Source organism: Podarcis liolepis (genome assembly GCF_965112155.1).
Source record: "Podarcis liolepis genome assembly, chromosome: 1".
Lineage (NCBI taxonomy): Eukaryota > Metazoa > Chordata > Lepidosauria > Squamata > Lacertidae > Podarcis > Podarcis liolepis.
This window is the reverse complement of record NC_139554.1, coordinates 82,346,231-82,478,632: the sequence shown is the minus strand read 5'-3', so window position 1 is coordinate 82,478,632 and position 132,402 is coordinate 82,346,231. Positions and strand designations below refer to the sequence as shown.

General features: G+C 47.9%; 4 protein-coding genes and 3 long non-coding RNA genes across 18 annotated transcripts; 4 read left to right on the top strand and 3 right to left on the bottom strand.

Moving 5' to 3' along the window:
- The first annotated feature begins 5,776 nt into the window (after window positions 1-5,776).
- On the top strand, window positions 5,777-16,840 carry RTN4RL2 (reticulon 4 receptor like 2). Of its 2 annotated transcripts, none has more exons than XM_083499680.1 (3): window positions 5,777-6,515; window positions 13,689-14,164; window positions 15,070-16,840. In XM_083499680.1, exons 1-3 carry the CDS (start codon window positions 6,485-6,487, stop codon window positions 15,865-15,867), a joined length of 1,305 nt encoding a protein of 434 aa, XP_083355806.1. In that variant the 5' UTR covers window positions 5,777-6,484; the 3' UTR covers window positions 15,868-16,840. The 2 variants fall into 2 exon arrangements, with proteins under 2 accessions (XP_083355806.1, XP_083355807.1); XM_083499681.1 differs by lacking the exon at window positions 5,777-6,515 and adding an exon at window positions 8,557-11,262.
- Window positions 16,841-44,279: 27,439 nt separating this feature from the next.
- On the bottom strand, window positions 44,280-49,691 carry LOC310699413. Its single transcript, XR_014522072.1, has 3 exons — window positions 49,527-49,691; window positions 47,962-48,320; window positions 44,280-44,389 (listed from the first exon to the last, which is right to left on the bottom strand). It is a non-coding gene; the product is annotated as an uncharacterized lncRNA (long non-coding RNA).
- LOC310699420 lies at window positions 48,343-54,140 on the top strand. 3 transcript variants are annotated; one of them, XR_014522074.1, is made up of 3 exons: window positions 48,343-48,492; window positions 52,232-52,293; window positions 53,095-54,140. It is a non-coding gene; the product is annotated as an uncharacterized lncRNA (long non-coding RNA). The 3 variants fall into 3 exon arrangements; XR_014522075.1 differs by lacking the exon at window positions 48,343-48,492 and having other exon boundaries at window positions 52,010-52,293; XR_014522076.1 differs by lacking the exons at window positions 48,343-48,492; window positions 52,232-52,293 and adding an exon at window positions 52,790-52,884.
- A 2,877-nt stretch (window positions 54,141-57,017) lies between these two features.
- Window positions 57,018-76,634, top strand: LOC310699398 (immunoglobulin lambda-1 light chain-like). 6 transcript variants are annotated; one of them, XM_083487191.1, is made up of 7 exons: window positions 63,308-63,434; window positions 66,084-66,149; window positions 67,947-68,266; window positions 71,009-71,069; window positions 73,076-73,408; window positions 74,887-75,012; window positions 76,361-76,634. In XM_083487191.1, exons 1-7 carry the CDS (start codon window positions 63,359-63,361, stop codon window positions 76,366-76,368), a joined length of 990 nt encoding a protein of 329 aa, XP_083343317.1. In that variant the 5' UTR covers window positions 63,308-63,358; the 3' UTR covers window positions 76,369-76,634. The 6 variants fall into 6 exon arrangements, with proteins under 6 accessions (XP_083343319.1, XP_083343317.1, XP_083343318.1 ...); XM_083487190.1 differs by lacking the exon at window positions 63,308-63,434 and adding an exon at window positions 65,156-65,909; XM_083487193.1 differs by lacking the exons at window positions 63,308-63,434; window positions 66,084-66,149; window positions 67,947-68,266 and adding exons at window positions 57,018-57,452; window positions 63,590-63,921.
- A 10,697-nt stretch (window positions 76,635-87,331) lies between these two features.
- On the bottom strand, window positions 87,332-114,364 carry SLC43A1 (solute carrier family 43 member 1). The gene is made up of 17 exons (XM_083500269.1): window positions 114,014-114,364; window positions 109,837-109,964; window positions 108,050-108,227; window positions 105,761-105,953; window positions 104,472-104,527; window positions 103,961-104,037; window positions 98,170-98,262; window positions 97,247-97,380; window positions 96,289-96,458; window positions 94,502-94,648; window positions 93,614-93,649; window positions 92,177-92,315; window positions 91,911-92,052; window positions 91,715-91,788; window positions 90,466-90,589; window positions 88,205-89,065; window positions 87,332-87,881 (listed from the first exon to the last, which is right to left on the bottom strand). Exons 3-16 carry the CDS (start codon window positions 108,201-108,203, stop codon window positions 88,871-88,873), a joined length of 1,734 nt encoding a protein of 577 aa, XP_083356395.1. The 5' UTR covers window positions 108,204-108,227; window positions 109,837-109,964; window positions 114,014-114,364; the 3' UTR covers window positions 87,332-87,881; window positions 88,205-88,870.
- LOC310705605 lies at window positions 98,257-103,947 on the top strand. The gene is made up of 3 exons (XR_014525403.1): window positions 98,257-100,144; window positions 101,145-101,318; window positions 103,364-103,947. It is a non-coding gene; the product is annotated as an uncharacterized lncRNA (long non-coding RNA).
- Window positions 114,365-122,281: 7,917 nt separating the features above from the next.
- TIMM10 (translocase of inner mitochondrial membrane 10) lies at window positions 122,282-128,573 on the bottom strand. Of its 4 annotated transcripts, none has more exons than XM_083511174.1 (3): window positions 128,430-128,573; window positions 127,652-127,752; window positions 122,282-122,606 (listed from the first exon to the last, which is right to left on the bottom strand). In XM_083511174.1, exons 2-3 carry the CDS (start codon window positions 127,720-127,722, stop codon window positions 122,405-122,407), a joined length of 273 nt encoding a protein of 90 aa, XP_083367300.1. In that variant the 5' UTR covers window positions 127,723-127,752; window positions 128,430-128,573; the 3' UTR covers window positions 122,282-122,404. The 4 variants fall into 4 exon arrangements, with proteins under 4 accessions (XP_083367300.1, XP_083367302.1, XP_083367301.1 ...); XM_083511176.1 differs by having other exon boundaries at window positions 127,652-127,749; window positions 128,430-128,568; XM_083511175.1 differs by having other exon boundaries at window positions 127,652-127,749; window positions 128,296-128,430.
- Window positions 128,574-132,402: the final 3,829 nt, after the last annotated feature.

Below are 132,402 nucleotides of genomic sequence, written 5' to 3'. Positions count from 1 at the left end.
GGGGTTTTTGTGTCTTTGTTTTAAAAAGGCAAATGTGATGTCAGGATGGTTGGGAAAGGGCCCAAAACAAAAACAGCAGATACCACATGGTCATTATATAAATCTCGTGTTCCCACATTTAGAATCCTGAAAGCAGTTCTGATCGCCCCCACCTTGGAGATAGTGGAGAGCTGGAAAATAACTCGAACGGAGGTGGGGTATTGATAATTGAAGCGTCTTCCCTCTAGGAAAAAGTCTCGGGAATGTAAGGTTTTGTTTTGCTTCTTTAAAGAAAGGAGTAGGACTAATAGGGTTATCCTAACTATGTCTACTCAGAAGTAAGTCCTATTGAATTCAGACTCAGAAGTAAGTCCTATTGAATTCAGAGGGGCTCACATCCAGGTAATTGGGGTCAGGATTGCTTCTTTACTCTGAGATTTATATGGAGGTTTATAGTAACCATACATGAACGGCGAGGGGTGGGGTGTTTTTCTCTGAAAGCCCTAGGACACTGATGGACAACAGGTTCCTGGCAAGCAAATGGATTAATTTGTGGAACTAATGGCTACAAGATGCGGTCGTGGTGACCTGCCTAGATGGTAGAAAAAGAATTGGCCACATCATTGATGATCAACTATCAGTGCTTATTAGTGCTAAAACATACACACACCAACGGTTAAACAGCCGCATGTCCCTGTTTGTCAAATGCTAGAGACAAACGACAGGGAATGGGAATGTGGATCACGTTCTGCTTCTGAACTTCCAGGAGACATCTGACAGGTCACCATGGTTGGGCAAGGATGCTGGGCAGCAGAAAACCCGTTTCTGTGTATTGTGGGTACCAGAGTGTCTTGGGGGCGAGCACAGTCCTTAGAAGTTGCAACGAATTGGGATGGTCAGGTGAGAGTACCATCACCTGCCTTGAGCAGACCAGGAGAAGAGCCTTACCTGTGTGGGAAGCGAAAGGGGTGTGGGATGGCTTTATGGGCAGCTAGCTTGAGGGACTCAACGCAGGAAAGAGGGGTTCTGGATTTAGAAAGCTCTACAGAGGATGGGGAGGAAAGGAAAGGAGGAGGGAAAGCCACGCTCCTGATGCCAGGTGCCCATGCTTGGTTGGCCCCAGTGCATTGTGGGAGCGATCCTCCCTCCCTAAGCGAGCCGCATATGGCCAGCCAAGCGGATGACGGCCCCCCTGAGTCAGCCTGAGCTACCGCCCGCCACCGCCCACCTGCACCCTCACCGTCTGTCTCTCCATCTTGTGATATTTCACTCCGGAGGCAGCGAGGCAAACAAACTCGGTGCCAGATTGTACTGAAGAGCCCCTCCCCAGCCCTCCCTACGCTCTACAGAGCTCTTCATCAACACTGGGTGGTAGAATCTTATCTCCCCCCCCCCAAACTAACACACACACTTTCCCCCTGGACCTCCGACTTGCCCCCTCCTCCCAAGCCATGCCAATCAGAGGCGCATCTCCTTCGAAATGACAATTGCGGCCCACTCCTCTGCATCGCGCGATGAGGTCATTTACACCGAGAGCTCTTTCTCCCGTTACTTAATGCAGATTAAGAAGATCCTGCGTGTACGTTCTGTCACTCGATTAAAAAAAAAACAACCATTAAAAATTGGCATGTTCCAAGTTATAATAACTAAAGCTGTTCGACGTGGGTTGATTTTTGGTCACAAGCTAGCATTTTTGTAAATCCTAAAATGTTCAGCTTTTGCCAGAACTTCCAAGTCTATGACACAATTTGACTGGAGGGTGTTTTTAGTTTGTTTGTTTTGCTTTCGCCCAGGTTTCTGGTAACCAAAATGGACCAAACCCACAAATCTTTCGTCTTCAGAAACGGCAACATTTCCATTTTTAAACCCCTTTCAGTTTACTTGCCACTGCATAAGCTAGCCATGCCAAGGACTTTTAGACGGATCCGTCGGAGTACCTGATCCCACCTGCGTGAGCGTAAAACAAACTTCCAGTCTTCAGTCTTACGCATATTATTACCTGGAAGTAAGTCCCATGGGTCTTATGAGACTTACTCCAGATTTCAAACATGCATTGGATCGGTTGCGTGGCTATTAGATAGCGATCCTAAAGCATTTACTTACGATCCATGTGATTAGGGATGGGCTGTGATCTCCAGGCATTTTAAACCCGCTACTTTGTATGGCAGTGGCGCAACCTGTCTTCTTGAGGCCTAACTCATATCCTCCAACATTTCTCGGATGAAAATAGGGACGTCCTATTCAACAACAACAACGCCACAGTAGTTTCAGGAATTTCGCCTAGATTGGGTTGGCTCCAGATTTATAGTGGAAGCTCCACCATGTCTACTCGGAAGTAATTCCTTTGGAATTCCATGGCCTTGCTCCCAAGTAAAGGGGCGGGTCAGGATTGCAGGCTCAGTCCTGATCAGAACCGACCCATTGAAAAAAACAGGAGGTAACTAGCTTAGACTCTTGGATTTCACCGAGCCTACTCTAAGCACGACTAAGTCGGCCTCTAACCCATCTTTTCCTAGCGCTGCCCTACACGAACCCTGCGAGCTTGGCGCGAAGGAAGGACAATGCTCCGATCTGCTTGAAGCTAATCGAGGACCATCTAGGCGAGAGTGGTTTTGGCTCTGAACCCAAAAGGGTTTGACCTTCAGCTCGCACACCCTTACACCCGATCCCCCGCGCGTTGACTCGGGTGTAAAGCACGCCAGGATCGCAGCTCTGACCACTCCGCGGTCTCCGCTCCTACACCAGCTCTCCGCCTTCGGTCCATGGGCCTTTGCATAGAAGCCAACTCCTGGGAGCTGAGGTCCCTTCGACCCCCCCCCCCATAAAATATTCGAGGGGGCTGCCCCGACCCAAAGTTGATGGGCATTGCCATTCAAATAGTGTGCGGGTGCACCGTGCACCGCATCTTATGATCGATTATGCGGGGCGGGGTTTACCTGCCCCCCCTCAAAAAAAATATTCAAGAGCCTTTGACATACGAATCGGTTATTTTATTTTATTTTTTAATGCCTGATGGAGAAAGTCCTGCGAAGGGAGAATCCTGACTTTTGCCCCGCCCCCATTTCACGTGGGAATCGAACTGGCCCGAAAGCGAGCAGGAGCGAGATAAATAAGAGAGGCGGCGGCTGCTTCCTTTCCTGGGAGAGCAGCGATTCTTGGCAAGGGAGTCTTTGGCAGAGCTTCGGCCAGCTGGCGCCTCTTCCAGGTTGTCAGTTGAGCGGGCTCCTTTCTCCTTCTCCTCCACCTTCCTCCCGCTCCTGCCCGAGACTCCCCTTTGGTTTTGGCCCAGAGAGACTCCGTTTTCTTGGCTGGCGTCTTTCAGGTCCTCCTTGATCACCCGCACTCTGCCACAGGGGACGATGACTGGGGGGGGGGGGCGGGGAGGGACACGGAAACCTGCCCCGGGGGAGCCTGGCCCCTCTCGCGGGCGAAAGTCCCGTGCTGTCGTCCGCTTTCCTGGTTTCCTTTCTCCCCATTCTACCGCACAACAACCCCGCAAGGTTGTTTAGGATGAGCACTGGGGACTGACGGCTCAGCATCACTGGGTGGAAATTCATGGCTGGCCCGCATCCCGATGCTCTAACCATTGCACAACACTGCCTTCCCCCTCCTGGTAGGCGCTGCATCATATGACGACTCTCCAGGTTTTGTCACGTTCTGGCATGACTAGACAACTGGATCTAGCGCGGCGCCGCGGTGCAGTTAGGTACCGTGAGGTTCTGGGCTGAGTGGTCTTGCGCCCTCCTCCGCCCCTGGGATCGGGTTTAACCTTTCCGACCCTGCTGAGCTTGGAAGTCCTGGACTTCTGTTCTGCCCCCAAAGTTCCACCCCAAAGGCAATAGTGGCTGGTGACAACTGAAACTGGTAGGGCGGGTGGCAGGGAGGTCACCAGTAGGTGGAGCCAGAGCACATGGGAGCCAAGTCACTCTGGTTTTGCCCCGCTCTGCCTCCCTTGCTAAAAGGCAGCGCTACCTCCTGGACTGGAGGCGGTAGGCAAGTCGGAGGCTGGCTGAGAGCAGACTGAGGTTGGGGGCCACTGCCCCATCCTATCCGCCCGAATGGGTCGCCAGTCTCCACTGCACAAAGGCACCGCAGCTTCCTGTGTCCATCACCGCTGACTAACCCATCCCGCAGAAGATTCCTGCATTGCTGGGGGTTGGACTAGATGACCCTTGGGACCCTTTTCTAAGTGCGTCTTTGAATGTCTACGAGGTAGACGTTCTGCCTGTGCTCTCATCCCGCCCATCGTAAGGACGAGCGTCCTGCTGTTTAACTATCCCGATGAGCTTTTTCTATCTGGGAAAGGCAAATCTTGTCGAGATGGTATCTTCTAGTAGGGGACGCTTCGTTTTCCACTGTAACCTGTCTGTGTTTTCCCCCCTCTTAAGTAAACAGCCCTGGGGACGTCTATTGAAAGGCGGTAGAGAAATCCCAATTGCACCGAGGTTGGAATCCTGGACGCATCGACTGTGGGAGCAAGCGCCATTGAGCGCAGTAGGGGAAAAGGTGTCGATCCTGCTCTCCGCGCAGACTTTCTCTTGGTTCGCGTTTCCTGTTTCCATGCTCTTCCCATAGGGCAAATTTTCTGGATGAGCCATGGGATGAGGTTCCCACTCCCATCAGCCCTAGTCAGTATGCCCTGTGGTCAGGGATGATGGGAGCTGGAGTCCAGCAACATTGGAAAGGCCGCAACGTCCCCACGCCTGTACCCAGAGCCCCGACGTTTACACGAAAGAACTGCGTCCTTAAACTTGTTTCAGCCTTATATATCGGCTGTTTTTCAGTGTAAGCGACTTCCCATCTGCTCCAGCTCCATGGAGCTGTGTTTTATTCTACCCCGAACTTCTCCTGCTAAGCGTGTGTGTGTTTTGGGGAGAGCGAGTTGGCCAAGGTCACTTGCCCAACCACTTCGATTTGGGGGAAGTAGGCGCTGGTACTCCGATTCCCCACCCCCACCCCGCTTGCTTGCTCGCTCGCTCGCTCGCTTTGTCAGGCTGCTGAGAAATACCTCGAAATCTTTCCAATGGAAACGAAACCAGATTTCCCAACCCTAAAGAACAGTCCCGCTTTTTGCCGTGAGGCAAGCACGAGCCAAACACACCGGAGATCAGAAACTTCTCCCCACGGTTGCTCTGTTCAAAGAGGGGGAGCTGAGGAGGTCGCGCTTCCTCGACAGCCGTGCCCTCTAATCCCTCTAGCCCCCGCCTTCAGCCAAATCCAGTTGCAGTTCCTAGGTAGAAGGAAAACTCTGCACATGCTCAGAAGCACCCTCTTTCTATGTCACTTAGCATGCGGCGGGAGAGTCTTACGCCCTGGCCTCCAGCCGCTTCTCAGAAAGTGCCTGGCTACACAGTTCATCTCCTCCAACCTCCGCTTCTCTGTGCAGGAGGCGCAATCCACGTTTGAAGCCATCGGGAAGGTGCGCGTCGGAACAGGTGTAGTGGTGGGGGCGCATGCTCAGATCTCCTTAACTTTTTCTTTCCCCAACCATTCATTCACCCCAGAAAGCACCGGCTTCAATGGGAGCTTACTCCCAAGTAAGTGTGCACGGGGTGGGGCAGCTGGGGGGAGTGTCTCCCGTGGGGACTGAAGCGAGAACGTTTAATTCGTATTAATTAATGCGGAGCGCAAGGTCTGGGCGCGTGGCGCCTCTTGTTGACTTCCCGCGGGCGCCCCGTCCCACCCCCGCCCCCGCCACTTTCCAGGGGAAGGGCAGGGCATGCGACCCCCCGCGGAGTCCAGACGCGATGACGCCTGCAGGGTGGGGCGAGGTGCGTGGGAGGGAAGCAGGTGGGCGGGGCCGAGTGAGGGGCTGCCGGGCAAGGTGGGCCGGGCGGCAGTGGGCAGAGCAGATCGGGGAGGACGAAGGGGAGGACGACCCTCCGCCCGTCCGTCCGTCCCGCTCCGAAAGGGTTAAAGCGCGGCCGCGGGGGGGCGGAGCCCCAGCCGGCCCTGGGAATAAGGCGCCGCCGCCCGGCCGCCTGCGCTCCCTTTCGCAGAGTGGTTGGCTGCGCCGGGGCTGCGCGCGCGCGCTGAGCCGAGCGGAGCAGATGGAGCCAGGTGGCTCGTCCGGGATGAAGCCTCCGTCCGGCAGCTCTCGCCGGCGGAGCGGAGGGTAGCGCCGCCGCCGCCGGGCCAAAGGAGGGTGGCTGGCCGGCCGGCCGCTTGGCTGGCTGGCCCCAGGCGGGCCATGATCCCCCGCAGACTGAGCCCAGACGCGCCCGGGCTACCGCGACCCCTCGCCTTGCGCCCCGTCGCGCAGGAGCTTCTCTAGGGAGTCCCGGGACGCCGAGCGCGTTTGCTCTCCAGCGAGGACTTCCGAGGCGATCGCGACCCTCCCCGCCCCCCACCCACCTACCCGCCGCCGCTACTGCTTTCTCCTCCCTCCTCCTCCTCCTCCTCCTCCTTGTCTCTTCGTTCATTCCTTTTCTTCTCCTGAGGTTTTGTCTGTCTTTCTTATTTTTTGCCGTTTTCTTCCGTCCCTCCACCGAGCCTGCCTGGCACCATGCGGCTCCGTCTAGGACCCACCCTGTACGGTAAGTGAGGAGCACCCACCTCCACCCCCTCCATCCGTTTTCGGGAGGTCTGGAATGCGGGACACGAATGTTTTGATCGTGAGGGTGGGCGAGGAAAAATAACTTGGTGGGGTTTTTTTTATTAGGGGGCGGGGAGATGTGGGGGGGGGGGAGAGAGAGAACGGGACCTCGCATGTAAACTGGCTGTCAAAGCGAGGGAGGAATGGGGCACGATCGGTCAGGAGTCCATTTGGGGGTTGTTCCTTTGAGTTCAGAAAGGAAAGTAAAAAGCGAAGCTTTATTTCCCATCCCATTGAGATGTCCCTTTCGAGAACACGGGAAATATCTCGTGGGAATATACACGCAGGCACGCACACGCAGGCACTCGGTTGTTTGCCCACTCCAGCCCCAAGGCGACCTTGAGGTGGCACCATTTCTAAAGGCGCTATTACGCTCACGTGGACTGGAGATAATGGGCGTCTTCTGGGGCTGTCCAGTTATTCTGTGCTTTGATTGTTCTGAAATAACTGCTCTTTCCCCGATCCGGTGCCTTAATAATGTGGAGGCACACAAGCACCACACACTAGCGATGATGTCCTGGCGAAGGACGCTGTGTATGTATGTGTGTGAGAGAGAGAGCACTACTCTTCTGATGGTTTTAACAATCTCGGATGGATAGCCCCAAGGAAGATTACAGGAGTGGTCTAATTTGCCTGACTCAAAATTGCTCAGAAAGCCTCATTAGCAGCCCCCCCCATGCCACCTGGACAGGATTGTGCAACTTCTAGCGGGGTATCCGTTCAAAAGTGGCTCCGGAGGCTAGGAGGTTGGGTTCTGTAGGCACAGAGGGAACTGGAGACCTTTCCCCCTCCAGCTCAGCAAGGCCAGTTCTCTTCTCCAAGCAAGGTGAAGTGTCCTGAAGTTGGAAGGATGTGCACCGCTTCTTCTTGGCATTGAGAGAAGATTGACTCTAAAGGTGATGGACAGGGCCAGTGTGTGTCTGAGAGAGAGAGAGAGAGAGAGAGAGAGAGAGAGAGAGAGAGAGAGACTGCAATGGGCTTCTCCATCTCTGGAGGGCTGATCAGTGCTGAATTCATAAAGGACGGAGGATGTGCGCTGCCAGCGAATGAGGCAGGAGCCAAGGAATGGCAGGTGCTGCAGATCTCCCTGGCGCTGCTGTCCTGCAGGACAGATGCATGGCCCGTGTGGGTCCCGGGATCAGGAGACCAGGCTAGAGTTCAGACGAGGCAATGGCCCTGCCTGGCTGGCTGGCTGGCTGGAGGGATGCCGGTGGCTTTCTGCTCTACTCTGCTTGTTGCCATTTATAGCCTGGCCCCCAATGGGTTACGCAACAACAGGCAGCTGCTTATTTTGGGGGTGTTAAATTATGGACGAAAGAGGAGTTGGGTTGTTTTCAGCTTTGTCCGCGTCACCAGCTACGTCAGACCTGCTACCTCTGGCCCCTCCCAGGGACACTTGTCTTAACCCCCCCAGCCTACGCACAACTGAGTTGTCATTTCTGATCTCAGCACCCACCATGGTTCCCCAGATTTAGGAGCAGGGCTTGAGTGTTGCCTGCCTTGGTATCCGATCGCACACTGAGTAGCGCTTCCTGCCAGATCCTGCACTGGAACACACAGGCACCCCAGCTCCCAGATGGGTCCTACCTTGCTTGTCCTATGCAGCTCTGCTGATTCTGACACAGGATTCTATAAACACTGGAACATGCATACCTGGACCAGCCATACAGACAGCCGCAAACAAGGATGTATGTGACCAGGGGTGAAAATCTGGATTCAGTGAGTTCCCCCATAGATCATGTCAACTTGTGGCTCCAGATGGAAAATTGTTCAGCGTTAAGCAACCAGGTCTAGAGGCAAACCATGCGATGTGGTGGTGGTGAGAGGGAATCTGTGGCATTCTGGAGTGCAGCATATATATATATATATATATATATATATATATATATCCTTCCTTCCTTCCTTCCTTCTATCTGACTGGATAGTATGCACAAATCTTTTGTAAGCACATATCTTCTGATTCAGTTTATTCTTTTAATTTCAAAGTTAATTTCCTCCATGTTTCCATTTTCTTGTAATCTACACTGCAAACATAAAGAGAAAGTTCAATGCTGAGGGGGGGGGAGACCCTCCCCAAGACAACAATAGCTAGGTAGGCTGAGCCTGCCCACTGTTTGCCTCCCACCTTGAAAGCAGGCCAGTAAACAAATATGTGAAGCCCTGACCAGCCATTAAACCCCTTGGGGATGGAAGGAAGAAGAAGCATTCCCTCTGTGAATGGAATCATGCTGGAGGGCTAAATCCTTGACTTTTCTTTCCCGGAGTGGCCTGTTGCCACTTTAACTGCAAATAGGTTGGCAACTGGCAAGTCAGATGGCACCCCTCTCGGGTCTGGGTCTGTCCAGCTGCCAATCTTTCAGCTTCCAGCTGCCAGTCCTTCCTGTAAGGGGTAAGCAAAGGCTCTTTCCAAAAGGGCAGTAATGGTCCATAGTAGGGGAGAGTTCTGGTGTGTTAAGATGGGAATCAACACTTGATTAATGGAGCACCAGCACTGCTGCTATCACGGCATGCTGGACCCTAACCTGGCGCCAACACATTTAAAAGATCTCCAAGGTTCAGAACAGAGGCTGGGGGAGGGAAGCGATGGGATGATGAGCTCAAAAGGCTGACACAAAACATGGCCCATTGAATATAGCCGCCTTTTTCAGGAGAAGCCCTTTGCACCCACTATTTGAGTATTCATCAGGATGCTATTTGTTTATTTAAAAAAAGATTTGAGAACCTTTAAACCTAGTTGACTTTTCCAGCATTAAAACTTTGGATATCAGCATTACTTTCTTCTGGCAGAGGAAGACAAAACCAACAGCTGGCAGCCAAAGGAGCACATAGGCCTCTCTCTCTCTTCCTCTCTCTCTCTCTCTCTCTCTCTCTCTCTCTCTCTCTCTCTCTCTCTCTCTTAAAGCCAGGGTAGCTGTACAGCATCTAGAGGAGGGAGGGCAAGGCTGCGAGAAGAGGCTCTCCCCCTTGGAGGATCCCAGTCAATACCATGCCCTGATTTTTAGAAGAGATGTTCAGCCTGCAGGAAAGGTGGTGTGATGTGTGTTTCTGTAGTTCCTCCCTGCTTGAGAGAGAGCAGGTTCCTCGTGAGCTGCAAGGATCAAGAGGTGGAGGTCAAGATAGGGAGGAAATGGTGTCCCTTAAGAAGCCAGACTTTCTGCAAGAACTGGAAATACTGTCTCATTTCATCCCCTTCCTCCTGGGATTGAGAGCACATCTACTGCCATTGATTTCACTCCTACCTCTTGAGTTAAAAATGGAGCCAATCTAGCTGTGCATCCCAGGTCAGACCATGCTTTCAGTCTTGACGTGGTGGTAGAAAACTTCTGTATTAATCCTCCCCCTCCCAAGTTCTTCCTGGCTAGTAGGCACAGATCTGATTTATTTTCGGTTTTGATTATTTGTTACCATTTTTATCCTGCCTTTCCCGCAGCAAGTTGATTCTCCTCTCTTGCCCCCACAACAACCCTGTGAGGCAAGTTAGGCTGGGGGGAAAGGACTAATGCAAAGCCCCCATTTTGCAGGCCACTACAGGGTTGTGTTGCCCAGTTGGGGGGAAGCAACCCATCCCGTCCCAGCTTCCCACCACAACTCTTCTTCCTTTCAACTATCCCAGGAACTGAGTCTGTCTGGCAGGATGTCCCACCTCCTTCCTTCCTCTGTGTGAAGGAAAGGCCCTCACGTGCACATTCACAAGGCACCAGGTTGGGTGACATGGCAGGGGCTGCTTCCAGCTTCCTCACCTCTGCCTTGGAATCCTGCTGCATGTGACCCATGCCCCCATGCTGTTCCTTCCCATCATGGGGCAAGTTCTTCCTGCGCCTTCCCAAGGGAGTGGTAAAATCCATCCATAACAGTGTGTTTAAAAGCCAGAGTGCATTGAGGAGCTTGTGCTATTCGTAGTACGGACTGGAATCCTCTCACAAGGTTAATGAACATTTGGTGAAGTTTTCTTCTGAGGGAAGGATCAAGGGTTTTAAATCTCAGGAGAAGCAGTTTAGGAGGGAGAAATGTCTTTAAGAGCGGGGGTGGGGATGCTGGTGTCGGCTTGGATGGGGATTACAGGGCACACATTCTTAGTGCTCCAGCCAAGAACATCTCCTCTCATTGCAGTTTAGCAACAAGGGTAGTAAAATAGCTTTTTTGGTCTCATACAAATGCGCTCGGTTTCGTCTGAGTCGTTCAGCTTTTCACCTTGAAAATTATGAATGAGCATCTCTTGCATTTGCTGGGGGGGGGGGAATCGAAGCAAAGTGTCCCCCATATGATGATTATTTTGTGGGGGGATTAGGTTGGAGAGGGGACCAGGAAGGTAACTGTGGGTGGGTAATTCCTGATAATATTGGGGAAATGTGGGTGGAACTGAGAAGGAATTTGCTGCGAAAACCCCCATGAGATTCAAGGGTGGGGGTGTGAGAGTTGGCTGGGGTGGGGCATAGGGAGGTCAGCAGTATCTAGAACTTGCCTGCAAGCATCCCTTCCCCCTAAGATGAGGCAGAGAGGCCAGAGGGCTTTTATGGGGAGAGATGTGGAGCTTCCAATCCCTTTCCCCTCTGCTTTTTCTCTGCCCAAGCTCCAGCGAAAAGCCACAGGCCTGAATTATGGATGAGACTCCTTGGGTTACAGCCGGTTCCACCGCACCAGAGAGAGAGAGAGAGAGAGAGAGAGAGAGAGGAGTCCAGAGACAAGAGGCAAGCAGTCAACATTAGTAGCAGCTGCAGCTCCCTCTCTTCTCTGCCCCCACCCCTCTGCTCAAGATAAAGGCTTTTTCCCTGTTCTCCCTTGAGGGAAAACTGGCCTGCCATTATTGGAGGAAATGGCCACTGCTGATGGCACTGAGGAACATAGGCTTCCTTCCAACCCCACCCCAGGGTTTTAGGGGAAGTGTTTTGGCAGGAAGGGAGCAGGGAGGTCAGGGCAGATTTCCCTCCCTACTTCAGGGGTGAAAAACAGGTCCTGCAAACAGAATTTCGCCTCATGTGTCTCTTTGGTTGTGGAACATGCATGGTTGCTGCCTACTCAAAGCCATGCTTTTGGAGCTATAAATCGACATGTATTTTTGTGACTATCAGTTCTGTAATTTGATTCACAACCTGAATCCCAGTCCTGCCTGTGTCATATCCTGCCAAAGTTGTGTCTGTTACTGTCACGAAGCCACCCATCAGTAAAAATGAGGTGGGGGGTGGGAGAGACACTCCTTTCCTTTCCTTGGCATGGCATATGTTATGTAAGTTAGGACTTTTTTTGTTGTTGAAAATTTATGTTTCTTTGCTACCAGCTTGCGGTAATAGTCCAAAACTGAGCACAAACAGAATTCTTTAAAAAAACTGGGAAGAGGGGGAAGAATTGGATTCTGTGGTGGATTGGGGGGGGGGCAGCAGCATTTCACCTTGGCATCCGTTAGCAGCTGTCTTGCAATTCCCTCTTGTCCCAGTGGCCATTCAGCTTGCCCCTCCCCTTGTGTTCCTGCTCTGTTTAACTGGGTCAGTGCAAGACTTCTGCTTGTAATCTTACAGCAAAAGGAGGGGTGGGGCAGGGGGTCCTGGCCTTCTCAGGTGCCGCACTTGTGAATCTCCTGACCTGTGGAGTGAAACCCTCCCTTAAAGAATTCTGAACGCTGGGATTTGTAAAGGGTTGCTGGGAATTATAACCCCATGAGGAGGAAACTGCAGTGCCCAGAATTCTTTGAGGTAGCGAAATGGGCTTAAATTGTGCTTAGTGTGTACGCTACCCCTATCTCCCATCTATGACTGGTGTAGCCAAAAGGAGGCTTTTCCCAGTATGCTTCATGCAAGTCCCAAAACAGTGAACGTATCAAAACTATAAAGTTAAGCTGGCAGAGGAGTGTGTGATTTCAGGTGTCTCTTATTTGAAGGGACATGGGGACTGTCATATTCCTGCCCTTGGGGGGGGGGCATTTACAATGTTGTTGATGTTGGTAAAGATGGAGCTGTGTCAAAGCATTCTGGGTGTTGGCGAGGCTCCTTGAAGGACTCCTGCGTTTGTGCGGAGCTTGTCATGAGCAGCATGTAGGCTGGAGAGAGTGGGAAGGCAGCGTAGGGCCCGCATGGAGGTGGTGTGAACTACCGAAATGGATCGGCAGCTTGTGTTACTCGTTTGCCACGTCACACTGCCCACACACATGCATGCAGAGGTTGGGGACCATGCACACTTGCACGGGGAGGAGGGGTCTCACGTGAGAAATTGCGTGCGAACGATGACATCTTTGTCTCTCTTGCCTAGGGGAGCATGCCTCCTCATGTGGGATTACGCCTCGCAGGGTTGCCAGCTCTGGTGACTTGTGAGTCTCACGGTTTGGGATCTCTCTCTCTGCATCGCAGCTCTTGAAAAGTGGGAGGATTTTGGCTTTCTTTCTCTTCTTTTCTTTTAAATCAAAGTAATAGCCAGTAAATCAAAGATAAAGAGCTGGAAAATGTAACTGACCCATCAAGAACACAATGCTGACATTCTGTTTTGATCTTTCAAAATCATGTTTTTAACTGGAAGCCTGACAACTGAACCTTTGAAGTATCTGGGTAGTATGTGTGTATTTTGGGGGGGAGTACTAAAGAGAGCTAGTGTGGTGTAGTGGTTAGAGCAAGGGTGGGGTGATGATTAAGATGAGGAGGAGAATAATGGGAATAGCCCCCTTAAGCTCTCAAGAGGAAAGCTGGGGTATAAAGATTTTAAATCAGGGTTTCGCAAACTTAGGTCTTCTGTTGTTTTTGGACTACAACTCCCATCTTCCCTAGCTAGCAGGACCAGTGGTCAGGGGTGATGGGGATTATAGTCCAAAAACAGCTGGAGACCCAAGTTTGAGAAACCCTGTTTTAAATCATGAGTGGGAAACTTATTGCCTTCCAGATGTCATTGGACTCCAACTCCCAGCAGCCCCAGCTAGCATGCCCAGTAGACCGGGATAATGTGAGTTAATAGTCCAACAAAATCTAGGCGGCCACAGCTTCCCCAGCCCAGCTTTAAATAAATAGCTGTCTTGAAATAGCAATGCAGTGGGTGGACAGGGAAGGCGGGACCACTCCTAGGATATTCCACATAAGGGCGGGGGGTGAGGGTTGCTGAAGGAAGCATCTCATTGCCTGTCCTTCTCTGCTTCCAGGCTTGGCTCCCACCTTCCTGCTCCTGTTGGCCTTTCCTCTGGTGGCCGCCATGTGCCCCATGCTTTGCACCTGCTACTTTTCTCCACCCACGGTCAGCTGCCAGGCCAACAACTTCTCCTCGGTGCCACGGGTCCTGCCCGCCAATGCTCAGCGCCTCTTCCTGCAGAACAACCTGATTGGGACCCTGCGGCCCGGGATGTTTGGGCCGAGCCTCGTCACCCTTTGGCTCTACTCCAACAACATCTCCTCCATCCAGCCGGGCACCTTCCGCCACCTCCAAGCTCTGGAGTGGCTGGACCTGGGGGACAACCGCAATTTGCGCACCCTGGACGCAGACACTTTCCGCGGGCTGGAGCGGCTGCAGTCTCTGCACCTGTACCGCTGCCAGCTGAGCAGCTTGCCGACCACCATCTTCCGTAACCTCTTCAGCCTCCAATACCTCTACCTTCAGGAGAACAACCTGCTTTGCCTGCAGGTGAGCCAGAGTGCTTGGTTGTGGGTTAGCATCGAACTTGGGCCACTGTCTTTGGCCTCTAAGGGGGAGCTTTTTCCCAGGTGGGCCGTGGAGGTATGGACCCCTTTCTCCTCTGGTGGTCCTCTGGGCTTAAGTTTCTTTTGACCTTGTGGGGCATATTCTCAAGGAAAGATGATGGGAGTGGGAAGGAAGAAAAATGACTGGCAGTGGAGCCTGAGGACAGATGGGGAATTTCCTCTGAGTTTCCAGCAAGCAGATGGATAGGAGAGAGTCTCACTGGGCAGAACAGGGAGGTGGGTCGATGAGGTGAGGTGTTGACATGTTTCCACATAGATGGTTTAAGATGTGCCTTCTGAGAGGACAAACGGAGGCCTCTCCACCATTTCTCTCTGAAGACTGGCAAGGAACTGGTGTGCCGCTCAGCCTTCCACCCCCACATGGCTGGTCCTCCCCTGAAGGCAGGTTCTCTGTGCCCTGCCAGCGACTCACTTAAAAACCACATGCCTATCCGGCCTCTGGTGCGCTGTGGCTTAAGAGTAGGGGAGCTGCAGCCTGGCCTGCAGCAGCAAAAATGCATTTGCAGATCATGCCTCAGTGCTTCAAGCCACATCCTTAGCGGGGGAGGGCAAAGTTTGTGGGTGGGGGACTTAGGAGCCAGCCTGTATCATTTCCTCAACCAAAGCGCAGGAGTCAACTTCCTCATAAAACTCTGGCTTTGCGTCCAGCAGTAAATCCTGTGTAGCTGTGTGGGAGAGATCTGGAAAGGTGGGGAGACAGAAATGAATGTCTACAGTCTTGAGTTGACAATCGGCCTAGAATCTCCCATATGGAGGAAGAGGCCTTTGGGGCTGTTCCTTTTGCCAGCGGTGTCTTCACAGCTTGTCCTTTCTTCCTCCATCTCCCAGGACGACCTTTTTGTGGATCTGGCAAACCTGAGCCACCTTTTCCTGCATGGCAACAAGATCTGGCAGCTTTCCGAGAACGTCTTCCGGGGTCTGTCTGGATTAGACCGCCTGTTGCTGCACAGGAACCGCCTGCATGCCGTTCCGACTTGGGCCTTCCGCGATCTGGGCAAGCTCACCATCCTCTACTTGTTCAACAACAGCCTGACCACCCTCTCCGGGGAAACCCTCTCAGACTTGCCGTCCCTGGAGTTCCTACGCCTCAACAACAACCCGTGGGCCTGCGACTGCCGGGCCCGATCCCTCTGGGCCTGGTTCCAGCGCACGCGCGTCTCTGTCTCGGACGTCATATGCACTTCTCCGGCTGACCGCGTGGGGCGTGATATGCGCCGCCTCAACGAAACAGCCTTCCGGGGCTGCCCGCCGGGCAACCACCACCCTGTAGGCTTTGACTGGGGTTGCAGGCCCGAGTGGGAGAATGGAGCAGCTCACCCCCACCCCCACCCCCGCCCTCACTCCAATGGCTCATCCAATCACCTCTATGGCCTCGGGGGGTCGCCTCCCGCCGACCCCTCCTCCTTCTACAGGGACGTGCCGGCGAATGACATCCGCAGCCCCAAGTATGACCCACCCACGGAGGACGGCTACTGGGGGGGCTATGGCAATGAAGAAGGGGGGCAGCTGAAAAAGGGGTGCCCGGGACCTGGCTGTTCTTCTCTGGACTCTGGAGGTACCAGGATTGGCGTCCTGTTGCTTCCCTTTCCCTGGCTGCTGATGCTTTGGGGACCTTCCTGGTTTTGACAGTGGAGGGTGGCTGCTCTGCTGGATGCTAAGCTGCCTTTTGAGAACTGACTCTCTGGGAGATCCAAGCCAGGATGGGTCCCCACCCAGCGCTTAGCTGAGGCCAAAGGGATTAAGCTTCCTCCTGCTACAGGGACAAAGGGAGACTAGATCCGTTGCTGCTGCTTTCCTGGCCATTTGTGAGACTTAACACTGGAGCCACTTTCTGGGTGGTATCTGACATATTTTGTGAACATATGGCAAGGGCACCCCCTTTTTATTTCTGGGGTGTTGCATAATTCCGCTAAAGATGTTCCCTTAATGCTACTGCTATCCAGGGCTGTTACGAGGCCTTCTGTGTTTTCCATATCCTGGAAAGAGCAGGGATCTCTTCTGTGCATGACAAGGAAGTGCGGAATGAATGAGGATCTGATCTTCAGAGGTTCTGTTCTTTCTTCAGTATCCTACCATGCACATAAGTGCCTGCTTTGTCCAATCGGATAGGATATCTCAACTCAGAAAAAAAAGAAAAAAGAAATACCATTCTCCTCCTGAGCCGCAGAAGGCTACAGGAATCTTGGGCCCTTGTCACTCTTGACTCCTCTCCCATTATTTGGTATATGTTTTGGGGTTTTTAGTTTAAACACCAGGGGACCAACTCACATAATCAGTTCAGGTAATAATTACCAAGTGCAATGTTTCACTCGGTAATCTAATCTTCATTGGCAGGGATAGTGTCTACATGATGATGAAAGTGGCTGTGTTGGCTCTTCCATACTACCAAGTCTTAGGCAACAGTTGCAGTTATCTCATGATAAACACGATCATGTGAATCGGCCCTTGCTCATAACTGCTGGTCTTCATTTTTTGTGTGGCTGTGTCCTCTCCCCACCCCACCCCTGGTGCCTCCATGTCTTCCCCTGCCCCTATTTTCCCTTGAAAAAAAAGGCCAAAAAATTGGTTGGTTGGAGAACTATTAAACTATTTTAGTATGGCTTGGTGGACTTGGTCACTCAAGGAAGTTTGTAATGGGGTACGCGGAGAGAACCATGATGAGGTGTAAGAAGTCTGTAATGGTTGGCTGACTGGAAGTTAACTGGAAATGAGTAGCTCATTCTTCTGTCAAAGGCTACTCATTTCTCACTACACATTCCTGTATGGATACTTCATGGAGTAGCCCTTAAGCCAGTCATTTGGTTATTGAAAGAGATCCAGTCCATTCATCCATGGTTTCTTCAGAAATTCTGTTATTGCAACTGGTCTTCACTCGCATTGAAGTTGTGGCCTATGTCTGCTGCCGTGTAACCTGCGTTTGCTGCAGAGTGCTACACTTGACAAGGAAACACAACTGAGTCCAGCTTCCCAGTGTGTGCCTTTTCTTATACAAGTGTTCTCATAATCACATGTTTACTTTATAAAAGTGTACCTGCTTAAAACAGGCCCAGAGCTTTGGAACAAGGGCTCCTTTCAGATACATTAGTCCACAGGTCTTTCTAGGCTTAGTTGGGTTGAAACAGCCTCTACTTCTGTCTTAGCCTGCTGCATAGCTTATTTACAGTATTTATTTATATGCTGCCTTTCAGCCGAAAGTTAGCAAAGTGGTTTACAAAGCAAAAATGGACAACAATTAAAACACCCTAACTCTAAAGCTTTGGCTACACTTTATAATCCGCCCTCTTCCATCAGTTGAATGTTACTTGAAGTCCTCATTGGAGAAATTCCAGCAGTGGATTATTCTCACAAATCCTAGAGATAGAGGCTGTCAGAGATGCTGATGGGAAGGAAGACCTGAAGCCATCTCCTGTTGCTGTTGTAGCCTGGCTGGCCCCATAGTAACCATATAGTGTGGTCCTGGAAGTGTTGTTGCATATATAGCCCAAGAGGTTAGTGTCCGAAAGAGCTAGGGGTAATATAAAATCTGGCTGGGACATAGCAATTTGGAAGAAATTACTGGCAGCAAAAACGAGCACTGTAGCATAAAACCCAAACACATTTATTTTGGCAATGGATAATACTCCTTAAGGGTTTATGCTTCCACAAGAAGCAGTGATTGCCACCAACTTGGATGGCTTTAAAAGATGATTAGACAAATCCATGGAGGATAAAGCTATCAGTGGCTACTAACTCTGATGGCTGTTCTCTGCCTTGACTACTGTCAAAGGCAGTATGCCTCTGAATAGCAGTTTCCGGAAGCTGCAGGAGAGGAGCTTGCTGTTGTGCTCAGGTACTGCTTTTGGGTTTCCCACAGACATCTGGTTGGCCACTGTGAGAACAGGATACTGGACTAGATGGGCCACTGACTTGATTCAGTGGGTGGGCTCTTCTTCTGTTCTTAGGCTGTAATAAATGTGTTATAGTCTTTGAGGGGTTGGATGGACCCTTAGCCTGTTTAGCAGCAAGAGCAACACCCTGCTACCTCCACTGAAAGTTGCTTCTATAAGCAATGTGGACCATAGAGAGAGGAAGCTATGTCAAGAGGGAGGGTCCTCATAAAGGCAGAGTTGGACATCCTCCTGATGTTGGGGGTCTTCAACTCCTGCCAGCCTGCCAGTGGGTAGGAATGAGGAGTGTTGTAGTCTAACAACATCTAGAGAGCTACAGGTTCCTCATCACAAGGTTTTTCCCATGGGTGTATGAAAGCTTTTAGTGGGAAAGAATCCTTTCATTTTCAGAGCATCCTAATAATTTGTTCTGGCCCACCCTGAAGAAAGATGGCCTGCTCTCAGATTGAAGGGAGAGTCCTTCCAGTCCTGGAATGGGCATCAGATGTTCAGAATGCCAGTAGTACTTACCTCCCTTTTCCTGAGCTCTTACTCCTGTTATACAGTGGTACCTCGGGTTACAAACGCTTTGGGTTGCAAACGCTTCGGGTTACAAACTGCTAACCCGGAAGTAGTACCTTGGGTTGAGAACTTTGCCCCAGGAAGAGAACAGAAATCGTGAGGCGGCGGCAGGAGGCCCATTAGTAAAAGTGCGCCTCAGGTTAAGAGCGGTTTCGGGTTAAGAATGGACCTCCAGAACGAATTAAGTTTGTAACCCAAGATACCACTGTACACAGTTATTGTATATGTTTTTGGGTATAAATACTTGTACAGGGTTAATATTCTAAACAGAGAGGCTTGTGATTGATAACTGGAAGGGGATCAAAAATCGTCTTTTAGGATGCCGTGTTAAATTGAAAATATTCAGTGTTGGTATTCCTCACACAGGTTTCTTTTTTAAAAGGACATGTTCTGCTTAATTCTTTTGATTGTTTGCCGAGAGAGTCCTCCTTTGGCAACATGATATGCTTTTAAAAAAATAGCATTTTCTCTTTTCTTGTCCCCATTCCCCTGATAAGTTTACCAGCAAGAGAACTATCTGCATCTTAAAACTCTCCAAATCTCTGCAACCATTCCCCCCCCCCCGTTTTTTATTTTTAGTTTTCGAAATAGGCTGCAAGTATGTTTTGTAAAGATAGGAGCGATCCCAACCTTCCTAAAATAAAAATTCAATAGAGCCCTGGGGTATGTGTTCAGGGAGAGTGTGGATCAGGTGGCTAGCACCAGAATGCTTGGCTTTATAGTGCTTAATATTGCCCTGGGGTGCCTGCAAATTGTGATAGAGAGAGATGGTGCTAGAGAGGCTCTTTTTTAATATGTGGAAAGAAGGGCGGGGCTGGGGTTGAAGCAGCAAGAAGAGCGTGTATATTATCCCACTCCGAGGGCAGCAGCTTTCTTAATTTAACTTCACATAAGGGAGAGAGAGGATGTTAGAGCTGGAAGAGTGGGTTATTTTTAGCAGGTAGAAGGCTGCTCGTAGCCAAAGTTAAATGTGAGAGTACAGGTGTGAGGTATGCATACGTGTGTGTACGTGTGTGTGTGTTGTCTGAGGCAGGGTAAATAGGCAGGTCCATTGAAAGGGGTTTTAGGAGCTGGAAGGTGAGGAGAATTGAACACACACACGTACACGTTGGGGTGACTGAGCAACAGAACCAGCTCTCTGGTGTTCCTGTGGAAGGGTGGGCAAGGGAGTGAATGAGTATGAAGTTAGGGTTAATTGGCAGGGGTGCAGGCAAAGGCCAGAGCTGCAGCGAGGGCCATGCTGAGCCGTGAAACGGGAGGAAAGTGCCATTAAATCTGCCAGCAAGACTCCAGCGGGCTCAGTCTTTCCAGGTCAGGTAATTATCCTTGTGAAATATTCATGACCCCTTATCCCAGATGCTATTTCAGAGCAGCAGGGGGGGAGAGAGGGATGTGAGAATGAAGGCTCGGGAAGATACAAACACACATACGCATAGCTACATCGCAGCATGGAATCTTTACAAATTACACACCGTCTCGTGCCTCCTGCCCACCCTTCCTCTTAAACACAGGCAAACATCCACGAGATTGTGCAGGCAGGGCTTCCTGTCCAGACAGAAGATGATGGGGGTGACCTGCTATTGTCGTGGCAGTCAGCAGCCCGCCTCATCTTTGCCACAGCAACAACCCCCCGGAAAACCTAGCGTCTCTCTTGCTTCTTTTGTGCGGAGCCGCTGTGGAAACTGGAAGACGCGTCGTTCCAAAAGGCTTCTGGGGGTTTGGCTCTCCCCGAGAATTGCCACCAACACTGGCCTCTGTTTGTGTGAAGAGATGCGCCGAACTTGCTCTCATTAGTAATCACAGCCACTGACGTCTGGGTGACCATTTGTTCCGGTTGCTAACCTTTAAGTCCAATTTGCTCCTGAGCTGGGCATGGGCAATCCTTAGGACGAGTGGCAAAAATCTGTTGTGCTGGGATGAGTCATAAATTCCTATGCCTTGCTCAGTTGCAAAGGTGGACTTTGGTAACATGGTGCCCTGAGCAAAGGCAAAAATTTCCTCCCCCCCCCCCAATATTTCTTATTTTCTCAATATTTTCCTTTGGTACAGTTGCCTATTTTATGGATCTTCTTAGTAGGTACTCATATAAATACATTTGTTGTTGTTGTTTGTTGTTTTGCACCTACTCAACTTGGCACCCTGTGTGGGAAAACCGCCCATATTACCCTGAAACCGGTGTTGCTTGCTTGCCATGAGGAGTGCAGTACCCCATATAGGGCAGTGGCAGGGAAGCTGTAGCCCTCCATATGCCGCTGGGTTCTGAGACTCCCTATTCCTAGCTATTGGCCATACTGGCTGGGGCTGATGGGAGGCAGAGCCTGATAACTTCTGGAGGGCCAGAGGTTCCCCATCCCTGCCATTGGGCAAAATAGACCTCTGTCCTCACTTTCTCCTGCATGCTGAACTATTACAGCAGGGCAGTTTGGGGAATGGGAAGCTAAATGCTTTGCGTACCTTACCTCAGCCATCTTTGCAAGAGCCTTGTTACTCAGGATGCTTGCCAAATTTTAGGTTAAAGGGTATGGCTTGATGCAGGGGTTGAGATTTGAAATTGGGCTTGCTGCAGCTCAGGTTCTGTATTTGCTCTTAAGATACCTGGCAGCAACTCCTCCAGACAGGTACTCCTGCATCGGGTGCTAATCCCACACCTTGTCGACCTGCTGTTCCTATGAGCTCTCACAGACTCCTAAACAGAAGAAGTATTTGTGTACCACTGCCCTGCTTAGACACAGATCAGCTGCCACAGTCAAAGGACTGGATCCTGTGACCAGAGTCCTGTGTGTGCAGCCTGTCCACTGGGTGTGGCGTCTACAGCTGGAGTGTTCTGCCCTGGACAGGGCCATTGGTGGACCTAAATTCTGGGGGCCCTAAAGCTCGAACAGTTATGGGGGCCTCTTTACAAACAGCAACAAGGTCTGGGTAACCAATGTTATCTTCTTCAATGGGGTTGTTTACATCTGTGCTACTGACTCGCAAGCTTTGGGATTGTGTGTTGTGATCCATTAGAGTCATGCAACTCAGATTGGTTCCACTAGACCCAATGTTTCTAAGCAAGTAGTTTCTGCCACCCTCTAGAATTAGGGGCCCTGAAGCTTAGACTTCATTAGTTTCATAGTGGATCTGCCCCTGGGTAGGGCCTACTGAAGGGCTGTAGCTCAGTGGCAGAGAATTTGCTTAGCAAGCAGAAGGTCTTGGGTTAGATCCCCAGCTGGGAGATACCCCTGTCCTAGAGAGCATGGCATCAGGCAACTTTCTATGTTGTTCCTAACTAGGGAGAATGAATAAATGATGCAGACGAAGCCATTATTCAGATTGTCTTGTTGTGAACAAGTGAGTCAGAAACTGCACCTTGCTGTAGAATTTCCTTTTGGGCGCCTGCACAGCATCCCCAGCACTGCCTGTGCTTATGTCCCTTCCGTAAGGGAGACCAATTCCAAACACTTTGAAGGGAAGCATATGGAGAAGATAATTAAGGAGCGATCTGTCCATTCCACATTGTTCCGCTTTCAGTTGTTGGAAGAGAAAATAGGAAAGCAGTGGAATATGAGGCTGCCCCCTCTGCGCAGCCAGCTTAACAAGTGAATTAACTAGTCTCTCTCTCTCCTCTTTTTTAATCCACTATTTACTAATGGCGGTTATCAGGCTTTACAGAGGGCAAAGTGACCTTCCTTTCCTCCCCAAGCAGTATGTAAATAAATGAAGGAGTGAAAACTATTGACATTTCTCTTCTTCTAAATGAAGCCCTGATGAAATGTAGATTGCCACTCCGAACACCACCTCTTTCTTCCCATTGTTAAAGGAGGAAAGAGGAGGCTCTGTCCTTTTTTCTGCAAGGGCATCTTGAATCAGCCAGTGGTAACTGCCCTGCATTCATCCCCTTAACTCTGCCCTTCTGGACCATGCAGTGAGAAATTTGCAATGTCAACATCCCTGGAGTGACTTGTTTCTGTGCAGCTCCCTAAATTCCCTGAATCAGTCAAGAGCTGCATACAAAGGAACTTGGTGTTACAGATGGAGAAGTGCCATTGGGGAGAGCTTGCTTGAGCAAGCCCTGGCATTGTAAGAAATTAAATGCAGCCAGGTGTTCTAGCCATCAAGATATTGTTTTCCTTTCCAAGCTTAACTGAGCTGGATCGATGCAAGTGCCTTATCCAGTCCCTTTGCCAAGGGGTCCCATTAATGGTTAGCACTGAAAAACTAACTGCCAGTGCCACATTTAGGAATCGACAGTGATGGGGAACATTGCTTTGTGAGAAACTTTCCAGGGGCCACATGCCAGTGGAGGGCAGGAGCAGAGGCAAAAGTGGGTGGAGAAACTCACCTGACTGCTCTGTTCCAGGCACATAGAAACCAGGAACAAGAGGCAGTGATGGCCACCAACTTGGATGGCTTTAGATGAGGACTAAAGCAGCCTGTCATTGGTTGCAAGCCAGAATGGCTATCTTCTGCCACCTTCGTTGGAGGCTCCTGAAAACCAGTTGCTGGAAACCTCGGGAGGGAGAGTGCTGTTGCCCTCAGATCATGCCTACAGCCTTCCACTAGGCAACTGGTTGGCCACTGTGACAACAGGATGTTGGACTAGATTGACCATTGGCCAGATCTGCCAGGGCTCTCCTTTTGTTATAATTTTCACTGTTCAGGGACATGCTCCAGCCAGGCAAAAGAAGGCAAGGAGGGAACAACACATTCTTGGGGATGTGTGGTCTGGGGCATGCCCTGACAGCTGGATGGAGAGGCCTAGAGAGCTGCATTTGGCCCCAGACCTGAGGTTTCGCATTCCTGCCGGTTGTCCTGAACTTTAAGACTCTTAACCCATGCCCTAAAGAGTAAGCACCACAGAACTTGGTGGAACTTCCTGCTGGGTAAAGATGCATAGCATCAGCCTGCACAGAAACAACCTGGATTGCAAACTGCTTCAATGCTAACGGTGTCACATAATTTTAAAAAATATATTGATCTAGCCATTCTATTTTCCTTTTCTGAAACAGTAAGCTAGAAGAGAAAGCCTTTTCTCTTATTCTCCACATCAGTATGGTGCTTTGCAAGCAGAAAGTTAAACTGGGCTTAAGTGCAGAGCTTCTTGGCGCAGTCATGGAGCAGGACTTAACTTGAACCTGCGCTCACTGCTGGAGCCTACCAAGTGGATAGCTAATGCCTTTGTATCAGTACTTCAGATCTGGGTTCATCTATATAGAAAATGGGCTCTCCGTGTAAGGTGCAAGGCTCAGCTCAGAGAAGGCTTTATCTGGTATTTAGTGGCTTTGTGACTCTAGCAAAGTGACTGTCTCAGTGGAAACTCAATGATGCCAATTACAGAGGCCAGATGTATGGCCTGCTTGCGGTTAACATGTTGTGTACATATGTCACTCACTCGATAAAAGAAAGCAAATTCTTCTTTTTAGCATGGAACTGCATTCTCTGGAAGAGCACTGCTGTGCTTTGTCAAACAAAGCAAATCATTGCTAAGTTGAAAGGTCAAGGATGCATTTCAAAGGCTGACGTGCTTAAGTAACAGTCAAGGCTACCGAAAATAATCAAAATTGAAATGCATGTGAAAGACCCCTCTTCATTCTGTCTTGCTGATTGGGTCGCAAACTCTTTTCCTAGCAAAGCACTTGTGCCTTAAACTGCTTTCTGACTAGCATGTCAAAAAATTTCCGGTCGTGGTTATCTGCATGCTGGGGGCAAGGAGCTGATCTACCAAATTCCTTCTTTTTATGCTGCTGTTTAAAGGCATCTTTGGGGTGGAGGGGAAGCTGGCAACTCAACTTCCCAGTTCCCAGAAGACCGTGTCAGAAAGGAGTTGAACCACTGAACCTTTGGTGTTGTGGTGTTTGGGCTCAACTGTGACTGAAGTTCTTCTGGTCTGGTTTAGAGCCAGCCAGATTCTTAGCCAGAGGGAGGCAGCTGCCTCAAGCAGCAGATCCAGAGAGGCAGAGAGCAGTGGCAAGGTGGTGTTGAGAAAGCAGAGTTGTGCATGACACACAGCCTGACCTGCAACTCTTAAATCAGCCTGCTTGTCTCAGCTGTGATGGCAGACCCTGCCAGTGTTCAAATAAGATTCAGTTGCCAAATCAGTCCAGTTGGCTTTTGAGCATACTTTTGATAATTTGTTTTATATTTGTAAATGGCTTAGAAACCACCTTGGCAAGTTGCAGTATGTAAACGATAAATAATAAAAGAATGGGGGAAACACTATTTTGGCCTTTGCTTTAGGCAGCATAATGCCTGGGGCTGGCCCTTTCAGTCTTGCAGGGGGTCAGCAGAAACAAAGCAAAATTAATGGATCTAATTTGTTGTCTCTCTCAGAGCTTAGAGAGGGGGAAACTGCTATACGAGATACTATAGACATAAATCAGCATAAATACACCCTTTGGCAGGGAACTTGCTGTTGAATTAACAACTATGTGTATGTGATTCTTGCATCAAAGGTGAAAAAAGGGTGGTTTCAAACTGCTGTCCTCTCCCAGTCATGGGACTGGAATTTGGAGACTGGCGGGAGAAAGGGAGAGGAAAGGCAAGATTTCTGCCAAATTTAGAGACCTGACTCTTTGCTAGATTTGACATTTAATTGCCCCTGCAAAAAAAGCATCCTATTTTAAGGGTGTGTATGTAGTTACATATTTCTATCTCAGTATAATAAGAGCAATAGGATCATTACAGGCCAAACAATACACCTTTAACCTTTGTTTTAAGCAGAGGGATTTGCACTTTGGCCTATTTAGTTATAAATAACAATTGTTCAGCAAGAACAACTGCATGTGGTCAGCACCCGCTCCAGCTTTGGGGAGGGAGGAGGGAGAGTCCCTTGGGTGAGATGCCCTCAGTGGGCGTCCACCTCTGATCAGGTCCACCTCTTTTTTGCCGCTTGCCCCACTGCCCACTTCCTTGGCCTCCCCACAATGTGGCCAAATCTACACAAATGCTTGGAGAGTGTGAAAGCCCATGCAGAGGATGCTACTCCTCCTCCATCTGGCAGCTGCTTCTATGCTCAGAGAGGGCATATAACAGGCAGAGGAGGAGGAGGAGGAGGAGCAAGATCAGGAGCTCAGTGGAGGGACCTCTGCTCAGGAGGGAAGCCTCAGCAGGTACCAAGTGATGCTGACCCTGTCCTGTCTGAATGGGGGAGGGAGAAGAGACCAGAAGGATTGGTTCCTCTCCTTTCTCCACCTCACTGTGGCATCTCTGCCATCGACCTGTTTGCCTGCCTGCTATGGATATCCATCACATAAAAGCAACAGGACTCTGGCATGCCTGTAGTTTCTCAGAGGGCAGGTACCGATGGACAAAATATATATTTTAAAAGAACCTCCCCAGACTCTCTGGTTGTATATCTCCATGATGTTTTCTGATGGTTATTAATGAGTGTGCCATCAGTTTCTATTTCAAGTCAAGCCCACACGGCTGAATCCGTAACCTGATGCCTTTCCACAGCTCCCATTTGGGTTCAAGGAAGTAATTCTCAGCCTCACACAACAAAATTTTGATCTGTTTTTCAGTCCAGGTTCTCTCTTTGTCAGGCAGCTAATGTGGCTGCAGCGATCCCTGCTTTGAGCATCGCCTTTCAGTGGAATAGCTGGAATTCTGGCCTTGGACCTGCATATTTCACATCACTCCTTATGCTGGGTTCCGCTGCTGTTGTTGCTTTTAAATCTAAACGCTGGCTTCAAGGAGTGTGCAGACTTGATGCATGATTTTCATACTTCTGATCGTGCCACACGTCAGGGAACCGGGGGCCTGGCTTCCAGATCAGAGGCCAGCTTCCCCAGGGTTCTGTCTTGGGCCCGGTCTTATTCAACATCTTTATCAACGACTTAGATGATGGACTCAAGGGCATCCTGATCAAATTTGCAGATGACACCAAACTGGGAGGGGTGGCTAACACCCCAGAGGACAGGATCACACTTCAAAATGACCTTGACAGATTAGAGAACTGGGCAAAAACAAACAAGATGAATTTTAACAGGGAGAAATGTAAAGTATTGCACTTGGGCAAAAAAAATGAGAGGCACAAATACAAGATGGGTGACACCTGGCTTGAGAACAGTACATGTGAAAAGGATCGAGGAGTCTTGGTTGACCACAAACTTGACATGAGCCAACAGTGTGACGCGGCAGCTAAAAAAGTCAATGCAATTCTGGGCCTCATCAATAGGAGTATAGCATCTAGATCAAGGGAAGTAATAGTGCCACTGTATTCTGCTCTGGTCAGACCTCACCTGGAGTACTGTGTCCAGTTCTGGGCACCACAGTTCAAGAAGGACACTGACAAACTGGAACGTGTCCAGAGGAGGGCAACCAAAATGGTCAAAGGCCTGGAAACAATGCCTTATGAGGAACGGCTAAGGGAGCTGGGCATGTTTAGCCTGGAGAAGAGGAGGGGTGATATGATAGCCATGTTCAAATATATAAAAGGATGTCACATAGAGCAGTGTTTTTCAACCACTGTTCCGCGGCACACTAGTGTGCCGCGAGATGTTGCCTGGTGTGCCGTGGGAAAAATTAAAAAATTCGAAAGATTATTTTTTTTGTAAAAGTCAAATTAGGTCCTAATCTATCCCTCGAGCGCCTCTTGTCCGTTATTGTGACGCATGAAGCGTGTTCCCGCCCACTCCCCGCCCTCCCTTGCTTCTCTCTCTCTCTCTGTGGCGCTCTCCGCCGCTTCCTGCTGGGCATGCATAGCTCGCCTCGCGCTTCCGTTCCGGCCCCTCCTTCCCCCGACTACCCCGCCGCTCCGTTCCTTTCTCTTTCTCGCGTGTCAGAGAGTGGCGGCGGCGACCACGACCAACCGCCACAGTAGTTGTAGCGGCGGCGGCGAGCAGGGACTCCCGCTCTCTCTCCGTCGTGTCTCTCTCTCTCTCTCTCCCGGGCCCGTCCGTTGAGTCTCCCGCGCGCCTCGGCTACAAGATGAGCATCGAGATCCCACCGGGTCTGACTGAGCTGCTGCAGGGCTACACGGTGGAGGTGCTGCGGACCTGCTGGCCTTCGCCACCGAGTACTTCGCCAAGCCGCGCTCTCCTTCCTGCCTCGCTTTGCTGCCTCCTCCCCCCCCCCACCCCCAAAGCTTGGAGGTTCCCCGGCGCCGACCCGCAGGTTTGACCCCCTTCTCACACCTGTTCGCGCTCCTTGCACGGAATGGGGCGGATGGGGAGGAACGGGGCTCGCCGCTGCCTCCGCTCGCCCTCCCCCCTCCCCCAGCGGTCCCGCGATTCTTGGCTTTTTGGCGGTTGGCACAGAAGGAAGGCAAGGGGGAGGGGAAAAAATTGAAACTTACACTTTCGTGCGTCCCTCCCGGCATGACGCTGCTCGCTGACGTCACGGGGCTGTAATGGTGGTGTGCCTCGAGATTTTTTTCATGAAACAAGTGTGCCTTTGCCCAAAAAAGGTTGGGGGAGGAGAAAGGTTGTTTTCTGCTGCTCCAGAGAAGCAGACACGGAGCAATGGAGCCAAACTACAAGAAAGAAGATTCCACCTAAACATGAGGAAGAACTTCCTGACAGTAAGAGCTGTTCGACAGTGGAATTTGCTGCCAAGGAGTGTGGTGGAGTCTCCTACTTTGGAGGTCTTTAAGCAGAGGCTTGACAACCATATGTCAGGAGTGCTCTGATGGTGTTTCCTGCTTGGCAGGGGGTTGGACTCGATGGCCCTTGTGGTCTCTTCCAACTCTATGATTCTCTGATTCCCAGAAGGCTTCTCCCCACATATGGCTTTTCTCTCTTCTGCCCTGACCATATTCTTCTTTTACTTTTCCAATGCAAATAGTCTGCATAGTGCAGGGGGAGCCAGAGTGGGGATGCACTGGTTGTGGTGGTGGTGGTGAGCTTAAATCCTCCTGCGTTGTTGTTGTAGTAGTCGTCATTAGCATTATTTTTTCTTTACCACCCTTCATCTGAGGATCACAGGGCAGTTGACAATATAAAAACACAAAAATACATACCATAGCAACAAACGGTAACTCCAACACACACAGTTTAAAAGACCACTGAATGTTTATTTGCCCAATGGCCTGGGCGAAAGGGAAAGTTATTGCCTAGAACTAAGTAGTGAAGGTGCCAGGTGAGCCTCCCTGGGGAGAGCATCCTTGTAGCAGCAACAAAGAAGGAGACTGAGCTGGACCCAGCTGTAAGTGACAATCCTTGTGTCATTGCCCCATCAGGTCTCCATGTCTGCTCTTTACTTTTAAAAGCCGTTCAAATAAGTGCTTCAAGGGCATAAATGGCATTTCATCTCGTTTGGCCCCTCGCATGAGGGAAGCAGTTGCCGCTTTTCTCATCTAGGAAATAAATGCATGATGCATTCACGGCTGATGGGCGACTGAGGATACAGCTCCTTACGCTGTTCTTTGAAACACTCTCATAGGTCTTCATCCTTGTTCTCTGCACATCTGGTTTTAGGAGGAAATGAATTGCCTCTCTTGAAATGGCCATTGGGTTCTTGTTTTGTCTCTGACACTGACCGATTGTGTGCTCCTGGATCTGTTTCCTTTCCCTCCCCCCTGCATTTGGCACCACTGAGGGAGGAGAGTCTTTCTCATTCTCTCCCACCACCTCTTCAAGGACAGAGGATGCTGCTATCTCAGTTGGTGGGGACTGAACTGCAGCTGGTCATTGCTCAGCGGCTCACACCCATCCTGCCCTGGTTCAAGGGTCAGCAGGGAATTTGGTCCCCTTGCCACAACTCATTGGGTGGTCACTCAATCTAAGGTTAGTTGCATTCCAATTTGATGGAAGAAACAGCTGTTCAGAGGGGGATCAGGAGGATTAGGCAGCAGGAAAGCAGAAGATAAAGGCCTTAAATGGTTTTGTATCTTAAAGACATAAGGCTATTAAGATGCTAACATGGAAAGGGAAAGATATTTCAAGAACCCAGGACATCAGACAGCAGCGCCAAGGAATCCGGTTAGCCTAGACGAGAAGGTGACGAAGGCAGAGGCAGAAGCAGAGTCCCACCTTTGTAAGAATGGGGATGCTGTTTGCCTGAGCTGACCTCACAAAAGGAGGCACTCATCTTTTAGGCATGATCCAGGCTATTGGCTTTGTCATATCATCGGTCATACAGATCCATGTTTTCATAAGATGATCCTTTGTAATCCAGGGATTCCAGTCCAGTTTTTGATAAATGCACTTATTAGGAAGGAAAGCTCTCTGCATCAGCTCTGAGCAGGTATTGTTAGAGTGGCCAGGTGTCCTGTTTTTACAGAGGATAGCTCTCCATTGGAAGGGCTGCTTGGTTCAATATGATTTGACCATAGGAAGTGAGGGTGAGCAGTGTTTGTGTGTGAGAGAGAGTGTGTGAAGTTGCCGATCAACCTCACATGGATGGTAGTAGACTGAGCAAGTCACAGTCTTCCATTCTATGGTGGGGATTCTTCTGCTTCTATTTAAATTATGCCCATTATTACTAAATCTGCATTTATGCAAAGTAGCAGACAGGACAGAAACCTGTTCTCTCTTGTCCTTGCTTTGGTAGGGCCTTTCCTCTTTTGCAGCAAAGTGTGAGAGGCTTTCCTATTAATATCAGGCAGAAACCCTCCCTGGGTCATCTTGGCTCAGAGACCCTCTGCTGAACCATATGCTGGGTCCTCTCCCACCACCAAAAGCCATGCCATGTTTGTGCAGCTGGCACCATTCATGCCCGCCTCTGCCCCTGACCTGAAGAACTTCTGCATCCCAGAGTGTAAGCCAGCTGCTGCAAAATGGCTTTTCTCCCACTTCCTGCCCTCCACAGCGGCTCCCCTTCTTTCTCTGCACCCTCCTGCCCCCTGCAAAATTTTCTTTCTGCAAACCCTTCAAGATGACCCCATCCCTGCTCTTGATACGAGAACTTTTCCCTCTTCTGACACACAGAGAGATAGAATCCGAAGGCGAGGCAATGGCACCTGGCTCCTTCAAGCTCTCACAATGTGGAAAAGAGACAGAACTGTGCCACTAAATATTGGATAGGCCCTTCTTTGTAAGAGAGACGAGAGGGGAGGGGAGAGCCCACTAGCTGAACCACAGGTCAAGGTGCCTGGAGGCCTGTCCTGCTGCATTCATTTGACTGGGCTGTCGCCTTTCTTTCCCCTTCCTGTCAGCCACCTTGCTCTAAGAAGCCGGCAGATCAACCCAGGCATGATTCAGCTGCTGACAGAGTTTATATAGTACTTAGGGCAGAAGCTTGCAACTACTGTCAACTCTGCTGGGCTCAACAGGGCTCTATAAACACAAATAAATCTCAATGATCCCGGTGGCAGGAACACTCCGGCCAAATCGCAGCTGGAAGTCCTGTGTTTGTGAAAAGCCTACGGGCTGCTGCATTCCCTTCCCTTCCCGCTCCAGCTGCACAGGAATAATGCAGGCTCTGTGAGAGCCACGCGACCCGCAGGGGTAAGCATTGATTCCGGGAATCCCCCCCCCCTCCCCGCCTCGGTTCTTGGGGTCACTCTGGCAGGAGCGGCAAAAGAAGATTGGTCTTCTGGGGAAGGCGGCCAGGATGAGCGAGCAGGTTGGAGCGGAGAGGAGCGTAGGCTGGCAGGCAGATGCAGGGAATGCCAGGAAGCCATTCAAGGGAGCTTTCAGAAAATAAATCAATCGAGAAGTGAGAGAGCGGCCTACGAAAAGAGGGCATGGGAATGGTATGGAACTGAACTCCATGCTTCCCCTGAGCCTTGACGTGACAGCCAGCTGTAAATTTGACCTTCCCAGAGACATCCGCATGATGGATATTAAAAGAACATGAGGCGCTGGGAAGTAAGTCAAACACATCTATTTGGGGCAGCAGAATTACTTCCATTCCCAAGGCAGAAAACATGTGTGCAACCTCTCTTCTTGCGGGTGGAATGGAACATTATCTTGGCCAAGTCCTGCTGAAATCCCTTCATCCACATGCAGAAGCCGTGTCCTCTTTTACATCTGGGCACCGCAGGATAAATCAGTGGGTGGAAGAAGAGAAGGGTGCTAAACTTCTCCTACACCTACACTAAATTTTGAAACCTAAATGATTTGGAATGCAGACATTGCCGTCCAGCACAAAAATGACATGTAGTGCTTAAGGACCAAACTAACGTCCCTAAGTCTACGCTGAATTAGGTGACTGTTAAACCACCATGAAGTGAGAGGTCCATGGACTGGCTCTTCTGACATCTTTTTGTTTTCTTAAAAGCAGCCATATAGAGGAGGTGGGGTGGGAGGCATTTGGGTCCGGGTTGCCGTGCTATGGAAGCAAAGTTGAACATTTCCCCCTACAATGTTTCCATGATTTTATCAAATCTCACATGCCCAGCTGCTGTTCATCACAGAAGGTAATAGTAATGCCTGTGCTTATTTGACTCCATGGCTAATAACAGCATCTGGGGGGTGTCTTATTTGATCAGGGAAACAGTGCAGGAGGAAGTGGTCTTTCCCCCTCCTTTCCACCCAGCACTGTAACCACAATCCAAATCCAAACCGCTTCTTCACAGATGTTTTTAAGCAAATGAAATGAAATTACTGAATCCAATTTCCCATGTCATGTGTAGTTTGTTGTCCCTGAGACATCTTTGAAATCAATGGTCTTAAATGTGCTTCCTTCTGAACTGATCAGGGGACGCGGGTGGCGCTGTGGGTTAAACCACAGAGCCTAGGGCTTGCTGATCAGAAGGTCGTCGGTTTGAATCCCCACGACGGGGTGAGCTCCTGTTGCTCTGTCCCAGCTCTTGCCAACCTAGCAGTTTGAAAGCACGTCAGAGTGCAAGTAGATAAATAGGTACTACTGCGGCAGGAAGGTAAACAGCGTTTCCGTGTGCTGCTCTGGTTTGCCAGAAGTGGCTTAGTCATGCTGGCCACATGACCCGGAAGCTGTACGCCGGCTCCCTCGGCCAATAAAGCGAGATGAGCACCGCAACCCCAGAGTCGGTCACGACTGGACCTAATGGTCAGGGGTCCCTTTACCTTTTTACTGAACTGATCTGTTTTCAGTGGACAATGGATATTTGAAATCCACTGCCATAGGATTTGGTGAAAGACAACCATCTTCAGAGAAAAACTAGACAAGTAGGTATCAGCAAAGATGTTCTGGGCATTTCCTGTCTTGTGGAGGGTTAGGCATGAAGTACTGGATAGAAGGAACGTGTGCTAGAGACCTGCTAATCTGTATTAGTGCCCTGGGCTGCGCTATGTTTCTTCCGAGGAAGCCTGCTCTAAGCTGGTACCTTCCAGATACTGTAAGACAGCAACTCCATCAGTGCCAGCTGGCATGGTCAGCGGAGGTGGGAATTATAGTTCAATTACATCTGAAGGGCACCACGTTGAGGATGGCTGTCCTAAGGCATCTGAAACTGACCATTATAAAGTGCAAGACACTGGGCTTTTCAAAAATCTCTTTCTCATTTAAATGCAGGCTGCTTCTGGAGTAGGGGATACACGGCTTATTTAACAACTGGAGATGCAGTTTGGAAGTATGATTTTGTATTCAAGTCATCCAGCACTCAGACATTTTCCTCACCCAAATGATTCATACACAACACTTTCTGAGATAATTTCAAATGTATTTCTTGCTGTCATTTTTTAAAGACCTGGTGGTTTCAGAAATATGGCAACCTTTACATTCTTAAAAGTATGGAGCACCGCAGGATAAATCTCACTTCCACCCAGGTCCATTCAGATACAGGCCTGCCACACACCCCTAAGCTAACCTGCTGCCTTTGGGTGTGATGGAACATCACCAGACTAACATCGGACTGGATTCTGACCATGAAATGGTCTCATGAAATGGTTTTTTTGTCTCAGGTAGCAAAATGCCCTGTAAACACCTTGTTGTTGTTGTTGTTGTTGTTGTTTTTTAGTCGTCTTAGTCGTGTTCGACTCTCCGTAACCCCATGAACCAGAGCAAGCCTTGGAAACTCTCACTTTCTTCTCAAAGCTTCTCCATGGAGTTTTCTTGGCAAAATTCTGGAATGGTTTGCCAATTCCTTCTCCGTCTGTAAACACCTACTAAATAGCAAAATTATAGTTACCAATTGCCTCTGAACTTTTGCTGGACAAACTCTCCACAGTTCAATTTTGAACCGTCTCAGTTTTTACACGCTTTCTTGGGGTTGTGGGGTGTGGAGGGGTGGTGGTTGAAAGCAATATCTGTTTCTGGATCCTAATGTTGTTTGTCACATGCATTCTGATGGTGCCAGGCACACAGACCTTATCATATTCATCCTCTGGGGAATTGCAGTTCCCCGCATCATCAGCCATGGTTCATAGCCACTTGCAGATGTAACCACCCCTCCCTTGCCAAAAGCAGACTCCATTCAGTAGCAAGATAGGGTGTTAGATCTAGATGGGGGACAGCAAGCAAGTGAAACACTTGCAACAACAGAGAGATGGAGAGACCCTCTTCCTAAGCAGAAGACTGCTTGGCTGGCTAATTTGGTCACGTACTTCACAGCAATCAATGAGCGTTTCATTGAGAGTAAGGGGCAGGCATTAAAGAATTTCTGCACATAAGCTATGAAGCAGCTGGCTTTGTTATTCACATAGTTTCATGGTGATCAATGAGTTTCGCTGAGAGTAAGGGGATAAAATTAAAGAACTTACGTGCATGTGCTTACAAAGCAGCCTCGTCAGCCTAAACTCTGACTACCCATGTGCAGAAACTCATTTTACATTCTGACCCAGAGAAGATCTGGAGGAAGTGACTCTCGGTTTCTAGTTGAGCATTACAAGCCGGACAAATTCCTATTCCAAACCAGGGAATTAGGAACTCGGCCAGCACATCTCTGCTCCCCAACCCACATTGATTCATAGTTTTTTCTCTTGCCACTAGGAAAAGGGAATCCTTTTCCTTGAAATGTTTGAAGGTGTCAAACTTTTCAAGTCCACAGCTGGACTTGGCCATAGCAGGGCAAGAAACAGGCTTGCCAACAACATTCTTGCCTCACTGAAACAATATTATCCATGTTTGAAGTAGGTTCCGTGGGTTTATTCCCAGGTGAGTGTACATAAATAGCAGCCAGAATAATATTTATTAAGTCCCCTCCTCACCCCTGTGGCATAAATGCTCATTGTTATTTTGGAATACTATAGGTCAGTGTTTCCCAACCTTTTTTGGGCAAAGGCACATTTGTTTCATGAAAAAAATCTCGAGGCACACCACCATTACAGCCCCGTGACGTCAGCGCGCAGCGTCACGCCGGGAGGGACATGAATTGCTAGCAAATTACATAATCACCTCCTTGAGGGCTGGCTCATCTTCTCCGAAGGCAGAACCCCATTAATTAACAGCACAGACTCACACCATAGCCAAGACGAGGGGGGAAAACCTCAGTCATGCACAGTCATGCACATGTGGGGGCTAAATGAGGACGAAGACCGGGCAGAGAGCAGGGTTCAAATCACCCCACCTGGCCAGGACAATCCCTGGGTGCTCCCTTGGGCCACTCGCCTGACCCACCTCGCAGGGCTGTTGTTGCGAGGATAACACGGGGAGAAACACGCGCGCCCCCGGGAGCTCCTTGGAGGAGAAAGCGGGCGATGAATGCAATGCACGAAATATATGAGAGGCGACCAGGTTTTGCAGGTGAGGGGCCCCCGCCAGCCTCCGCTTCCAACACCCAGCGCAACGACGCCAAAGTTTCCCCCCGGGCTCGGCTCGGGGAGCAGCGCTGCTCCCCCCCAGCTCCCCTTCGCCCTCCCGGCTCTCTCTGCCGCCCACTGGGGACCCCCCTCACCTGCCAAGTCCGGAGCGCCGGTGGAAGTTGCATGCATGCATGCAGGGCGCCGCGTTGCCATTGCATTGCACTGCACTCCATGCAACGCCTGCACGCATGCATTGCCTTGCACGCCCGCCAAGGGGTCTCCCCGCGGTCCGATGCGTCCCCTCCGGCGCGGATGCAGCATTGCAAAAATAAAAAACCCCCGACGCAGCCCTAGCTGGGGGGCAGCCTCCGCCGCTCCGCCTCCGCGGGGATCCCCGGGCTCCATCCTGCCGCCCGATCTCCGCGGGGGCGCAGGCAGGCTGCGCGGGGTCTGCGCGGAAGAGCCCCTGCCCGCCCGGCCGCCGCTGCGCTCATTCCATGGCCGGGAGAAGAGCGCTTCAAACAAAACGCCCGGCCCGCCAGGCCACGCTGGGAAATGTAGTTCGCGCACCCCGCGCGGGCGCGGAGCCCAAGGGCGAGGGGACTACGGATCCCGGCAGCCCCCGCGCCGGGGACGGAGGGGGAGAAGCTGGGTGCAGGGATGGAGGGACGGGTGGGCGAGCGAGTGAGTGAGTGGCAGCCGCCAAGCCTTGGCCGAGAGCCAGGAAGGGCCTCCCCGGAGGAGGAGGGAGGCGCAGAGCGGGAGGGAGGGAGGGAACCCCAGGGGTCATCTAGTGACAGCGCCCCAATCGAAAATTTGACTTTTTTAAAAAAAAAAATCTTTCGAATTTTTTAATTTTTCCCGCGGCACACCAGGCAACATCTCGCGGCACACTAGTGTGCCGCGGAACAGTGGTTGGGAAACACTGCTATAGGTGATATCCAATTAAACCATACTCAGAGTAGACCTACTGAAATCAGTGTCAATGTACTTAATGACACTGATCAGTGGATGCTGGGCCATTAGGGTGAATGGGGCACTGCCACACCACGCTCAGCCTGTCCTCACCCAGTCCTCATCAGCCTACCTGCCTGCTCAATAGCCAATCCATGGAGAGATCTTGGCTGTCAGCTTCCTCCTGCTTAGCCTCAGTGTTGTTCTTGTAGAACTCAGCAGGAAGGAGGATGGGGACAAAACCAGAATTAGTTGGCTCCACCGGTCATTAGCTCCACCTACTGGTGGCCTCCCTGCCTTCCACCCTACCAGTCCCAATGGCATCAGCCATCTCTGAGTACACTGATCTCAGTGGATCTACCCTGCGTATGGCTTAATTGGATATATCTCCCAGAGTGCTGCTTGACTTTCTTTGTTGATATAGTCCCAGGAACCACAAATTATTTTCTTTTAAAGGGTGTTTGCATCCATAGTTGTTTAAATACAGAAATATTAATCTGAGAATGAATTTAAAGAAATCATTGTTCCTTCATTCACATCTTCCTTTTTCTATTTCCTTGGAGGGGGGGGTAATCCCTGGTCCTTCCAGTACAGAACAGGTGAGTCTAGGTTTCATAACTAGCTTTGATTTGCAAAAAGGAAACATTTGTCAGGTTTCAAAGCCTGTGCAGAGCTGAAGAGGGATTTTCAGAAGCTGCGCTGTACAGGTGTGAAAGTTTCCACGATTATGACAGCCATGGCGCTACAACACTGCCAATCAAATTGTGCAGGGATTCCTCTCCAGCCCAACAGGAGGCATCATCACCATCTGGCTTCAGAACAGGGGAGACCAACTACTTATAGGCTTTCCACAAAGAATGTCTCCCTAGACAAGCAGTGGGTGCACTTCCCCGGCTACAGTAGATTTGAAGTGATTCTCCTTGTATTGTTTAGCAGTGGCTCCAGCTCTCCTCCCAAGGGCCCCTTTCACTGTAATTCTAACAGAGCACTGAAGTGTGACATCACAGCATTGCAGTGACCCAATTTCCAGCCAGTCAGCAAGAGCCAAGGCAGCACCGGGTATGTCCCTGGGATCCAAGAGAACTTTTCACACATGCCCTGTACATCTGCTCTCAGTCTCTCTTGCACGCTACACACGCACCTTCGCTTGTACTTAGAAGCCAACACACACACACCAACCATCACACCGCATAGCTACAGAGGCGTGCAGAAGATGCTGTTACACACATTTGTAGTGCTAATAGCACGTGATGCTGTGCTTTTGCCTCTAAAGGCAGTGGCTGCTTCCACACTTGCTGTTTTCACTGGTTGCTAGATTTGCTCACTATATCATAGCAATTGCAGGGAATCCAAACTGGCTGCTGACAAGCTGTTGCATTCCAGTTTCGGGGGCGGGGCTTTTAAAATAAATGTTGTATTCACCTTTGTCTTTTAAAAAAAACCTGTGCCATTTTTCTGATTTTCATGTGTGGACTGGCAAAGCTCTACAGCTGTACCAGGCATAAAAAGGTGTCTGTGAAACAGGTCCCTTCCATATGATCTGCTTATTAAGCATTCATCCTGATTTGTTTGCAGGGAGATTTGACTAGGTTGTGTCAAGCAAGAGTTACTCCAAACTTTGCGGGCACTTTCCTTATTATATAAAGTCCAGTCCCAAATCAGCTTTAATTGCACAACCTGAATTTGCCAGTACAGTATGAGACTGAGTATCACCTGAAAATAGTGATACATTTAGAAATCATTGCTATAATTGAAATAGGAACACATCTCAGCCTGGATAGCTCAGCTGGTTAGAGTGTGTTGTTGATAATGCCAAGCTTACAGGTTCAACCCCCGTATGGGACAGCTGCATATTTCTGCATTGCAGAATGACCCTCAAGATCCCTTCCAACTCTATGAGTCTAGTGAAGAAGGCTGTGACCAGGTGACCTATGCAGATACTAACTGCCGATGGAGAATTTCAAGGCCCCCCACTGCATCACTCTCCCTTCTAAAGGTTCTTCATTCTTAAATTGGTCTTAGACTGATAGGCAGTTGCCCTATCAAGATGCATGATCGCCTTACACACTGTGCTCTGAATAAAAAAATTCCTTCCAGTAGCACCTTAAAGACCAACTAAGTTAGTTCTTGGTATGAGCTTTCGTGTGCATGCACACTTCTTCAGATACACTGAAACATAAGTTGCCAGATCCTTCTATATAGTGAGAAGGTGGGGAGGGGTATTACTCAGAAGGGTGGTGGGAATGGGAGATTGGCAGATAGCTGAGATGAGCCTGTTAACGACTCTTAACGACTGTAATAGGTCTTGCAGGAAAAGGCAAGGGGTGAGGTGGTGAGAAATGGCTTAGTCATGTATAATGAGATAAGAATCCAATGTCTCTGTTGAGACCAGGTCTCTCCATGGTTTTAAGTTTGGTAATGAGTTGCAATTCAGCAGCTTCTCTTTCTAGTCTATTTCTGAAATTCCTTTGTAGTAAAACAGCTACTTTGAGATCTTGTATAGAATGTCCTGGGAGATTGAAGTGTTCTCCTACTGGTTTCTCTGTTTTGTGATTTTTGATGTCAGATTTATGTCCGTTTATTCTTTGGCGTAAGGTTTGGCCTGTTTGTCCAATATAGAGAGCTGAAGGACACTGTTGGCATTTGATGGCATACACAATGTTAGACGATGAGCAATTAAATAGTCCCGAGATGGTATGTGTGATGTTGTTGGGGCCAGTAATGGTGTTGTCCGGGTGTATGTGGCAGCAAAGTTGGCATCTGGGTTTATTGCAGGCTCTGGTGTCAGTGTCCGTGTTAAGTCTGGTTGTAGTATTATTGTGGGTTAGGAGTTGTTTAAGATTGGGTGGCTGTCTGTAGGCAATGAAAGGTCTTCCTCCCAGAGCTTGAGAAAGAGAACTGTCATTGTCCAGGAGAGGTTGTAGATCTCTGATGATGCGTTGTACTGTTTTAACTTGGGAGCTGTATGCGATGACTAGAGGTGTTCTGTTATTTTCTTTTTTGGGTCTGTCTTGCAGCAAGTTCTCTCTGGGTATCAGTCTGGCTCTGTTGATCTGTTGTCTAACTTCATCTGCTGGGTATTTTAGTTCTGAAAAGGTTTGCTGTAGATCTCTTAGGTGAGAGTCTCTGTCTGTAGAATTGGAACAGATGCGGCTGTAACGTAGTGCCTGGCTATATACAATGGACTGTTTGGTATGTTTGGGATGGTAGCTAGAGGCATGTAGATATGTTTGTCGGTCAGTTGGTTTACGGTATAAGGTGGTGTCTATGTGCCCATCCTGTATTTTTATAGTAGTGTCCAAAAAATGTATTTCTTGCATAGATTGATTCATTGTAAGGTTGATTGTGGGGTGAAAATCATTAAATTTCTGGTGAAAGGTGTCCAGGGTCTGTTGACCATGTGTCCAGATGATAAAAATATCGTCAATGTATCGCAGGTACAAGAGAGGTTTGAGTGGGTAGGAGTTCAGGAAACGTTGTTCTAAATCTGCCATGAAGATGTTGGCATACTGTGGGGCCATGCGGGTGCCCATTGCTGTGCCGCTGATCTGAAGGAACAGGTCATCACCGAATTTGAAGTTGTTGTGGGTAAGGACAAATTGGCAGAGTTTGGTGGCAAGGTCCGCTGTGGTTTTATCTGAAATGGTGTGCTCTGGTCTGTGTGCTCTGGAAAGATGTCCCTGCCTCCGCATAAAGTGCCGGAATATGTCATTGCTTCCTTTCAACTCAATGGGCATATATCTACACCATAATATACATACAAGTGGTACCTCTGGTTACCTATTTAATTCGTTCTGGAGGTCTGTTCTTAACCTGAAACTGTTCTTAACCTGAAGCACCACTTTAGCTAATGGGGCCTCCTGCTGCTGCCGGAGCACAATTTCTGTTCTCATCCTGAAGCAAAGTTCTTAACCCGAGGTACTATTTCTGTATGTAACCTGAAACGTATGTAACCCGAGGTACCACTGTACTCGCTTGGTAGCCACTCTTTACCCCAGAGAGCCTTGAGAACTGCAGCCCTGTGGGTGAGGTCTGGCAATTCCAAACAGAATTCTCAGCATGCAACTACACTTGCCAGGATTCTCGTGGGGGTGCGGTGGGGAGAGCTGTAGCGCCGAGACACGCCCTCTGTGCTGCAAACACCCCCCCCCCCCGCTCCTTGCCTATCTCCAAAGTGCAGAGGCGCTGTGTTGTGCAGCACGGTTCCCGCGTCTCTTTTCCTTCCCTCTCCCTGGAAAGCATTTCCCAGCCTCCAGCCCGATCAGCTGAAGTTTGATACTGCAACCCTAGCCGGGCATTGAGAGAGCGCTTGTTTTGTGCCGTCTTGGTCTGGCGCTTTGATTGGGCACTGGCTGGGCACTGTCGGCTGGAAGCTCTCCGGTCTCCCTCCCGTGACTGGCAGTGCCCATTCTTTGCCTTGCGACCGATGCAACGCGATAGCGGCTCAGTTATCAGCCGGCAGACAATGAGAGCCGGGGGGGGGGATCGGTGGGGGGCACTCCAGTTACCGCCATGAATGTTTAATGCCTCCTGCCCCGTCAGACCTTCCGAAACCCGAGAGAGAGGCCATCTTTCCATCCTCCTCCTCCTCGCCCTCGTCCCTGGCTGATCCTTGCCCAAGAAAGTTCTCTGCAGGAAAGGGCCTTCCTCCGACAGTCCTCGCCCACCGCGCCCATCTCCCCGCCACGTGACTCTCCAAATTAAGAGGCAGCTCTTTTGTTTGCCATATCTGCGGCTCCCGCTTTCCGGCTCTGCCTCTCTCGCCACCTCCGTTTTCCCCACCACCAGACATTCCCCAGCATTTGGGGCGCTGCTGGGCTCTTCTCTGTCTCCCCCAGAGAACAAACTCCGCTAATCCGTATTTATTGATTGTGACGAGCGACGACGAGAGACCACTCCGCATTAATTAATCCAGATCGAACCATTCAGATTAGCGCAGGATTGCGCCTCCTGACAGCACTGCCTCATCAGCAGGAGCCGAAAGAGTAACGGCGCCCTTTTTCTCATTCAGATTGGGCGAGGGTGCAAAAGGGGAGGTTAAAAAAAAAAGTTAAGGAGTTAACTCATTCACAAGCCCCTGGTCACGTGCGTCAAGAGCTGTGTTTAACCCTTGCGCTCCTTCCCCTCCCTCGCAGTTTGTGACCTCCGGAATCAGCCCTCTCCCTGTCCCTAGAGACGCTCCCTCTTTTATCATCCTGCCCAGATCTGCTCCGCCAGCGGCCTGGCCGATGTCCTCTCAGCGTCCTCGCCCGCGCACCTGCCTCTCAGCACAGCGCTGCGCCAGGGCGGACAGGGCAAGGGAGAGGCAGGGCGGCTGGCACAGTAGATCGGGAGGGGGGCGGTGAAAACCTTCGGCAGGGTCAAGGGGACCCCTCTCTCCGGCTTGCTTCCCAGGGCCGTTTAGGAAGGGGCAGCTACCGTTCCTACTACTTTGGCCTCGCTTCCTCACCATGCCCTTCAGCTCTTGACCTGCGGCGGGGAGGAGAGGGGGGCGAGAGAGAGCAGGAACAGCACCTGGGGAGCAGGACCAGGAGGCAGTTGACTGAGAAATTCGCGGACGGAGGAAGAGAATGCAACAGCACTGGACTTTTTCCTCCCTAGCAAAAGAGAAACTCGTTGGGATTCAGCCTAGATTGGGTGTGGGGCGGGAGGCCATTGTCCTTCCTGTCGGGCTGCAGTGCGGTGTGAATGGGGCGCGCGAGACAGGATGACACCTTCCCCGGTGGCTGGTAGGGCGGAAGGCAGGGAGGCCAACGGTAGGTGGCGCTAGAGACTGCCAGGCCATGCTGCGTCCCAGGTTGTCGCCTTCCTCCCTCTCAGTGTTGCCCTGGTGGACATCAGCAGCGTGGAGGTTGGGAACAAAACTGGAATGAATCGGTTCCGCCTGCCACGGCTTCTGGCCTCGCTGCCTTCTGGCCGTGGGGCACCCGTCCCAGCTGTAACCTAGATAGGAGATGCCCTTTGGATTTTATGCTTCAGGAGCCAACATCTCTTGGGTTAACGCTTCCCGCATCTGCACCTTTGGGTAGGTATATTTCCCCCAAAGCAGCGGTGCAAAAATCCTTGGGCCTTCCCTGCTCTGCACCCCCCTTCTTCCACCTCACCTTTCCTTTTTTCCTCCTTTTCCTCTCTCCCTTCCCCCCTCATCTGTATTCTGTCTTAATTAACACATTTCCCCCTTTCTATTTGCGATCCCCAGAACATGAAACACGTTCCCTGGAATTTGCAGTCATGAGTAAGTGGCAACCAGCTCCTTCCCTCCCACTCCCGAATGCTCCAGTGCCAAGGATTAACCCTTTCCCTTACATATAATTATAATAAACATTATCATGGCTAGCAGCATAGGATCCAGAAAGTCATGGGGCCCGAGAGAAGTGGATCCATCATAGCCTGGCTGGATTCTGGATTCACTGGCTGAACTTGGGACTGGTCATTTCTCCTTCTCCTCCTTCAAATAGATTTTCTTAAGGGTCCAAACTTGACAAAAGTAACCACAGGGCAGTTAACCATATGTGGTGTGACGCAATTCAAGTGCCATATGGAAGCTTAAGCATCAACTCGGTTTAAGTCCTGCCACAGCCTTCTTCACATGGGCAGAGGCTTTATGGTGGAGGAAGGGTCAGTTCCTCATGCCCAAGGTTTCATATTTGGGGGGGGGGAGGGAATGCAAGTAGCAACCTTCCTCATTGTGAGAAAAGTCTGTATGAAGTCTAATAAGGCTGCATTCCCGTGCACAATTTTCTGGAAGTAAGCACCATTTAACTTAATAAGGGCTTACTTCTGAGTAGACATGTATGCAGCAAACTACCCTCTCCTTGAAAATGCTCCCTGATGTGGCAATTCGGTTTGAACTTCCACTGGCTCTAATGGGAGGCTGCTTTATGCACAGAGAGGAGCAGGAAGGGAGGTAGACCTAGACAAAAAGGCCCCATGGATCAGTTCTGGCCCACCAGCTGGAGGTTTGTATAGGATTGCATTGTGTATTACTTTGCAGGAAGAAAGGCAGGATAGAGAGATGGCTTTGCTTTGGTATTGCTTCATTTCTTAAAGGGTCATAACCTTTTGCTCTGATAAGCAAGGTGCTATCTATCGGCCAATACTGTATTCACCATTTTGATTTGCCTATTATCCCTAGGGAACTGTGTTAAAAGATGGAATGCCACCTTTTAAAATGTGTAACAGAGACTAACCTGTAGGGTTTTCTTTTCTTTTTTAAAACTAGCTCCATGTATCCATATGTATTAAACAATTCACAGTAGAGAGGTGAAATGGTTTAGCCCTCATTTCCTTGGATTTGAAGGCCATGGCATCATTACTTTTAATGATTTGGGATTGTACCCATTATCTCAGTTATGCAGATAGGAAAACAGAGGTGCAGGGAGGAGAAAGGTGATCCTTGGTTGGAGTCATTCAAGAGAGCAATGTCAGGGCACCCAGATTTCCAGAACGATCGTTTTTTAAATATTCTGTCTCTAGGCAACATCCCCTGTGATTTTCTTGCTCATAGGACATTTTGGAAAACGCAATTAACATTTTGTCACAGTATTGGAAACCGAAGCATTTGTCTGTTCACAGCCACCTTTTTCTTCTGCTACTTATGGTCTCTTTTCTGTTTTATTTTTTGCAAACCTAATCTATTTTGAAATTTTAATGGCCTGGAGCTCCTTACCCCTCATTTCAGACAGATTGTCTGAAGAACAATTTTCATACTGCACTATTACTTTTGTCTCCAGTAAGTGTGATACACTGAAATGTTTTCCTTTACTTCAAAATGAATGTTCATTGTTTTCTTTGGAACTGGAAATGAGGTTTAGGAGGAGGTCGAGGAGAAGATTATTTTGCTCCTCAAAATCTCAAACTTCTCATGCAGATATTTGTTTGAGAATGAGTTACAAGTGTTTCTAAAGCAATATGAAAGCCCAGTCCCATCATAGCTGTCACACTGCATTGTGACCAAGAGGGGCTGCAGTTTAGCTTACAGCATTTAGCTTACAGCACTAGCCATGCCAACTCAAGTCCTACTGAATTCAAACTACCATCTCTCTCTCCACACACAGCACCTGTCATGTCATCATGAAGGGCATTTTGCCAGTGTACTAACAACAAAAATAGATTTCCTTTTTAGAACTTCGTTTTGGTGTTTCATTATTATAAAAAAGCTGTTTTCCAGTAAAGGTGTGGGGCTGGTTGACATCTCAAGCAATTCTGTCTCAGAAGCTCCTCCTGTAATGCATAGTGGTTAGAGACAGTCAGAACAAAAGTGGGGCAATGAGGGTGAAAATCCTCACTGGGTGACCCTGGACCAGTTGCTGTATCTCAGCCTGGGTCTACCTTGCAGGGTTGGTGTGAGGTTCAAAGGGGAGAAGAATGGAGGGGAAAACACTGTGTGCCATTCTTGCATTCTTTGGAGAAAGAACGGGGTGGAACAACTTGGATTTTTGAAAGAAACAATGCACACCCATCATCATCAGGGCCATGTTCCATGGGGGGGCGGGGTCTTAGCAATGGGACTATGCCTGGGCCTCCAACGCTGCAGCCTTTGCTTTCAAGGCTTTCTGGCCTTGAAGACCTGACCACCGGATGCCCTGTGCCAAGAAAGCGAGACACCCAGAGGCAAAGGAGCCAATGTTCCTTTGGGCCCTCTCAAGCTGACGGGCACTGGCATTCAAATAGTGTGCGTGTCATGTGATCGATTCTCCCCCACCCCCATTTTATTCAAGTTGGCACCTCTGCCCGGAGAGACGGGGTGGGGGTGGGGTTTGCTGTGCGTGGCGATCCTGGCACCACGCGGCGGGCGACGAAGGAGGTCTTCCTGGCGAGGAAGAAGGCGCCGGGCCAGCCAGGCTCGGCGCGTGCTGTTCTGCTCAGGGCAGGACTCCTCGCTGCTGCTCTTGCTGTTTTAAAGGAAAGAGGGGAGCGGCTCGCCTTCCTGGAACCGACGCTCCCGCGCTCGGGAAGTCCGTGTTCCCGGATGGGCGGCGGTTTAGTGCAGCGGATCGAAATGCACTCTGCACACGCCCCGGAGACGCGCGCCCCGAGGGCTTCGCGCCCCTCCCCTGGATGGAAAGAGGGGCTGATGAGCGCTTCGTGCGCGCACACTCTTCAGCCTTTTAGGGACCTGTACTGTAATAAGAAGATAGAGAAGGCCGAAGCTCCCAGCTCAAGCTGAGCTCCGGGGGATTCTCCGGCTTCCTCCTGGCCCGCTCCCTCCATGAATGAAAGGGGCGGGGCGGGGGCGGGGCCTGAAAGAGAAGCCGCCCTTCCTGCTTGCTCCCCATCGGGAGATGAGGGGTTTAATCCTTCCTGGTGCTTGTCTCTGCTGGGCCCCCACTTCCATCCATCCATCGCCCCCCCCCCCTCTAATCCCGGCCCCCGCAGGAGGAGATGCAGCCCTTTCGCGCCATCTGTTCCCTGTTAAGCAGCAAAAAACACGTTGTTTTCCCGTTCTCAGCCCCTCGGTTTGCTCATCGCTGCTGCCTTCCCCCGCGCCCCGGGATTATTATTATTATCTCGAGGCATATTTGTGGCGGGGGGTGGGGGGGAGAGGAGAGTGATGAATGGTCATCAGATACTCCCCTCACCTGCGTTTCTCACGGCTCTTGTGCATTTAAGAGCTAATCGGCAGGCAGAAGTTCAAGAAGTAAAGCTGGGAGGGGTTGGCCAGAAAGCTGCACCTGTTGAGCGACTGCCTGTTGGGAAGCACTGAAAAGGCTTCGGGTGCGGGAGGGATATACTGTATATATAATCTCGACTGGCCTCAGTTTGCATGAAGTTTCTTTGAACCTTGAATTAAACGCAGGAAGAAAGTCCAAAATGCTTCCTCTCTACGTTCCCTTCCTATACTGTACAAGGGAATGGCTCGGAGGTGGGCAGAGAGAGGAGCCGGCAGGGCTGACCTGACACCCCCGGAAACGCCTGCGGAGTTGTTTGTACACTGCGCTGCTAGCCTTGCCTAAGGGCTATTCTCTTTAAGGGCACACTCAGCGCCAGCCCACTGTATCCATTGCATTGTACCCCCGATCAAGAGATCCTTATGGAGTGGATCTCCGCCCCACACAATACGCCCAGGCATTCTTCTAATAATCCATTGTGAACAGAAAACGAGCAGATGGTAGTTATTCGGACTAATGAATCCCAAGTCCCCAAGATGAAGTATTTTGTATGTGGTGGAAAGATGGTTACACTCTTTTATTCCAGATTAATTAACCGCTAGCAACTCCCTCCCCCATCCCCTGTTAAATGTCTTTTAAACCACTAATACCTACCTACCTCTATCTATCTATCTATCTATCTATCTATCTATCTATCTATCTATCTATATCATCTATCTATCATCTATCTATCTATCTATCTATCTATCTATCTATCTATCTATCATCATCTACTGTATTCACTACTTGTGTGCGCGCGTGCATTTGAATAAATTAGCATCGCTATATAGATAATACCGTATTATAAGAGGAGGGGGAATCCACTCTTTTGTCAGCCCTCGATCATTTGGATTTCTTTCTTTCTTTCTTTCTTTCTTTCTTTCTTTCTTTCTTTCTTTCTTTCTTTCTTTCTTTCTGATCCTATCCTTTTAGCAGCAGCCTGGCGTGAAGAAATGTAGCAAGCTAAGCCTGGCATTCACCGGCTTCCTTTCTGCTTGCGGGGTTCTGCCCAATGCGCAGGAGCCCTGCTAGAAGTTGACACCCATAGCCTTGTTCCACAGTAGGAATCGTGGCTACTGGGGGCCCAGTTTCTGATCGATGTGGTTCCTTACAACCCACAAGGGTCGCAGCACAGCTGAGAAGAGTCGTAGCTCCATGGGTAGAGCATCGGCTTTGCACGCAGAAGGTCTCAGGTTCAGTCCCCGGCATTTCCAGGCAGGGTCCGAAGAGACTCCTGCCTAGGGGTTGCTAGACCAGGGATGGGGAAGCTTTGGCTCTGCGGATGCGGCAGGACTCCAGCTCTCGTCATCCCTGTCCGTTGGCCAGGGCTGGTGGGAGTTGGAGTCCAGCATCATCAGGCGGGCTTCAGGGAGGTGGCCGAGCCAATGGTCCTTTGGCTTCAGCTTCGAACTATGTTCCAGCAGTGGTTGGGGGCTAGCTTGCCAGTCTCTACTAGGTAAACCAGACGTGTGGGGCAGGGGACAGACCTGGAACAGCAGATCAGGCTGTGGGGCTGGTCCCCTAAACAGCTCAACGGGCCAAAGCGGGCTAATAATAACACCACTGAACTCATGTCTCACAGGAGGGAGAGCAGATAGGCAAATGGGGAAATAGTCCAAAGTCTTTGGGAAAGACTACTGATTGATTGATTGATTGATTGATTGATCATCTTAGTGTTTTTGGTAGCCACGAAGTTGTAGAAGCACACCTGGTCACTGACGAAGTCAAGACTTCCTTGCTTGGTCCTTGTAACTGAGGGGCACTTCTTGCGAAAATACTGTAATGCGGACTTTCCACAACTTGATAAGCATCTTTTCACCCCAGGTGTCGCGGTGAGTGCCTCTCCACACAGAGAGCACATACGAAGGGCTAAATACTAAGTGGGGGGGGGGCGGTACCTGCGGCATTCCATGTTTCTGCATCCCATCTAACATTGAAATGTTAAATTACTAATACTTCATTTCTGCACACGTTGCCGTCGCTAAATTATGCATTCCATCTCTTGAAGGAGAAAATGCTTTAATAAATGAATGAGAGCTGGATGTGAGCTATGTTGGCTGCGACAGTTCCCCCCCCCTCCCGTTTTACGTGGGGCGGGGTCTCTGTATCCCCCCACCCCACCCTCTCACCCATCCCCTATCTCACCTCTTGACTGGGCGCTGCGTCCCTTACTTGCTGCCTCCGGAGGAGAGTGACATAGTTCCGCAGTGCCACCTGCTGGACGTAACTTTCCACTGCACCGTCAAACGCACCAAACTCTGCTTAAGCGCCGTTAAGCAATTTGGTGCTCTGCGCACATGAACAACTGAAATGATGCTTCGTTCCTGCTTCAGCCACAATATCCTGGAGCATCTGGGCCTGACGGTCCCTCCTCTGCCATCTGGCCAAGGCCTGCCATTTCTTAATGCCCCAACAGGGCCTCTTTTGCTAGCGACAACACCCTCTCTCTCTCTCATATCAGTCCCTGGCTCAGCATGCTCACTGCCCTTCCTTAAGTCTTATTCCTTATCTGCTGGTGTGGAGAAAACAGATAGACACAAGTTTTTCTTCTCTCTGCTTTATCATACTAGAGTTCAGGACCAATCAAGGAAACTGAAGGTTTGAAGATTCGGGACAGATGAAAGAAAATGCTTCTTCACTTGGCATATAGTTAAACTATGGAATTTGGTCCCACAAGTATGTATGTATGTATGTATGTATGTATGTATGTATGTATAGCAGGCATGGCCAAACTTGGCCCTCCAGCTGTTTTGGGACTACAATTCCCATCATCCCTGACCACTGGTCCTGTTAGCCAGGGATGATGGGAGTTGTTGTCCCAAAACAGCTGGAGGGCCAAGTTTGGCCATGCCTGATTCCCTCCAAGGAGCTCAAGGCGGTGTACATGGTTCTCCCCCGCCTCCCCCACAACACCCCTGTGAGGTGGGTTAGGGCTGAGAGGCCAAAACCGGCTCAAGGTCACCCAGGGAGCTTTGTGGTCCAGTGTGGATTTGAACCCTGGTCCAGCCGCTACACCACACTGGCTCTCAAGCAGTGACTGCCACTGCCTTGGGTGGCTTTAAAAGAGGATTAGATAAATCCATGGAGGACGAGGCTGTCTATGGCTACTAGTCATGAGATTCAAAGGTCGGGAGAGCGCTGTTGCTCTCGTGTTCTGGGCTTCCCGTGGGCATCAGGTTCACCACTGTGAGCGTGGAGGCCGCAGCTGGTGGACCTTTGGCCTGATCCAGCAGGACTCCACTTAGGGAACGTTATAAGAACCTGAAGCCATGACTGCGAAAGTTTGGCTTCTAACAGAAGATGGCTCCAGGCAATGGTCTTGGGTTGCATGCTATTTTAGGGCTGCTAATACCATGGCATTTGGAGCCTCCCACAGGCAAGAGCACCCATACTTGCCCCTCCCTTAGGGCAAAGGGCACGGGCAATGATGGCAGGCAGGTGTTTTTTTGCAGTGGGCACTTTTGCCTGAACCCAGCATCAAGCAGAGCTAATGGATCAGGGGGAGTGAGGGCAGGGTGCATGGGTTGGTGGGAGAATGGGCAGCCTGCCTGAGATGACTGCACTTGTTGAAATTCCTACAGGAGGCTCTTGAGAAATAAATGATGGCTTCTGGGATACCCTAGCACTAATAATAAACAGAAGGGATGAAGGATGCAATCTCCTTTATAGCACTAATGCGTTGGCCCTCTGCCTCCTCGTCTAGCCAAGACACTCATAGAGAGGAGTCAGGAGGAAGTGTGGGCCTCTTTGGCAACCGCCCCTGCTTCCCAAGGGAGGCCCATCTCTCGTTGCTGTGGGATCCGCTGACCTTGGGCTGATTCACACATGCTCACTCATCGCGATCACTTGCCAACTGCAGCATCAGCAGCTGCATGTGCGAACGAACCATCCCAGGTATGTAACCTTCGTGGGCAGAACTTCCACATAGCAAAGCAAAGTCACACAGTCTGCATCAAGTGCAGAGAAACAGCTGTTTCCCTTTCTGAAGGGAAAAGTCAGCTCCATGCTAAGAAAAGGGCAGATCTTCCCGGAAGAAGTGTGACCTACTTAAGACGGTGTGGTCAGGGATCGCTCCCTTCCACCCTTTCTCCTCTCTGCTCCTTCCTGATCCTGTGCCAGGTTGATTCATAGCATGAGGCCACACCTGACACCTCTAAAATTCATGATTAATATTTTCCTGGTGCTTTTAAAAAATTCTTTTTATGGCGGCCCTCCCACAATACAAACACATTTTCTCCTTTCATTTCAGAGAGATGGTTTATAAAGCAACGTTTGGTTTTAATTTAGCTCCCCCTTCTCCCTCCCACCCCCGATTCAATCCATAGTTGCTCTTTGCTGCATTGAGATCCTGCCTTGTAACTTTGGCCTGATCTGCGTCTCCAGGCCGGAGGCTGTTGTTCTCTGGTTATGTATTCAATAAAGCCCTCCATTGGTTCTACATAATTCACCCTGGTAAAATATATTCTCATTCAACAGTACTGCAGAGGGATTTGAAGCAGCCCATCTTAGCACCGGTTTCAATATGCACTTCATAGTGACTCATATGTCTTAATGGCTGGCCCATCTCCTTGAACGTCTTTAAATCTTGATTGCTCGCTCTGGTAGTCAGGGCATTGATTAGCCAAAGGAGCAATAATATATACTCACCACTAAAATGTTTTGAGAGCATCTCCCTCCACCCTGTTAATGCTGGGGGCTGGGGAGGGGGCAGCTTGCATGGAGACAGGAGGAGAATAGAACTAGCAGCTTAGCACATCAAAGGGTGGAGTGGGGAAGGGGCTTAATCAGTTTATATTTATTACATATTTATCCCAGGCTGGATTGCAGTGGCTCAAGGCAAGTGCACACATAGGTCTTTTTACCTTCACAATAATAACCTTTTTTATGGAAGGTTAGAGTGCAAGATCACCATGCAAGCTTTGAGCTGAGCATCGATTTGAAGCTAGGGTTGTGTATGCACCACACATTTAAAGCACACCCACCCACCCACAGGAACTGCTGTTTAACCCTCAAATAGCTACAGTTCCCAGCACCCTTAACCAACTACAGTTCCCAGGATTCTTTGGGGTGGGGAATGTGCTTTTTATATGCTTAAATTGTATGATTCGCCCCACCTAGTCCTCCAGGTCATAGCCCTCTAACTACTGGACCACGTCAGCTTCCAAAAATATCACACTCTCCTCTTGCATGGGATTGAAATGGTCTCCCATCCAAGGATCCACACCTACTTAACTTTAGAATTACTGCAGCATCAGGTATTCCCTGACTGTGTGCTGTACTTGAAGGCCTCATTCAGCCCCATATTTTTAAAAAACAAGGGCAGCCACCATGGGAGAAAAGTATGATGAAGAAGAGTGTGAACCATACTGTAAGGAAGGAGCTGGGAATGGATTCATTTTCTGCCCACAATGAATTTCATTTTATTTGTCCAGAAGAAGAGCTATTTGTTTCCCAGTGGGAAGGATCCAGGAAACTGATGATGGCAGAGATTCCAAACATGGCAGAATGAATCCACACACCATTCACCTATGCAAAATGTTAACAACTAGATCCTTTTTAATCCTTGAAGAAACTAACAGGAAAACAAAAAGGGAAATGTCAGAGTGGGGCAGAGGCATATCTCAGGTCCCTTGTGCCCTTGGCAAGGAGCTGAGAGCCAGTGTGGTGTAGTGGTTAAGAGCGGTAGACTCGTAATCTGGGGAACTGGGTTCGCGTCTCTGCTCCTCCACATGCAGCTGCTGGGTGACCTTGGGCCAGTCACACTTCTTTGAAGTCTCTCAGCCCCACTCACCTCACAGAGTGTTTGTTGTGGGGGAGGAAGGGAAAGGAGAATGTGAGCCGCTTTGAGACTCCTTAAAGGGAGTGAAAGGCGGGATATCAAATCCAAACTCTTCTTCTTCTGTATCAGAAGGTTAGAGGGCAAGATCATAGTGCAAACTTTGAGCTGAGCATGGAATTTGAACCTTCTCCCCCCTCTCTCTCCCTCTCTCTCTCAAAAAAGCACTTTATCACAATAGCCACCTTAGAAATTACTACATTTTACACAACCCAGGTACTCAAAGTGACTGCAGTGAGGAGAGGAAGCGAGGAGGAAGGGCAAAAAAAAATGGCATGAGAAGGATGGGAAGCTTCTCCCACGTTTGATTCCACCACAACAGTGGCAACATGTCACCACACACATATGTGTCCTGCACACCATAGTCTGATATGTGAATTGTGTGCCTCTAGCAGGAGCCAATCTCGCCAACCCCTAGTGGTTGAGAGGCCTGTTCAGGCCAACATCTTCAAAGCCTTGGTTACAGCTCACCCTTCTCTTCACCCAGGAGCCATAGAGATTTGGGGACTTTGCAAACAATTGGGGCTTTCACCTGAGTCAACATGCCTAGAATCGGACTTCTTTTCCACCGACTTGCAGGAACAAGTCCAACCGCAGAGCAGCGAGAGGAAGTGAGGGCTGAGATGTCAGCGAAGAGAACAGTAAGTGCTGGAGGGTATCGTGAATTAGCCTCAAAACCACAAGCAGCAGCAGAGAAGCAGGTGCCGCAGAGGAAGGCAGTATGTGTCAGTGAAAAGGGCAAAGCCTTTGCAAAGGAGGCACTCAGAGTATCCAGGGCTGGCCCTACCATTAGACACCGTGAGGCAACCTCAGCCAATCTGCCTGACCCCCACCCTGCAGCCCGGGATTAAAGGGAACATAAGCAAAGTGTGGTGATGGCCTATGTGAGAAGCTCGCTCATTCTGTCATGCCATTTTGATTAGGCTTCCTAAGGTATTGCCTGATGGTGGCACTTGTGTCTCAGCTCAGGCTCTGCACTAGTCTTTTTGCTTAACTCTTCACCCAATAGGAAAGAGCCCCACCCTGTCGCTGTGGGGGCAGCACATCCTGCCTAACCCTGCCCCCCTCCACCCAACATCAACCCTTGCAACCATTGCAGGAAATTGAGCAACTTCCGGTTTCTTTCCAGTTGCTGTTGCAGACCCAGACTGACATGGCTGCAGCAGCAGCTCAGTTCTCCCAAGGCTTCTTTAAACTCTGCTCCCTCTTCTTCCTTGTAATCATTTGGGGTGGTGAGTGGTTTCATATGAGCATGGGCCTGACTCTCAAACTCAGGTTGGTGGCCTGGGCCATTGCCATCCTTGGGGACCCCTATATCCTCCAGTGTGTCTGGAACTGGTGCCTTTTCTTACTTAACCTCCCTTGGCTCAGTGAATCCCCAGTCTCTCTCCAGGGATTTTCTTCCACAGCCCCACCTGATTTTGCCCTTTCTCTCCATTTAGCTTTGCTGGTCATTGGAGCTACAGTGAAGGTCACCCAGGAGCCTCTCTTCGCCAGCATGTTGCAAAAGGGGCACCAGACACTCAACTGCTCCCATTCAGAAAGCTCACCCTACAATTTCTTCTGGTATCGCCAGCTGCCTGGGAAGAAAGAGCTACAGCATATCGGGAGCCTCTTTGAGTACAACGAGAAGCTGACTGAGTCAGAGGAGTGGCTGAGTGGGAATTGGCTGGAGAATGGAAAGAGAATGAGTCTTGAGCTTCAAGGTCCTCAGCCTAGTGACACAGGGCTGTATCTGTGTGCTGTAAGGGACACGGTGAAACAGGCAGGAACTGCGGCTGGTGCAAAACCGAGCGCCAGCATCAAACAGCCCCAGCTCCTTCCTCGTGCTGCTGGCACACTTCCAATATCTCATAAGTGCAGTATCACTACCCACAACCAGTGGGCATCCTGGTGCCATCATCTGCATCAGGGACACACAGCACAAGGAGCTGTGCAGAGGAACAGTCCTGATGTCAGATGTGCACAACATTACTTCCCACAACCTGTGTACACTGATGCCATAATCTGCACCAGGGTTCCCCAGCTGGGCACCCTCCAGACGCTTTTTTGAACTACAGCCCACATTATCCCTGATTGTTGGGCCTGCTGGCTAGGGCTGATAGGAGCCTGAGTCCAACATGATCCAGAGGGCACCAGGTTGCAAAAGGCTGATCTATGCCACACACGCAGCAGCCAGCTCAATGGAAAGACTCAGTCACTTGTCACATGGAGAGGCTGTTCTCACTGACACTGTTATCTTCCAGGTGTCTGCTGGGCCCCACATTCCAGGCCAATTCACTCATATCACCTCCCTTGATAGCTCCTAGCTCACTTCATTACTCACTACCTCTGAAACAAAAAATGCAGGTAGGAAATTATTTTCCATTGCACTTCAGTCCATCAACAGTACACACGTGCTTTTTGAACTTTTTTCCCTATTGATAACCAAGCTAGTTAGCTGTTGCAGGCAAAGGGTGATCATGGAGAATACAAACTGTTTTCTGGATTTCAGATGCTTTTCTAAATCTTTATTGCGTTGTTATTTTTTAAAAAAGGGAGATATATGAATAATTACATGCAGGAGCCAGATGGCAGGAGATATTCACACTCCCCCCCACCCCCACCCCGTAGCATATACAATTCCCCACTCCCAGAAAAGTGCTAGCAACCAAGCAGTTGGAACTGGAAACTGATCACAGTGGAAATGAAGACTATGTGTTTAAACATTATTCCAGCCTTGATGCCAGGCCCAGTCCTGTTGTTAGACAGGGTAAGGCAGGTGCCTGAAGAGCTCACAAAAGGGCTGTTTGCTATTTAATTTAGTTTTATTGGACATTTACTGCCAGGGAGGGAGAGGGGTGCTTGTCTTAAGTGTCATAGGTTATTGTCCTATAGAGAAGAAGTTCAGAACTTCTCCAGATGTTGTTGGACTCCAACTCTCATCAGTCCTGGCCAGCAGAACCAATGGTCAGGGATGGTAAAAGTTGTAGTCTAGCAACAAAGGGAGGACTGCCCCCATGTTTGCTGTGTAGAGAAAGTGAGGGGGAAAATGCTCATTTGAATGCTGCCCCCTTCCCTATTTAAATATTTTTAGATTAGGTCTTTCTTAAACACTTTCCTAAGATCAGATGTACATTTTAAAAATATCACACTGTTCAGGGAAGAAACCATTTTAAACTATGACTGCCATATAAAATTCATACGAAAAGTACATTCTTTTAAATATTTATGAAATATTGCAAAAATATGTGTGAATTTGAGCAAGCAAGAGAAGATAAAACATTTGCAACAGTGGGAAATCTCTCTCACACGTTTTCCTGTGGACCTTAGAGAGAAATGCTACAAAAATGCTATCTAGTTTCTATTGCACCCCTTTAATTATGTTTAAAATAAATAAGAACCACAGCCAACTTGTTGGAAATGTCAGAAAGAGAGACAAACTGTACCTATTAGAGATGGAGAATTGATCTTCTATATAATCACCACTGTTAGAACCACATACATACACTAATTAATGGTGATAAATGAAAAAGACCCAAACTACTGAAGAACGGCTGGATAAAAATGTGGAAACATGATTCAGTGACCCAAAAAACCCAAAAACCCTAATTATGTTTGTGCTAAACAAACAAGACAGAAATGGGAAGGATTCACCAATAACTGGACAACTAATTAATTTCAGTAATGCTTGCAGAAATTATACGGTGACAAAGTTCATTTCATTCTTGAGCTTGGAGATCATGAAGGCGGCTACCGAACTGCATGGCTGCATGACATTTGATCTGGGCTCCCTCACTTCTAAGCTAACTTATCTACTGCCTCATATAGCATATGCCCCCAATAAAAGGTATGCCTCATACTATACTGCTAATGCATTAGACCTTCAAAACCTCACAGCCATAAATAAAACAAATCAAGGTTGGATCAGTTGTTGGTTTTGTGGGTCAAGGCTGGGCCAAGGCAACATTCTACACCAAGGATCGCTGGATTATTCCAAGCCATGAAATTGTGGAAATCAAGCAAAATTATGAACACACAATTATGAACACAAGCAAAATTTGTCCATCTAGTTCAGTACCATCTACACTGACTAGCAGAGGCTCTCCAGAGTTTCAGACAAGGAGTCTTGTGATTTTGCCTTCTTTTTCTGCTTTTGCCCGCCAAGGAGAGATGAGAAGCTGTGCAACACACTAATGCCTTGAGTACTGTAGTTCCTGCTCTGTTCCCCAGGGATATCTGACATTTCACAGGCACTGCCCACACATTTTCATGCATGCCTTTGCAATCCTAAGGACTAAAAATGCAGCGTGAAGGGAGAAGCAGGGAAGAAAACATGCAGCCCTCACTCTGGGGTCAAAGGTTTCGGAAAAGCACCTGGAATGGAGAACGGCATCCTCTTTGAAACTATTTATAGCCCAGAAGCAGGTGCAGCCAAACCACCACAATCCACCGGCTTCCTTGGGAGGAATCAGAAACACAGGGGAAGAAGAAGATTAAAAGAGCTCTGTGCTGAGACTGTCCACTGAAATCCCATCTCTGCTCAATAAAGAAATGAAGCCATGCTGGGCACAAAGTCTGCATACAGGGGGTGCCTTTATTCAAGTGCATCTAATAATAATAATAATAATAATAATAATAATAATAATAATAATAATAATAAATAATTTTATTTATATCCCGCCCTCCCCAACTGAGCCGGGCTCAGGGCAGCTAACAACAATCAAATAAACAGTCAAATAATCACACATTCTAAAAATATTTCATTATAAAAATTAATTAAAATCAAATTGATGGCAACCGATTAAGCAAAATTCTGTGAGATGCAAAGGCCTGGAGGGAAACTGAAAAGTGGGGGCAGGTGGTCCCCCCCCATTTTGCAGAAATAAATGGGGGAATTCAGAAAAATTGTGGGGCACACTGAACCTTTGCATTTCTAGGTGCATCTAATGAAACTGGGGTTGAGTCCATGATAGCTCATGCTAGAATGATTTTGTTTGTTTTTAAGGATCCTGGATTGTTTTTGCAGCAGGAGATTAAGACGGTGACCCCAAAGAAAGTGCTATGACTTATTTATTCATCGAAAGCATTACGAATTCACCCCTTAGCCAAGAATGCTTTCACAGCTGCTTACAAAAACCAGTCGTTGGTCCCTGCTGAAATGTCATGAAACAGTGAGCAAACATTTGAGTCCTCTAGAGCTCTTCATCCAGCTGGATGTGAAACACCAGTGCTTTTATTTCAGGGTAAGCAGTACTCTTTTTTTGTTGTTAAAAAGTGTGGCACTTACTGTGACAACTCCATGGTGAGTACCGGCACCTATATTTCTAGAGAAAAAGCACTGTGGAACGTTGGGGGGGGGGATGCTGGCGATGTTGAAGACATGGAGCCGAATCTAATGAAGCCTACAATTGCCTCCCATGTTCCACTTCAAGTCTGTGGCTTCCGTGTAAACTCTGTTAGCTTTGGCATCAAGTCACCCATTTCTTCCCACCCACTTTGAACCCCCAGCTTGATGAAGAATTCTGGAGAATTGCAGAAGCTTGCTCATTCTATCACGACATTTTGAGGTGGTTTTGATGGTGGATTAGGATCTGCTCTAAGCTTCTTGCTCAGCTCAGAACCCAACAGAAAGCAGTATTACCCTGCCTCTGTGTGGGCAGGACATCCTGTCATGAACACCTGCACCCATGACAGGAAGTGAAGTGGCTTCCAGGTTCTTGCCAATTCCTCTCTCGACCCCAGACTGACATGGCTTCAGCCCCAGCTCAATGCTACCAAGAATCCACTAAACTCCTCTTCCTCATTGCTCTGTGGTGTGGTAAGTTGGGCTTAGATATCCCTGTTCATTGAAATATGGAATAAACAACGCTATGCAGTGGCACTTCTCTGGCTGAGCTCCTTTGCCTCTGTTAATCCGCAGTCTCTCCCCAGGGACAGCTCTCTCACATTCCCTCCCTGATTTTCTCATTTTCTTCTCCTCAGCTTTACTGAGTGGTGGAGCCACAGTGAAGGTGACCCAGGAACCACCCTTTGCCAGCTCCTCCCAAGGGGGGAGACAGGAATTCAAATGCTCACTTTCTGGCAGCAGCAGCAGCTACCATTTCTTCTGGTATCACCAGCTGCCCGGGAAGAAGGAGCTACAGTCCATTGGGACCTTGTATTATCATGGTGATCAGCTGCAGGAGATCTCTGATCACAACCCAAAGGACTGGCTGAATGGGAAATGGCTGGAGAAGGGGAAGAACATGAGTCTTGTTCTTCAAGGTCTTCAGCCTAGTGACACAGGGCTGTATCTGTGTGCTGTAAGGGACACGGTGAGACAGACAGGAACTGCTGCTGCTGCAAAACTGAGTGCCAGCGTCAAACAGCCCCAGCTCCTTCCTCGTGCTGCTGGCACATGCCCAATATCATGTACATACAGTATCACTTCCCACAACTAGTGGGCATGCTGGTGCCATCATCTGCCTCGGGGACATACAAGGCAGCTTGGTGCATGCAGCCTCGCTCACGCAGGTCCAGCGCTGAAAGCAACCCTTCCACCAGTGCAGACTTAGTAGCACACGTTGCATTGCAATGGGTTTAGAGATTAGTTGAGTTCATGTCAGAGGAAAGCCTCCTGAGACTTTCTCCATGCAAGCATGGCGAGTGGCTGATCCACAAAAAAGTATAGGCTACCACTGTAGTGCTTTGTACTAGGAACTGGAATAACGAGGGTTCAAAACCTACTAAAATGCTGTTGGAAAAGTATATGGTATTCTTAACAGTCCATTACAAGGGTGTGGAACGGATGCAAAGGTGTAAGGGGTAATTCTAGACTCTGGACTTTATGAATCTTACAGAGTTGTGGCTGGAAGGGGTGGCGTAGTTTAGCCAGGGTTCCTGCCCCGGGTGAAGCTTCTAGAGGGGCACCATTGAGGCTCCCAGCCTCCCATGTCTGGGCTTCAGCTGGAGAGAAAGATGAAAAAATGAATGGCAGCCACAAGCTCCTTCCTTCCCCTTTCCCCATGAAGCTGAAGAAGGCGACACAGGGAGAGAGAGAGAGTTGTTGTTATTATTATAGTTATATGTTTGTGGTGAGGAGAGCCCAGGGACATGCCTTCACCATTGTTGCCATTGTTTTAACCCTCATAGCAGAAGGAGATCAAAGGAAGGGAAACTCAGTGCAACTCTGTGTTCAGGGGCAACAGTCAGCTGACTAAATAGGGTTGCCATATTTGGAAGAGCAAAAAAGAGGACATATTTGCCGGCTTCTACTTTTAACTATGACTCTCATTTTACATACCCATGAAAAAGAGGACATATGACAAGCCCAGCCAGAAGTCCATATCGCGAACAGGCACTTAAAGCAGGACACACACAGATGGGTTTATTCATTTATTTCACTTATTTATAAACCACTCAGTCACCCAAGTTTCAAAGCGGTATGCATAAAGATTACAACAACAAAAATATACAGTGGATAAGCCCAAATAATCCCCTCACTCCTCCCACACCTATCTACCGACCCCTCCCACCCATACCTATACACTCAATACCTACCTTCAATACCCACTACCTTTCCCCTCCCTCACCCTTCCTACAGACCTGCCCAATTCACTCTTACAATCTTACCCTAAGTACACCCCCCCGTCCTCACCCCACCAACCCCCACCAGCCCTACATAGCCACACAGATCTCAAACCAAAATAGGGACTTATTTCCTATTACCCTTTTAGAACCATGACACTAACCGAAACAGCACCCACTCACCCCCTTAAGTCATTAACGGGCAAAACAAATATAGAACCAGTCTAAGGGTGGCGCCAGAGCGTGCCATGTAAACATCACACCCCTTCACCCCAAACCCCACAATGTTGATAGTAGGACTGATAATCCATGCGCCACAGAGGCTCTCAATGTTGTCTCGCTGACCATCTCCTATCCTAAGTGACAGGGGGTTCGGCCTGTTCTTACACAGGGCTTTCCATGTCAGTCAAGACAGCCCAGTAAAGCTTTTACAGGTCGGTAAAGCCTTGAGAATGGAGGAGGCTCTAGCTCCCTTTGTTGACATCAGGACAGGAGCTACACCTCTTAAAGCAGGGCAACTGACCCTTTGCATCAGTCACTTCCAGAGGCCTGTTTATTGAGCATTCATCCAGATTTGTTTGTGAGGAGGTTATACAACAGGTTGTCAAACAATTGTTACCCCATACTTTCTAGTGGATTCCCCCATCACTTTACTTATCTCAGAAAGTCTGATTGTCTTGGGGTGGGGGGAAGAAGCAAGTTTGTTATTATGCAAGAGTGCCAAATCCACTTGCACGCGATAATTTGCAACTGAATCCCACCTGCAGAACAGTGAGTCTGCTTACTAGAGACCCTTCCAGCTGGGAATCTCATACTGTGCTTTGAAGCTCCCACATCTGTCTTCCCTGCCATATTTTTCAAATTAGTCTGGATTTGTTGCCGGGAAAGAAAGCTCTCTCTTAAGGTTGTCAACTAACACAGAAAAATGCTATCTGGAATTTAACTGTGTATCCTATGAAATATGCATACACTTATTGCAATATATATATATATATAAATCTCAACTAAGGTGCGTTTTCCGAGGATACAGATTGAAAGCGGCAGTTTCTTAAGCGTCAGGAAACTTGCTCAAATTTAATATGCCTTCTGCTCATTGCCAGAAAAGGAAAAGCCATTTAAAAATATATTGTCTTCCTCAATTTTGGGAAAACAGAATTTTCCTATTATAGCAACGTGCAAAAGGGCTTCAAAAATGAACATATTCAACTTCCATCACTATTATGGAAACACTTGTTTTAAAATATGTGTTGACATGTATTTCAACCTACCATGCATATATATATATATATATATATATATATATATATAACTGATGCTGTCACTTTTAGCTGCCTGTGCTTCTTATTGACAGGAGTTTGTTAGCATGTTTTTTTTTTTATTAAAAAAAACCCCACACAGAGTGCAAAGCATCTGCTAGGGTAGGATGCAAACTGTTAGGAAAAGTCATCCTTATGTTTTGCCTTTAACATCTGGCACAAAGGAGACAGGCACACATCTGTACTGCCTCTCCAGCAGCAGGGTTCTCAAGCCAGGCATCTTCCTGCTGGTAGTCTGGAGAAATTTTAATCAGCAAGCAAAGCTTTGATAGATCAAACCTATTAGCCCTGAACCAGCTGAAGTTAGTCACAACAAACCGTTGCTCCTGTTGTTCCGATGGGACGATACAGCTCAATTCTACTTAGCTGGCACTGAATTCCAGTTAATTGAGTTAGACTCACTCTGCATATTAGAAAGGTCTACTTGAAGGAGACTAACTGAGCACATTTGTAAGTTCCCTCAGATGAACAGAAACAACTTTCTAGTGAACGCACCGAGGATCTGACAGTCAGAACTACTTTTTCACTTGAAGAGTAATTTAGCAATCAGATGTGTTGCATTGGATCCGGACTAAATAAGCGGTGCACAGTGGCAGACTCTGGGCTGTAAAATTTCAGGATTGCCCTGTGCAATGCCAGAAGTAGGTACCCCACCTCTCACCTTCCATTGTTCATCACTGTCATGGTGCCCCTGTGGCAACCTCTCAGCTCAGCGCCCAGTGCAGGCCAACCAGTTGTGCTCCCCTAAATCTGCCTGTGCTGTGTGTTAGTCCCACTGAAATCAGCAGTGCCTGCATTAGTATAATAATAATAATAATAATAATAATAATAATAATAATAAAATTTATTATTTATACCCCGCCCATCTGGCTGGATTTCCCCAACCACTCTAGTCATGGTTAACTAATCCAACTGATTTAAAGGGATTAAAGCACATGAGGGGTTTCCCTTCCATCTTTACTAAGGTTCCAGTCTGGATCAGGCTCCTCCTTTCACTTCTGCCCATCCCCATTACCAAGCAGAGGCTTTCCTCTACCTTCTAGAAGTCCACTGGGTCTACTGGCATGGCCCCCAGCTTTCCTATTCACAGAGCTGTTCACTTTGATCATCAGCCTGATCTTTTTTTTTAGAAGGCATGGTGGTTAAGTCAACTGCCCTCTCATGCTGGGGCTGAGCAAACCATCAACTGCCCCATATACTGTCACCGGCATATGCAGTGGTGGCTGATGTCCATTAGGACTGGTGGAGGTAAAGGGATGGAGGCCAACAGTAGGTGGAGCTAGAGCCAGTGACAGGAGCCAATGACTGGCAGAGCAAATTAATTTTAGTTATTTCCCCATCCTCCTCCCTGCAACAGAGAGATTGAGCAGAAATAAGTTGACAAACGCCGCCACCCTCTGGACTGGTTATAAGTAAGAAGGCAGACAGGGGGAGGCACTCTGAGGGCAGACTGAGGTGGGTGGGGCAGAGCCCCATCTGCCCTAAGAGACCAGCTGTCGCTGCATACACAGTTTTGAAATGATCCACCAGTTGCCATGAAAGGGATGGGAAACGTGGCATGTCCTCACCAAACACATGATTTACTTTTGTTCCAGCGACACAAAAATGCACCCAGTATTTTCTATTGCCTTTGGGCCCGTGCTGTGTGTTACATACACAAATATAACATAGTCCTGCAGCAAGAACCAAACATCAAACCTATGCAGAAAGGAGCTCTGAACACAGCACAAAATTCGCAACTCGCCTTGTGCTCTCTGCTCTCAAACCTCTATCATTGTGCACCCAAAAATGTTGCTTCCTTCGCCATCCAGATTATCACAGGGACACCCTCCTTTGCAAACTTACCACCAGAACTGAATTCTAATGCTGTTTTATTTGTCTTCTTCCACACTTTCCTTTGCCACACACTCACACAACTAGAAAGGCATCGGGTGTCTGTTCAAAACACTTTTGCATATAATTGATAATGTCTATCATTTTATTTTATTAATTAATTGCATTTAGGTCCCACCATTTTCTCCAAGGAGCTCATGGTGGAGTGCTTGGATCTCCCGATTCTCATTTAATCCTCACAACAACCCTGTGAAGTAGGGTTAGGCAGAGAGGCGAATAAGAGGCTGGCTTGCATACAACACTCAAAGTAAAATGTTTTAGATTCCTTCCTCTTTAATAAACCTCCCTGTTGCGTTGATGATTCTTGTCTCTGGCTTCCTTTTTCTCTCTACATAAGCTGCTAGTACTCTGGGAGGCCCAGTGTCCCAAAATATAAAAGATCCTCTACATCTTCAAGTTGTATTCCTGTGAGAACGCAGACCCTCACATAGGGAGGAACACCTTCACCACATGTGTTAGAGAATAATGTTACTATTTCAGAACAATGCTAATTGAACTGTAGTGAGTTGTAAATTCTTTACATTGGTACCTCGGGTTAAATACACTTCAGGTTACATACGCTTCAGGTTACAGACTCCGCTAACCCAGAAATAGTACCTCGGGTTACGAACTTTGCTTCAGGATGAGAACAGAAATCACGCGGCAGCAGTGGGAGGCCCCATTAGCTAAAGTGGTGCTTCAGGTTAAGAACAGTTTCAGGTTAAGAACAGATCTCCGGAACGAATTAAGTACGTAACCAGAGGTACCACTGTATTTGTATCAAGAGAGCACTGAAATGAAAACAAGAAACTAAACCTAAAAATGACTTGTCATTGGGCCCCTTATTTTATACACACACAGAGACACGGTAGGGGAGAGAGAGAGAGAGAGAGAGAGAGAGAGAGAGAGAGGAGAGAAGGAAACCACTGGCATCCGTTTCCCTCCCACTGGCAGTTGCTTCAAGGCTGAGATGGCGGCAGGGCTGCCTCAGTCCCGCTGTGGGCTCTTCCAACACCTGCTCTTCTCCCTCTGGGCCCTGCAGGGTGGTAAGTACCTGGCGTAAGTAAATGGCAAGGGCACATTTGGACCCTCAGCTAATCTTCATATGCCACTTTCAGGACCGTCTCCCCTGTGATTCAAGGTGTCCACAGCCCCTGGTGATCTCTTACTAATTGACAGGACATCGTTTCTCTCCTCCTAGGCCTCCGAACCAGCGTCTCTGGAGTGAAAGTGACCCAGCACCCACCACTGGCCAACAAACCAGAGGGCGAGACTGTGAAGCTGAGCTGCAACGCTGATGTAGACAACTATCAGTACTACTGGTACCACCAGCGCCCTGGACACACAAACCTAAAGCAACTTGGGGTTATCAAACCATTTACGATTGGAGAGGGGGACACATTGGAGGAGAAACCAGGTGGCGAAATAGATAGTCGCCTGAGTGGCAAACGAGATGGCAGAACAGCAAATTTGAGTCTCAAAGGCCTCCAGCTTAATGACACAGGGCTGTATCTCTGTGCTTCAAAGGACACAGTGACTGTGGCAGCCCCAGGAGCTGTCACAAAACTGACTACCAAACAACAGTGCGTCTCTCAACGTGCTGCTGAGAAACACATCCTCTCTGTGTATGAGGGGATGCCATTAAGGCATGTTGTGTCCTGGGGCCCCACTGTCCAGCTCTGTCCAAATTGTCTCTGTCTGTTTCTCACACCTAGAGAGCCAACAGGAGCAGTTCAAAGGCCTTAATGGGGAGACCCACAACCCAAATTTCTTCAAGTGCCTGACAGTCACGAGGCACAATTGTGCTGCATCTGCCACCCCAATAACTCCACACTTCACACAGATCCTTAGTGATATTTCATTTTCTTGCTACAAACAGACTTCTCTAGTCCCTGCTTGTCTCCAGTGGTGGTTGGTGCCCGCTGGGTCTGTCAAGGTGTAAGGCAGAGAGGGCAACAGAGACAGAGGCAAATGACAGGTGGAAATTTGTCTAGTTTTGTCCCCCGTCCTCTTCCCTGCTGCTTTCGACAAAGGAAACACTGAGGATGTGTGCACATTACCAACTTAATATGCAGCCAGGTCGTTCTTTCTCTCAGCGCAGATCAAAGCTGGTTTCAGGGGAGTGGGGAATGCACCAAACCCATCAGAAACAACAGGACGGATACAGGAAAAATATGGATAGTGGCTATCCTTGTGTGTACACTGCTTATAAGACCAGTGTTGGGAGTGCACTGGATGCAGAGGAAACAGGAGGGTGTACACAGCGTAAGACTAAGGAGGGGGAAGCTGATAGCCAGACACCCACCCACCCACTCCTCAGATTGGTTGTAAGTAGGAAGGAAGGCAAGTGAGGGCTGGCTAAGGGCAGACTGAAGTTGGTGAGTCACTGTGCCCCATTTACCCTAATGGACCACCTTCCACTGCTTCTCTCCCACTGTCTGAAGCCTACAGGAGTCATAATGCTCCTTCCCAGTTTCTGATTTGATCCTGGAATGTCCTGCTTTTCCTTAGGGTGTCCCTCCCTATTTTTATCCAAAGGTATGGAGTTATGTGGCCCACCAAGCCAAAAAGATAAGTTAACTATACAACTTTTAGAAGACATCTGAAGGCAGCCCTGTATAGGGGAGTTTTTAAAATAAAAAAGTTAAATGTTTCATTATGTAGTTATATATGTTTGAAGCTGTCCAGAGTGGCTGGGGCAACCCAGTCAGATGTGCAGGGTATAAATAATAAAATAATATGAGAAGTGAGGTTGCAGGGAACCAGGCAGAGGGCCTTCTTGGTAGTGGTGCCCACCCTGTGGAATGCCCTTCCATCAGATGTCATGGAAATAAACAACTATCTGAATTTTAGAAGATATCTGAAGGCAGCCCTGTTTAGGGGAGTTTTTAATGTCTGATGTTTTATTGTATTTTTAATATTTTGTTGGAAGCTGACAAGAGTAGCTGGGGAAACCCAGCCAGATGGGTGGGGTATAAATAAATTGTTGTTGTTGATGATGATGATGATGATGATGACCACACTTTCACTTGGCTCACATTCCCCCAGTCAAGGCTTAGTTGATTTTAAAATTCACTGAAAACATAACTGAATTCAGATCCAGTTTCATACTTCAGGTGTTTCCCAATGAAGAGCTTTCTGGAGCTCATTAACACTGAACTATATTTATAATCTGGACATTGGGCAGTTTCTTAAATATATCAAAATAGTTTCAATGATGCAATGGTGTAAATTGCTGATTGAACAGATAACTTTTACTCATGATCTGTGCCAAGCTGCCTTTGAATGGAAAATAGAAACTAAACATAAACACACACAAATCAAATCTGCCATTGGTGTCCTCCTTTAGGAGAGGGAGGGAGAGGGAGAGAGAGAAAGAGAGAGAGAAAGAGAGAGAACCAGCAGCATCCGTTTTCCTCCCACCAGCAGTTGCTTCAAGGACGAGATGGTGGCAGGGCTGCCTCAGTCCCGCTGTGGGCTCTTCCAACACCTGCTCTTCTCCCTCTGGGCCCTGCAGGGTGGTAAGTACCTGGGGATGTGAGGGCAAGGGCACATTTGAACACATTGACCTATTATTTAAAAACCACTTGCAGGACAGGGCTAGTTCACTGACTGTCTCCCTTTTGTTCAGGGTGTCCACAGTCCCTGGTGATCAACTATTATTCATTGATGGAATATAATTTCTCTCTTCTTAGGCCTAGTTACCAGCAACCCTGGAGTGAAAGTGACCCAGCACCCACCAGTGGTCAGCAAACGGCAGGGTGAGACCCTGGAGCTGAGCTGCGGCGTCAACCAAGTAAACTGGTTTTTCTACTGGTACCGCCAGCAACCTGGAGAGCCAAAGCTACAATACTTTGGGACTTTCAGCACCTATAGTAGCGATTTAGAGGACGACTCAAAAAGTAGCCTCGATAGTCGGCTGAGTGGCAAACGGAAAGACAATGAAACAACTTTGTACCTAAAAGACCTCCAGCTTAATGACACAGGGCTGTATCTCTGTGCTTCAAAGGACACAGTGACTGTAGCAGCCTCAGGAGCTGTCACAAAACTGACTACCAAACAATATTACACTTCTTCATGTGCTGCTAAGAAACATGTCCTCTCTATAAATTAGTGGCACATTTCCCACTACAGTGGTACCTCAGGTTAAGTACTTAATTCGTTCCAGAGGTCCATACTTAACCTGAAACTATCTTAACCTGAAGCACCACTTTAGCTAATGGGGCCTCCTGCTGCCACCACGCCGCCAGAGCACAATTTCTGTTCTCATCCTGAAGCAAAGTTCTTAACCTGAAGCACTATTTCTGGGTTAGCAGAGTCTGTAACCTGACGCATATGTAACCTGAGGTACCACTGTACAAACAGGCATCGTGTATATTCAGGGCCCACAAGGAGCTCTGTTCAAATAGTCACTGTCTGTGGGTCTGTCAGTCTCTTTCCTTCTCTCTCTCTCTCTCTCTCTCTCGACACAAGAACAGCTAACACAAGCAGTCCAAAACCCCTGATTCAGAGATCCACCCCGCACATGTGTGAATCACAGGGTGCAATCCTGATACTTCTGCCTCCCCAACAATTCAGCTCCTCGCACAGATCCTTGTTGATGTTTCTGCTCATTTTCTTCTTGCTGCAAGAGAGGGGAACTGTGTATTGAGATTCCTGCATTGCTGGGAGTTGTACCAGACGGCTCTCGGGTTCCCTTCCGACTCTACAATTCTATGATTCTATCTCTCTGCTCTCAAATGCAACACTGAGGGTGTGGGTGTGGGTGGGTGGATGTGTACAGCCAGTAATGCTACCTGAACTGGCTGTAAGTAAAGAAGCAGGCAAGTGAGGGCAGGCTGAGGGCAGACAGGACACTATGCCCCATTCACTCCAATGGGCCACCGTCCATGGCTTCTCCCCCTCTGAAGCCCAGAGGAACCGTAACGCTCCCTTAACAGCCGGATGAGCAGCAAAGAAGCTGCCTTTTTCTGGTATGGGAGTTTCAATGAAGGGCAAAGCTTCCTTCACGTCTTGCCAGTCACATGCAGAAGTTGAAAGAGCTGCCCACACCTTGAGGGGCAGCCATAGATCATAGTTATTTAAATATATAAAAACAGTTTTACCATTAATGAATTGGTGTGAATCAGTGGTTTAATAGATGACATCTTGCTCATTATTTGTGCCCAGCTGCCTTTGAATGGAAGATAGAAGCTAAATAAAGAGAAAAGGTCTCCCTTTAAATCCTCTTCACACGAGAGAGAGAGAGAGAGAGAGAGAGAGAGGAAACCAGCAGCATCCGTTTTCCTCCCACCAGCAGTTGCTTCAAGGACGAGATGGCGGCAGGGCTGCCTCAGTGCCGCTGTGGGCTCTTCCAACACCTGCTCTTCTCCCTCTGGGCCCTGCAGGGTGGTAAGTACCTGGCGTAAGTAAATGGCAAGGGCACATTTGGACCCTCAGCTAATTTTCAGGGGCCACTTCCAAGACAGTTAGTGCCCTTATTGTCTCCCCTTGCTTCAGGTTGCCTCAGTACCTGATGATCATCTCTCACTGACAAGACATCATTTCTCTCCTCCTAGGTCTATTAACCAGCACCTCTGGAGTGGAAGTGACCCAGCACCCACCACTGGCCAACAAACGGCAAGGCGAGACCCTGGAGCTGAGCTGCGATGTCCATCAAAATACCTATCATTACTACTGGTACCGCCAACTCCCTGGAGAGATTAATCTAGAGCACCTTGGGACTGTTTACTCTACTGCAGACAAATTGGAGGAGATTCCAAAAAATGATCTGAACAGTCGTCTGAGTGGCAAACGGGTTGGCACAAAAGTATATTTGTACCTAGAAAGCCTCCAGCTTACTGATTCAGGGCAATATCTCTGTGCTTCTAGGGACACAGTGATTGCAGCAGCACCAGGAGCTGTCATAAAACCAAACAATAATGCGTCTCTCCATGTGCTGCTGAGAAACACGTCCTCTCTGTACATTAGGGACATTACTTTCCACATATTATTAGCAAGGCATCTTGTATACTCAGTGTCCACTGGCCAGCTCTGTACAATTAATCTCTCTCTCTCTCTCTCTCTCACACACACACACACACAGAGAGAGAGAGAGAGAGAGAGAGAGAACGAGAACAGTGGTGGATCAAATATCTCATGTGGAGACCCATGTGTCTTCATATGGCTGAGTGTTACAATGGACAATCCTGTTGGTTCTGCCACCCTAACAAACCCTCTCCTGCCTCACACACATTGTTCTTTATAATGCTGCTAATTTTCTTGCTGGAGCTGATCATCTCAGCCCTTATCTATCCAACTGATCCCTGGGCTCAGAAGGTAAAGGCCTCTTGCAGATCCCATGTTAGCAAGAGGTCCATTCCACACCACAGAGGGATCAGACTTTCCTTGTGATGGAAGCTCTCTCCTGTTTGATATCAGGCAGGTGCCACCTCTGTTGTCTTTTTGGCAGCTTCTAATGAACTTCCTTTTTCAGCAAGCCTTTTAATTAGAGAGGTTTCCCAGTTTCCATCTGGAATTGCATCCAGATGTTTTATCTCTGGTGTGTTTGCCACCACTTCACATTTCAGAAGAAAACTCTCAGCAGTTCACAAACAGAACTTTAACAGCAAAATGTTAAAGGGGGGGGGTCAAGGAAATTATTTATTATAAAATTTGAATACCATCCTTCATTTGTAGATCTCAGCGTGGCTCACAGAAATTACAGCTCAGTTAACTAGAGGATCCCATAATTTGGCAGGACTCTCTTTGCAGCTCTTCAGTCTCATTCATGCTGCCCAGCCCAAATATCTACGTTTGGAAATTTATTAAGGCTGACAAGGGCTAATGGGAATTGTCATCCAAAATATCTGGAAGGCACCAGGTTAAGAAAGACTGCACTAAGTTTTGCCAGTTCTCTCTCTTGAGACACACTGCCTTTTAAAGAGGCGGCTGATACTAAATCCCTGTCTGTTTGAGGTACAGGAGTCCTGTCATGGAGAACTGCAAAAAGGAAGGGGTACCTCTGTGCTTACTTATAGGAGTGAGGTCCACTGAATCTAAGGGAACTACTTTCAGAGGGAACAGGACCGGATTCTAGAGTTTCTGCAAAGCATTCTACCACTGTGCTATACAGGGGGTCACTGTGATGCAATCTCAGGGAGTGCCTTTACAAAAACCTTCTGCCCTAAGAAAAATGAAAACTTGGGTTCCTTGAAGGGTCTAGCAAAACAAAAACAAGAATAAGGAGGGGGGTGGACACAAGGAAGAAGATAATTAACCCTTCCCTCCCTGCAATAATCTGAGTTTGTGTTTATTGCTTATTAAAAGAGGGTTATAGACACTTAACTCTTCCTTTGCCAGCTGTTTCAATACGCATATCCTTTGTTTGGTTCCAAAAGGGTGTAACCAGGGAGTTCAGATGTACTTAACTCCACATGGAATCAAGCTGCCGAGCAATTCCTATTGAAATCGGAGCCAGTAGGACGCAAACAGAAGATGGGACTGAGGAAAGCGCCGTCCTCTTAATGCTTTTGAGTGTCAAGTCAGTTGCGGCGGCTAAAGACACAAGAGTAAGATCAGTAAAAGTAAAGTTGGCAACTCTACTTGGGGCTTCCAAAGTGCTTCCCGAATATATGCATTTCTGCACACATTTACTCAGAAGTAAGTTGTGTTCAGTAGGGCTCACTCCCAGCTATAAAGAGGTCCTAAGACGCAACCTTAAGTGCAGATGTGGGCACTCAGTAGAGCGATCTTTCGAATGGGAGGCAGAAATGGGAGCAGGGAGCAGATTCTTGCTGGAGAAGTAAGTTGAGAAGAGACTCCCTCTCCCCTCCCTGCAAGAGAGCGGTGTTCTGCAGCCACGAGCGAAGGAGCAGTTGCTGCACGGCGCCTTCAGGGCTGCGGTAAGAAGGGCGGCTGGCTACTCAGCTGGACGGAGCGGGACTTGACTGACCTCCTAGCAGAAATGAAAGGGAGCTGCCTCCAAATCGGTATCAATCTGGGATCAGGAACGCCTAGGCGGGGGGCGGCTGTTCAATCCGGAGCGTTCCCAACTGACTGGAAGGCAGACGATTGGAGAAACGAGGAGGAGGTGGCGGGGGCGCAAGTGGGGATCATCGGCTGGTCTGGTCCAGCAGGACACTAGAGTGAGCCGCCTCAAGTGTCTCTGGTTATCGAGGGACCGGACGGGAGGGAGCAGGCTGCCGGGAGAGCTGGGAGAGAGTTTTTGTGCGATCGCTTCCCGCTGTGTCAACAGCGCCACGATGATACACGCCGCGCCCAATACTCGACGGGAGCCTGGAGGAGGCGATGGAGGGGTCAGGGAATGGGCAGCAAACCCAAGCGGCTGCCCCCAGAGAAAAAAACCCTCTGTGGGGCCATCGGGACAGATCGAGGTGCTCCGGAGAGATCTAGAGGGTCTCCCTCTCGAGCGAGATGCGTTCCCAGCCCTCCACGGCACTGGACGGCCCCGAGGGGCTTGGGCAGCCCTCGTCCGGCTGCTCCCTGGCCGCCTTTGGCTTGAAGCGCCGCCCCAAAGGTCGCTTCTCCGTCGGAGAGCAAGGAGGGCCGGAAGTCGAGGAAGGAGCCGTCCCGGAGGGCCTGGAGCAGCCGGGAAGATTTTGCAAGGGGGGCCTGTGAGGCGGCAGTGCTGTGTGAGCAAGCTTACTTCGCGGATACTGGGACGCAGCTCATAGTCGAAGGTCAGTCTGAAAGCGCTCGCGTCCACCTTCGGGGTGGGGGGAAAGCGGGGAGGGGGCTCTCACCTCCACGGCCACTCCACCGGCCACCCCGTTTTCATTATTTCCCATTAGAACAAGGCTGATTCGGTCTCTTCGATGGGTGGGGCGGCGGCAGAAGATCCAGATGGGCAGCAATTGGGATGGGAAGTTTATTTAGATTGGGGGGGGGGGAGTCATGACAGTCCCTTCGAGCCAGATCGGCTTTTTTCCCACCAAAGGCACAAAATCGAATCCTCCCCCCGCCCTAGTCACTCTGCTTCTGCCTCCTTTCTCAAGCCTGCTAAAAAAACCCCCCACAGATCGCCAGCGAGGGAGCCCAGATCCAGCCACTGTCTTAAGTCCCAGCTCTCCTTTAAAAAAAAAAAGGCACATGGGGTGGGGGTTAAAATATTGAAGAGAGTTTCCAGTTCGCTCCAAATGGCTGGAGTGGAGGAATGGATGTTTGCATTTTCTACCTTGCAACGGCTCTAAATAAATATTTGGGGCTCGGGGCTGGGGGTGGAGATACTAACCATCCCCAAACAGCGTCATTTTATACCACAGCCCATCAGGGAGTGTTTAGCCAGGTCAGAGTCCAAATGCTCGGGGCACAAAAAGTGGATCCAGTAGAGAGAGAAAATTCCCGGATACAAGAAAGTTCCCTGAGCAGCACTACCACCACTCGCGGGGCGAGCGGGGGGCGGGAGCGAAGATTGCAGTCCACTAACAAAGCCAAAATTTACTACCTTCATCATGGGAGCCAATGAAAGCTTAAGCTCCAGAACAAAGAAGCTCTTTCTCGGCATCCACGAGGACTAGAATCTTCAGAAAGAGATCCATTAGCTGGAACGGGGAAGAGAAGCCAGGTGGGAGGTATACCTGCTGGTTTCTGTTAGTATGGTGAGGTTTCCTCCGGATCCTGAGAGCGGGGACATTGAGAGTCAGCTCAGCAAATTGTTTCAAACCAGTCATGCTTTATTATTTTAAACTTAATTTGGTCTTATGGGCTCCCCACAGCCATGTGCTGCAGTTGTGATGCACACAATGTACACTTCTCTTCAGCGGCCCATTATTTACAACATTCCTGATAGGTTAGAGTGAAACCCAAAGAAAAAGAAAATACTGTGGTTAAAATAGAACTACTCAGACCATGTGCAGTTTCACATTTTAAACTTGCCTGTATAGCACCACCAACATTACAGGAATAAAGTAGGTTTTGTTGCTGCAGCACAGCTGGCAATAAGTACCATTTTCCCATAGAAAGTGATTATGCAGTAACAATAATTGTGTATCTACATGCACATGCTTGGGAAGCAACCCCCTGACTTAGGCTATGTACATACCATACAATTAAAGCACCCCAAAAAACGCCCCAAACAATCCTGTAATGTAAGGGTACTGTGAATTATACTTCCTTGAGGGGTAAACTACAGTTTCCAGGATCTTGGGGGGGGGGGGGGCTTCCAATGCATGGTGCATACCCAGGCTAAGAAGTCTGATTGTCTTTAAAATAGAGTAAGACAGTGTATATGTGTGTTCAAAGGCAGGCACAGCAGAAAGAAACAGATAATATCACAAGTGAAGCAGAGAGCTGCCACCTTTAGAAAATCACATATCTGGGTTAACTAACCTTAGCTTCAAAAATCCTGTTTCTCATGTACTTCATAGACCTCTATGCATAGGACTGAAGCCTAATGCACTTGAATTAAGATTGCCATTGCACCTTTTAAATCTCCTTTTTAAACCACCTTTTTTGTTTTGTTTCCCAAGTTGATTAAAATGGTAAAATTAATCAGCATCAAGTCACGTGGAGTAAGTGCTTATCTGTGGGTTTATTATAGAGACTTTTAAGGCACCAAGGGTGGCCTCACTGTGAACAGGCACACTCATTCCCCAGCCACCCACACTCCCCATCATGGGGCTGATTGGCTTGGGCCTTCTGTTTATTACATGCCCTCATGCAACAAAGAAAACTTCTCCCTTTGCAGATGAAAATTGTCAACGCTCACAGCCGACTGTCCATCTTCTGGGTCCCGTGTGCCACAAGGACCACATCACACTCGTGTGTGTGGCCCAGGGCTTTCCCTATGAATGGCCCATTGATGTGAGTTGGAAGCGTGATGCGCAAGAGGTGACTCGTCTCTCTTTCGCCACCGACCCCGTCCGCACCCTGAGCGGCACATGCAACTTTGGGGTTTCCAGTCGCCTGAGCATGACAGCTGCAGAGTGGCAGGAGAGGCATGTGTACTCATGCCACGTGAGACAAGGGAACATAGCAGAGGCTGAAGAGTCGATGGAGAGGGAGCCGAGCCAGCAGCCAGGTAAGCAAGGACTGGGGTGGAGGCAATTACATGTACCAGGTTGGAGATCCTACATAATGGGGGAAGTAGCCAGAAGGTGCCCTCTTCCTCTTGGTGGTCAAAGGTTGAGAATACAGGGCTGATTAAAGGGAAAGCAGCAAACATTTCTTCAGGAACAGATGGTCAAGACAGGGATGTTTTTCTTTACTGTTTTAGTTTTCTGATTATTTTTTTTTAATTTTATGATGTCGCCTTAATTTGGATTTGTGTATGGACACCCTGATGGATAAACAAGCAAACAAAGATGGGGGAGGGATTGGGAGATAAAGTTTTATCACAACTGGAGGCTGATTTCACTAAGGGTTCAGCATTTCTGCCTCTCCCAAATATAAATTGAAGTGCTCCTAAATGGTTGTTAACTTTAATGTATGCTAGGTGTTGAAAAAAGAATACCTTCCCACAAGAGGCATAGTGCCCAAGGTTAGTTCTGGAAGCTAAGGCAGAAAATCCTACAAACAACTCTCCCTGAAGTACAAACATAACAATAATAAATTTAAAAATGAACACTTTGCTGCCCTTTCATGACATCCAAAATTAGCTGTCTGAGGCAGCTGTTCTACTCTGTCTAATGGCAGGGCCAGGCAGCCCTAGTATATCCTTTTTATTTATCTAAAATATATACCATGTAATTCAATAGAGCCTTCAGGACAGTTTACAAAAACAAATGAAGTATCCATAAGGTTCTAGACTTTCTGAATTTTTTGAATGCTAGGGTGGAAACTGCAGCCAGAGTGGTGCAGGCTCTAGTTATCTCCCACTTGGACTACTGCAATGCACTCTATGTGGGGCTACCTTTGAAGGTGACTCGGAAACTACCACTAATCCAGAATGCGGCAGCCAGACTGGTGCCTGGGAGTGGCCACCAAGACCATATAACACGATCTTGAAAGACCTACATTGGCTCCCAGTAGGTTTCCAAGCACAATTCAAAGTGTTGGTGCTGACCTTTAAAGCTCTAACAGCCTCGGCCCAGTATACCTGAAGGAGCATCTCTATCCGCATTGTTCAGCCAAGACACTGAGGTCCAGCACCGAGGGCCTTCTGGCAGTTCCCTCATTGCGAGAAGCAAAGCTACAGGGAACCAGGCAGAGGGCCTTCTCGGTAGTGGCGCCCGCCCTGTGGAACGCCCTCCCATCAGATGTCAAGGAAATAAACAACTATCAGACTTTTAGAAGACATCTGAAGGCAGCCCTGTTTAGGGAAGCTTTTAATGTTTGATGTTTTATTGTGTTTTCAGTATTCTGTTGGGAGCTGCCCAGAGTGGCTGGGGAAACCCAGCCAGATGGGCGGGGTATAAATAATAAATTATTTATTATTATTATTATTATTATTATTATTATTATTATTATTATGTGTGTGCTTTAAAAATGCCAGTCTGAAATGTCCGTCTTGGTGAAGGTGAGTGGGCCTCTGACTCTCTATATTTTTTCTCACATCAGCCTCAACTGTCTTGGAGTTTCAGAGCAGCCTTCATACAGGGCAGCTCATTTTCCTGCTCCTGGTGGTTAAGAGCTTTGCCTATGGTACTGCTCTGGGAATCTACACAGCCTGTAAGAAGAAAACAGGTACGAGACCCATTTTACTTACTGAAATCTGAAGGGTACAACTTCCTTGGCCACAGGGAACCATTGTTCATGTATCCAGAGGCCCTGGATACAAAGTATATAATGAAAGCCCCTACCCACTCAGTTGGAACAATTTGGCAGGATGTATTTAAACAGTAGGGGAGTGCATCGGTCACAAGATTCAGCTTGTATCTGTAGGTTTGGGAATCTGCCTGTTCTGTTTTGGAGACACTCTGTGTTATTCTAATTTATTAATTATTTGAGACCGACCCAAATAGATTTGTTAAATTTGTTTCCCACTCCCCATCCAATACAATGGGGAAGTTAAAAACAGCTATAACTTGTTTTCCTTTTTGTAGAAATGGATAAACTTTCCAGGCATAGGGGCCCCTCCAGAGTTGATTAAGCCTACCAAATTGGAGGCAGGAAAAATCCAGATGTTTTCATGCAGGGCATCTTTATATTTTTATTTTTAAAGGGGGGGGGCAAAGGAAAAGTATACAGTGGTACCTGGGTTAAGTACTTAATTCGTTCTGGAGGACTGTTCTTAACCTGAAGCACCACTTTAGCTAATGGGGCCTCCTGCTGCCGCCGTGCTGCTGGAGCACAATTTCTGTTCTCATCCTGAAGCAAAGTTCTTAACCCGAGGTACTATTTCTGGGTTAGCGGAGTCTGTAACCTGAAGCGTATGTAACCCGAGGTACCACTGTATTAAATTTTCAGATTCTACCAGAATTAGATGGAATTTGCAAGTGTGGCCATAGCTTCTAAGGGGGTAAATAGCCTGCCAAATTTCAGAGCGATAGCTGCAGTGGTTCTGCAGCTGGGACAGGCTTTAGTATTTGGGAATAGGTACAAAAGGAATGATGGGGAAAAGAACATGAATTTACAGGAAATATTGGAGCAAGAAAAATGTCACCCCAATAAGGATCCCATTACCCCAAGGGTCATTGATGTGAGGTGCACTCCCCTCCCCAATTTTTTAGGGTATAATGGAGATTTCTCTATTAACTTGCATTGAAGAATGAGTAGCTCCATGGAAACAAAACAAACACTGTTTTTAATCCCTCCCCAAAACCTGTCCATCAAAACAAAAGATCCCTCTGCCAGCTCTGCATTCCCTCCCCTCTTGAACTCTGAGCGTTTCCCAAGCCACAGAATGCTTCAGGATCTGTTTTGGCTCAAGATGCCTTGTTAATGGTTCCATTTAACTCGGAAATTTGAGAACCTTCCGCACATCGCTCTGCTTTGCTTCATATATCACTGTACACACAGAGTTGATGGTGCATCCTGCGCAGATGATCATCGCCTTGCTGGGTTACTACCTTTGAATCCCTTTCTTTTATAGGTCTCTGATGAAGCTGTGGAGAGGCTCTGTGTCTTCCTGCTGGTATTGAAGCATTAGCTCTTTCTCCAGTCAAGAAACTTATCCGCTTGCAGCTGAGGCCATTCTCAGTGTGGATCCTCAATGTTTCTTCTCTGGCGTTTTCCCATCTTTCTTCTCATCTGCTCTTCAATCTTGAGGACCTACATTGGTCACTTGAAAAACTGCTGAATTCTTCCTTTCCTTGAGCAAATTTCCTGTGTAACAATAAACAGAACTAGATTTTATTATCTCCGCATGACTGTGTTGGGAATTATTAATCCAACAAGATGGGAAGCTCCTCATGTGCACCTTTCCTCATTGCTGCATCTCTGTTTTGGGGCGAGATTAATTCTGGGATTATATGCACTTCACATGTTGGATGTAGGCTGTAGTGGTTCAGTGGTAGAGCATCTACTTTGTATTTAGATGGAGGTCCAATATCCAGGTGGGGCTGAGTATGCCCCCTGCCAGAAACCCATGGAGAGCTGCTGCCTAGACTGTTCAGCATGAGGCAGCCTCCCTATGCTCCTGTGTTCATTAATCAGTTTAATAATAATAATAGTAACAACAATAATTATTATTATTTATTTATACCCCACCCATCTGGCTGGATTTCCCCAGCCACTCTGGGCTGTTCCAACTGAATATTAGAAACATAATAAAACATCAAACATTAAAAACTTCCCTAAACAGGGCTGACTTCAGATGTCTTCTAAAAGTCAGATACGTAGTTGTTTATTTCCTTGACGGGACGGTGTTCCACAGGGCGGGCACCACTACCATGGAGGCCCTCTACCTGGTTCCCTGTAACCTCACTTCTCACAGTGAGGGAACCGCCAGAAGGCCCTCGGCACTGGACCTCAGCATCCTGGCAGAACAATGGGGGTGGAGACGCTCCTTCAGGTATACTGGGCCGAGGCCATTTAGGGCTTTAAAGGTCAGCACCAACACTTTAATTGTGTTGGGAGCCAATGTAAAATGGGCCTGCAGCACATTGCATTCCAAGTTCTCAATAGAAGTGGCAAGGGAAAGAAGAGCGTAGCAGGTGGATGAGCAGATTCCCCCAAACATACTGGAATATTTTATAGATATAGATAGATATAGATAGATATCTAGACATGCACAGATACACCATCACCATAGTCAATGGGGACGAGACTACAAAGGGATACTTGCATTAGAACTGGTGTAGGGAAGAGGCAGGTGGTGGTGGGACAAATGGTCCTAGTGGAAGCCATTGTGGTGGTGTGGTTCGAGTGCTGGACTAGGGCTGGGAAAATCTAGGTTCAAATCCTCACTCAACCGTGAAACACACTAGGTGACATCAGGCCTGTCACCACCTTTCAGCTTCAAAACGTTGTAAGGATAAAATTGGGGGGGGCAACCTTGAGGAGGGTAGAATATAAATGAAATGGTTTGCCTGCCCATCTCAAGGCCAACAGAGAAGGCACCAGCCCAACCTGCTTTTGGAGGGAGTGCCACAACTGGGGCATAGGTTCCTCAGATACAAAATGGAGATGAGACTGAGACAAGACCAGTTTTGCCAAGTGAGTTTGTGGCTGAAATGACATTTGAACTGGGGGGGGGTTGTCATGGAAACCTACCCTACCCACATCTGTTTCTTTAAAAACATACCATTCCTTCAACCTCCATTTCATAGAGGCAGACAGACCACATCTTTCCCTCGTCCTCTGAAGCTGAAAAACCCTGCTGTCACGCAGAGACGCTAAATCACTCCAGCAATAGTTGATATTTTGGTAGCTGCATCTCTTTGCCATTGACACCTTGATCATGTCATCTTCTAGCCCTACAAATAAGGTCATAACCCTACTTTTTTGCTTACCTGCAACTCCATCTCATAGGTTGTCCCTCCCTGCAGCCTCTATCACTCAGAGTCATGAAGCCCTGAACCCCATCAACATAGAAGGACATAACTATGGTGTGGTCCCTCATTCCTCACCATCAATGTTGCTGCATAGGTTTACTATTGAGGTGACCCTTGTATTGTGTGAGTGTATGACTCCAGAAAATAAGCTTGCTTCTTTCATTAAAGTTTAAGCTATTTTCTTTTAAGCACCTTCTTTGCCTTTTCCCTTTATTCTCTTTAGACGTATTCTTAATAAACCCTCCTAATAATTTCTGCTGGAGTTTGTGCATTTATTTTGTGTCAGGTTTTTGTGTGAGTAGGGGGAGATTTTGAGAGAAAAGCAAGCAGCCTTGCTCTCTGATGAAGAAGAGGGGTGGATGCTCCCACCACCACCCAAAAAAATACCCCAATTCCCTTGGAATTTCACTTCTGCCTATGGGGAAAGAGACAAAGGAAAGTATGGTGTCAGCATGCTGATGGTAACACCTCATTGCATGACCAGCCTACAGGCCCAGTACTAAGTCAGGCACTAGCTAATGGCTCCAGGGGCTCAGAAGAGCCCCTCAGCAGCCAGCCCCAGCTGCACTGCCTCTCACTGACCTGAACGGCTCTTTTAGAGATGGGCGGTGCCACTTTTGAATGAGAGTGAAGCTTGGCACCTATTTGTAGTGGCTCCCTGTCCTTTTAATGTATCCAAAATGCAATGCCCTGGCTTATAGATCTGAAAAATGTATGATTGAGTAAATTAAAATGGTGGGCAACTGCTGCCCAGCTGCCACTAAAATGCCAAGGGTCCCCCAAATCCTTCTGGCATAGCTCATCTGGCAGACATGACAAGAAGGGACTTTTTACCCACAATGCTCTACTGGTGTGCCAGAATGTTCCGTGCAGCAGTGCTAAGTGCTGAGCAGCAGTTCTGTCTTGCTGACAGTTGAAAGAAACAACTAGGCAAAACATACCAGCGTGCTTTACAGGTCTTGGGTTAACTGTAACATACTTTGGAGTGTGGAAGTCTACCAGGTGGCAATTTAAGCAGATGTTAAAAATACATAGAGGAAGCCACACAAGCCAAACTAGGGGTCTTTGAATCTGAGTCAGCTCCCCACTGTGTGGAAACCCAAATAGCCTTGGGGCTCCTATCATCTTTAATCTGGCTCTGTTATAGGGCAAGAAGAAGCCGTGCTCGCCTTCCACTTCACCTGCAGCTTGCTTCTTTTTCTCTTTTTGTGTCAAAGTAAACCTCAATAGTTTCCGTCTTCTGTATCTGCCTGATCTACAGCTGCAGGAGCCGCTTCCTTTCAAACAAGAACCTCTTTTGTTTTTTGAGAACAGTGCAGCTTCAACCCTGATCACAAAAAAACTGCCTGCACTTTGATGACACTTGCTAGGTCAGGGCTGCTGCTCAGCTGCAACATGAGAAAAACCAGAGAGAGAATGGTTGCAGTCCTTTTGAGCTCAGTGAGGTTTCATCTGTGCCTTCCAGTCCTTAACAAAGCCTGTTAAGCTAATTCTTAACTTACTGTTCTTTAACACCTTTTTCCATTAACAAGATGAAGCATTGTCATCTGATGCAGTTGAGATCCAGATGGTTTTGCGGTAAAATCTTGATTCCCTCTGCATAGTGGCCACAGATTGGGCTAGGAATGCTAAAATCAACTCAGACGAAAGTAGTGCATCTTGCAGAGCTGTCTGTAATGAGATTAATTCCAGCCTCACAATGTACAGGTTCCTGCAGTCATCTCTATCAATGTACTGATTTGAAACATCTCCACCAACTGTCTCCAGTAAGCTCTGGAGTCTGCTTTGACTCAAAGGAGAGGATGCCCCAGGCCCCACAACGTCCCCCTTAGCACCACCTTACCAAACTGAAAGGAGACCTTGAGAGACCTGGGGGAAAAGGTCTGCCTGGCCAAACGCAGCATGTATTTAGGAAAGTGTAATTTCATCTGTTGCTTGTACCACAATGTCAGTCTCACTGCCCCAACCCTTACTGCAGTGGCTTCATGCAATAGCCCTGTCTAATCTGTACACAGATCACATCTGAAAGCAGGGATCAGGACTTTCTCTCTCTCTCTCTCTCTCTTGTACTTTGAGCCCTGGTCTCCACCTTCCACAATGCAAACAATAACAGTACAGTGGTACCTCTAGTTACGAACTTAATTCGTTCCGGAGGTCCGTTCTTAACCTGAAACTATTCTTAACTAGAGGCGTGCTTTCGCTAATGGGGCCTCTTGCTGCTGCTGTGCCGCTAGCACACGATTTCTGTTCTCATCCTGGGGCAAAGTTCTCAACTCGAGGTAACTCTTCCAGGTTAGCGGAGTTTGTAACCTGAAGCGTTTGGAACCTGAGGCATTTGTAACTCAAGGTACCACTGTACTTGTCTCCATTTTGAATGCTGATCTACCACACAGACCTTCCAGTCCACCCTGCCCTACCCTGGCTTTCTGCCTCTTTTGCTTAACAGGAGTACTGGCATGTCTTTCCATTCCAGCACTTAAACACACACCTGCACACCCAGACACCATCAGCTTTTTTCAGTTGAGGTGGGCAGGTGGCTTCATGATATCACAGGCACTAGTCAACCAACCAGCAGCTCAGGACCACAATACAACAAAGACCACCTCTCCCCATATGAACTTACCTGGACCCTGCAATCACCACCTGAGGCCCTTCTTTCTGTGGCCCCTCCATGAGGGGTCCAGAGGGTGGCAACATAAGAACAAGCATTTTCTGCGGTGGCTCTCTCCAGATGGATGGGGAATAATGATGATGATGTAACCACATTCCAAAATGGGTAGCACTTCTGAAAAAGCTATAATTTCCACAGACACAGCCTTTCCTGTTTGGAACAGTGAGGAAAGAATATCACTTTGTTTTAGACCCTTTCAATGGGAAAAAGTGCTTTCCTTTTTGGAATATAGATGCCCCAGTTGTGTAATTAACACTGAATGTTTATTGTTGTAAGCCCTGATAAAGCTTTCTGTCCCAATGAAAGTCTTATCCCTACTCTCTTCTAAATCCTCCTGTTCTAAGTCTCTTGTCTTTTGTGACCAGAAGTTTCCCAAATTCATTGTGCCCTCTGTTGAGATAATTTCTCTTCTGACACTTTGCCTTTCGGTTCAATTGAGCTATTCCCTCTTTTATTATGAATAATGGAAACCAGAGCAAAGCCGCTTGACATTTTCCAGGCGTTGCTTCTCATAGAAAACAAGGGTGTGTGACTGTGGGGGAGAGAGAGAGACAGCTTTTGAAAGATGCTGTCAAATGTTCCTGAAACCAAGGTTTTCATTCATCATGGGGGTTTATAGTTTAAAGAAGAAAAACAAAACCTAGCTTGTCTGTTTCAAGCACCTTGGAGGGGAAATATTTATCTTCTCTTTTTTCAAGAGCCTACACATGCTAGAGAGGCTGCTTATCTGTTTCCTCTTTATCTCATTCACCAAGAGCAGATGAATGGAGTGTGTTAGCTGTCGCAATGAAGGTGCTGAGTACAAATTGCAGAAGTAAATCAGTGAAGTGGTCTGTTGGGGAAGGGCCGTAACTCAATAGCATAGCATCTGCTTTGCATGCAGGAGGCACCAGAGTCAATCTCTGCCAATCCTTCCAGGTCGGGCCAGCCCCCTGCCTAGAACCCAAGACATTTGCTGCCAATCAGTTTAAGCCATACTAGCCTAGAAGGACCAATGGTCTTACTCAGTGTAAAACAGCTTCCTGCTGTTTTGTTTTACATGGAGCCTGAGCATTCCTGTCTCACATTCCTGTCTCACCGTCTCATCCCTGTCTTCTCAATTCGCTTCCCAATCATAGGAGCCAACTTCAGGGGGCCGTGGGTGTTCGGGCACCCACAATAATATAATTGTGGGGGCCAGGCACCCACAAAGTCAAGGAAAAAAGCCAGCAGGCAGCAGCAGGGCTGCCTCCGAGAGAAAAGCAGTTCAGCTCCATCCTCTGCAGCCAGTCAGCTGCCACCACTGGCCGTTGCAATGTGGGCATGCTACATCACATGATGCACATGCCTACACATAGTGTGCATGATGTCATGTGATGTCATAGTGCGCGTGATGTGCATGTGACGTCTCATTTCTGCTTTGCAGCGGTGAGCACCCACGATCCTGAGGGCAAGATGGCGTCCCTGCAAGCATGAAATGCCATCAGGCTCCTCATTCGAGGTGTCATGAAAGGGCAGCAGATTGTTAGTTATTTAAATGGTAATAATAATAATAATAATTATTATTATTATTATTATTATTTATTTATACCCCGCCCATCTGGCTGAGTTTCCCCAGCCCGTCTGGGCGGCTTCCAACTGAATATTAAAAACAATACAGCATTAGACATTAAAAACTTCCCTAAAGAGGGCTGCCTTCAGTTGTCTTTTAAAAGTAAAATAGTTGTTTATTGCCTTGACATCTGCTGTGTTCCACAGGGCAGGCACCACTACCGAGAAGGCCCTCTGTTTGGTTCCCTATAGCCTCACTTCTCGCAATGAGGGAACCGCCAGAAGGCCCTCGGCGCTGGATCTCAGTGTCCGGGCTGAACGATGGGGGTTGTATTTTTATTGCCAGGGAAGGAGAAAGGTGCTTGGGAGATTTTCTGAGTTGCCAAAACAAACATTGGATAATATATTATATACCTTGACTCGAGGGCGGTGGGGGGTGGGTGAGATTTCTGCTGCTCCTTAGGCAGCAAAATATCAAGTGTTTAATCTTAGCTGCTTGCCCTTTCATAGACACATTCAGTTGTGTGTGTTTTTGTTGTGGTTAAACAAAAGGTCAGAAGTACTGATACTACATTAACGGCTGCATGAGAGATATGGAAAGCTACACTTGTTGAGTTCCTTCACTGCATCTTCAACTGTTGAATAATCTGCCTGTCATTCAGCTGTTAAAAAAAAGAAAGGCGCAGAGCCTCTGTCAAGTGCAAGGGCGGGGGAGTGGCAAGTACATTTTTGCATTTCCAAACTTTTAATGAAGCAGATTTCATTCCCCAACGGCCTATTTTTGTTTAGCAGCCTGCTCAGATGAAGCATCCCCCAACTGTATTTTTAATCTATATGATAATCCCACAAGCCTCAGTCCCAAGAAATGATAAGACCTGATATCTCCACGTAATGGAGGGGGCCACGGATAGCCAGGCTATCATCACCCCCTGTTTAAATAACTGAAGAAGAAGAAGAAGACAAATGAGCAAGATCCAACAAAGAAAAGGGGTTTGCAAAACAGTTGGATGGTGAAGAAGAGAGGGAGGACAGTAACAAGGTGGATTTTCTATATTTAAACAGAAGGACCCAAAAAGGGTAGGGACAGGTTAGAGGAACTTGCTTTGCCAGTCAATGTATGTGTCACAGGGAATATCCAGTCGGCGCTTGTGACACCTGTAGACTCCTCGTTAACTACAGCTATACTGGGGTTTTGTGTGTGAGAGAGCTGCCTTGGGGGATCTTTGGATCCGAAAGATGGGATAGTAATTAATTAAGCGGAAGGTGCTGCCTTATACAGAGTCAGACCAATTATTCACATAACCCAGATCTGTCTATGCTGACTGGCAGCAGCTCTCCAGGGTCACCCACAGAGCTCTTTTCAGACTTGCTATTTGAAAACCTTTAACTGGATGTGCCAGGGACTGAATCTGGGGCTTTATACATGCAGAGCATGGTCTCTGACACTGAGCCACGGCCTCTCCTTCTCATGCTGCAGTCGCAGTAGCATTGGGGGCACCATCTGGAGAAAAGGCTGTGTTTCCCCTTGAATAGCTGCCTCAAAGAGCTCCAAAAATACTGCATTCCCACTCATTCTCACTGCTTCTGCTCAGGGCCGACCCTACCGTTGGGCAGAGTGGGACAATTGTCCCAGGTGGTGAGACAGAAGCCCCCCTGCACCGCAGCCATTTCTCCTGAGTTCCTTCGTCATTCCTCTGTTGGGACATCAGAGCTGGGCTCCACTCAGCCTGCCGTACACCTTTTTAATGAGTCTGCTGCCCTCAGGTGGAGAGGAGAATGCTGTCCCGTTGCTAGTGCTGAAGTAAGATTAAAATTGCCAGTCCGGTCAGTTTCTATCCATGGAATTGGGGGGGGGGGCGCTTCTCCTTTTCCTAAAGCAACAAAAATCCTTGCACCACCCCTGCTCCTGCTGCTCTACAGCGAGTCTGCTCCAAAGCTCAAGGATGCAAAAATAACAAAAAGAAATGCTTGAATATTGTAGTCCAATCAGACATTAACATTCCCAGAGCTGCACATTTTGTCATTTTGCTCCCCTGCTCCCTCTCGTTTTGTCACTCCTCCTATGAACGCTCATTGCCAGCAGTGCAGTGCCTAGACCACTAGCTTGCTGGAATCGTTAATGCACCGGAGACTGCTATCCTATGCACACTTAGCTTGGGAAAACGTCCCATTGAACTCCATATGAGAGACCTCTGAGTCAGGCAAGCCTAGGATTGCACTGTCAGGCACTGCTTATCATGCACTAGCTTTTCTAGCTGATGGTGTGTGTCAAACAGAAGCCTTCTCTAGTTGAATAAGACAAAGACGACAATGACAAGCGCTGTGATGCCTTAGTGGTTGATTTATTCTGGCAGTTGAAGAGTAATGCCTACTTCATTAGAAGCTGGTACAAGGCCCATTTTATCTCCCAAGTCACAACAGCTAAAAGGCTGCAAAGACAGATTGTTGAAAAGTGTTCCTGCGTGAATATGCCCTATCCTCAACGTTACCACATTTTTGTGTCCGTGTGTGTGTGTTTAAAAGCTCTTCACGGCATCACAGTGTCTTCTTCTATTTTATAATGACTACTATGGTAGTTTCCATTTCTAGACACCGTTTTTCAGGTGTAAAATGGATTCAGATCATACTATGGAATCCGCAGGAGCCCTTACAAACCATAACCTGTTTCTGAAATTAACATTATTTACCAACATGGACCTTCCATTTAGAACCTCTAAATTGGACCTCCATAATTGGACACAGGTGGCGCTGTGGTCTAAACCACAAAGCCTAGGGCTTACCGATCGGAAGGTCGGCAGTTCAAATCCCTGTGACAAGGTGAGCTCCCGTTGTTCAGTCCCAGCTCCAGCCCACCTAGCAGTTCAAAAGCACATCAAAGTGCGAGTAGGTAAATAGGTACCACTCCTGCGGGAAGGTAAATGGTGTTTCAGTGCGCTGCTCTGGTTTCGCCAGAAGCGGCTTAGTCATGCTGGCCACATGACCTGGAAAAACTGTCTTTGGACAAACGTCCGCTCCCTCGGCCAGTAAAGCGAGATGAGCGCTGCAACCCCAAAGTCGTTCGCGACTGGACCTAACGGTCAGGGGTACCTTTACCTAATTGAATCTGAACATTTTTGGCATGTTGAGGGCTTCACAATGCTAAAACATGGACCCTCCACCCATTTCTGGCCACCATCTTTTCATACTCAGTTCATCAGGTCGTTTTCCATAGCCTTTTGCCATCTTTTAATCTCTAGATTTGATTTTGAGAGTCCAAACAATGTGTGGAGGGCCACGTTCCCCACCCCTGCCGTAAAGGGTGCCAGTAGGACCTTCTTGATTCTGCAGGATCCCTGGGACCATAGTGTCCTCCTGAAATACTTGCACATGTTGGGAGCAGCAGGAGTGACTTTTAAAGAGTTCTATCCTCCCTCACAGCCATGTTCCAGAAAGTGCTCTTCCCTGTGAGAATTTTCCCTCAAGCTCCCATCTTGTCTCCTTTTAGCATCTACACAAAACTGCTAGGATAAGCAATTCACGGGACTCAGGCGCGGTATCATCAGTATGCTTCTGATGTCCCATTATGTTTCTCTTTTCCCTCTGCATCAGGTGTGAGGGCGCTTGATGAATGACTGCCCGAATCAGTAATAGACTGGGCGAGAGTGAATAAACTGAAATTCAATGCAGGCAAAATGAAGTTGCTGATGATGGGAAGATCTGCTGATCCAGATGTCGGGGGAATTACCTGTTCTTTCTCCCATCAAGATTCGCAGCTTGGGAACGATCCTGGATTTAGTGTTACCTTAACACAGAGAGCAGAGAGCCATCGCCAGGAGTGTGGGGTCTGGCTTTTGGTTTATTTCCACGTTGGCCAATTCACTAGTTGTGCTCCTTTCTGGAGACTAAAGGCTTGGCCATTGTTGTGCACATTCTGGCAACTCCCCTAAGTGACAACAGCAATGTGCTAAATGTAAGGCTGTCCCTGGAAACTGTTCAGAAAGTGGTTCAAAAGATGACAGCTTTGCTTTTAGCCAGCATAAGCCACAGGGTACATATAACTTAATCCTTTCCATACACAAAAACTTGCACTTGCTACCACGTTCTGTCTAGGCAAAGTTCAACATGCTGGGTTTGATGTGAGGAACATGTAGCTCTCCAGATGTTGCTAGCTCAAGCTAGCATGGCTAATAGACAGGGCTGATGGGAGCTGTTGTCCCAAGAGCATCTGGTTCCCCATCTCTGTTTAGTCTGGGGTACCTCAGTAGCACCTTCTCCTATGTGCACTTCTGTCCTTAACCTGACCCCTCCCCAATCACCACCAGTGGATTGAGAGCTGCTGCAAAATAATTTTTCCAGATACCAGCATCATTTTCCTTGGCCAGGAAAACATCAGCTGTGTTTTCAGTGCTAGCTGTGGCATTATGGAACTCATCCACAAGCGAGACCTGCAAGTCCCAGAAAACCAGTTGTTATTTTAGGGGCCTAGTAAGAACTACCAGGTTTTTGTAGTTTTTATGTGTTTTAGCCTTGCTTTTTATCTCTTGGGTACCACCACAAAGTCCACCTCCCGCCCCCGTTTAGTGCCCTCAGCAGAATGCAGCTCCAGGAGAGGCTTGTCTGCCAAAGCAGCTTTTCTCCTCCTAGGAATTTTAGCATTATTTATTTTTTTCCTTTCCAACAGTTTGGAGCATGCACACTTTCTCGCTCTCTATTTTCCTCTGGCGGCGGTCTGTGGTGGTTATGTTAAGGGATGGAGGTATTGCTTTTATGATTTGATTACCTCATGTTGTGCTTTGGTTTAAATTACTTTGTGTTTCATATATTGTATGGCGTATTTTACTGTATCTTGCTTTGAGTGATTTGTAAGAAGCTTAACTACTGCTAGTAATAAAATCGAACCAAAACCGGTTTCGTTTTATTGTTGATTGATTGTCTTGCTGTAAGCCACGTTGAGGACAATTTTTGGTAGAAAGGCAACACTAGAAATTTAAATATAAATAAATAAGTCTTTTTGTTGGAGTCTGGCAATATACCTGGTATAATACCTGAAATCCAGCCTCTAGAAAGCACTGCTACAGTTGCTCTTGCTAGGATATAATTCAGTTGAAAGTCATTAAAAATTACATTCTTGTTCTCCTCTATTACAAATCCTGTTACATTAACATCCTCCCCAGAGTAATCCAGAACCAGTTCTGTAATTTCCACATCTTGTCATAACTGCTGTGAAGAGAAGGTCCAAACCCGTAGAGAGACACATAGCATTCAAGAGGCCAGCGGAGTTTAGTCTCAGGACAAGATAAGCTTGTTTTCATAAAGCTTGGTGTGGGATTAGGAGATTGGAGAGAGGGACTTGCAGTGTCAGCTGTAAAATGATGCCCCAATATTGAATCCCCAACAGCAGCTGCCAGAATACAAGGAAGCTGAGGAAACATCTTTGACTCATGCAGTGGCGTAGCGTGGGGGGTGCGGGGGGGGGCTGGCCGCACCGGGCGCAACATCTGGGGGTTAGGGTTAGGGGGCGCAAATCCACGGGTTAGGGGGCGCAAATTACCGTATTTTTCGCTCTATAACACGCACCTGACCATAACACGCACATAGTTTTTAGAGGAGGAAAATCCGTAGGCATGCCACCCGTAGGCATTCCCTCCATAACACGCACAGACATTTCCCCTTACTTTTTAGGAGGAAAAAAGTGAGTGTTATGGTGCAAAAAATACGGTACTTGCCTTGCCCCGGGTGCTGACAACCCACACTACGCCACTGGACTCATGAGAGTCAGTTGAGAGAGAAAAGAGCATTAAAATTGGACAGATATCTGTGTGCGTTAATTCAGCCTTCCTCAGTTTAACGCCCTCCAGATCCACAAATGAGGTCAATTAGGATTGAAATCCAAAACATCTGGGGGGGGTGCCAATCTGGGGAAGGCTGGCTTCATTCATCCCTTGATTGCATCTGCAATAACCACCATGGCAGAGAGGAGGGAACTGAAAAGGGTAATTTGGCAGCACAGCCTCAGAACGTTGAGACTATGATTGGAAAGTGCTGGCTAAGCGGTGTGAACTAGACATAGACACCATGACCTGGTACCTGTCAGCAAGAGAGAGACCTTTCTCGAAACTATTCTAGTCCTCTAATGCTCACTGCCCTAGCATCTATTTAAAAAGTTTTAGGGCCGTTTAAAATACTCTGCAAAAAAAATAGAGTTCTCTTTCTGTATATAGATATATATAAAATATAGACATAAATATAGATAGGCATTTGTTGAGATTTAAAAGCACCTCGGTTATTTTCATAGTTCCCAAATATAAAATTGTCACAGTATTTCCCCCTCCCCTCTCTAATAGCGTCTCACTCCATCTGCTCAGCACTCGGATTCCACATTCTGTTCTCTGTCACCCACCAGCTCCCCACCTTCCCTGTCCCTGGCTTATACAGTGGTGGCATCCTTGCTCAACAAGCCATTGGTGGCTGCATTGTCCTGGAGTTTCATCTGGGCACCGTTCGCCTGATCTGGAATCCCTTCTTTGGCTGCCTGTTCCTGGAGGAGCCTGCGGCGGTAGAAGTAGAGGTAGCTGGGAAGCAGGAAGCCCACAAAAGAGAAGATGAGGAGGGGAAGGTTCACCTGGGGAGAAGGGCAAGGAGAATCAGGAACGGGAGTGCAGACCCAGTGATGTACACTTATGCTAAATGCTGATGAGGGGCAGAGAAAACGCTGCCTCCACCTCCTGGCCTGCCCTTAAAGTGGGATACTGTCTTCACTGTAAAGTCCCAACTCAGAAAAGGAAGTCAAGTGAACAGAAACTTTTAATATCCTCCCTTTAATGAATTAGAAGGATGCATCCTGCTGCTTCCACATGTAATAATAATAATAATAATAATAATAATAATAATAATAATAATATATTATTTATACCCTTCCCATTTGGCTGGGTTTCCCCAGCCACTCTGGGCAGCTCACAACAATAATAATAATAATGTGATCAAACATTAAAAACTTGCCCTAAGCAGGGCTGTATTTAGATGTCTTCTAAAAATCAGATAGTTGTTTATTTCCTTGACATCTGATGGGAGGGCATTCCACAGGGTGGGCACCACCACCGAGAAGGCCCTCTGCCTGGTTCCCTGTAACTTCGCTTCTCACAGTGAGGGAACCGCCAGAAAGCCCTCGGACCTGGACCTCAGTGTCCGGGCTGAACAATGGGGGTGGAGACGCTCCTTCGGGAATACTGGGCTGAGGTCGTTTAGGGCTTTAAAGGTCAACACCAAAACTTTGAACTGAGCTCAGAAACCTACTGGAAGCCAATGTAATGATGCGCAGGCACATGCCCACTCAGCCAACCATCCTGTGATTGCTCCTTTCCCCGCACTGCACAAGCATGCTAGAGAAAGGGCCAGAGCACAAAGCTGGCTGCAGCAGGCACCTATTGCTCAGCACATGTGACATTACCAACCTCTCCACACTGGCAGGGTAGTTTTGTAACTGTTTTTAAAATGTTAGCAAATCTTTTCTTTTCTTTTTTGCAAGATCTGGGGTGAATGCACAAATGCTGGTGCTTGTTTCTTTGTTAAAAGAAGTGCACGAGTATAAATCAGATCCAGTGCTGGATATACATATAAGCTAAACAAGCTATAGCTTAGGGCCCCACTCTCTTGGGTTGGGGGCCCCCAAAAAATTTAAAGGGGGGAAAACTGAATGTACATTTCCAATATATAAGATAAAAAAACTACATACAGCAACAGTGTTTTGTGTTGTGTAGGCTCCTATTTGTTATGTGCAAATGGCTTTAGACACCTATTAGCTCCATAAATTACCATATAGCATATATTCAACACAAGAAACAGTGACAATTTGTTGTTGAGAGAGGACAGCTGGACATATAAAGGGCCCCAATACCTTCGGTAGCTTAGGGCCTCATCAAACCTAAATCTGGCCCTGACCGGATCCACACTGCAAGTGAAAAGTTCACTGCGATCCCTCTTAAAAAGCAACCTCAGTCTTCATCCCAAGAAGCCATAACTCACCCAAAAGGGATCACCTTGTAGTGGTCCCACCATAGCCATGAAGAGTGGCTGTTGGAGGAGAGCAAATACAGCACTGATCAAGGACTGTAGACCGGTCAATGTGCCAAAGTGATTGGACGGATACCTGGCAACCAGAAATTGCATACAGAGGGTGAGTCTCAAAATGCCGCAGAAGCTGGTAACAACCCTCCCCCACTCCCAAGACCCATTGCACACACCTTCCAGATATCTGGGAAGTGGATCAGCTGCTCAATAGATATAAAAATCTATCCATATTTTAAAGCAGCCTTTGCCAAGCTGGTTCCCTCCAGATTGCTTTGGGTTTTAAATCCCCCCAAAAGTATTGCGGTACAAAACATCTGGACGGCACCAGATTGGCAGAGGCCGAGCAAGGACATGTGAAACACATAAAGATGTCTATCTATGAACAGGAAGAGGAAAAGAATGTGTGAATGGACAAAGTTAGTAGTGACATGAACAACAGCTTTTACTGAAAAGCAGGAACCGCTTTAAGGTTTGGCAACAGAAACGCAAATATAAACTGCCTCTTTATTGCTGCTCCTTTCCCCCTCCTCAAACTGTTAACTGTTAGGGAAGATATGCTGCCTTTAGAAAAAAAGATAACTAGAGATAAAGAAAAGGGGAAAGCCAGCCGATAGGGCATCTCCTCCTCCTCCTCCTCCTCCCTTCCAGCTCTCTTTGCCTGTCAGCCAATGAGTAGAGCCAGAGAGCAGAGCTGCTCTTCACGCAGGTGTCACAGCATGAGATTTTGGAGTGGCAGACAACCCTACCAGAATGCAAACACACACAGGGCCCTCCCTCTCTCCCACCTGTATGGTCTTGCTTTGCAGCTCCAAAACGGAAACTGCTACTAGGAAGGGGAAAGGAGCACACTTGGCTGCCTCTCCTGCTTCCTCCACCTCCTGTGGAACTCTCCCCATGCCTTGTGCTCTAGCCACATAGCTTTGGGAGGGGGAACTAAAACTAGACCCAAATCAGGGTGTATCCACATTTGAAAGAGTTTGATAAGAGGCCTTCTTTGGCCTGAGATTTCCATATCCCTGGTGTAGCGTAAGAAGCACAATGCAAGTTCTCCTCCCTCCTGACCATGCTAGCTGGGGCTGATGGGAGTTCAACTACATCAGGAGGGCAAGGCACCAGGTTGGGGGGAAGCTGGTGCTGACCATAATCTTGGTCCCACTCTGAAGCTGGGAGGGCAAAGGGCGCTCCACACAGTGGCATAACTCACACAGCGGCATAGAGACCTCCACAGGCAGAATGGAAAAAACCACGCACCATGGTGTGAAAGATGAAGGTCACATACTGTGGAGAAAGAAACAAAATGAAGGAGGCCACACTGGGCTGATTCAATGAAGGGCAGGGTCAGGGGGAGGCCATATGCCAAGGGGCATCATGGGTGAAATGAGAAGTGGGGCAGAAGTTACCTGGAGAGGGAGATTGTTGATCAGGCAAGTGGTACCAAATCCCACCAGCAGTAGGTTGGTGATGACAAAGGCACGAATAGCATTGGTGAGCTTCTGGATTTTACAGTAGCGAACTTTGGCTGGCTTTCCTTTTGTCTCGGTCCTAAGGAGAAAAAAAGAGAACGGTCAGCCCCCTGTGACTGCGTCAACATCCTCACACCGAGAGCATTCAGGTTTGGTCTTCGTACCGATTCTGCTTTTGAAATTAGGAGAATGGTGACTCTCACCTTGCCGATCCAGCGCTGTTGACGTTCCCTGGTGCATCCACACAGTCCTTCATGCGCCAGTCCATCACGTAGCCAATGAAGGGACAGGTGAGAAGGCACAGTAACTGCATGACACCAAAGATGGAGGAGTAGAAGCCAACTGCCCAGCAAAAAGAAAGGGGGTAGGAATGAGAGAGCAGTCCGAAAGACTTCTTCACCTGAAGCTAACCAGCAGTGGTTAGATTGCCATCTGAGAGGCCCTACTCTGAACCACTCTGAACTTGCTGGAGGCAGGGTAGAACAAACACAGGAGAAATAATAATCCTTTGCACCCAGTGCAGATGGTGTGGGAAGTATTTACCAATTGCCATGGGGAAATGCTTTGGTCTAGGCTGTCCACACAGCATGAATTCACCACTCCACATTTCATCCTTTCCTCTTTGTCCCTGCTTCCCATTCTATTTCTCTCAGCTAATCCAGTCTGGCCCTCACTTTCCCCAGGTAAGCTTTTTTTATTTAAAACTGTTTCTAGGCCACTATTTGGGGCAAAGAGCCCATCCTAAGCAGCTAATAATCAAAAGATAAAAAGAACAAAACAAAATTGTAAACCAATAAACTACCACTCAACAGCTCCTACAGCTCCTAACATCACCTGCTATGTTGGACAAAGGACCAGAAACCCAGTATAAAACTTACTTTTTCCCATTTCCAGTCTCTCCATTTTGTATACAGCTCAGCACCAGGTTACTTGAGAAACTGTCTTATCCCTTATATACCCAGAAGGGCAGTGCCTTCAGCCGGAGAATTTCTCCTTAAAGTGCCAAAAATATCAGAAGCTTGCCCCATAGTAAAGTAACTCAGAGCAGGGCTTTCAGTGTGGCTATCCCTTGTTTTGTGGAACAGCATCCCTGTGGAGATACAGCACTATCTGTACTTTCCAGAAACAACTGAAGACATTTTTGCTCTGACAAGCTTTTCCAGCTAGAAGAAAAGGTTTCTTGCCTTAGGTGTTCATTTTGTATTGCTCCAGTTGTTGTTTCATACCATTTTCAAAATTATTTTTAGCTGTTCTTATGGTTTGTTTGTAAGTTGCTTTGAGACACATGTAAAAAGTAATTCATTTATTAATAACAGCAGCTGCAGAGGCAGCTCTGGTTATCAGTCAAGATAGGCCAGTTCTGCTCCATCAGCACTCATAACTTGCCACTGTGAAAAATTGCTACTTGGACTTATTAAATTTTCCAAAGCAGGCTGAGAACCATTTTATGGTTGCAGGGAGGCGGCTTTGAGATTTTAAAAGGATACTTGGGATCCCTTGTCTAGGCTTTGTTTCCTAGGAAATGGAAGTTCCCAACCAACTCAAAGCCTGGGCAGGCAGAGCGATGAACAGAGGGCTTGTTTACCGCATACATACATGGAGAGGTCTGCACTAGGCTCATCTCACATGAGGGTTCCTACCTGTTTCCTCAGCTTCATCCGCCAACTCTTCGGGAACTGGATGAGGAGATTTCACCCCTCCCATGGCAGAATGGTTTATGTGAGAGAGTAAACCAAACCCTGCAGCAAGGAATCAGAACACTGTTACATGATTCGGGGCTGCCCAATCCCTTTTGGGCTGAAGCTCTTTCGTTTTTCTGTCATGTGTATAACAGGAGGTACCAGTCTAGTGTAAATTGCACCCCATATGAGATGCTTCACGGAAGAAAGCCATGTGTAAAGCATTTTAAAATTTTTGGTTCGGAGGTTTGGGTGCACACCTCGCAAGGTGACAAACTGAGCAAGCGTGGAGAACATGGTATTTTCCTAGGTTATGAGAAAGGGTCTTATCGTGTTCTGATCACAGACACGAAAACCATAAGGCTGACCAGGAGTATTGATGACAATCCACAATGGGACAGAGTTGGTGTTTTTCAGTGCCATCCCATTTGTGATGATGGTGCAAAAGGGGCAAAGAAAGTTAAGAGGGAGGCAAGTGTTATTGGTGGTGATAATCCTGATGCCAATGTAGTTCCAGATGGTGGCACAGATTATCAGAGCCCAAAAGCCTCAGGTGAGTCTGACGCTGACTCAGACTTAGCAGCTTCATATAGCAGCTGACACTGGAATGCCCAAGAAAATAGGAAGGAAAGAACAAGACTGCATCACAGTAATTGGACCAGGACCTTGTCCCAACAGACCCAGATTCACTCCCCTGGAAACTCTACACAATTATTATGTAGGTCACCCTGCAAGCAATACTTCTCCCAGTCTCCTATGTTGTTTATTCTCCCCCAGCTCCCATCTTTTTCTCCTTTGCTTCCAGGTGTCCTTTGGCAGCTGGGAAATCTTTCCCCTATCAGTCCTCACCAGGGTCCTGGCCACCTGTCACTTGGAACTCCAGCATCTTGTTCATGGCAGCCATGTAGAAGATGACACGCAGCTGGGTCATGCCCATGGTGAAGAGACTCCACAGAAAGATGGGGGAGCAGACGCTGCGGCGGAAGGGGGTGGCACCTGGAGACAAACAGAGCACGGAATACAGATCAGGAATGGAGAAAACTTCAAGTTTCCCTGGACTGCAACACCAACAAGCCCTGCCACTGGCTATGCTGGGCTGGGGCCTGTGGGGCCAATCATTTGTAGGTTCCCCTTCCTAATTTAGAGGGTTGGTGTGGCACAGCAGCCAGAAGGACCTAATAAAGCTGTGCAGATGGACAAAGCAGAGCAAAATTTTGTGTTCACTTAAGGTAAAGTTAAAAAGGTAAATAACCCCTGGACGGTTAAGTCCAGTCAAAGGTGACTATGTGGTGTGGCGCTCATCTTGCTTCAGGTTGAGGGAGCCAGTGTTTGTCCACAGACAGTTTTCTGGGTCATGAGGCCAGCATGACTAAACCACTTCCGGTGCAACGGAACACCGTGATGGAAACCAGAGCACACTGAAAGGCCTTTTACCTTCCTGCCGCAGCGGTACCTATTTATCTACTTGCACTGGTATGCTTTTGAACTGCAAGGTTGGCAGGAGCTGAGACAGAACTATGGGAGTCCACCCCATTGTGGGGATTCGAACCTCTGACCTTTCGATCGGCAAGCCCAAGAGGCTCGGTGGTTTAGACCACAGAGCCACCTGCTTGAAGTATATGGGGATGTGGGATTTTCCACTTGCTGCCCATCCTCATGCACCAACATGGAGCACACTGGCTGGGCTAACAGGGCAATCCTGCTCCCTGTCCATCATCGTTGAAGGCATAGGATGTTTCATCTGAACAGCCCTGCAGGTGGCAAACACCAAAAAAGATGATGGGAAAGATTAGTCTCCAGCTCTCATGGAAGAGCACTAGCTTCACTATCATTTCAGCTCTGGAAAAAGGTGAGCTTTAGTAGAGATGGAAGCACTTCTGAGACTCAGGTTTGTATATTATGCCTTGTTAGAGAACAAGAAGGGGGTGGCTTTTTTGGTAAAACCTTTACCTTTTGAATTCAGGCTCAACACAGTTGCTGGCAACTTCCATTGGATTATTTACAAGGCTATATACATCTCCCCGGCAGGACTCTTAACTCCAGCCTGCAGCAGGCAATTCATCTGGCTTATGGGATGGGAGGTGAGACTCTTTAAGGGGACAGTGTGTACTTAGTGTATCATGCCTGAATACAGGAAAGGGTTTTTTTATTTTAAAAAAAGGATGGACTCAGGAAAGGGCTTCAGCCCTGTTTTCTGCTATGAACTAGAGTAACCTCCTCCTCAAGTTTAATTCCTTCACATTATGCAGGCAGAGAAAGCCCAGCCACTCCCTAGAAGTTGTTTTTCCTCACAAGAGCGAGACAGATGTCAAAAGGAAACGGCAATGGCTTGCTCCTGCCGATAGATGGAACCAGATGCCAGGGCCTGTTCCCAGCTCTTGCAGCCACTGCCAGGAACAGAGCCTGTCACAAGAGGCCCAAGGCTTTGCAGGAATAAATCTCTAACACTTCCCATCCCTCAGGAAGCCTCGAGGAAGCCCCTTGACCTGCAAGAGATCTGTGTGTGTGTTTGTGTGCAAGCTATGGAACACTAGACGGGCGCCGAACCAAACCGCAGGCTTTGTTTGACAAGCCGGGGGAGCCGGGATTTCCTTCCTTCTTGGGGAGCTGTGGTGATGTCATGAGGGGGCACTCACGATCAGAGGATTTCACGGGCTTTCGGTGCAGGTCCTCCACAGATGGATAGAGGCCATCGAGATGTGGCGCTCTCTGGCTCAGCCGCTGCCCCACGGCCGTCACGTGCACATAAAACCGGTCACCCGTCACCTTGTGGTCGAGCGCTAAGCTGCTCAGTTTGATCTTCTTCCTATCTCAAGGACATGGAGGGAGCGTTACATGCTTGCTGTCCCCCCACATTGGGCAAAGCCTATGGGAGAAATTCAGTGTTGTGCTATGATAGACGCCATCTTGTCTCACGGGAAATTGTTGCCAATGCCAATACCAGTTCTACACCAGCAGCAGAGGCAAAGGCAGCATTTCCGGTTTCGCCTCAAGCGGCAAAATGGGATGCACTGCCACAGCTCTAGTGGAAAATGAAGTGGATCCCGCAAGCCTAATGTCTGCCCGCCTCTGGAGTAGTGAGAGAGCTCAATGGGCCCAAGTCCAAATTTGAGCTGCGTTGGGCTGAAGGGGGGCGATAAACTGAGTCTCAGATATTGTGGACTGCTTAGAGTGGAAACAGGCATATGTGGTAGAAGTGTCTCAGGGTCAGGGTTCAGCAGCAGCACCTGGCGTCTTTGGCCATGTGCCATGACTGGCAGGGCCCACTGCTGCTGCTGCTGCTGTCCTGCCTGTTTTGGTTGTTTTTTCCTGGCTTGGCACTCCAAGCAGCACCAGACAGCTGGTTTTAGCCACCCTTTAAATTTCCCACAGTGCTCATTTCCTAGGAAATCAGAAAGGGTTGCCAGACCCAGCTGCCCAGTTTGCCCAAACAGAGAAGGCCACTCAGCGTACCTAAAGTGCTGCTGCTCTTGGGATAGCCACCTCCCCACTCCCTCACAGAAAGCAGCTCTCTCTGTCCACGGGACAGCCTGCCCCAGGTGACGGGAACAGGAGCAACCTTCCTCAGTTAAGGCTGAACCGGCTGCTGCTTACATGTAGCTGACTTCTTCGGGAGCCGGGAAGGATTCACGGGGCCAGTTGATCACGCAGTTGAGGAAGATGAGGCAAGCCAGGCCTGACCAGACGAGCATAATGGTGATGAAGGAAACTCCGCTGTCGTAGATCAGCTAACAGCAACGGGACAGGAGACAGAAATGAAGGGGTGGGAGAAGAGAGAGGGCGGCAGAGGAGGCCTCAGGTGGGCTTGGGCAGTCTCCCAAAGTAGAATCAAGGGGGAAGCCAACAGGTAGTCCAGAACACCTGGAGAACACAGAGTTCCCATCAGCCCCAACCAGCATGGCTGACAGTCAGAGAAGATTGGAGCTGCAGCCTGCAATATCTAGAGGGCACCACGTTGGCTGCCCTACACTAAGCCACGATTGGTTTTAGCCAAAGTGTCCTTTCTTTGAGCATCAAACCCAGTCTAGCACTAACCATGGTTTGTTGTTGGTTTAGAAACCATGGCTTGCTTTAACTAAGTGTGGCGTTCTGTCTGAACCCAACAGCCTTTGTTTAACCATGGTTTGTTTGGCCACCCCACCCTAGACACTTGCCAAGCTACAGAGGCACAGGGCAAGAGCAGCTGGGGAGGGGGAACCAAGTATCAGAGAAGAAAGCCATGGTTTGTTTGCTCATGTGAGAGACACCCTGTGGATTGTTGAACAAAAGCAAGCCAAGGTTTAGTGTTATGTATGACCTCAACCAATGCCTCCTGGATTCTACCCTGCCTCGCCTAATGCCTCCCTTCAATACCCCTAACAGGTCTAATGGAGGAAATATTATCTCTGAATCAACTGTAAGGCTCTGTCAGCCAGGAGAGAAGCGCACAGGCATAGATCTGGGAGCTGCCTCAAGCCCTAAGTAATAGTGGGACACTCCACCCTAGGCAGCTGGGGTGATTCAGGTTTGCTACATACCTTGACCCCAGGAAATGTAACAGCAGAGGAAGCATACGAGCCAATCATGAGGGCCATGAAGGTGGACCGCAGGTGTCCAAACATGTTGGGCAGCTAAGGAGAAACAAAAGGAGAAAACAATTAGCAGAAATGTCCTGCTTCCACTCCAATTCAAGGGCTTCTTCTGTAGGGCTGCTAGAGTCCTTCTGCCTTATTCAAGAACTTCACAGAACACCATGGAAGCTCCAAAGGCTGTGCTGGAGGATTATCACACTCCAGGGACCAAATGGCCGGAATCTTGTTTATTTTCCAAATTCTCATTGCATCTCTCATTCTGAGCTTTCATTTACTACAGATTAGGCACATTCTACATAAATGTATCACAACTTAATTATCCAACATGTGTTATAGCCCAACTTACATATGCCTACTTAGAAGTATTTCTCACAGAGTTCAAGGGGGCTTAATCCCAGGTAAGTGTTGCAACTTTAACCAAGTTCAGTGCACAGAAGGTAAATAGTGGGGCTTAGTTCGCTCTTTCAATTCATCTTGGGAGGGGTGTTTCTAGGATGAAGGGGAAATTGTGAAGTTCCCTTGTCATTTTTGCTATTGAATGCTGCATGTTCTTTAAGGAATGCTATATTTACAGTTTTGGAATGTGGTTTTTTGGTATGTTATTATATTTGCTGTTTGCCATGTTATTATGAAACTGCTTTTGTTTTGAAATTGTTGCTATGTTGTTTTGCTATGTTACTATGATATTGTTTTTATCATGTTTGTTTGAAATGCATCCCTTTCTTTGTTGTAAGCCACTTTGAGCATGGTGTGTGTGTGTGTGTGTGTGTGTGTGTGTGTGTGTGTGTAAAAGCGACACACAAATAAAATGGATGGTGAATGCATGAAAGAAAATGAATGGTATGTGGGTACATGCAGAAGATCTGGATACATGTGGTTTGTTGCAAGTGGAGAACTAGGAAGTGATAGTCATTAGCCCAGATTTACTAATCCACAGTAAAACAAAGCAGAGAAAGATGTGGCTAATTTCCAAGAGCAGAACAGATAAACACTATTGTCCTCTAATCTCTGCAAATCAAGCTGCTGTTTAAGGTACTGGAGCAGAGGCTGGTAAAACTATTGGGTATCTCAGAGACACCCAAAAAAGCCACCTGTTTATCAGGAGGGGAGTTCAGGTGTTGTGAAGAGTTAAGAAACCTCCAGGTAGGAATGTGTATAAGTCAGTGGGGAGCAAGAGAAATAATAACCTGGCTTCCATTTAGTTTACTGTTCCGGAAGGGAAACTCCAATTTCTAGATTGATTGCAGCATCTTAAAAATGCAAGGTTGGGTATAGAACAGCTGTGGCCCTCAGAGTCCTTAGTAAGATGTAAGCTACACCAGCACCAGAGAGAGATAACTGAACATATGGTGTCGCCTTATTCTGCCAGGCCGTTGACCCATCAAAGACCATTCAATATCTCAGGCAGGGATAAAATTCCCAGCCCTATGACTAGAACCATTTCAACTGGAGATGTCAGAGGCTGGACCTGGGACCTTCCGAGTGCCAAACATTTACATCCACTGAGCTATTTGTACTCCACTCCCAAGAAAATATGCTTGTACTTGGAGGGAGAACCTTCTAGTTATCCACCTGTTTTTCCTTTGCAACAGCCCTGGGGTTGTGGCATGCTGCCAACCAAGCACTTTGCTTGGGTAAACAGTGGCGCACAGGGAGACTCTGCCACACTCCAGCTCTTCAACATATGCCCTTGCCAAAGGCAAGGGGGAAGCGGGTGGGGCACTCGACCCAGCCTTCTGATTGGCCAGATACTACCCTTTCCTGGTTTATGTATATGTACCCTGTGGGTACAAGAAGGCACAAAAAGGCACTGTGATCTAATAGTGAGGCAAGCGCTGTTCCTTATGTGTTCTGGGAAGAACTGGAAATAATCAGAGCATGCACACAAACACCACCACAAAGGGAGTGAGGTAAGCACCAGGTAAGATATCTCCCCATCCCCCATCCTCAATATCATATTCCCTTTCTTTCTGCCAGCACAGATTGGTTTGGCACAACAGGGACAAACAAACTGTGGGAGATGACTGCCACTCTTCCTACCATGATCACCACCCATGACACGGACCTTGCAACATGGGTTTTTCTAGACAGGGTTTCCCAGACTTGGGTCTCCAGCTGTTTTTGGACTAAAACTCCCATCATCCCCCAACTACTGGCCCTCCTAGCTAGGGATGATGGGAGTTGTAGTCCCAAAACAGCTGGAGACTCAAGTTTGGGAAACCTTGTGCTAGGGTGACTGTAGCACAGGAGGAAAGGGTTAATGTGCCTTTAAAAAAAGAGTATAATAAGAGGGAATTCCAGTAAATTCTCAGTCCCAGATGATGAGATGCCTACAGCATGCCCTCTTTGACATGGCTCTAAAAGGCACAGGGTGTCTTTGGTCACCTCTCCCAGGTCATGTCACCACAGAGCTCTGTCCTCAAAACTTTGCACTCCCTGGAATCTTACACAACAGGAATGAGAAGGCACGCATGTCCCTCCCAATACCTGAACAGGAGACGGATTACACAATGAAATACACACGCCCTATGCCAAAACAGACAAGTTGTGGACTTGCACATGCACACGCGCATGTTCTTGCAACCAGTAAAAGGGGCTTCACATTTTACACGAACACTCTCTGTGCTTGGAAAGAAGACACGCATGCAGAGCAGAGAGATGTCTCAACCTGCAGAGCTGAGTTCCACCGCACAGATTTGCATCACTTTAATTGCTGAGCTTTACGAGGGTGGATTTTTCTCAAATTAACTTGTTGCCAATACTTCCATCATAAATCACGCAAATTATACCACAGCGCAGAGAAACAAGGCATGTGAGAGAGCTAGCGGGACGGAGAGATTTAGTAGAAAACAAACACCTGGGCTTTTAATTATGGTCTCAAAGGGAGACTACTTATTTCTTCGTGCTTTTATCGTGTGTAGGTGTCCTTCCCTGCACCAACCCACCCATACAGCAGACGAGCTTTGCTTTCCCCGCTTGTTTTTAAATACAGCGAAAGAAGAAAAAAGCCTGTTTCTGGGCAGTACAACCTCAAAATGCGGATGGAGGTGGCATGATTTAATGGTCCTCCACACAAAGAGGAGGCTGAAGACGATGTGAGTCATTTGTCTTCTGTGTACAAAGATTTAATTCCATGGGAAAGTGCTCAGACACATGAGCCTCCCACAGGCCCAGGGGCCAGTTGAAACTTCTCTATCTGACCCCTGGGACTCTTCCCAGGCCAAACTTGTCATTGGTCCTTCTCTTCACCCCCTTGAGTTCTTTTGCTTGGCTGGAACATGTCCTTGAACAATGCGCATGCGTCTCAGTGGCCTGAATGGGGGTTGGGGAGATGTGTTTGTGTGTGTGCAGAGCAACCCCTGACTTGTGCATAGCTGGAACATAGCTTACTATACAAAGGCAAGAGGACTTTCAATGGCTATTAGCCCTGACGGCTCTGCTCTGCCTCCATTTGGAGGTAGAAAAGTTTCAGAATGCCAGTTGCTGGAAACCACAGGAGGGGAGAAGATTCTTGGGCTCAAATCCAGGCAACAAGATTTGAGAACAGGATGCTGGACAAGATGGGCCACTGGCCTGATCCAGAAGAATCTTCTCATGCTCTTAGAAGTCTCATCTGTCATTCAGCCCTGTGATCTTTGGATGCAGGGCAGTATGCAAATTTGACAAATAAATACTAATATAAAATTTAAAGTTCTAAGCAAAAGAGGCTAACCTCCAAATTTCCATTCTATGATTTCATGGATCATCATGGCTTTTACATGCAGATCTCAGAAACTCGACAAACAACAGCAGCAGCAGATCTCTGGTATCTCCTCTTAGATATCATGAGGATTCATGCATCTAGTCTAGTTTTTGGCACCATGGCAGTGTCATGAAGTGTGGGGTCTCTGGTGTTCACAGAGCAGACTGTGGACACAGATGTAAACTGATGGTTGAGAGTGGATATAGGATGTCCCCATGTAAAAATCACACCTTCTGGGTTCCTCGCAGCCTCAACTGCAGGAGCGGGGCTGAGATTCCCAGTAGGTGTTTATACACAGAACGCAGTACATTTAGCTCAGAATAAAAGATGATGCCTAAGCTCAGATATGAGCAAGTATGCAGCTGTGTTTGAAATGAGAGAGGGGCCCAGCACTTCAGTTACCCAGGTTCTTGCCTCAAGTTATCGGAAATTATGAAAGAAATCAAAATGGTCTCGGGTGCCATCAAAGAAGAAAAACATAACTCCTAAGTGATGCAAAGAAGCTCAGTGAGAAATGCAAATGACAAGGAGGCCGGTTCTGCCCTCTCTTAAGTACTCCTGCAGCCACATACTCAGCCTTGACACAGGACTGCAGCAATACTTGTTGCAAAGTATAGATAGGCACTCTGCCAGTCCTGTGCAGTGCCCTGCCCCTGCCACGCCTTGCCTCTGAGCCAATCATTGTGTGCGTCCCCGTTTCTTGCTGCTGGTTACCCTGTTCCTTGGGAAACAAGTAGCAGCTGCCGCCTGGGACAACCAATTATAAACAAGGATAGGGCTTCTGTATGCTTAATAGCCGTACAAAAGAGGGAGCCTTTGGCAGGTTCAACTTTTGCACACCACACCCTGCTTGGAAAGCCACAGGTGCCCAAAGCTGCCCTTCTCCACCAGGGTTAAAGAGACAGAAGCCCTGCTCTCATTGATCTCCCTGGCAGGGGAATTACGCCGTTATCATCTGCAGTTTCCCCAACCTGCCGCCCTCTGGATGTTGTTGGACTGCAATTACCATCAGCCCCAGCCAGCATGGCCAGTGATCAGGGATGATGGGAATTGTTGTCCAGCAATATTTGGAGGGCATCAAGTTGAGGAAGGGGTTTGTCTGAGTTCAATGAGGACAGTGCTTTTTTTAAAAAAAGTGTTCTTCAATAGATGAAGCTAAATCCCAGCCTAAACCAAATCATACAGATCAATAAATGTGCATATGTGTTTGCATACTGCCTATCCCCAAGATGGTGACAAAAAAGCTCCACTCATATACTATGTAAAGAATGAAAGTTTAATGTGTCCCTCGCCTTCCCCTTATTTCTCTCTCTCTCTCTCTCTCTCTCTCTCTCTCTCTCTCTCCTCTCCTCTCCTCTCCTCTCTTTCTCCCTCAACCCACATTGTCTATAATAAAAGGCCTCAAACTGACTGCAACTGACCTGTACGAAGGATTCTACCATTTGAAAACAGCGGCACTGAATGTGCTTTTGTTAGCTATGAAAAATCTTTCAATAAAAACATATTTAAACTGTAAACTGTATGTATTTGCAACGTCATTCTGTGCAATTTATTTTTCGCTGTAGGTTTTGAGATCTGGCTTTTGGGGCAGTATTATTGAAGGAGGACGGGGAAGGAGGGGGGTGCTGTACTGTTCTGGCACTGTAACCCACCCCTCTCAGCTACTGTGAAAATGGGAGAGAGGCGACCAGTACAAGACAGACCCTAAAGGAGGGGTGAGGAATCTGTGACCTTTCAGATATTGCTCAACTACAGCTCCTATCATTCCTGTCCATTGGTCCTGCTGGGTGGGGCTGATGGAGCCCAGCAACACCCAGGGGACTACAGGTCCCCCACCCCGACTTAAAACTCATCTTGAACTCAGGCCACATGGGAAGCTCTCCAACGTCCTTGGAATGAATATGGGTGAAGAATATTGTTCCGGTATCTCCTACTATCGCCACCCATCTCCTTATGCAGTGAAAGGGCCAATATGTCGGTTTCCCCCATACTTACAGTTAAGGAGGTGAAGGTCAGGCAGATCCCACCAAAGCCATTCAGGGAAAGGCCAAGGAAAATCAGCGGGGAAAGAACTAGCGGGAAGAGGACAGAAATGTGGGGTGAGCACAAAGGAGATAGTGGGGTGCTGCAAAGAATGGGGGCATTAAAAATAGTGGAGTGACATAGTCCATAGGGCTTGAGAGCACCAAGTGAGTTTGCTAAGGGAAGGGGGTGGAGCAGACTGCAACCTAAAGAACCATCCCATCATCTTTAGGTTTCTGTAGCCAGAAAGGGGGATCCAGCCATGGCTTCTGCAGCAACTCTCCTTTGCAAGCCCCATTGCTCACGCCCACATGCTGCCTACTGTGGAGGCACAACAGGAGGGGGAGGGTGGACTGTGGGAGTTGGTCAAGAGGGGTGTTGCTGCAGAACCATCCTCCTTGCTGGTGGGAGGGAGGGAGGGAGGGAGGGTGGGGGAATTCTCCACACTGCTACTGAAAGTAAAGTGCCACATGGCCAGTCTTACCCAGTGGTTTGTAGGCTGCCAGGGCCATGAGAGCGCAGGAAACAGCAAAGCTGGCACTGTAGAGAAATTAAGACAGACGTATGAGAACAATGCAAAGCTAAGTCATGCCTTCAATGAGATGCCCCACAACCATGTCTGAAAACCATCCCCCCAAACTACAACCCATTCTCAGTTTCTCCGCGGCCTATCCAGTGGACCCCGCCTTGCCATTCCAGGGAACCAGGCAGAGGGCCTTCTCGGTGGTGGCACCCGTCCTGTGGAACGCCCTCCCATCAGATGTCAAGGAAATAAACAACTATCTGACTTTTAGAAGATATCTGAAGGCAGCCCTGTTTAGGGAAGTTTGTAATGTTTGATGTTTTATCGCTATTATTATTATTCTATTGGGAGCCTCCCAGAGTGGCTGGGTATAAATAAATAAATTACTATTACTATTCCAGACCCCTTTGAAACAAGAACCCACTTGCCAGCACTCTCAGGGCAAATTTGTCACTGTCTCTAGACCAGGGGTGGGGAACTTCAGGCCCAGGGGCCAAATCTGGCCTTCTAGGTCTTTCTATCTGGTCTTCAAAATTTTCCCTAGGCCACAGCCCTCCCTGGGCTTGCTTCACCCCCAAGTGCTTTTGCCTGGCTGGAATGTGTCCTTGAACTCTGCTAATGCCTCTTGCTTGTCCAGATAGAGAAGAGAAAGGGGCATGTCTAGAAACTCGCCTACCATACAAAGGTAAAATGCACATTACTGGCTCCTCCCACTTTTGCCACTGGCCCCACCCACACCTGGAAAGTGGCCCTCAGATCATTGTCCAGAAAGGCCCTTCAGTTTGTTTGTTTTTAAAAAAATTATTAAGGGTTTTCTTGTTTTACAGTGTAAGCGTAATGCCTCGTATTTTTCCCCCCCATGTAACATTTTTACAAATCCGTTTCATTTGTTGAGGCATTAGGGGGAGAAGAAAAAAAGGAGAAAAAAGAAAGGGGGTGGAGGGAGGGGAGATGGATGGGGGTGGGGTCGGGTAGCAGAGTTTCTATTATGCTTAATGTATGTAGAGTTTGGTGTCAGCGTGCTTGTGTTGTTCACTTGTGTTCCTTTGGTGGTGAGAGAGGTTGGGGTTGGCCTAGGGTGTGATTGTTTGTTTGTGATTGTCTGTGGTGATCTTTGTTTTCGTGTGTGAGTGAAGTGGGTGGGTGTTTTGGATCAGGTTAGCCATATTGATTTGTATGCTGTTGGTGGAGAAAGGCCCTTCAGCTGAAGAAAGGTTCCCCATTCCTTCTTCTCGATCTTTGATCCATACCTGCCGACCAGGCGCAGTGGCCTGGGGCCAAGCCGGTCCATGAGGATCCCCAGAGGCAAAGTGGCCGCGCTCAGTAAAAAGGAGCCAATGGTGAAGCCCAGGTTGAGCATCTCCTCCTGCTTCACGCAGCTGGGCCAAGGGTGAGAGGAGGTAGTCGCAGCTGAGCCATTAGTGGCATTGGTGTCATTCGCACCTAGGAAGAGAAAGGGGCAGCTTGGGTCAGAGACTTATCTCTGACTTATCTCTCGCTTTCACACCCACGGTGTCCTAGGGCGAGCAGACTGCTCTCTACCCCTGAGGTCCCATTTCTTACCCTTCCCCCTCCCTGATGTGCTGGAGGAAATGCAGAATCTGTGTTGCTCCACAGCAGGTTGAGCAACAGAGCCTGAGGTGGAATAAGGTTGGGGATCCAGCATCAGTGCAGTCTGATGCTCTTTTACCCTGTGGTCACTTCCCTCTTTTACACTGTGGTCAAGGGAAGGAATCTACCTTAGATATGCAATCACGGGAAGCATCAGTGTGAGGGGAAAGTGGTTCCCTGGGGCAAGGGCTTGGAGAAGGGAGGGTATCACTTCAATTTATAATGGGAGCAGGTGTTTCTAAAGTTTTGCCCCATAGTAAGATAAGATGGCCATCTGTGGCTTGCAAATTAGCATCCTGGGAGGGGAACAAGTGTCTTGTCCTGAGGCCTGTAGGAGGGAACCAGGCACTCTCACTTCAAGACAGGCCCATAGGCTATGTTTATCATGTGGAGAATGTTTGAAACAGCCTCTGTGTGATTGCTTCTGCCTACTACTGCCCTAATGGGTAACCGCAGTTGCCATATTGTGCTTCCACAAGGTGTGAAATGTCTCCCACCAGCCCTACCCACTTGACCTCAGTGTGGGGAAACTCCAGAGGGCTGCCAAGTTTGGGGGAACCCATGACAAGGCCTTTACAGAGGTGGTTCCCCATTGGCAGAGAACCCTCCCTGGTATTTGATGGCAGGGAGATACTGTCCCCAGCAACCCAGAGATCACAGGTTGTGAAAGATTTTCACTGTTTTTAGAATGTTTCTTAACAGTTTTTCATTGTTAATAATAATAATAATAATAATAATAATTTTTTTAAAAAAATTACCATTCCCGTGTCTGACATCCTGGGCGCCTTTGAGAAGAACAGGTTATAGATTAAATAAATATGGATAAAAAAATATGATGTGGATGTATGTGGTGTCCTACTTTGTGTGCTATGATGGCATCAGTAGTATGGCATTGTCTAGAAGCTCTCAAACAGCCTCCATGTGATAAGTCTAACATGCAACTTTGCTTTGACTTTCAGTCAGTCACACAAACCCCACATGCTTGATGCGGGGAGTGGGGTGGGGTGGGGAAGACACATGAATTAGGTATCCTTGTAGTAGTGGTAGTGCCAGTACATATTTGATTTCTTACCCACCTTTTTCCAAGAGGTCCCAGGGTGGCTTATGATATAAAAATACAGTATCAGAAACAGATTACAATCAAGAAAATTGTGTGCAAGGATACAGAACTCCTTTTGCAGAAACAAAATTCATTAGATGTGTTAATACAAATGGAAGTCAAAAACTCTGTAGCTGTTAATAAGGGATTAAGATCAAGACTGAATGTAATTGGATTAAATAAGATTTATCGGAAGCAGGATGAAATAAAATTATTTTACCTTGAAATCTAGCACGCTCAGCGGGTCACACAAAATGTACAATTGGCTTTTTAATTTAATAATTATAATGATATTTGAATTTGAATTGCAATTTGGTATTGATAAAATGTGATTTATATTGGATTTTAGTAATTGAAAACTAATTTACAAAAAAATTACAATTTACAAAAAATAGTAATAAAAGAAAATTATGTGCAGTCTCAAAAGGTCAGGGTAGAACTTAGAGGCAGTTGAATGCCAGCCCTACCAAGGCTGAAGCGGATGTGTCCTTTTGCTTGGTCTCTTATCCACACCAGAGTTTCTACTGCACACAGTACAACATTCTCTATCAGGCTAGTTCATAGAAACTCTGCTCCAACCAAGACCCACGGCCAGAAGAAGTCTGACCTGGTTAGAAACAGCCTTGTATTGATTAGGGATCTCAAAAGAGCAGAGTGTGAGGAAGGGGTTCTGCAGAGCTTTTTGGAAACCATCGGTCAAGGGTTCCTGCTCAGGATCTTTTCTGAAATTCACCCTGCCCAGCCCCTACCACGTTCTTCATCTGCCTTACCCCACTCTCTCCCTCACCATAAATGTGCAAGCAGCGCCCTGGGATTTCCCCTGTCTCACCTATGCATATATGGGAGTAGAACCCTTCGTGCTTGAGCATGATGAGCAAGGAGCCCCAGCCCAGCAGAACGGCAGAGAAGAAGAGGTTTTCCACCACTGCAGTGCAGGCCATCCACCAGCGCCGCTGGTACGCCTGCTGCAGGCTTGGCGCCATCTTCCCTTGGACTAGGAGACCAGGCTGAAAAGAAAAAGAAGGTGGATGTCACTCCTCGCACCTGGCAGTCTTATCAGAGGCATGGAAAACAGCCATCGCTGAAGCAAAGCAGAGATGGGGGAGTAGTGTGCAGTTTGCCACCCCACTGACAACTATGACCAGGGATGTATCTTGACGCAGGAAAGTAAACAGGTGCAAAGCAGAACAACAGCTGCTGTGTCCTGATTCAGAAAGGGAGAAAGGAAGGGACTGAAAAATCCAGACATGAGGAAAACAAAATATTCTATTCTCCACACTATATTAGCAGTAATCCTGATGCAACATCCTGTCTGCATGTTAATACTACACAGTGGGGGTAGCCATTCTGCATTATTATTATTATTATTATTATTATTAAAGTGGATGGGGACAGCTAGCAGGGTTAAGATAAGGAAGGGGTAAGGCACAGGAGAGGGAGAGCATGCAATTCCCACCAAGTCACAAGTGCATTTCCTGGCCCAGCCATCAGCCAGAGGACCAATGGCTGCTCTCCCAGCTCTCCCACAGATGAGTCAGCTGCATCACCAGCTGCATTGTGGCTCTCCATGTGAGGGAAGGAGAGCCTGGCAACAGCAGCCATTCAGAGGGGTAAGAACTACAAAGAAAGTTGCAAGCCCATCCTCCTTGCAAGAGCATATAGCAGATCTGCCAGCCACTCTCTGCTGCAGAGCACTGACTGCTCTAAGAGCCTATATATGCTCTACATTTAAAGCAGTATCATACCACAGTCATGGCTTCCCCCTAAAATTCCTGGGGAGTGCTGTTTATTAAGGGTGCTGAGAGTTCTTAGGAAACCCCCCCTGAGGGCAACAATTCCCAGAATTCCCTGGGGAAAGAGAGAAATCCCCCTCCCTTTTTAGAAAGGAAGAAATGTGAAATGGAAAAGATTTACATATAGCCATCCAGAACACGAGGGACAGGGCAAACAAAATAGCATGGTGGCTTGTGTAGTTGTTCTACACGGAATTAAAACCCATAAGGAGAGGACTTCCACATGTTCAGTTGCATGTCTGCAAACAGCAGCATGTGTATAGATGCTCATGAGTTCCATACAGATATTAAATTAATTATATTTACATCAAGGGTAGGCAGCAATCCAGCTACACATGTGAACTGAGCATAGTTTGAACATCTGTGTGATATTTTAGCTGTGAACCAAGGAGGCCTCTATTTCAGGATGACAACACCATACATTTAAAATGCATGGCTTTTCCCAAAGGATCCCAACTACTGTCATTCGTTAAGGATGCTGGGCTCTGTGAGGAGTAAGCTACAGATCCTAGGATTCTTTGGGGGAAAGCCATGTACTTTAGATGTATGATGTGAGTGTGACTAAGACCTCCCCTCTGCCATGAACTCCCAAAGCAGCCATAAGCAACGTGCTATATCTTAGTCCCCATCTAAAACAATGGGGGGATACTAACGTTGTCCTGCCATAAAGCGCTGCTGTAAAATGCAGTCAAAATGTTCTATGAGCGAGCAGAAAGCTCAAGTGTCAGGAGCTGCAAATGAAAGCTTGAAAACATGACTCCCTCATGAGACTGAACTACAAGTGCCCCAGCCAAATTGCCCAACCGCAGAACCTTATCCTTACTTGTAAGGGCTCCAAGTGTTATGCTGGGCTCCCGAGTCCTGAAGGCAGCCTTTTGCTTCTGAGCATTTGGGGCTGAGACTTCTGAAGCTCGACAGATACAGCGGAGCTCCCAGAAGACTTAACGCTTCCTGTGGCAAGGTAGAAAGGGAAGCAAACAGCTTGGCAATGGAATTCAGAAAAGACACTCAACCCAGCAGCATTTGTAAACAAGCAACATCAGGGGGATGGAGGCGGGGTGTTGATAGATCCAAAAGAAGAAAGAAGACCAAGGAAATGTGGCCACCACAAGATTTCGCATGGAAGCAAAAGAAAGAGGAGCCGTAAACACAGATGTTGCCTTTGGGAAACAATGCCAGAAAGCAGCTGCTTCTTGAAGTGCTTGAAGGAAGCTGCCGTTACGGCAATGTGCTGTCGAACACAGGGAACATGGTGGAATTTTTTTTTGAAAAGGTGTCCCATTCAACAGAAATGAGAGGAGACAAGGAGGTGAGGACAGGTGGTCTTTTTGAGACATTCTGAACATTCCAGGTGAGTGTAGGTAAACTCTAAACTTTAGGATTCATCCCCATCCCAGCACCATGATGTTGCTAAGGACGTCAGAAAAGCCCTACTGAATCAAGCCCAAGGGCCAATTTGTTAAGCATTCTCTTCATACAGTGCCCTTCCTAGCAACTGGCAGGTGCTCAGAGGCATAGGCCCCAGACAGTGGCAAGAGAACATAGAACCATGAATGGTAGGCATGGTAGGGTTGTCATTCATGAACCTACTTAACTTACTTTTAAAGCCATCCAAGTTGGTGTCTGTCACTGTGCGCATTAGTTTCATAATAAAAATAACTCCACAAACACATGCACACAAACTCCACACAGATCAGCTGAGGAAGAGGGGAGCTGAGCAGGGGAAAAAAGGGGTCTGTGTGTGTATGAAGTGTGTTGCATGTGTGTGACTGTCTGCTTACAAGTGGCTGTGTGTGCGCATATTAGGAGAGGAAAACATCACCCCCGGCTCCTCAGCTGACCTGCACACGTCAGCCAAAGAGAGGGAACAGAGGAGCAATGTATGTGTGCATTTGTGCATTAAGGATATGTGATTATGTACGTGTCTGGCATCACCTCCTGTGCTATCTGGCCCCAACCACTCCAGGCCCTTGGTAGGAAAAGATTCCCCACTCCTGCCCTAAAGAGAAATGAATTCCAAGGGTGGAATGTTTCTATTGCTGCCCCATAATTTTTCCTCAGACAATTGGCTTACAAAGACAGGTGAGAAGGCTGAGCCATTTGACTGGAAGTACGTTTCAATGTCTTTATTCTCTTATTTCCTCTGACTACATCCTGTTATAGAAGGAAAGGGTATGAATTATAGAACTAAAGAATACATAAATAAATATTTTTCCCCTGTCTCTTCCAGCAGCGTTAAGAGAAAAATCGCTGTGATATATTCTGATCTGCTATAGGGTTGCATGTTATTGTTCAATTCAAAGTTGTGGGGAGGCAATTGTTCTGTTAGCACAAGCCTTTCTGCTTGCCAGGCAGAATGATCTTCCCCTCTTCTCCAGACCACCCAGAGCCCCATTGCAGAGGGAGCCAGCCCCATTGCCCTAGTGTGACTTGTTCTTGCGGTTGTTCCTGCAAGTGCAACAACTCAGCTGAATCCACCCTAGAGATTCTGAAATTTCGTTTTACAAGAAAGAAAGCTTCTCTTTTTATGGAGGCAAAGGAAAACCTGGAAGACATCTGGGCACCAGTGTTTATTAACTAAGATGGGAGCTGAAATAAACATTGGAGAGAGAAATAGGCTATTGGACTCTTCACAGTTCCCCGCAGTTTACTGTGCCTGTATCTCCTGCTGCCCATCTAAGTTTCCCTGCTTTCCTGTGCTCCACACACCCCTTAAGGTAAGGTGATCAAATTGCAAAGGAAGGCAAAGCTCCTAGATGTCTAACAGAAGAGGGGATTTCAATAGATTCAGCTTTTCTGAACACTGTGTGTCCTGCCAAAGTTCTGCTGCTGTCCTCCTTTGCACAAAGCCACTCTAGCTGAAAAAACTTCAGAAGGGGGAAAGAAGTTCCACAAGTTATTTGACCATCGCAAGGTTACAATAAAAACAAATAGTGAGACGTAAGAACATCGAAACAAAGTTGCATCATTCATTTCAAACCCTGGAAGCGACCTTCTCTAGAAGTCTATATTTAGGCATACACACACAACATAAGCAAAAGGGGAAAGGAAAGACTAGTCACTGCAGCAAGGAACTTGCAATTTAAAATGTTGGCCTGGCAGGCACCAATCTGTCAGACATCCATGTGCATTAAAAACAAGGATGCATCAACACAATGCATGCTATCACTCTCTCGCTCACACTAGCTGGATGACAGCATGTACACGGCGAATGGGTTTGCCATGCCCCAAAGTGGCTACTTCAGATGTCTGCACAAACCTTCAAACAACTATTTCTTGGCTCTGATAGTGGTAAGGTGGGAGGGGGCATGAGAAACTCTCCACCACCAAGACAGAAGGAATAATGTGACTTGGCCTTAAGAAAGACCATTAGGAAGAGGAGGGCAAGATGTCCAATAGACCCCATCTCCCCTACAGAAGGGTTGAAGATTCTGGTGGGAAATCTGTGGAACGTATTGGGGTTTTTTGAGAGGGGCAGGTTCTAGCTGGGCATCATCAACCCAGAATTGGCCCTGGGATGGAAATGTTTTCATCTTCTCCAGACATCACAGGGATCTGAGAGTCTGAGAAGAGGCAGGCTAGTGCATTTGGGCAGCACTGCACACCAGCAGAGTGTCAGTTATTATGACTATTGTGGGGGGAACACAACTGGGCTTTCTGCCCAATAGACACCAAGCAGTCTAGCGGAGCCCTCTTGGGAATGGGTCCCTCTCTGTAGCTGAGAGCCTGTCCTATCTGCATTGGGGGGGGGGGGACAAGCAGCACAAGAAAAGCTGCAAGTTCCCATGTGCCAGGGGCTGAAGTTTGGGGGAGGAGAACAAAAGGCAGCAGTTTCCAGGAAGATGCGATTTCCGGGGAGGAACATCAGACTGAGCGCCCTAACGGCAAAAAAGGAGGAAAAAGTTGCTCCAGGAAACTGTATAGTCTCCGGAGGTGTGAAGAAGAGCAGAGGGAAGAACATCTGTTAGGATTTAAGTAGAGGGAATACAGTTGTTGCTAAAGGGCAGTGCTCGGATTGGGGGAAGGGGGTCCTTAAGTTCCCCACAGCGCCCTGGCCGACCCGCCCGCCCACCCCCCACGCCGCCACTGCCCCACTGAAGCCAAACCATGATCCCCGTCGCCTCTCCACCCACAAGGAAAGGGGCAAAGTGGGGCATCGCAACAGGTAGGAAGGAGATGATCCTAAGCAAACCCACATATGTTTCAAGCACTGCAGGGACTGTCCCATTTCCTCGGTGACCTCGCCTACCCCCATTTATGAACCCCGCAAAGTCCTCCGGTATGGGGGGGCCAACTTGAATAAAAAATTGGGGGGGTCTGTAAACCCCGCCTCGCATAATCGATCCCAAGATGCGGTGCTCAAACACCATTTGAATGCCAATGCTCATAAATTTAGGGGGTCCCAGCCCCTTCAAATATTCTATTGGGGGCCCGAAGATACCCTAGGAGTACCCTGTGCCCTCCGGAGATTCTGCCGCTTTATTCCCTTCCAGGACGCCCGTCGACTTGGAAATGGGGGCGGTGGAGGGGAAGCGATCAGAATATCCTTATCTCCATGTAGAAGGAGCCACCCCATTTTGGAAGCTATCAGGAAGGTGAGGGGGGAGATCATTGGTTTCAGTACGACCCCCTCCCAGCACTTTCCAGCGACTCGATCCCCACTTGAAGCGATCCCTTCGCTTCTCCCCCCCCCCCTCCCCTCTTTCTTCCAGCTTTCGGCCAGGCCCGGGCCGGCCCTGCTTCCCCCTCCTCCCGCACACCCAAAATATCTATGGCTGGCAAAATCAACACATGGCCGAAGTTATTTGTTTTTCCCAGCCCAGGCTAGAGGAAGCGGCTGCCACGTGGAAAGGAGAGCCCTGCCTGGCAGGCGAGCGGCTTGGAGACCGGAGCGCAGTCCACAAAGGAGGCTTTCAGGGCGAGCCCCGCCCGGGCCACTCGCCGCCCCGCGCCCCTTTCCCGCCACCCCGCGCCCCTTTCCCGCCCGTCGAGGCACTCACACTGGGCGCCGGATCTCCGGCGGGCGGCAATGGAGTCGCGCCTGCTCTTCCTTGGCGAGGTGTTGCCGGCGCTGCGCTCGGGAGGGGTGGAGAGCTGGAAGGGGGGGATCTCCTCCTGGCCCTGCCCTCCACCTCGGCGAAGATTACGCGCCACGCCGCGCTGGCGGGTCTTGCCAGCGGCGGCCGCGGGGTGGCTTGTCCCGCCCGCCCCGGAGAAACAAGCGTGTTGCGCGCCTGGAGGGTCGGAGAGGGCGCGCAGCGGGCGGCCCGCGCAGGAAGTGTTGGCCTTCGGGGGAGGGCGGGGGGAGGGAGACGGAGGCGCGTGTTACTTTATAAGGCCATCGGAGTGAGTGTGTGTGTTTCTGTGTTTCCGTGTCAGGAGGGGGGAAAGAACATGGGACTCGGGGAAAGTGGAGCAAAAGAGCCCCAGGCCAGGAAAAGAAGGAGCGCAACACTTTCCACGTGGGCATCGTCGCCCCAGCCTGCGCGCACACACAGAGCCTCTTGTTCTAAGCGCTTCTCGCCCGCCTCTCTCGCTTTGGAACAAGAAGCAGCTGGGATATTGTTGGCGCTAGAGGACTGGCTTTGTAGCCAGGGGCAGAAGCGCAGGATTCGAATTCACCACTACCCCAGGCTACGGAGTCGGGACTCCATGTATGTGCATGTATATGTATGTACACACACACACACAATGGGGCTGGGACCGCTGGGTGGCTATGTGAGCGTGTGTGTGTGTGTGTCCCCGCTTCTCTCCCCTATGGGGGAAATAATATTGACCTACCTCGCTTTTGCTCCTGCCGCTCTTTATTATGGGCAGCAGCGGAGTAGAATTTGCACTAACGCCTATTACTTTTCATACTGCAGGTGCAGATATGCATCCCTTGCTGCTGTGTGCAAATATGAAATAAGTATTTTCAAAGTAAAAATAAGAGGTAAATACTGAAAAGCTTTTCAGAACAAGCTTGCTTAGAAATTCAACCCTTGTCTATCTGTATACCGATGCAGCTAGATTAAATGCATAGGGTGCAGTGAATGTTGCAAGACAGCATGTTTCTAAGTTAACCGTTCCTCTGTGTAACTGAGTCATTGGGTTTTTTTATTTTATTTTTAAAAAATCCAACTCAGAACACCCTTGTGCTTCCCCTTTCTCTTCTCTGCACACATTCAACCCTATTGGACTGAAGTGCAGGAGCTGAGCTTTGGTTTGAAATAAACAGTTTACCATAGTTTAACTATGTGCTGTGTATAGAAAAACTTTCTTTTGTCTGTCCTGAACCTTCCAACGTTCATCTTCATTGGATGCCCATGAGTTCTAGTGTTAATGCAGGAAAAGATAAAAACTTTTCCCTATCGGCTTGCTCTGCACCATGCATAGATTTATGCACTTCCACCATGTCACCTTTTCTCTAAACTACAAAGCCCCAAATGTCCTCTCCTCCTTGAGGAGTCATTCCCTCCCCTTGATTGTTTTGGTTGCCTTTTTCTGAAACTTCCAGCTCTACAGTATCCTTTTTGAGGAGAGGCAACCAGAACTGTACTCAGTATTCCAAATGTGGGCGCACCATAAGATTTGTATTGTCCAGCTGGCCATGGCAGGAAACAGGATGCCGAACCTGGTAGGTCTTTTCTTTTGCTCCAGGAGGGCTCTTCTTACATTGCTAGCTGGAGGACTTACTTTTTTTGTTTTCAGCCCCATGTTCTAGTTTATCCATGTCATTGTCTAATCCAGACATAGCCAATGCAGTACCTTCCAGATGTTGTTTGATTCTCATCGACCCCACTTAGCACTGCCAATGGTCAGGAACAGTGGGAATTGTTTTCCAGCCTTGTATCGAGGACATCACATTGGCAACCCCTGGACTGCTGAACCTGGAGTTGTGGATTTGTATTCCTAGCAAACTACCGTATTTTTTACTCTATAAGATGCACCAGACCACAAGACGCACCTAGTTCTTGGAGGAGGAAAACAAGAAAAAAAAATTCTGAATCTCAGAAGCCAGAACAGCAAGAGGGATCGCTGTGCAGTGAAAGCAGCAATCCCTCTTGCTGTTCTGGCTTCTGTGATAGCTGCGCAGCCTGCATTCGCTCCTTAAGACGCACACACATTTCCCCTTACTTTTTAGGAGGGAAAAAGTGAGTGTTATAGAGCAAAAAAATATGGTAGATGAGCATCCTCCACACTCCTCTGTGCACATTATTAAAACAGCAAATAGAGCAGGAAGACCCACAACTGTTCCTTTGGAAAACCCCTTGCTCCTTCATTCGCTGCGATTCATTCCTGGCTACATTTTGAGTGCACTTTTTCCGCAACCCGACACATCCCCCCACCTTACAGGAGGCAGCTTTCCAATCCATTCTTCTTTCCATTTTATTTATGACAATGTGATGTGGAACCATGCCAGAAGAGAAATAGCTCAAAGCTCCTCCTGTAATTAAGAAACACAGCCTATTCCAGGCCATTTCAACATCCTGAACACATATAAGATCCTTTGTCCAACCCCCCCTCCAAGGGTTCTTGGGTATGCAGTGAAGATGTTAAATGCCTTCGGCCCATAGGAGAAAACTGCTGCCGGATGCAGCACCGGTAGGTAATGAGGACAGAATGCATAAAATAGCTGCTCAAAATAACCTTGAAGCAAGCAATGATGAGTTAGTCCTGTCCAATTTAATTGGAAGGGCAAACGGAGCTGGAAATGCAACGAAGGATTCTGGAAAGGGCAGGTCTGGAGAAATCAAGGTAGCTGGTTAATGAGGGAGGTGAGCTGGGCAACGGAACTACATGCCCCCATATGCAGACGAGGGTTTTAAAGGTTATAACCAGCAGTGAGTCGCTTATGTACCATATGAATGCCAAGGAAGGCAAAGGAGCCCGAGGGAAGTGGCTCCAGGCCTAATTGGATGTGTATCATGCAAGTCAGCCTGGAGCTTATGGGGCAGTGATCATGTCAGAGGAACAAACGCAGCTTTGCTTTCCTGCAGCATCGTACATGTGGAAAGTATAGCTGACACAAAAAGCTCTACCTTGTGAGCTACTGAAACCCCTACAGTGGAAAGATAGACCTGCATAAATGGGCCCAGTCAGACACAAGTCTGGCATTGGGCAGGGTGACATGCCAGAAGGCGATGGGGACTGTCCCATGGCAGACTTACATGCTGGTTCCAGCAACGGGATCAGCTGGGCTGCCGTCACCCCAATAGACCTGTACATTTGGGCTGCAAGGCATATCCTTGGAGTGGAGAAATGCCAGGAAAACAACTTGTTTGAGGAAACCATATAGGAAGTAAAACCAGTTGGGCCAATTAAAAGCAAATTGCAAGCATTGGTGGCTGCAGGTGGAGGCTTCCAAACGAACTCTGCAAAGTCCCTTCCTTTTTGGTACACTTCTGCCAAAATATACATGACAGCAGATTCCAAGAATAGCCCACAGGACAATGTTCTTTAGAAAACTTGGGAGGGTTCCTCCAATGAGAAGATATGTAACCACAGATAAGCTTCTGAAACTTGCCAAGAGGGTTCAGTTTGTGCTCCACCACATTCCCAGTTCACACAGCGGGTGGGTGGGTGGGTGCGAGAGAGGATGGAGAGGCCCAGAGTCTAGGACAAAGGGAAGGGAACTTTTCCCAGCTCAAGGGCCACCTTCTCTTCTGCACAACCTTCTGAGGGCCGCACGTCAATGGTGGGCAGAGTCATGAATATGAATGTTATCCTTTTAACAGTAGGCTTGTTTCTACTTTCTATCCTCCCTCCAGCCAAGCAAGAGGCATTATCAGAGTTCAAAGGCACATTCTGGCTGGGATGCAAAGCAAGGCTAATGGGGGGAGTAGCCTGGAGGGCCTTATGGTTTGATGTTCTCCATCCCACCCAAGTACCTGTATGATCTGAACATGGGCAGGGGGGGAAAGGTAGATTACTATGTATTTTACTGTTTTATTTGTAAGATGCCGAGAATTATTATTTTCTAAATTGAAGTGTGACTTACATTATTTAAACAAAAGTGTGAAAGTAATAATAGATCAAGATTTCCCAGACAACCTCTGGATCGGTTGCAATAAATAAGCAATTGGACTTCCACTGGATGCAAAAGTCTGGTTCTCTGGCCCCAAATTCAGCTGGTTAATGAAGAGTGTATAAGGGGGAGTGCAGAAGTGGGGTTTTGGAGAAAAGAACAGCAAGCTCAAATCTGGTGCACAAATCCCATCCCGGGGCTCAGCTCAGTGTGTTAAAAGCCTCCCCGTTCCTTCTTTCTAAGTGTATTCTCTGCACACACCCCCCCTTTAGAGCAGCGTCTTCTGAAAGACTACATGGCAGCAAGCCCCACTGAGTTCATAGGGAAATGCTGTTTGTTCCCTGGTAAATGCTGAGCTGTGGTCTAGGGCAGCTCTTGTGACCAAGTCAGGGATGAGTTGGGAATTCAATATCTGGAAGGCCACAGGTTCCCAAGCCCTGGTAAGCAGGACTGCAGCTTTTAGCCACTTTTTAGCTTCTGTATTAGTGTTCTAATAAGAACCAAAGTACACCCTCCCCCCCCCCAAGTCTGCCCTAGACCACGGCTCAGAATATTTGTTATTGATTGCATGTGCATCCTACCTTCCGCCAAAGATATCATGGGGGCATACGTGAGTCTCCCCCTCCTCATTTAACTCTCCCAGAGACCATGACCGGCCCAAGTGTGGGAGGAGCTTCCTGGCCAAGTGGAGATTTGAACCCTGGTATCCTAGGTCCTAGTCCAACATGGTCTAGTCCAGGGGTCAGCAACCCGTGGCTCCGGGGTGGATACTAGCAAGGGGAGGAGGCGCATTGTGTGCCCTGACACTCCCCACTGTTTTAAATGTCGCAATGGTTTTGTGGCTCCCGCTTTGTTTTCCTTCGGTCCAAGTGGCTCTTTTTGTCTTAAAGGTTGCAGGCCCCTGGTCTAGTCTAACCACTACACCACACTGGCTCTCCAGGGAAAACACGCAGGAACTCCTCAGCATTCACATCCATGTAGGAAGCAGCACCTGGAAGCATAACGTTTGAAGTTCACCGCTGCAGAAAATCACGAGGAAGAATAAGCAACAGATTAAGATCCAATACCCCTGAGTCCCGCTGAGGCGGTGAACTTTTCTAGCAGGATGTGAGAGGTCTTGATTTTTTACTAGCTCCCTTAATTGCTCCTGCCACTGCGCCTCTAGCTCCCCCTTGCCCTTTCCAGCCACCACGGGGTGGACTCGAGAGCCCTGCCAAAGCAACGGCCTGGCCCTGTGCAGGCATCAAACCACAAGGAAGGCTTGCCAAATAACTTCCAGCATGTGGTTTTAAATAACTTCTAATTGCTTTAAGCAGCTCTAATTGAATAAGTCACCCTTTGGCTAAACACAGCTGGTATTTAATTAGAAAATGCAGAATGAGGCTGTAAGAAATCAAAGGGGCCCAATTATGAGGTATACTCATAAAAAAATAACAGTAACAGTGCCTGAAAGTTGTTACTCACACACTGTCGGTAAAAAAAAAAATCAAAAGAAAGAAAAGGCACGTGTTTTGCAATGCCCCCTGCTGGCCACAACGAAAAGCACAGCAAATGTTTACATCCAGAAACAAAACACTTCTTCACGGGCCATTTGGTTACAATCAGGCTAGAAGAGGGAGGGGCGAGAGTTTAATGAAAAACAGCAGCGTGCCTCCTCCTTTGCAGAGGATCAAAGGGAAGGGAGGTCGGATCTCCAGTTCAAATCGTACAGAGAAATGGCTCGAGGGCTCCCAACGAAAAGCACCAGAGTGGAGGTGGCTTAACAAGCACATCGGAAGAACTAAGTTTTAGCAAATATGGTGAGGGCTGCTGGAAGTTTACCCATTTATTATTCTTTTCTCACACATCCAGTTTTCCAGTGTGTCAGAGTTTCCGCATGGCCTTCTCTTCCGAGTGCACCTATTAAGATTGACATACATTCTGCTCTTGGCAGAGACACAGATGCCGCCCACGCTTATCCCTTCACCAGCATCACCCTTGAACTTCTGCGAAACCCTGTGCCTTACTGCTGCAGGCATAGAAAAGGAAATAAATATGAACAAAATCACAATCTTACAGGCTTTAGTTCCCTCTAGCGGTTGCCTTCTGCAATTGCAGACAGCTTCCTTTTTATTTTATTTTTTTGGTGCCTTGCCAACAGCAGTGTGACCACTAATGCTCATTTCATTTCAAATTTTTCATAGTTAAAATTAACTGTGCTAACATGCACAGCCTGCCAGGTAATGTGTGTATCACACTCTACTGAAAACTTCTTTTGAAGAAGACTCAGGACACTGAACCATCTCATTCATACAGGGCTAGGAATTACTTCTGCAGTTAGCTCAGCAGGTGACTTCAGATTTTTATTTTTGGACTTCCCCTGTAGCTTTCCTGACTTGCTTGAATAATCAGAAGTGATTTTCTGTGCTAACAATATTATGTGGCACCCTTGCTCTCCCACTGTTACGGGCAGATGATCTTGCATAGACTATATGTTTCCCAACCGGGAGCCATATGGTGAAAAGTGCGTAAATGGGGGGGGGGGGCATAGCACGCGGCTAGGGGGGCACAGGTAAAGGTAAAGGGACCCCTGACCGTTGGGTCCAGTCGTGGACGACTCTGGGGTCGCAGCGCTCATTTCGTTTTATTGGCCGAGGGAGTCAGTGTACAGCTTCCGGGTCATGTGGCCAGAATGACTAAGCCGCTTCTGGCGAACCAGAGCAGCGCACGGAAACACCATTTACCTTCCCGCCAGACCGGTACCTATTTATCTACTTGCACTTTGATGTGGTTTCAAACTGCTAGGTTGACAGGAGCAGGGACCAAGCAACGGGAGCTCACCCCATCGCGGGGATTCGAACCACCGACCTTCTGATCGGCAAGCCCTAGAGGTCAGTTAAGTGCAGTGGTGGGGTAGCAATGGGTAGGGCTGGGCGAGCCAGAGCTGCTTGTTGCTGCCACGTGCTGGGCCTAACTCTGCAAGGCGCAGAGTCCAATCCATCCCAGCGCCTAGTGGATCAGGGCCTTCGGATGTTGCCGAGGGATGCAGGGTCCGTTGGCACTGTTGGCCCGGCTCTGCAAGGCACGGACTGAAATCCACCACAGGGCCTAGCTGATCGGGGTTGTCTGGTGCTGCTGACTTGCATCTAGTAAATAACTAGTAAATAACTAAGTGTCTACTCAGAAGAAAGCTGCACTGAGTTCAGTGGGCCTTACTCCCAGGTAAGTGGGGGGAGGGCTATAGTGTTTTATCTAGGCAGCCAGGGCTCTCCTGATGACACCTGTTTGCACCAGGTCGGTGAGGACCACTTGCATTTTAAAACTCTCCCATATATACAGAACTCCGTGTGCACCTTTTGGACTGTATCTGTAGGTTTCCCCCTCTGTGTCAAATAACTTGGGTCAAATAAGCGTTGTTAACTTTTAATAATACACTTCCTCAGTGTATTATTGTGGATCTTCCTCAGGAGGTGGTGGACTCTCCTTCCTTGGATGTTTCTAAGCAGAGGTTGGCTGGCCATCTGCCATGGATGCTTTAGCTGAGTTTCCTGTATTGCAGGGGGTTGCAATAAAAAGATAACCCTTGGGGTCCCTTCCAGCGCTATGATTCTGTTTTTCTGCTTCAACAACATTTCATTATGTTCCTATCATTTTATGTAATTGTATTTTGTTTAAATTATAAAAATGATAAATAAAACATGTTCTATTTACAAACAAAACATTTAAATAGGCCCTTTCTACCAGTACGACCGGGGAGGGGGGCATGAGCATAGCCAGGATTTTTGTTAGGGGGGCAGAACCTCAGATTTTTATTGATTTTGACTTAGTTGGGGGGCTGCTGCCCCACCCCCCGGCCATGGGGAGGCCACAGGAAGGAAACCAGGTCAGAAAGGGGCCATGGTCAGGAAACACTGGACTACATTTCAACTCTTTTAGTCTAAATAGCACGTCTTGTAATTGAAGCATTACCTAAATAAGAAAGATTATAAACTCTGCTTCTACCACTGTTCTGCCATTGCAAGAGAGAAGCAAGAAGTCACCAAAACCACCTGTGAAACTGGCTTTTAGGAAAGTGAATCCACCCAGAAGAACAGGATGTGCCAAAAGGCATTCAGTCTCTCTGCAGCCTTCAAATTTATGGGCTGGCACAAGAAAGCTCTATAGGACCCCACAGGTGAAGAGGATCTTCCTTGGCAAGAGAATTGCAGAGTGCCCCCATCTTCCATCAGGCCTAGCAAGGAAGGACGAAAACTCCAGCATACCTGGTTGTTAACAGATAATATAATGTTCAACATTTTATTGGCAAAAGGAGGGATCAACACAGAGTCCAGGCACAAAGTAGGGGAAAGGGGGTGGTAAGCACATGTTGTCCATTATCAAAAGCGTGCGCGTGTATTTGTTTGTGTTACGCTGGCCCGGCCCCCTGCTGCATCCTCTTCATCAGCTCCTCATCCTGCATTGAGAGCTCCGTCAGCTTCTTGCCCATGCGCTCATGGATGTCCAAATACTTGGAGACGCAGCGATCCAGGCACACAGACTCTCCCTTGGACAGTTCAGCCTCCTTGTAGTGTGGAGGGACGCATTTGCGATGGCAGGCATTGGTCATTCTGGGGCACAGCAAGGAAAGAACAGAGCCTGAGTGGAAGGAAGTGGCCATCTTTTGGCTGTTCCGACCCGGCTTTATTTATATTCAGCTAAAACAAGCACATCACAGTTCTTGCCTAAAAGCTCTCTGTCAAAGCCTAAAAAGCCATGATGTTTCTCCCCTACCACCACCCAAATTCTAATGATCACCAACACAGTCATCCTAAAGATATCTATCTGTGTTTTTCGTCAGTGCCAAAGTTCTGCAACTTGCCACTTCAAGCAGGAGATGCCACTTTTGGGGCTACCAATGGCCTTGCCTCTGCTGCTCTGAACTCGTGCAAAGCCTAGTGTCCCTTAGGAACTGTGCGTAACTCCACAGAACAGAGTAACCTGGTTTATCTCAGTTCCAGACTTCCTAATCTGCCTGACACTCTTGCAAAAATGAGCAGCACCACTTCACTCACCTGCTGCCAATTTTGCCCCAGGATATAGGAATAAAGGACAGTACCTTATTAGTAAAAAAAAAAAAAAAAAAAAAAACCACACACAAAGCATTCAAATGCAAAACTCTATTATTATTTTATGTATTATCTACTAAATTCATATACTGCCCTTCATCACAAGGTTTCAGGGTGGTTCACAGAATAACCACTACCGAATGTCAATCAGCATCATGAACTTTGGGATTAAAGAAACTTGTTAAAACACCTCTATTTCTCTACTGCAGCAGGTTCAAATCTTCTGTCTGCATAATCTTACCTGTAAACAATTCCACTCAGGCAACTTTCCCATATAAATCCTTGATCACCACTCTAACTTCCTCCTCCTCCTCCTCTGTCTCTCTTACAACCCTCATCATCCTTCAACTGTCTCTCCCAAATGACATCCTTCACATACTGCAGGGAACTTCTGTCAATTAGACTATTTCTTCAGCAGGTCAGGTGTAAGATTCTAAAGCTATAATTCTAACCCTGTTTACCTGAGAGTAAGACCCATTAAATTCAATAGGGTTTAGTTTCTGAATAGACATGGTTAGGAATGTGCTGCAAGTTATTTCCCAAACTTAATATATCTGTTTACAATTCTAACCAATTGTACAAACACACACGATATTGTCATATCCCATTTAAAAACTAACCGACTGAGCCCTAGGCAATCATTTTGTCAGGGACACACAGTCCACTTCACAGTGAAATGATTAAGACGTACATTAAGGCAGACAAGGAGTGTTTTTGAGTAGCCAACCAGCTTCAGGAACACCTAAGCTGCTACATCCAAATAAACATGCATGCAATCAGTTTGCATGGCTACAGTCCCTCCACACTTACTTGTGTGTAAGCCCCCAGCGAACATTCAAATAAATGTGCATAGGACCAGACTGCATGCCTTCCAGGCTAGAAAAATCTCAATAAATGTTTTTCCTCCAGCTGAAGACTGTGGTAGTCAGTGTCTGCTTGACTCCTTTGCCTTATTTGGTGTCTGAAAAAGATTCCCTGCAACAAAGTGTCTCTGCTCCAGTGTCAAGGCAACAAGCGAATTAAACAGCTGAGCAACTAGAGGGTAAGTACGATCCTTTTATATAAATCATTGGTTTAAACAACACAGTAAGACCACTGTGTGCTAAGAGCTTAATCCTGTAAAACTTAGAACTCAGGAGCTATAAATTCTAGCGGTAGTAAGTCTGTAGAAACCTAGCTTTCATCTCTACTCAAGCAGGGCCACAGTATAGCAGAAACCTAGATAAAATTTCAATTTTAGAGAGGGGTATTAAACAACAACATAAAATCAACCTCAGATTTATGATTCCCCATGCAACAGAGTAACCCTTAACCATTTTGGTCCAGAATACCTTAAGGATCATCTAATGGCTTAGATTCTTGTCCAATCACTGAGGAAGTCACTTTGAGGAAGTCACTGTTAATGGTTCCCTAAGGCTCTGATGCAAGGCTTGTATCCACCAGTATTGCCATTAGTATTGTGGGCCCAGTCTTATAGAACTTCTTCCACTTGAGGTCAGACAGGCCCCTTCCCGACTGAACCTCTGAGGACTAAAAAAATAATAATCCAGCAGGCATTTTAATTGTAGTTTGATTGTATAGTTCTAATTTATACTTATTTTTGGATTGCCTCTTTTTAAACTGCTTAGAGAGTATTGTAGGTAAGCAGTATACAAATTGTTTAAACAAATAATACATAAATAAATAACAAAAATAAACTAGTGACAGAGTAAGCCTAGATTTTAAAAAGCAGGCTTAGCTTTTAGATCAAGCTCAGTACAGTATAGACTTCAGTTAAAAAGGACGGTAGAAAAGGACAGTATAGAACAGGGGTCAGCAAGTTTTTTCAGCCGTGGGCCAGTCCACCATCTCTCACACCATGTGCTGGGCTGGACTATATTGGGGGGGGGGGATGAACGAATTCCTCTGCCCCACAAATAACCCAGAGATGCATTTTAAATAAAAGGACACATTCTACTCGTGTAAAAACACGCTGATTCCCGGACCGCCCGCAGGCCGGATTGAGAAGGCGACTGGGCCGCATCCGGCCTCCGGGCCTTAGGTTGCCTACCCCTGGTATAGAAACTAATGCACAAGGGCAAGATTCAGCTGAAAGTTTCAGTTCAGTTTAAATAAAACTAGTTCAGGTTTTCCAAGCTAAAGTGTAACTTACAAGTTAAAAACTACGGAGCAATTTGCACTTTAAAAAGCCACAGTACAAGTGCAGTGTAGGACTGCTTTAAGGTTATTAAGTGCAGCATACAAGCTAAAGTCAAAGAATTGGCTTCAGCTCCATATATACCAGTTAAAAGCTATTTTCAGTTTTAAAAGCAAACTTTCACAGCAAGTTAATCCCCACTTAATCACTGCCCACCCTGATAAAAAAAAAATATCCATACCCAGGGTGTTAAAATGACCTAAATTCACACACCCCTTCCAAATTCCTACTCACCGGAATTTGAACAAGCCCAGCAGTTGTGTTACATCTTGGTGTTTTTCAAATGAGAACTTCCTGATCTAACTAGCTGCATTAGCAAGTGGGGAAAGCTAGCCAGGGACATAAATCTGGAAAAACCTAGCCAGGGAGCCTGGTCCACAAGCAAGAGGAGAGCCCCTGTGGATGCCTCATCAAGGAGTGAGTTCAGCAGCAGGATGAGGTCAGGGCAAAATACTTTGGCCTGCCCCTTAGTGACCTAACATGTCCCAAGCTCCCAAGTAAACAAACAATAAATTGTACAGAATGCCACGCGTACAGCTATCTTCCTTTTGGATAAAAGTAAGGGATGTGTGCTTAGTAAAATGAGCTCCTGGTCCTCAGTTTGTTCCCTTGAGGGCAAGGTGGATGACCTGAAATAAAGCCAAGAGAGGTTGGTGGACAAGGTCTCTGGGGACATGCTGTGTCCCAAGGTGACAACTCCTCTGCTGACATACAGAATGACTCTATGCAGGGGTGCCCAAACTTTTTTCAAAGAGGGCCAGATTTGATGAAGTGAACATGCATGAGGGCCGACCAAAGCTGTGGAGCTTTTTTACAATTTTACCCCATGACATATACTGCCACAAGGGACGGATTAAATTGACCGGCAGGCCGGATTAGGCCCCCAAAACGGACTTTGCATATGCCTGCTCTAGGGGAAGGAGTGCACCACTCTGAGCAAGAGGAAAATGAACTCTTAGAATGACCCAGTCATTGGGGTATGAGCTGTTATCCTCTCATGCCAAGGATACACCTTCAGGCGGAGACTGGGGCATCCTGGTCATGGGTGATTCAATCATTAGAGATATAGATAACTGGGTATGTGACTGTTATGCAGATTGTAGAGTGAACTGGCAGACACTGGTGGGGAGGAATCAATGGACGTGGTGCATGTTGGCACTAGTGACACAGAGAAAAATACTTGTGTGATCCTAAAAGAGAAATTTAGGTTGCTAGCTAGGAGGCTTAGAGTCAAGAACTTCAAGGTAGCTTTCTCTGACGTGCACAGGGCCAGCTAGACAGGAACAGCTGTGTGGTCTCAATGCATGCATGAAATGGTGGCATCTGGAGGAGGGCTTTGGATTTGACAGATGCTGGGGAATGTCTTTGGATAAGCTGGGCCTGTATAAAATGAATCAGTTCCATTTAAACCAGATTGTTGGTGCTTAAAAACAAAAAGGTGGCAAAGCATATTTTAAACCAATTGTTGAAATCCCCGCCATGTCTGTCTGTCTATCTATTATTATTACTATTAATTCGATTTAAATACCACCCTTTATCAAAAGATCCCAGGTAGTATACAACATTAAGAACACATTTTATGGAGCATAATAATAAAAACACAATAAAAGCATTAATTTGTGATATAATTTCCCCTGCGCAGGGCCAGCTAGATCACTTAGCAAGCAGCAACTAGAGCATTTGGGGTTTTTAAATTTAGCTAAGTGGAACATGGTAGAGACTTATCAAATTTTGACTGAACAGAGGAATCTTTTGCCATTTCTAATTATACTGAAATTCAGTGTTACCCAATGAAACTAACATACAGTAGGTTCAGGGTGGACAAATGTAAGTATTTTACCCAATAAGGAATTCTCAGACACAAGATGCAATGATGGACACCAGGTTATGACACCTAGATCTGTCAACGACTATGGTTAAATAAAACTTCTATGTTCAAATACAGTACCCCTGCGAGCACCAGCTGCTAGACAGAAAACAGGGAAGGATGCTTTGCCTGTATGTCCTACCTGTAAGCTTCCCAATTCAACCACATGAAACCTTGATCAGATTTTTTAAAAAGGCAATTCTATGATGTTATCCTGTTTCTGTTTTATGAACCACCCTGTGATCTTTGGATGAAGGGTGGTATACATTAATAATATGTTCTGTACAATGTCTAGTAAGGTATAGGTCCTAAAATAGTACATTTTTGTGGGAGAATAATCTTGGAAAGTCTAGGGTACTTAGAGAAGCAAAACACAAGTCACAGCATACAGTGCCCGTATTGTTTTCATAGCTCTATTGTTTTTATAGCTCTTTTAAATGAGCACCACTGAGGAGAGCCTTCACGCTTGTGGTTAGTGGGTACCTGTTGTACATATCAGCCATCATCTCCACTTCCAACTCAGCCGCCAGCTGCTGAGCCCTCACAGGATCCATCACACATTCAAGTATTTGTCCTTGACACTGCTGGAGAACACAAAGGATCAGAACCCAAGGACTCGAACACACACACACACACTCAAACACTCTCAACAAGGTTGCCACTTAGTCTGTATTTTAGATTGCTACTCAGTTTTTCAGTGGTCAGGTCCATCTGCAGTCCTGGCAGTAAAAGGGCAGATAAGTGTGAGCTGGTTTGCGCCCCACCTAACAGATCAGTGCTGTGACAAGAGCAGACGCTGACCCTCTGCTGACCCACTAGAGCAGGGACAGGGAGCCCTTCAGATAGTCAGCCCATAGCCAGAGATGATGGAAGCTACTGTGCAGCAACATCTGGAGGGCCAGAGGTTCCCTGCATTAGGGGATGTCTGACCTGAATGCAGAAGACCACTGCTTGGGGTGAGGGAATGTGGGAATATGGACCCAAAAAGACAGCACAGGAGCTGCTACTCTGTTTGTTTTTCAAAATTAAAACGGGCAACGTCCATCCCGCCGGCTCACTGCTTCCCAACCTGACCCTCGCACCGCCCTCATTCCTCACAGCCCGTGTGAACTCCCCTCCTCTCGTACACGCGCACGGAGGGAGCGAAGAGCCCCCAGGCGGCAGCTCCCGTCCTCTCCCCTCGTCCCCCCGCCTGGGCTGCTCTGCCCATCAACTCCCGCCAGTTGGACAGCATGTCTACCTCACCACGAGCAACGCTCACCTCCAGCCGCAAATATCAACCGGAAGCACGAGGAACAGGCGCTTCCGCAGCGCGCCTTTCAGGGAAACCATAGAGACTTCCTGGCATGTATAATGCCTTTCTAGGCGGCCTGTTTTTCCTTTTCCCCAGCGAGGGACCATGGCCCGTGTTGCCATAGAGTTCAGGAGGGGGTGATGGACGTTGGGAAGGAGGCGGGATTTCCTCAGTTGCGCTGTCAAGGGATGAGAAGCGGCTACGTCATCGCCCACCGCGGAGGGGCTTCTTGCCTCATGCCTGCATTATTTACCTTGTGTATTATTTAGTGCGTTTCTTGTCTGCCTTTGTCTGGAAACGCAGGCCGAAGGGGAGAGGGGTTGTAAATAAAAATGCATGGAGGATTGCAAAGCGACACAAAGACGCAGCAGTTCACAGGAGGGAAAACTCCACTTCTTATGTGTTTATTTTTATGAAATCCAGCAAAAGCTGAAAGGTGCAACACACACACACACACACACACACACACACACACACACACACTTTCATAATTCATTACAGCAAAGAATTACAAGCTGAATTAAATATGCTGCCTTTCAAACATTTGTTTGATAACTGATCAAAAGGAGAGGGGAAACAGTTTGATTTGCATATTTAAATACTCCATGGGTGGTACTCAGTTTTACTTAGAGTAGACCCACCGAACTTGCTGTTGTTTACCTAGCTGGAAAATAATAATAGACTCTTGGGCAGTTGTGAGTACAAATGGATTTTCAACAGATTACTTTCTAAAAAGGAATTGCATGTTTATATCTATCTTTTCATATTCCAGGAGCTTTAAAGGCTGTGATTGTATGAACATTTATTTGATTATGGCCCTTTAGATTTAGTAGTCTTACTTCTGAGTAAATATGCACAGGCTTGTGCTATGTGCTGCCTACTACATTGAACAACAAGACTTCTCAGAAGGCAAACATTTATAATAGGTTATATAACATGTAACAGTTAGACGTGCTTTTGTTTGTTTTTTGTTTGGTCAGCTCCTGAAGCAAGCTTTTAATATTTGACCTGAACAATTAAGGAATCAGTCACGTAGTTTCACTGATCTTATATGCAGGCTTAAAGAAAAAGCTACCGTATTTTTCATCCTATAGGGCGCACTGGCCCATAGGACGCACCTCGTTTTTTTGGGGGGGGGGGAATGAATAAAAATAAAATTATTCCCCCCGCTGTGGCTGCCGCCCCAAGCCTTGCGCACACCTGCCCGAAGCATGGGGCACCCTCCGGAGGGCTCCGCGTGCTTCGGGCTGCAGGCTGCCGCCCCAAGCCGGGCGCGCGAGGCTTGCAGACACTCGCCCGAAGCACAGGGAGCCCTCCGGAGGGCTCCCCGTGCTTCAGGCGACAGGCTGCCGCCCCAAGCCTCGTGTGCTCGGCGGGACCTCCTGCCGGGCGCGCAATGCTTGCGGACACTTGCCGGGGCTGCAGGCTGCTGCCCGCAAGCCTTGTGAGCCCGCGGGAACTCCTGCCGGGCTTGCAAGGCTTGCGGATAGCTTCCTGAAACCTGGAGAGCGAGAGGGGTCGGTGCGCACCGATGCCTCTCGCTCTCCAGGCTTCAGTGAAAGCCTGCATTTGCCCCATAGGACGCACACACATTTCCCCTTCATTTTTGGAGGGGGAAAAGTGCGTCCTATGGGGCGAAAAATACGGTATATTCATAAGCTGACACCTTTGGAAACATAACCATCCTAAACCTTTCCATTTCTTTTATCAAGTACAAGTAGATGTTCTTACTCTCCTACAGATTTCTGGAAGCATGCCCAAAATTCATGATTGCCTAACAAAAATCCCTGGGGGCATCTGTGTGACAATCCCCTAAAAAAGGACAGAAGGAGTGTGGCACTGAAGGCATGACAGGAAAATGCTCAAATACTTGGTGATACTGGGCCAAAAAGGAGCAAGCCAGTACAGTCATAAAAGGTTATTTGTTTATCAGCCTTTTATGTACAGTATTCTGTCCTGATGGTGTTAGAAGAAAGAAAAAGATCAGCAGCCATATTAAAGTAGAAACAGAACATATGACTTTGAAGAAAACCAGGAAAATCTATATTCCAACTCTAATGTACCACCTATACCTCAAAGTTCTGGTTGGACACTGCCACCTCAGGCCTAGGGCAAAGCTAATGGCTTGTCTGCATGAAAAACGAATCCAGGGCTTTGAAATCTGAAAATATGAGTCATAATGTCTGGGGAAATGCTATTAATTTTGGGACTTTAAAACTTTACCCTGGACTCCTGGCTCTGATGTAGCTTATGCCCTGCTGCTTAACTGAGCTGGAGCTCTCTGCAGAGCAGATTCATCCTTTTATGAAGAGCTCTTGCTGTGCTTTTCTGAACCTGTAACGAGACAGCCTAGAGAGGGCAGACTGTCTGCACAATTACTTTCTGAGGCTAGATGCTTCTCCGCATTCTGAGTTTGCTGTTGGTCAGTGCTAGATGAAATTTGATTTGGCTTGTGGCTGATTTATTTCTGCAATGGGAAATGAGGTGGGCACAGACAGAAGCTGTCTCGATGCCCAGTTCTCGATGCACTGCCCTGAAATGGGCAAATGACCCCTGTAAAACAGAAAATGACACAAAAACAGTCTGGGGACAAAAATGGTGTGTTAGTCCCATATTTAACCACCAAGGTTGTTATGTGTGGACTCAGCTAGATTGCTCCTGAGTCTTGCTGTTCATATTCTGGCTGAAACAAAAACTGATGTCATACCAACAAGATGATTTGGGATGGAGCCATTGCTCCATGGTACAGCACTTCCTTTACACACAAAAGGTCCCAGGTTCAGTCCCTGGATCCTGTTAAAAGGCTCTGTGGTAGCAGATGGTGTAGCAGCCATTCCTAGTAGACTATACAGAAGTAGGTGGACAAATAGTCTGACTTGGTACAAGGCAGTTCACCTTGTTTATATGAGTTGCAGCTAGAGTCTAGCTTTGTTGCTTCGTGTGTAACTGAAGCTCACAGGGTGACCTTGGGCCAGTCACCATCTCTTAGCTAACCTACCTCACAGGGTGAGGATGAAATGAGGAGGAGGAGAACCATGTACACCACCTTGAGCAACTTGGAAGAAAAAAGTTGGTATATAAAAGTACAGTGGTACCTTGGGTTAAGTACTTACCGTAATTCGTTCCGGAGGTCTGTTCTTAACCTGAAACACCACTTTAGCTAATGGGGCCTCCTGCTGCCACCATGCCTCCGGAGCATGATTTCTGTTCTCATCCTGAAGCAGAGTTCTTAACCCGAGGTGCTATTTCTGGGTTAGCGGAGTCTGTAACCTGAAGCGTATGTAACCCGAGGTACCACTGTAATAAGTTAGAAATAAATAAATAAATAAAACGAATATTTGTTTCCTTTGCACCTACATGTGTACATATATACTGTATGTAATCTGCTAGCAGAGGATATAATTTCATGCATTTGATGAAGTGGATCCAGGTTCCTGAAACCTTATGCCATAATATACTTGTTAGTGTTTTAGATGCTACATGACTCATTTCTTTTTTGCCTTCATCTTCTGCGTTGTAAGTATTTATGTGCAGCGCACTCTGTGACCACACAAGCCTGGCAAAAACTCTGTTGACAAGGTTTGAAGAAAATAAAGCACTGTGGTAATGCAACAAGACAGCCCTTTTTGTTACAGGATAAGCTAATATTCATTTCTAATTCAGTAGCAGTTTCGAGAATCAGATGCATAAGAGATGCAAGCCTTAGAGACCATACAATGCAAGACAAACCTGAAACGCATTGTAGTCCTTAGATTTCCACCCACCCCTTGACATTCACCACAATACATGGTGCCACAATGCCAAAGAAGGAAACAATGATGTGATCCCAGGGTTCATATTTATCTCATCATAAGTATACCATTGCCAAAGACCTGAACACTATGTATTCAGAAAAAGACCTGTACTGTACTTGGTTGCTCACCTGAGGACATATTTACAT

Excerpts from the sequence above, each read along its gene's own strand:
- RTN4RL2 (XM_083499680.1), top strand. The coding sequence starts at position 6,485 with ATGCGGCTCCGTCTAGGACCCACCCTGTACG. Across the intron at positions 6,516-13,688 it reads TCTAGGACCCACCCTGTACG|GCTTGGCTCCCACCTTCCTG; the intron begins GTAAGTGAGGAG and ends CTCTGCTTCCAG. Across the intron at positions 14,165-15,069 it reads ACAACCTGCTTTGCCTGCAG|GACGACCTTTTTGTGGATCT; the intron begins GTGAGCCAGAGT and ends TCCATCTCCCAG.
- LOC310699398 (XM_083487191.1), top strand. The coding sequence starts at position 63,359 with ATGGCGGCAGGGCTGCCTCAGTCCCGCTGTGGGCTCTTCCAACACCTG. Across the intron at positions 63,435-66,083 it reads CCTCTGGGCCCTGCAGGGTG|GCCTAGTTACCAGCAACCCT; the intron begins GTAAGTACCTGG and ends CTCTCTTCTTAG. Across the intron at positions 73,409-74,886 it reads GGAGCCGAGCCAGCAGCCAG|CCTCAACTGTCTTGGAGTTT; the intron begins GTAAGCAAGGAC and ends TTCTCACATCAG.
- SLC43A1 (XM_083500269.1), bottom strand. The coding sequence starts at position 108,203 with ATGGCGCCAAGCCTGCAGCAGGCGTACCAGCGGCGCTGGTGGATGGCC. Across the intron at positions 92,053-92,176 it reads AACAGCGCTGGATCGGCAAG|GACCGAGACAAAAGGAAAGC; the intron begins GTGAGAGTCACC and ends TTTTCTCCTTAG. Across the intron at positions 89,066-90,465 it reads TACAAGGTGATCCCTTTTGG|GTGAACCTTCCCCTCCTCAT; the intron begins GTGAGTTATGGC and ends CCTTCTCCCCAG.
- TIMM10 (XM_083511174.1), bottom strand. The coding sequence starts at position 127,722 with ATGGATCCTGTGAGGGCTCAGCAGCTGGCGGCTGAGTTGGAAGTGGAG. Across the intron at positions 122,607-127,651 it reads ATGGCTGATATGTACAACAG|AATGACCAATGCCTGCCATC; the intron begins GTACCCACTAAC and ends GCTGTGCCCCAG.